Genomic DNA, 110,429 nt, shown 5'->3' on the forward strand with positions numbered 1-110,429 from the left:
AGAAAACAGTTGTACTGTACTCAGGGCACTCAGAGGAATCCATTTTTGTAAGTTTTATCCCATAATACTGTAGAAATATGCATAGAAAAAACTGTTGGATTTTGGTTAATTTGCACCACAAATGTTGCAAGTCTTGCAGTATATTAAATAGCAATATTTTTTATTGTCAGTCTATTTCTCAAATCACTTCTAGTCTAATGAACTACACATGGGGCTATTTCATTTGTCACTTAACAGTTACTTTATTTGAAATCTTCCTAATTCCAATTTATCCATAATGTATTGTAAAATACGTTTTATAAAACAAGAGTGCACACTTTGCAGTCTATTTCTCATTCCACTTTTAGTCCAAACAACTTCAAATGGGACTATTTCCTTGGTCACTGACCAGTCAATTTCTCATTCCACTCATAGTCTAATGAACTACCTATGGCACTATTTCATGGATCACTTGCCAGTCTATTTCTCATTAATTTTCTAGTCTAATAAACTACATATGGCACTATTTCCTTGATCACTTGCCAGTCTATTTCTCATTCAAAACTTTTAGTCTAATAAACTACAAAAAGTACTATTTCCTTGGTCACTTACCAGTCTATTTCTCATTCCTTTTCTAGTCTAATAAACAATACATTTCACTATTTCAGTCTATTTCTCATTCAACTTCTAGTCTAATAATCAGTTTAACTGGTGATGATGATCGGCCTGAATAAGTTTGAAATAGAAGTGTATTAATGTGAAAACATATGGCACTATTTCATGGATCACTTGCCAGTCTATTTCTTATTCAAAACTTTTAGTCTAATAAACTACAAAAAGTACTATTTCCTTGGTCACTTACCAGTCTATTTCTCATTCCTTTTCTAGTCTAATAAACAATACATTTCACTATATCAGTCTATTTCTCATTCAACTTCTAGTCTAATAATCAGTTTAACTGGTTATGATGATCGGCCTGAATACATTTGAAATAGAAGTGTATTAATGTGAAAACATATGGCACTATTTCATGGATCACTTGCCAGTCTATTTCGCATTCATTTCATAGTCTAATAAACTACATATGGCACTATTTCCTTGATCACTTGCCAGTGTTATTCTTATTCAAACTTTTAGTCTAATAAGCTACAAAAAGTACTATGTCCTTGGTCACTTACCAGACTATTTCTCATTCCTTTTCTAGTCTAATAAACAATACATTTCACTATTTCAGTCTATTTCTCATTCAACTTCTAGTCTAATAATCAGTTTACCTGGTTATGATGATCGGCCTGAATACATTTGAAATAGAAGTGTATTAATGTGAAAACATATGGCACTATTTCATGGATCACTTGCCAGTCTATTTCTCATTCATTTCATAGTCTAATAAACTACATATGGCACTATTTCCTTGATCACTTGCCAGTCTATTTCTTATTCAAAACTTTTAGTCTAATAAACTACAAAAAGTACTGTTTCCTTGGTCACTTACCACCCTTTTTATCATACCTTTTCTAGTCTAATAAACAATACATTTCACTATTTCAGTCTATTTCTCATTCAACTTCTAGTTTAATAATCAGTTTAACTGGTGATGATGATCGGCCTGAATAAATTTGAAATAGAAGTGTATTAATGTGAAAACATATGGCACTATTTCATGGATCACTTGCCAGTCTATTTCTCATTAATTTTATAGTCTAATAAACTACATATGGCACTATTTCCTTGATCCCTTGCCAGTCTATTTCTTATTCAAAACTTTTAGTCTAATAAACTACAAAAAGTACTATTTCCTTGGTCACTTACCAGTCTATTTCTCATTCCTTTTCTAGTCTAATAAACAATACATTTCACTATATCAGTCTATTTCTCATTCAACTTCTCTAGTCTAATAATCAGTTTAACTGGTTATGATGATCGGCCTGAATACATTTGAAATAGAAGTGTATTTATGTGAAAACATCCTAATTTCAAGTTATTCAAAATATAGTAAAATATGTTTTTATTAAACATTTTATGTATAGAAATACTATATATTTATTATGTATTCATTACATATACCTTTTTATTTACACACACAATATATAAATATGTTTAAATTATTTTTATTACATGTAATATATATTTGTGTGTGTGTGTGTGTGTGTGTGTGTGAGTGTGTGTGAGTGTGTGTAAAGTAATGACACCTTAATTCAATTTCAAATATTTATTGAACTTTTTGTTTTGCAGACATTGTAAAGTCAAAATCAAAAATGCCTCAAAGTTCTGTACAAAAAAACACAATATATAAAAAGTATAATAGGAAACATGCATTATATAAGAAAAATATAATAAATAAATAAACATGTTCAGAAAGATTCAGAGCAAACTGATATTAACCTTAACTATAACTATTTACAAAAAAAAGAAAAAAGAAAAATGGAACAGGCTATCAAAACAAATAAAAAGATAACCTTACTTTTTTATCGTAGAAATAAAAGGAGTAGAACAATTATCATAAAAAACATCAAAACAAACAATTTAAATAGCTACATAAATTATTTACGGGATTTTTTTTTTAATTTCTCCAGTCTCTTTTTTTACTTGCTGCACCAGCTTTTTAGACGCTATTTCCTGTGGTGATTTAAGTGGGGAGTTCTTCACCATCAGTCTGCGTCTGAGGACCATCTTCATTAATGTGCTTCTTTCCTTATAGAAATAATAAGAAAGGCAAAGTGTTAGTGAACATGTCTACTTGTCACAAACAGTTAAACCAATCCATGGGAAATTGTACTTACTGAAGCAGATTTCCCAGACTTCTGGCCTTCTTCGGCATCGGGAGGGCTGTCGGAGAGCGTTGGGCTGGTGGATGAGGACTTTTCCTCAGCTGGCATCTTGTGGGGTTTTGTCGTCTTTCTTCTCTTGGCACCTTGCTGCCTTGGACTATCAGCTTCCTCACCCACCACAGCTGTATCAAAGAGGCGACGGTGTTCTGCTGCCTGCTTTGCATTAAGGTTGAGGGCATAAAACCTGTCAGCTGTGGTGGTGTCGTGGCACATGAACTGTGCCACTTTGTGCCTATCTTCCGGGCAGTGAGTGTTCTTTGCCTTTTTGGAGAGAGAACAGCATAGGCAAAGAGTTAGAAAAACACACACCAGAAACTCATAAAGCCGGGACAAGTACAGGAATGCTTACATGGGTGGCGATGGCAGTCCTCACATCAGTAAATGTGGGTGTGCCTGGTAACCCCATGCTCGCCCACGCATCCTGAAAATACTTGTTCAAGTTTTTGCAGGAGCTGGCCTTTGAGGTAAAGAAGAAGTAGTTTGCAACTCGTCCCCCTACCAAGTTGGACCGGAGTGAAAGGAATTCCTCAAGCCACCCATACTCCTCCTGGTCCAGGGCCAGCTCGGCTGCACCAAAGGCCTGGTTGGTCTTGTGGGCTGATATCTTTAGAAACAGTGAGAAGTGGCATAAGCTGAGTTTTATTTTAAAGAAAACCATGTGGACAACGAGAGACAGAGAGAAAGAGAACCACTCACATTAATGACAAAGTGGCCTTCTGTAGCTGTCGCACGGGCATCCTCCACCTCTTTAATTGTTACATTTTGGAACACCCCTCCACGGTGACCATAAATGCTGGCCCAGTAAGTGGTGAGGTGTCCATAAAAAGACCATTGGTCCTTTTTCTCAGGACTAGTCTTCAGACGATCTTCACAGAAAAAAAGAGAAGCATAAAGGATCACATTGATCGCCAAATAATGAGAGGAGAAAGGATTCAAAAACTTACCCAGAATCTCAGAAATAATTTTTTTGGCAGAGTCCCGGCAAGCTCGCAGTGTGGCTTTAGGGATCAGGCGGGCCTCCTTGGCTTGTTTTACAGCCAGCTCGTGGACTGCTACGCTGCGCTTTACTGGGCGGGTCAAGTTCTGGATTTCCCTCCTAATCCCAATGAAAGCCACACGGGAGAGCCGGCATGTGGGCGGCGGGGTCTCATTAAGATATTTGAGGAACTGTGCCACATTTTTTAGGTAATGGTGCACAGTTGGCTCTGCAATGTTGCATTTCTTTAAAAAAGACAGCCAGGACCGGACCTTTGCCCTGTTGTCCAAAAACATCAAGCTGGCCAGATTGGTCTGGCCAGCTGACATATATGAAATAAAATTTTTTATTCTAAAAATCTTTGAGGACACATTATTTATTAATTTCGGAGTGGGGTTGATGCCCTCCCAGTTGGCCCTGGACTCCTCAATGAGCTGATCTGCAAAAAGAAAGCACAAGAGAAGGACCAGGTGAGTCAGGTCGATAACATAGAGGTAAACACTAACAAACATTATTATTATTATTATTATTATTATTATATTAAATTAAATTAAATTAAATTAAATTAAATTAAATTAAATTAAATTAAATTAAATATATAATAAATTATATATATATATATATATATATATATATATATATATATATATATATATATATATATATATATATATATATATATACATACATAATATGTGTGTGTATATGTATAATTATATTACTATAATTTTCTAGTCTAATAAACTACAAATGGTACTATTTCCTTGGTCACTTATCAGTCTATTTCTCATTTCTCTTGTAGTCTAACAAACTATAAATGGGGCTATTTCCTTGGTTCACTTACCAGTCTATTTCTAATTCAACTTCTAGTCTAATGAACAACAAATGAGATTATTTCCTTGGTTCACTTACCAGTCTATTTCTCAGGTAACTTCTAGTCTAATAATCTACAAATAGGAGATTTATTAATGAAAGTTATTGTATGGTGTTATCAAAGTGACAAGTGTCATACTCACTTAGGGCTGGCACGTGGTCCGGAAAGGGGTATGGTGCATCGGAGGAGTGGGCCTTCTTTGAAGGCCCGGCGACCTCCTCCTCGGGTCCTGTGGCTGGCTCTGCCTCAGGCCTGGTGGCTGGCTCTTCATCTAGTCTGTCAACCTGCGACTCTGAGCACTCCTCCTCCCCAGGGCTGTTGAGGGCCGATAGCAGACTATGTGTTGCCCGTGCAACCTGCCTAGAGGGGGTGGGATTTGACCGCTTCCTCAGCTGCCGGTACCGCCGTGAGAAGCTCTCCCAGAAGCAATGGATAGGAGAAGCTTGCGCTTAGCTGATTATAGCCACGAAAGCACAAGGGACAGTCGTCCAAAGCCATATCTACTTTTGTTAAAACACTAAAGGATGAATAGCAAAAGGATGAATGCAAGGGACACTGCCCAAGCATTGGTTACTTATATAACTTTTTAGGTCCCATTTGTAGTCTGTTAATACAACTTTGAGTCTAATACATTAGAGAGCACAATTTGCAGTCTATTTCTCATTACACTTCTAGTTTAATAAACTACAAATTTGACTATTCCTTTGATTCACTCACCAGTTTTTCTTTCATTCTTTTTCTAGTCTAATAAACTACAAATGGGACTATTCCCTTGGATCACTTACCAGTCTATTTCTCATTCAACTTCTAGTCTAATAAACTACAAATAGTACTATTTCCTTGGTCACCTACCAGTCTATTTCTCATTCATTTTCTAGTCTGATAAACTACAAATATGACTCTTTCCTTGATTCAGTTACCAGTCTATTTTTCATACCACCTCTAGTCTAAGAAACTACAAATGGAACTATTTTCTTGGTCACTTACCAGTCTATTTCTCATTCCACTTTTGTTCTAATCAACTGTAAATTACCTTGGTCCCTTACCAGTCTATTTCCCATTCATTTTCTAGTCTAATGACTAATGACATCCACCCCCCTCGCACCTACTCATCCATGCCGGCCAGGGTGCACCCTCCCCGGCTAGAGAAGGCAGCTTGAGGGGGGTTGAAGTCGGAAGAAATTTTTTTTTTATGAGGCCTAGAGAAAACACTTGTACTGTACTCAGGGCACTCAGGGAATCCATTTTTGTAAGTTTTATCCCATTATACTGTAGAAATATGCATAGAAAAAAGTCAGACCAGGGGGCCGTCTATCCGACGACACTAGCCCCATGTCCCTATGACCCCGGGGGTCAAAACGGCCAAAACGGGGCCAAACTGCACCAAACTCGGGACGGAGTAAGACCTCCAGAAGGCCTACCGAACACAGCTGTCCCCCCATCCATAACACCCCGGGGGGCGAATTTATGGCCCCCCACATTTTTGATAGTCAAATGGAAGGAAGAGACCTAGCAACTTGAAACTCGGTGACTTGATAGCCCTCAAAGGGCCCTCTCTGAAGCCACCTCCCCCAAGTCGATAGACCCCCGGGAGCCAGAGATATGGACCCGCAAATGCAAAAAGTCCCAAAATTTGACTGGCCATAACTCACTCGAAAAGAGGAGAAACAACACCAAACTCTGGTCAAAATTAGACCTTTGGGAGCTCTATCCGACGACACTAGCCCCATGTCCCTATGACCCTGGGGGTCCGAGTTACGGCCCCCCAAAATGTGGAATTTGAACCATTATAACTCAGGAACTGGACCACCCAGGAACTCGAGGGTGGTTGCATACGGTAGGCCCCTCGACCCTCTAAGGATCCCCCGAATTTCAGCCCCGGGTTCCACCGCTTCGCGGAGATATTAGCAAAAAAATAGTACCATCCACCCCCCTCGTACCTACTCATCCATGCCGGCCAGGGTGCACGCTCCCTGGCTAGAAAAGGCAGCTCGAGGGGGGTGGAAGTCGGAAGAAATTTTTTTATGAGGCCTAGAGAAAACAGTTGTACTGTACTCAGGGCACTCAGAGGAATCCATTTTTGTAAGTTTTATCCCTTACAAAAATGAGTGTTGAATTTTGGCACACATGTGCACCACATGTGGTGCGTATCTCACTTTCCATTAAATAGCAACTGTATTTGCAACAAGGAATGAGATCTGCCATGCTGTGGTGTATTGCGAACTTTTTTCCTGATGCGCCCTCCTGGGGTCTTGGACTCTTCCATGAACGATGCACCCACCTGAGGTCTTTCACAGACGAGGTGATGCACCGAATCAGGTGTGTTTGGTTAAAGAGAGTCATCTAAAACCGGCGTTGGGAAGCCCCGGCCCATGAGCTTGGCAGTTTCCAGGCCAGTAACGGAAGGCACCCATCCTTCCTTTCCTGGAGGGGGGCTAACCGTTGGTGTGGACGGTAGAGACGCAAATCATACCTCTGGCTGACCGCCTGGGCCTTCATACTTACCTGGCAGGGGAGACACCATGATCAAGAAGGCGGTTCACCCAGGGCGAGGCTTGCCCTTTGCACTCCGGCCATGCTGACCCCTGCGAATTCCCCAAATGCGGGAATCTCGACTGCATAATTTATGGTAGTGGGGGACTGCGTTCGCGCTCTCCCCTAAAATTGTTGGTGAAACAAAGCAGAAGAGGTTTTTTTTTGCGTTTTGCGTTTTTTTTTGCGTTTCAGAATGGGGAGTTCTGTCACATGCGAGGTATGTGTTGTGCGCCTGTGAAACAAAGTCAGTTACGCTCTTGAAAAATCGGACCCTGGTGGGTGGTTCAGTTCGAATATAGCACAGACCTTACTTTGAAAGTCGATTGGACTGACTGCAGCCTAGCTGTAGCTGTCTCCATGTTGTTTGGTTGTCCTTTTTCAATTGGTATTAGTTTTGTTGTCGCTTACAGCGCCACCGAGTGGCCTGTCGCAGCGCCCTTTTTTTACCTGGCCTCTGACTGAGCCCCTGCACAGGTGTGCCGATTTGGGTGAAGGGATCTCATTCCTTCCTGGAGTTATAGCCATTCGAGCCATCTCAGACACGCCACCTTAGCACGTTTTGAGGTCCCCTCGCCAAGGTGAATGGAAATTTCCACTTTTTTGGGATGATTATTGACAGGCAGACTCCAAAGAAGCTTTCTGTGCTGCTTTGGGTGGGACTGGGCCAAACACCTGGCGCTAGGTTGCAAAAGAAGGTTTTCGACAAAATCCCAAATACCCGAAAATTTTGTCAGAGCGACGAGCCAATCTGAGACCTGCGTCTGGTTCGGCTCGAGCCAAGGATTCCCATGACATAAGGCACGTGGCTCTGCGACGAACCGTTTGGGAATTACGAGCGATGCCGTACTTTCCGTCGCTGCAGTGCCAGCGTCAGGCCGAGCGTGACGAGGCCCGGTGACGTTGCAGACAGGGGAGGGTACTACCATCCCCCAGCGTTTTTAGGTCCCCCAGACTTACCAAAGCCGAGATGGGCATCGCCGTGTCCGGCTTCCTCCCCGCTGTGTCTTAGCAGCATCGCTTCTCGGCCTTTTGGCTAAGATCACGTATCTTGTCGGACGGTTGAGACTGCGATCGCCTCTTGGAGGTTTCCTGACTAGAGATCTTTTTATATCTTGAGTCACACAACTTCGAGAGGTACATTGAACTCTGCTGCTTCGGGTTAAAACAAGTTTTAAGGTAAGGTCTTTTAATTATTTATTTGGTTATTTATTATTGTATTTATTGTTGTTTTAAGTTTTTAGCACCACAGCGTGCGTTTTTTATTCAGGCAGGTTGAGGGGAAGCTCCTTGGAATGTCCCGTATGGACTTTTCCAGCAAGCTGATCCAAAAGACCTAAGCTTTTAGATCTGACGACCTGAATTGTTTGATGACTCTGCCCTTGAACAAAGGATTTGATGTTTAATCAAATTAAACAAACCGCTTCCCTGCTTAATGACTTTTGGCAAAGGTTTGATTCAGTTAACCCTATCAAGTCGATTAACGCGGATACGCGTTTTGAGTCATTTTCTCCTGATAACCCCGAAAAGAACTTAAATTACACTTTCAGTTTTAATCGTACAGATAAGAGCAATACATCAATCGAATCTGTAAAGGGTCTACTTTTTTTTGGATACATACATAATAACAACAAAACTTTGTGCACTTATAAAATAAAGATAACAAACAAGGTGCGCTGTCTGCAGCCTTTGTCTGCGCTGATCTTCTTTTACAAACACGTCATTTAAATGAACTGTAACTCCGTGAATACTCAACGAAAATACATGAGAGAGATATCTATAGAAAGCTTGACATGTCTATTTTTAAACTAAACAAGTGCCGCCGAAAACAGATATTCTGTGATAAAGTAATCCATATGAAAACAACGCGATGTCTGTTTTTCATGTCTCCCTTCATTATATCTAATGTGACCACGCCCCCGCGCTGAACGCGCTATTCAGATTCAAACTGAAGCGCGCAGCTTGAATACGCCCACACAGAAGAAAAAGCAGCCAGACTGTTCAAGTTTTTTTTATTTTACTGTTTTCTTCGCGATGATAGGAATAACACATAATTCACCCCAAAAAGATGTGATGTGGTTGAGGATTTGAGAAATGGATTTCCTCAGAAAAAAAGAATGAAGCACTTTATTCAGCAGAGATCATAAACACGAGTAAGTCTCTTTTTATTTATTTATATACTTGTACTAGTTTTCACATAACGTGTAAACGTTTTACTAGTTAGACTTTTTCCGAACTATAATTCCTGACTAAATATATAATCAAGTGAAACATTATGAAGTTTCAATAACAATATACAACACTATACCCTTCGAAAGCTTGATGTAAATAATATAAATGTAACAAATAGATAACTGTAACAAATGTAAAAACAATGCTTTTCTTTCCATTTATTCCCCCTAAAAACCCAGAAAAATATTCTCAGCTCTCTTCAACATTAATAATAATGATGATAATAATAACAACAAACGTTTTTTTTTTTTTTTTTTTGTAGAAAATAAGATTGTTAAAAGGATTTCTGAAGGATTGTGTGACTGGAGTAAGCATGCCAAACAATTTGTTTGAAAGTCAGCTTTGATTGTTTCTAATAAACTGTTTAACTGCTCCCCCAAGTGGATATTAAATTATGTTGTGGGATAATTAAATATATTCTTAATAAACTACAAACATAAAATTATATAGATTTATTTTGTTCTCACATTCTCTCTTGTAACTCCTCACTCACAGTGGCACAGATGACTGAGAGGCTCATTATGCAGCTCATTATGCAGGCCTTTGTCTTCTCAGGTGTAAATCACAATGATATTCATGGTAGTTGACGCCTACTCGCATTTGACTTTTACCAACAAAAAGTGTCTTAGAAAATTTTAAGCAATATATTGTTTTCTGTGAGTGAGTAAACAAGATGATTTTCACATCATTTAGAAAGAAAAATTCTAGGCTACAAGCTCCAGTTCTCAAAAATCCCGGGAACCATTGTTCTTTATGTGTTTTTTTGCCTTATTCAAGCGTTTTAACATTTTTAGTTTTTCACTAACCACGCATAATATTTTTTTTCTCAAAAACACAATCATGTACATACATGCATTTCACATATTATTACAGCCCAGTTTGTGCTGATTACAGTGAGATTAGTCTTTACCCATTTAGATATTTATAAGAAACTGAAAAAAGCACAAATGTCAAGGCATGACAAAACTTCTCCAGGCCCCAAAAATACCCTTAGACTCCAGAGGGTTAAAGCCCAGTTCTCCATGTTCACTGTCGAGAAACTTTCTGATAACACACTTAAAACTGTGATTGTAAGGATGTTCAATGATATTTATGTTTGGTTGGGTAGATTTTGCACTGTTCGAGGCCAGCCTGTCAAAGTGTTAGATGAAGATGGCATTTGGACATGCTTCTGGCGAATTCCCATTAAACAATGGGAAGACGCTGGGGGCTACCAGGGCCTGAAACATCTGCCTTCCATGATTGTGCTCGGAGAGAACAGAGGCTACATACCAAACTCTGCAGGAAGGGTTGCAGGTTTGGTCATCTCGCTGAAGCATGCCAAGAGTTAGTATGTGGGAAGTGTAGAGAAATTGGTCACAGTTTGATGATTGTACCAATGGCAGACGGTGTAATCTTTGTGGAGAAACAAACCACCTCTACAGAGACTGCCCTAAAAGTTTTGCCAACAAGCTCAAAATGGCCGCCCCACATGGGCAACAAACGAATGAACAAAGGAAAGAGGAGGCGGTCCCTGAGGTTTTGGCGGGAATTTCAAATTCCCAGCCGGCCTCAGGGATTGGGCAGGAAGGAGGAAGTGGGACGGCCACAGGGGCGGAGGCAACGGAACAGGAAATGGTCATGGAAGGAGAGGAAAGTGAGGAAAAAAACAATTCCTCACTAGTAACAGTTTCGGATGGGGTGCAGGAATCTACCGGGAGTGAGACAGAGTGTTCACTCCCTAACGCTCAGGTGCAAAAAAGACCTGCGGGGTCTCCTAGGATTGTAACGGAGGAGAAAAAATCTAGGGCAGCATATAAGCTTGATAGTATCGATTCGGTAGATCTGGAGCGCAAGTGGCCCCTAGAGTCCCCCAATGAGGTATCCTTTTTGCACATTAAGCTAACAGCATCATCGCCAAAAGAGCCACAAGAGGTTTCCTCTGTGGCCTCTGAAGCGACAGGCATTTGCCCTCCTGATCCCAGCTCGTCTGAGGAAAAGGAAAGGCAAATGCAACAAGATATAACATGATTTTAATCGTATCTTTGTAGTCTTTTTACTGTCTTCTGTTTTAAATGTCTTATACCTTTTTAACCCTACTGCTCATGGCCCTCACCATCTCTACTATCAATGTAAGAAGTGTGAGGTCCACCATTAGAGCACAGAGTATTTTGTCCCTTTTAAAATCTTTTAAGTCAGATTTGTTTTTATTACAAGAGTGTTCTCTGCCCTTTTTAACTAGGTACAAGAAAATGGAGGAGCTATGGTCCGCAGGAGCCTCCATATGGAGCGGATCAAATTTTAACAAAAATGACGGAGTTGCGGTTTTAATTAATAATCCTAACATCTTGGTGAAGGGCAGCACTGTGGTGAGGCAAGGCCGGGCACTTTTAGTAAATCTGACCTTTTTAGACAGGGATTTTAATGTTCTTAATGTATATGGTTTTACGGAAAAGAATGAAAGATATGAGCTTTTAGAAGACTTGCAACCCCACATGCTAGGTAGGGCCCCCCTAATGGTAGCAGGGGATTTTAATTGTGTTTTATCCAAAACAGACAGGAAAAGGGTAGGGGAGGATTTTAGAGTGGACAAAACGTCGGTTTTATTGCAGGGTTTAGTCAGAGATTTTAATTTAGTCGACTGTTTTAAAATTTTGCATCAAAGAGAGGAGGGCTTCACCTGGTTCAGTGGTGATGGTACCAAAGCCTCTCGAATCGACTACGTTTTTACAAGGGACTGCCCGCCGACCGATGCTACATTAACCCCCCTCTTTTTCTCTGATCACATGATGCTGTCTTGCACCCTTTCACTGCCCATGGGTGTGACGGTAGGGGGAGGGCTGTGGAAGCTGAACTGTTCCCTGTTGGAAGACAAGGATATAGTTTTAGAATATAGGGAACAGTTCAGCCAATGGCAGAACCTCCAAGACTTTTACGATACACGTGCACAGTGGTGGGAGATGGTAAAGGACCGGACAAGACAGTTTTTTAGAAAGATAGGGAAAGAAAAGAAGAGTAGGGAAAAGAAACGCATGTTGGGGTTCCAGAAAAGACTACAAAGGTATTTTAATCTTTTAAATAATGGTTTTGATTTTAACGAGGAAATTCAGGAAGTAAAAAAAGAAATGTCAGTTTTAGCCAATATAGAAAGTAAAGGGGTCCTTTTAAGAAGTAAAGAGAGAGAAATAGAAGAAGGCGAAAAGTGTACCAGATATTTTTTTAAGAAAATAATAACAAGGGGTGGGGGGTTAACCAGGGTTAAAACAGGGGATAGGGAGGTTAACACAACAAAAGAGATTTTAGAGGATGTGGAAAAATTTTATGGGGCATTATATAGTTTTAAAAAGGTACACTTTGACACTGCCCAAGATTTTAACATCTTAGAAATCCAAAAAGCTCTTGGAGGTTTTAAGAAGGGGAAGTCCCCAGGAGTGGATGGACTTCCCCTAGAGTTTTATCTAACATTTTGGGACATTTTAGGACAAGAGCTTTTGACAGTTTTTAAAGAGTTTGAGACCCTCGACAGACTTCCAGACAGTTTTAGAATAGGGATAGTTTCTTTACTTCACAAAAAAGGTGACCGGACTGACTTAAAAAACTGGAGACCCATAACACTGTTAAATTTTGATTATAAACTTTTTAGCAAAATTTTAGCAACACGCATGTCAATGGCTTTAGAGGACGTGATTCACCCGGATCAAGCTTGTTCTGTGCCCGGAAGAAAGATAACAGACAGCCTAGTGCTGATCAGAGACGCCATCTGTTATGCGAGAGACAGAAATATTCGGCTAGTAGTCCTAAATTTAGACTTTGAAAAAGCATTTGACCGAGTCTCGCACCAGTACCTTTTTCAGGTACTGCAAAAAATGGGTTTTCCAAAGAGGTTTGTAGCCTGGGTGGGACTGCTGTACAAGGGACTAGTCAGCAAATTCCTTGTAAACGGGCATCTTTCCAAAACTGTGAACATACACAGTGGTGTCCGTCAGGGATGTCCTTTATCTCCTCTCCTGTTTGTGGCTTGTATCGAGCCACTGGCACAGATCTTGAGAAAGGATAAATGGATCAAAGGACTGGACGTTCCTGGGACGGGTGGACTGACAGCGACTTGTGCCTTATACATGGACGATGTTACTCTTTTAACCACAGACATTTTATCTATACGAAGAGCACTGGACTTGACTGACTGGTACGGTCGGGCCTCGGGCGCCAAACTCAATAGAAACAAGTCTGAGGCCCAGCTCTTCGGGCCGTGGGGGGACGTGGACACAGGAGGACTTGATTTGGTTTTTAAAGACAACGATTTTAAAATTTTAGGTGTTAAATTTGATAAAGAGGGTGGAGGACGGGAAAGCTGGACTGACTTGCTAGGGAAAGTTAGGAAAAGACTAGAGTTTTGGGGACTAAGACAGTTGACGATTGAAGGTAAAATTTTAATTTTTAAATCTGTGATTTTACCTCTGATTTTACTTGTTTGTTCTGTTTTTAACCCCCCTCGGCAGTTCCTGGTGACACTGGAGAGGGCGGTGTTTTACTTCCTGTGGGGGTCCAAGTGGGAGCGCCTGAAGAGGGAGACAGTCAAGAAAAGGCCAGAGAACGGTGGAAAAGGCCTCCCAGACCCCCACCTGTTTTTAGGCAGCTGCTTCACCGCCCTGCACATCAGTTATGCCATGACCCCATCCAAAGAAAACAAGACGGCTGCAATGGCGCGATTTTGGATGGGGTCTTACCTAAGAACTTTGAAAATTTTACCAGTAGATTTGAAAACCCCAGTGTCTTTTAACTTGCCTAAAGAGTACAGTTTTATAAAAAAGTTTTTAAAGAAATACCTTTTAGAGAGGGAAGATTTCACCATTTTAACTAAACACAAGTCTCTCATTTCTGTTGTGCAGGACCGGGAACCGGTGAGTCCAGTTCCGGGCCTCACACTAAGTGAGGCCAAACAAGTTTGGCGGAATGCGGCTCACCCTGCTCTCCAGAAAAGGCACAAGGACTTATCGTGGATGGTGGCTCATGAGATCCTCCCGGTCAGGGCGGTTATGCACTCCAGAGGCATGGCCAAAAACCCCATCTGCCCTCGGTCCGGCTGCAATTCCCCGGAGACCGTCCACCACCTGCTCTGGGACTGCAGCACTGCGCGGGTCCTGTGGGCCAAGACCGGCCCCCTGTATTTCCCGTGCCTACCAGCAGGTGGGGCCCAGTTCGGGTACCAGCTCGCCATTCCTTGGGGTGGGCCGGGGCTTGAAGGACTTGACGGCACAGAAATTTACCTCGCTCTAGCTCACCCTCAACGTCATCAAGGATGCCATCTGGGCCACCAGAAACCTGCTGGTGGGGAAGCGCGTTACGGTAACCCTCCATGCATGCGAGCTAAAGGTAACATCAATGCTGCAGGGGTACCGGACGACGATATTCGGACGGGGGGGCCAGGGTCGCACAGAGAGGGTCCCGGCAGGCACCGACCCTGGCTGCCCGTAGATGCACCCTCACCATTCTGGCTACGGGAACAGCGGGCCAGCGGGCCGGAGGAGAGGGGATCTCCGCTGAGCCCGTAAAGTAGCATCTCATGTCCCTGTTCTGGAGAGTGGGGTGAAGACCGACTTGATAAGGACTCACCCCCGGTCTTGCACAACAGATGTTTTTTTTTATTGGTTTTTATCCAATAAATTGGTTTTTATTGTGTTTTATCAATAAAATTGGTTTTATTAACATGCATATGAGGCTTGTTTGCTTTTTTAAATATGTATTTTACTTTTGAAACCAATCGCACCTTTTAAACACACCCCAAATATGGCCTTTTAAAAACAAGCAAAACACTGTGGTTTTAATCAAATGTTTTTTAACAATGATTGTTTCTTTCATTTTACCATGTGTATTTATTATATATTATATGGCTTGTTTTAATGTGTGCTTGAAAAGAAAAATGTGTGTGAAAGTAAAAATGCAAATGGAAAAAATGTAACTCGTGACAATAAAACTTTTTTGAAAGAAAAAAAATCTGTTCTTATCAGTTTAATATCTGATACGTCCCCCATCCGGGGACTACATATTAAATGGATTTTTAGATCACGGAGCTGGAGCCGGGGCTTGCTCCGTCCACTCCAAGGATCGGCCTGGTATTGCAGTTTCTCCAGGAACGGTGTGCTTTCCCTTTTTGGGGATTGCCGTTTATTGTGTCGAATAGCAGAACAAGGAATGAGATCTGCCATGCTGTGGTGTATTGCGAACTTTTTTCCTGATGCGCCCTCCTGGGGTCTTGGACTCTTCCACGAACGATGCACCCACCTGAGGTCTTTCACAGACGAGGTGATGCATCGAATCAGGTGTGTTTGGTTAAAGAGAGTCATCTAAAACCGGCGTTGGGAAGCACCGGCCCATGAGCTTGGCAGTTTCCAGGCCAGTAATGGAAGGCACCCGTCCTTCCTTTCCTGGAGGGGGGCTAACCGTTGGTGTGGACGGTAGAGACGCAAATCGTACCTCTGGCTGACCGCCTGGGCCTTCATACTAACCTGGCAGGGGAGACACCATGATCAAGAAGGCGGTTCACCCAGGGCGAGGCTTGCCCATTGCACTCCGGCCATGCTGACCCCTGCGAATTCCCCAAATGCGGGAATCTCGACTGCATAATTTATGGTAGTGGGGGACTGCGTTCGTGCTCTCCCCTGAAATTGTTGGTGAAACAAAGCAGAAGAGGTTTTTTCCAGGTTTTTTTTTTTTTGCGTTTCAGAATGGGGAGTTCTGTCACATGCGAGGTATGTGTTGTGCGCCTGTGAAACAACGCTTTCACCGATTTTTACGCTCTTGAAAAATCGGACCCTGGTGGGTGGTTCAGTTCGAATATAGCACAGACCTTACTTTGAAAGTCCATTGGACTGACTGCAGCCTAGCTGTAGCTGTCTCCATGTTGTTTGGTTGTCCTTTTTCAATTGGTATTAATTTTGTTGTCGCTTACAGCGCCACCGAGTGGCCTGTCGCAGCGCCCTTTTTCACCTTGCTTCTGACTGAGCCCCTGCACAGGTGTGCCGATTTGGGTGAAGGGATCTCATTCCTTCATGGAGTTATAGCCATTCGAGCCATCTCGGACACGCCACGTTAGCACGTTTTGAGGTCCCCTCGCCAAGGTGAATGGAAATTTCCACTTTTTTGGGATGATTATTGACAGGCAGACTCCAAAGAAGCTTTCTGTGCTGCTTTGGGTGGGACTGGGCCAAATACCTGGCGCTAGGTTGCAAAAGAAGGTTTTCGACAAAATCCCAAATACCCGAAAATTTTGTCAGAGCGACGAGCCAATCTGAGACCTGCGTCTGGTTCGGCTCGAGCCAAGGATTCCCATTACATAAGGCACGTGGCTCTGCGACGAACCGTTTGGGAGTTACGAGCGATGCCGTACTTTCCGTCGCTGCAGTGCCAGCGTCAGGCCGAGCGTGACGAGTCCTGGTGACGTTGCAGACAGGGGAGGGTACTACCATCCCCCAGCATTTTTAGGTCCCCCAGACTTACCAAAGCCGAGATGGGCATCGCCGTGTCCGGCTTCCTGCCCGCTGCGTCTTAGCGGCATCGCTTCTCGGCCTTTTGGCTAAGATCACGTACCTTGTCAGACGGTTTAGACTGCGATCGCCTCTTGGAGGTTTCCTGACTCGAGATCTTTTTATATCTTGAGTCACACAACTTCGAGAGGTACATTGAACTCTGCTGCTTCGGGCTCCAACACGTTTTAAGGTAAGGTCTTTTAATTATTTATTTGGTTATTTATTATTGTATTTATTGTTGTTTTAAGTTTCTAGGCTGTTGGTGCCTCCATCATGTCGGCTGCCCGTGCCGGCGTGCGGAGGCACCACAGCGTGCGCTTTTGTTTTAAAGAGGTGAATGGCAAGCTCCTAGGGATGTCACGTCTTGACTTCTCCAGAAAGTCCTTTTTTTTTGGAGCGTCCATTCAGGTATAAGTTTGAGGGCTCGTGTACGTGGGTTAAGGGGACCTGCGCGCTGACCCCAAAAAATTTTTGACGGACGCGGCGTCGATGTCTGCCGGACCGCGCCGGCCCACGGGAGACCCCTGACCGGCGCAGGAGGATCTGGACCCCCGAGGGGCCCCGCGGAAGCCCACCCAGATTTGAGGCCCCTACATGCCATTCAGCACTTCTCCACAGGGTGGCGCACAGAGCAGTACACCTCAGGTTTAAAACAGTGGCATTTACCCGAATGGGGGGTGTACGATTTTTTTGCCCACGAAACCTATATTTGTCCATTTGACCTTTAAAGTTACAGAATGACCACGGAACCGATGCGGACCCCCGTCGGACCCCCAACCCGGGTCCCACGAACCCATTATTTGTCCATTTGACCATTATATTCACACAATGACTGCGGATCATCTGCAGACCCCTTGCGGACCCCCACCCTGGGTCCCACGAACCCCGTATATGTCCATTTGACCATTATATTCACACAATGACTGCGGATCATCTGCAGACCACTTGCGGACCCCCACCCTGGGTCCCACGAACCCACTATTTGTCCATTTGACCATTATGTTCACACAATGACTGCGGATCATCTGCGGACCACTTGCGGACCCCCACCCTGGGTCCCACGAACCCACTATTTGTCCATTTGACCATTATATTCACGGAATGACCACGGATCACATCCGGAACATTTGCGGACATATCCAAAATTGTGGTGAATGTTAACCAAAATGTCACAGACTTTGCCAAGCTGTAACTCCGCCAAAACGGGGCCAAACTGCACCAAACTCGGGTCAGAGTAAGAACTCCAGAAGGCCTACCGAACACCGCTGCCCCCCCATCCATAACACCCCGGGGGCGGAGTTATGGCTCCCCACATTTTTGATAGTCAAATGGAAGGAAGAGTTCTAGCGACTTGAAACTTGGTGACTTGATAGCCCTCGAAGGGCCCTCTCTGAAGCCACCTCCCCCAAGTCGATAGACCCCCGGGGGCCAGAGATATGGACCCGCAAATGCAAAAAGTCCCAAAATTTGACCGGCCATAACTCACTCGGAAAGAAGGGAAACAACACCAAACTCTGGTCAAATTTAGACCTTTGGGAGCTCTATCCGACGACACCAGCCCCATGTTCCTATGACCCCGGGCGTCCGAGTTACGGCCCTCCAAAATGTGGGATTTGAACCGTTATAACTCAGGAACCGGACCACCCAGGAACTCGAGGGTGGTCGCATACGGTAGGTAATTTCAGCCCCGGGGTCCACCGCTTCGCGGAGATATTAGCAAGAAAATAGTACCATCCACCCCCCTCGAAGTCGGAAGAAATTTTTTTTTATGAGGCCTAGAGAAAACAGTTGTACTGTACTCAGGGCACTCAGAGGAATCCATTTTTGTAAGTTTTATCCCATAATACTGTAGAAATATGCATAGAAAAAACTGTTGGATTTTGGTTAATTTGCACCACAAATGTTGCAAGTCTTGCAGTATATTAAATAGCAATATTTTTTATTGTCAGTCTATTTCTCAAATCACTTCTAGTCTAATGAACTACACATGGGGCTATTTCATTTGTCACTTAACAGTTACTTTATTTGAAATCTTCCTAATTCCAATTTATCCATAATGTATTGTAAAATACGTTTTATAAAACAAGAGTGCACACTTTGCAGTCTATTTCTCATTCCACTTTTAGTCCAAACAACTTCAAATGGGACTATTTCCTTGGTCACTGACCAGTCAATTTCTCATTCCACTCATAGTCTAATGAACTACCTATGGCACTATTTCATGGATCACTTGCCAGTCTATTTCTCATTAATTTTCTAGTCTAATAAACTACATATGGCACTATTTCCTTGATCACTTGCCAGTCTATTTCTCATTCAAAACTTTTAGTCTAATAAACTACAAAAAGTACTATTTCCTTGGTCACTTACCAGTCTATTTCTCATTCCTTTTCTAGTCTAATAAACAATACATTTCACTATTTCAGTCTATTTCTCATTCAACTTCTAGTCTAATAATCAGTTTAACTGGTGATGATGATCGGCCTGAATAAGTTTGAAATAGAAGTGTATTAATGTGAAAACATATGGCACTATTTCATGGATCACTTGCCAGTCTATTTCTTATTCAAAACTTTTAGTCTAATAAACTACAAAAAGTACTATTTCCTTGGTCACTTACCAGTCTATTTCTCATTCCTTTTCTAGTCTAATTAACAATACATTTCACTATATCAGTCTATTTCTCATTCAACTTCTAGTCTAATAATCAGTTTAACTGGTTATGATGATCGGCCTGAATACATTTGAAATAGAAGTGTATTAATGTGAAAACATATGGCACTATTTCATGGATCACTTGCCAGTCTATTTCTCATTCATTTCATAGTCTAATAAACTACATATGGCACTATTTCCTTGATCACTTGCCAGTGTATTTCTTATTCAAACTTTTAGTCTAATAAGCTACAAAAAGTACTATGTCCTTGGTCACTTACCAGACTATTTCTCATTCCTTTTCTAGTCTAATAAACAATACATTTCACTATTTCAGTCTATTTCTCATTCAACTTCTAGTCTAATAATCAGTTTACCTGGTTATGATGATCGGCCTGAATACATTTGAAATAGAAGTGTATTAATGTGAAAACATATGGCACTATTTCATGGATCACTTGCCAGTCTATTTCTCATTCATTTCATAGTCTAATAAACTACATATGGCACTATTTCCTTGATCACTTGCCAGTCTATTTCTTATTCAAAACTTTTAGTCTAATAAACTACAAAAAGTACTGTTTCCTTGGTCACTTACCAGTCTATTTCTCATTCCTTTTCTAGTCTAATAAACAATACATTTCACTATTTCAGTCTATTTCTCATTCAACTTCTAGTTTAATAATCAGTTTAACTGGTGATGATGATCGGCCTGAATAAATTTGAAATAGAAGTGTATTAATGTGAAAACATATGGCACTATTTCATGGATCACTTGCCAGTCTATTTCTCATTAATTTTATAGTCTAATAAACTACATATGGCACTATTTCCTTGATCCCTTGCCAGTCTATTTCTTATTCAAAACTTTTAGTCTAATAAACTACAAAAAGTACTATTTCCTTGGTCACTTACCAGTCTATTTCTCATTCCTTTTCTAGTCTAATAAACAATACATTTCACTATTTCAGTCTATTTCTCATTCAACTTCTAGTCTAATAATCAGTTTAACTGGTTATGATGATCGGCCTGAATACATTTGAAATAGAAGTGTATTTATGTGAAAACATCCTAATTTCAAGTTATTCAAAATATAGTAAAATATGTTTTTATTAAACATTTTATGTATAGAAATACTATATATTTATTATGTATTCATTACATATACCTTTTTATTTACACACACAATATATAAATATGTTTAAATTATTTTTATTACATGTAATATATATTTGTGTGTGTGTGTGTGTGTGTGTGTGTGTGTGTGTGTGTGTGTGTGTGTGTGTGTGTGTGAGATTGTGTGAGTGTGTGTAAAGTAATGACACCTTAATTCAATTTCAAATATTTATTGAACTTTTTGTTTTGCAGACATTGTAAAGTCAAAATCAAAAATGCCTCAAAGTTCTGTACAAAAAAACACAATATATAAAAAGTATAATAGGAAACATGCATTATATAAGAAAAATAAAATAAATAAATAAACATGTTCAGAAAGATTCAGAGCAAACTGATATTAACCTTAACTATAACTATTTACAAAAAAAAAGAAAAAAGAAAAATGGAACAGGCTATCAAAACAAATAAAAAGATAACCTTATTTTTTTATCGTAGAAATAAAAGGAGTAGAACAATTATCATAAAAAACATCAAAACAAACAATTTAAATAGCTACATAAATTATTTACGGGATTTTTTTTTAAATTTCTCCAGTCTCTTTTTTTACTTGCTGCACCAGCTTTTTAGACGCTATTTCCTGTGGTGATTTAAGTGGGGAGTTCTTCACCATCAGTCTGCGTCTGAGGACCATCTTCATTAATGTGCTTCTTTCCTTATAGAAATAATAAGAAAGGCAAAGTGTTAGTGAACATGTCTACTTGTCACAAACAGTTAAACCAATCCATGGGAAATTGTACTTACTGAAGCAGATTTCCCAGACTTCTGGCCTTCTTCGGCATCGGGAGGGCTGTCGGAGAGCGTTGGGCTGGTGGATGAGGACTTTTCCTCAGCTGGCATCTTGTGGGGTTTTGTCGTCTTTCTTCTCTTGGCACCTTGCTGCCTTGGACTATCAGCTTCCTCACCCACCACAGCTGTATCAAAGAGGCGACGGTGTTCTGCTGCCTGCTTTGCATTAAGGTTGAGGGCATAAAACCTGTCAGCTGTGGTGGTGTCGTGGCACATGAACTGTGCCACTTTGTGCCTATCTTCCGGGCAGTGAGTGTTCTTTGCCTTTTTGGAGAGAGAACAGCATAGGCAAAGAGTTAGAAAAAAACACACCAGAAACTCATAAAGCCGGGACAAGTACAGGAATGCTTACATGGGTGGCGATGGCAGTCCTCACATCAGTAAATGTGGGTGTGCCTGGTAACCCCATGCTCGCCCACGCATCCTGAAAATACTTGTTCAAGTTTTTGCAGGAGCTGGCCTTTGAGGTAAAGAAGAAATAGTTTGCAACTCGTCCCCCTACCAAGTTGGACCGGAGTGAAAGGAATTCCTCAAGCCACCCATACTCCTCCTGGTCCAGGGCCAGCTGGGCTGCACCAAAGGCCTGGTTGGTCTTGTGGGCTGATATCTTTAGAAACAGTGAGAAGTGGCATAAGCTGAGTTTTATTTTAAAGAAAACCATGTGGACAACGAGAGACAGAGAGAAAGAGAACCACTCACCTTAATGACAAAGTGGCCTTCTGTAGCTGTCGCACGGGCATCCTCCACCTCTTTAATTGTTACATTTTGGAACACCCCTCCACGGTGACCATAAATGCTGGCCCAGTAAGTGGTGAGGTGTCCATAAAAAGACCATTGGTCCTTTTTCTCAGGACTAGTCTTCAGACGATCTTCACAGAAAAAAAGAGAAGCATAAAGGATCACATTGATCGCCAAATAATGAGAGGAGAAAGGATTCAAAAACTTACCCAGAATCTCAGAAAAAAATTTTTGGCAGAGTCCCGGCAAGCTCGCAGTGTGGCTTTAGGGATCAGGCGGGCCTCCTTGGCTTGTTTTACAGCCAGCTCGTGGACTGCCACGCTGCGCTTTACTGGGCGGGTCAAGTTCTGGATTTCCCTCCTAATCCCAATGAAAGCCACACGGGAGAGCCGGCATGTGGGCGGCGGGGTCTCATTAAGATATTTGAGGAACTGTGCCACATTTTTTAGGTAATGGTGCACAGTTGGCTCTGCAATGTTGCATTTCCTTAAAAAAGACAGCCAGGACCGGACCTTTGCCCTGTTGTCCAAAAACATCAAGCTGGCCAGATTGGTCTGGCCAGCTGACATATATGAAATAAAAAATTTTATTCTAAAAATCTTTGAGGACACATTATTTATTAATTTCGGAGTGGGGTTGATGCCCTCCCAGTGGGCCCTGGACTCCTCAATGAGCTGATCTGCAAAAAGAAAGCACAAGAGAAGGACCAGGTGAGTCAGGTCGATAACATAGAGGTAAACACTAACAAACATTATTATTATTATTATTATATTAAATTAAATTAAATTAAATATATAATACATTATATATATATATATATATATATATATATATATATATATATATATATATATATATATATATATATATATATATATATATATATATATACATAATATGTGTGTGTATATGTATAATTATATTACTATAATTTTCTAGTCTAATAAACTACAAATGGTACTATTTCCTTGGTCACTTATCAGTCTATTTCTCATTTCTCTTGTAGTCTAACAAACTATAAATGGGGCTATTTCCTTGGTTCACTTACCAGTCTATTTCTAATTCAACTTCTAGTCTAATGAACAACAAATGAGATTATTTCCTTGGTTCACTTACCAGTCTATTTCTCAGGTAACTTCTAGTCTAATAATCTACAAATAGGAGATTTATTAATGAAAGTTATTGTATGGTGTTATCAAAGTGACAAGTGTCATACTCACTTAGGGCTGGCACGTGGTCCGGAAAGGGGTATGGTGCATCGGAGGAGTGGGCCTTCTTTGAAGGCCCGGCGACCTCCTCCTCGGGTCCTGTGGCTGGCTCTGCCTCAGGCCTGGTGGCTGGCTCTTCATCTAGTCTGTCAACCTGCGACTCTGAGCACTCCTCCTCCCCAGGGCTGTTGAGGGCCGATAGCAGACTATGTGTTGCCCGTGCAACCTGCCTAGAGGGGGTGGGATTTGACCGCTTCCTCAGCTGCCGGTACCGCCGTGAGAAGCTCTCCCAGAAGCAATGGATAGGAGAAGCTTGCGCTCCTTCACATTCCGCACCTTGTGAAAGACACGAAGGTGTTGGCTTAGCTGATTATAGCCACGAAAGCACAAGGGACAGTCGTCCAAAGCTATATCTACTTTTGTTAAAACACTAAAGGATGAATAGCAAAAGGATGAATGCAAGGGACACTGCCCAAGCATTGGTTACTTATATAACTTTTTAGGTCCCATTTGTAGTCTGTTAATACAACTTTGAGTCTAATACATTAGAGAGCACAATTTGCAGTCTATTTCTCATTACACTTCTAGTCTAATAAACTACAAATGGGACTATTCCCTTGGATCACTTACCAGTCTATTTCTCATTCAACTTCTAGTCTAATAAACTACAAATAGTACTATTTCCTTGGTCACCTACCAGTCTATTTCTCATTCATTTTCTAGTCTGATAAACTACAAATATGACTATTTCCTTGATTCAGTTACCAGTCTATTTTTCATACCACCTCTAGTCTAAGAAACTACAAATGGAACTATTTTCTTGGTCACTTACCAGTCTATTTCTCATTCCACTTTTATTCTAATAAACTGTAAATTACCTTGGTCCCTTACCAGTCTATTTCCCATTCATTTTCTAGTCTAATGACTAATGACATCCACCCCCCTCTCACCTACTCATCCATGCCGGCCAGGGTGCACCCTCCCCGGCTAGAGAAGGCAGCTTGAGGGGGGTGGAAGTCGGAAGAAATTTTTTTTTTATGAGGCCTAGAGAAAACACTTGTACTGTACTCAGGGCACTCAGGGAATCCATTTTTGTAAGTTTTATCCCATTATACTGTAGAAATATGCATAGAAAAAAGTCAGACCAGGGGGCCGTCTATCCGACGACACTAGCCCCATGTCCCTATGACCCCGGGGGTCAAAACGGCCAAAACGGGGCCAAACTGCACCAAACTCGGGACGGAGTAAGACCTCCAGAAGGCCTACCGAACACAGCTGTCCCCCCATCCATAACACCCCGGGGGGCGAATTTATGGCCCCCCACATTTTTGATAGTCAAATGGAAGGAAGAGACCTAGCAACTTGAAACTCGGTGACTTGATAGCCCTCAAAGGGCCCTCTCTGAAGCCACCTCCCCCAAGTCCCCCGGGAGCCAGAGATATGGACCCGCAAATGCAAAAAGTCCCAAAATTTGACTGGCCATAACTCACTCGAAAAGAGGAGAAACAACACCAAACTCTGGTCAAAATTAGACCTTTGGGAGCTCTATCCGACGACACTAGCCCCATGTCCCTATGACCCTGGGGGTCCGAGTTACGGCCCCCCAAAATGTGGAATTTGAACCATTAAAACTCAGGAACTGGACCACCCAGGAACTCGAGGGTGGTTGCATATGGTAGGCCCCTCGACCCTCTAGGGATCCCCCGAATTTCAGGTTCCACCGCTTCGCGGAGATATTAGCAAAAAAATAGTATCATCCACCCCCCTCGTACATACTCATCCATGCCGGCCAGGGTGCACGCTCCCTGGTTAGAAAAGGCAGCTCGAGGGGAGTGGAAGTCGGAAGAAATTTTTTTATGAGGCCTAGAGAAAACACTTGTACTGTACTCAGGGCACTCAGAGGAATCCATTTTTGTATGTTTTATCCCATAATACTGTAGAAATATGCATATAAAAATGTTGGATTTTGGTTAATTAACCAAAATGTCACAGATTTTGCCAAGCTGTAACTCCGCCAAAACGTGTCCAAACTGCACCAAAATCGGGTCAAAGTCAGACCAGGGGGCCCTCTATCCGACGACACCTGCCCCATGTCCCTATGACCCCGGGGGTCAAAGTTACGGCCCCCCAAAATGTGGGATTTGAACCGTTATAACTCAGGAACCGGACCACCCAAGAACTCGAGGGTGGTCGCATACGGTAGGCCCCTCGACCCTCTAGGGATCCCCCGAATTTCAGCCCCGGGTGCACACTTCCCGGCTAGAGAAGGCAGCTCGAGGGGGGTGGAAGTCGGAAGAAAATTTTTTTATGAGGCCTAGAGAAAACAGTTGTACTGTACTCAGGGCACTCAGAGGAATCCATTTTTGTAAGTTTTATCCGATAATACTGTAGAATTTGCATAAAAATGAGCGTTGAATTTTGGCACACATGTGCACCACATGTGGTGCGTATCTCGCTTTTCATTAAATAGCAACTGTATTTGCAACAAGGAATGAGATCTGCCATGCTGTGGTGTATTGCGAACTTTTTTCCTGATGCGCCCTCCTGGGGTCTTGGACTCTTCCACGAACGATGCACCCACCTGAGGTCTTTCACAGACGAGGTGATGCACCGAATCAGGTGTGTTTGGTTAAAGAGAGTCATCTAAAACCGGCGTTGGGAAGCCCCGGCCCATGAGCTTGGCAGTTTCCAGGCCAGTAACGGAAGGCACCCATCTTTCCTTTCCTGGAGGGGGGCTAACCGTTGGTGTGGACGGTAGAGACGCAAATCATACCTCTGGCTGACCGCCTGGGCCTTCATACTTACCTGGCAGGGGAGACACCATGATCAAGAAGGCGGTTCACCCAGGGCGAGGCTTGCCTATTGCACTCCGGCCATGCTGACCCCTGCGAATTCCCCAAATGCGTGAATCTCGACTGCATAATTTATGGAAGTGGGGGACTGCGTTCGCGCTCTCCCCTGAAATTGTTGGTGAAACAAAGCAGAAGAGGTTTTTTATGCGTTTTGCGTTTTTTTTTGCGTTTCAGAATGGGGAGTTCTGTCACATGCGTGGTATGTGTTGTGCGCCTGTGAAACAAAGTCAGTTACGCTCTTGAAAAATCGGACCCTGGTGGGTGGTTCAGTTCGAATATAGCACAGACCTTACTTTGAAAGTCGATTGGACTGACTGCAGCCTAGCTGTAGCTGTCTCCATGTTGTTTGGTTGTCCTTTTTCAATTGGTATTAGTTTTGTTGTCGCTTACAGCGCCACCGAGTGGCCTGTCGCAGCGCCCTTTTTCACCTGGCCTCTGACTGAGCCCCTGCACAGGTGTGCCGATTTGGGTGAAGGGATCTCATTCCTTCCTGGAGTTATAGCCATTCGAGCCATCTCGGACACGCCACGTTAGCACGTTTTGAGGTCCCCTCGCCAAGGTGAATGGAAATTTCCACTTTTTTGGGATGATTATTGACAGGCAGACTCCAGAGAAGCTTTCTGTGCTGCTTTGGGTGGGACTGGGCCAAATACCTGGCGCTAGGTTGCAAAAGAAGTTTTTCGACAAAATCCCAAATACCCGAAAATTCCGTCAGAGCAATGAGCCAATCTGAGACCTGCGTCTGGTTCGGCTCGAGCCAAGGATTCCCATGACATAAGGCACGTGGCTCAGCGACGAACCGTTTGGGAATTACGAGCGATGCCGTACTTTCCGTCGCTGCAGTGCCAGCCTCAGGCCGAGCGTGACGAGGCCCGGTGACGTTGCAGACAGGGGAGGGTACTACCATCCCCCAGCGTTTTTAGGTCCCCCAGACTTACCAAAGCCGAGATGGGCATCGCCGTGTCCGGCTTCCTCCCCGCTGCGTCTTAGCGGCATCGCTTCTCGGCCTTTTGGCTAAGATCACGTATCTTGTCGGACGGTTGAGACTGCGATCGCCTCTTGGAGGTTTCCTGACTAGAGATCTTTTTATATCTTGAGTCACACAACTTCGAGAGGTACATTGAACTCTGCTGCTTCGGGCTAAAACAAGTTTTAAGGTAAGGTCTTTTAATTATTTATTTGGTTATTTATTATTGTATTTATTGTTGTTTTAAGTTTTTAGGCTGTTGGTGCCTCCACCATGTCGGCTGCCCGTGCCGGCGTGCGGAGGCACCACAGCGTGCATTTTTTATTCAGGCAGGTTGAGGGGAAGCTCTTTTGAATGTCACGTATGGACTTTTCCAGCAAGCTGATCCAAAAGACCTTAGCTTTTAGATCTGACGACCTGAATTGTTTGATGACTCTGCCCTTGAACAAAGGATTTGATGTTTAATCAAATTAAACAAACCGCTTCCCTGCTTAATGACTTTTGGCAAAGGTTTGATTCAGTTAAAGCCCAGTTCTCCATGTTCACTGTCGAGAAACTTTCTGATAACACACTTAAAACTGTGATTGTAAGAATGTTCAATGAAACAGTGACTGGAGATGATATTTATGTTTGGTTGGGTAGATTTTGCACTGTTCGAGGCCAGCCTGTCAAAGTGTTAGATGAAGATGGCATTTGGACATGCTTCTGGCGAATTCCCATTAAACAATGGGAAGACGCTGGGGGCTACCAGGGCCTGAAACATCTGCCTTCCATGATTGTGCTCTGAGAGAACAGAGGCTACATACCAAACTCTGCAGGAAGGGTTGCAGGTTTGGTCATCTCGCTGAAGCATGCCAAGAGTTAGTATGTGGGAAGTGTAGAGAAATTGGTCACAGTTTGATGATTGTACCAATGGCAGACGGTGCAATCTTTGTGGAGAAACAAACCACCTCTACAGAGACTGCCCTAAAAGTTTTGCCAACAAGCTCAAAATGGCCGCCCCACATGGGCAACAAACGAATGAACAAAGGAAAGAGGAGGCGGTCCCTGAGGTTTTGGCGGGAATTTCAAATTCCCAGCCGGCCTCAGAAATTGGGCAGGAAGGAGGAAGTGGGACGGCTACAGGGGCGGAGGCAACGGAACAGGAAATGGTCATGGAAGGAGAGGAAAGTGAGGAAAAAACAAATTCCTCACTAGTAACAGTTTCGGATGGGGTGCAGGAATCTACCGGGAGTGAGACAGAGTGTTCACTCCCTAACGCTCAGGTGCAAAAAAGACCTGCGGGGTCTCCTCTGATTGTAACGGAGGAGAAAAAATCTAGGGCAGCATATAAGCTTGATAGTTCTGATTCGGTAGATCTGGAGCGCATGTGGCCCCTAGAGTCCCCCAATGAGGTTTCCTTTTTGCACATTAAGCTAACAGCATCGTCGCCAAAGGAGCCACAAGAGGTTTCCTCTGTGGCCTCTGAAGCGACAGGCATTTGCCCTCCTGATCCCAGCTCGTCTGAGGAAAAGGAAAGGCAAATGCAACAAGATATAACATGATTTTAATCATATCTTTGTAGTCTTTTTACTGTCTTCTGTTTTAAATGTCTTATACCTTTTTAACCCTACTGCTCATGGCCCTCACCATCTCTACTATCAATGTAAGAAGTGTGAGGTCCACCATTAGAGCACAGAGTATTTTGTCCCTTTTAAAATCTTTTAAGTCAGATTTGTTTTTATTACAAGAGTGTTCTCTGCCCTTTTTAACTAGGTACAAGAAAATGGAGGAGCTATGGTCCGCAGGAGCCTCCATATGGAGCGGATCAAATTTTAACAAAAATGACGGAGTTGCGGTTTTAATTAATAATCCTAATATCTTGGTGAAGGGCAGCACTGTGGTGAGGCAAGGCCGGGCACTTTTAGTAAATCTGACCTTTTTAGACAGGGATTTTAATGTTCTTAATGTATATGGTTATGGAAAAGAATGAAAGATATGAGCTTTTAGAAGACTTGCAACCCCACATGCTAGGTAGGGCCCCCCTAATGGTAGCAGGGGATTTTAATTGTGTTTTATCCAAAACAGACAGGAAAAGGGTAGGGGAGGATTTTAGAGTGGACAAAACGTCGGTTTTATTGCAGGGTTTAGTCAGAGATTTTAATTTAGTCGACTGTTTTAAAATTTTGCATCAAAGAGAGGAGGGCTTCACCTGGTTCAGTGGTGATGGTGACAAAGCCTCTCGAATCGACTACGTTTTTACAAGGGACTGCCCGCCGACCGATGCTACATTAACCCCCCTCTTTTTCTCTGATCACATGATGCTGTCTTGCACCCTTTCACTGCCCATGGGTGTGACGGTAGGGGGAGGGCTGTGGAAGCTGAACTGTTCCCTGTTGGAAAACAAGGATATAGTTTTAGAATATAGGGAACAGTTCAGCCAATGGCAGAACCTCCAAGACTTTTACGATACACGTGCACAGTGGTGGGAGATGGTAAAGGACCGGACAAGACAGTTTTTTAGAAAGATAGGGAAAGAAAAGAAGAGTAGGGAAAAGAAACGCATGTTGGGGTTCCAGAAAAGACTACAAAGGTATTTTAATCTTTTAAATAATGGTTTTGATTTTAACGAGGAATTCAGGAAGTAAAAAAAGAAATGTCAGTTTTAGCCAATATAGAAAGTAAAGGGGTCCTTTTAAGAAGTAAAGAGAGAGAAATAGAAGAAGGCGAAAAGTGTACCAGATATTTTTTTAAGAAAATAATAACAAGGGGTGGGGGGTTAACCAGGGTTAAAACAGGGGATAGGGAGGTTAACACAACAAAAGAGATTTTAGAGGATGTGGAAAAATTTTATGGGGCATTATATAGTTTTAAAAAGGTACACTTTGACACTGCAAAAGAAGTTTTACATTTTATTGAGGAAAGGGTTGACTGTCAAAATTAGATTTTAACCCAAGATTTTAACATCTTAGAAATCCAAAAAGCTCTTGGAGGTTTCAAGAAGGGGAAGTCCCCAGGAGTGGATGGACTTCCCCTAGAGTTTTATCTAACATTTTGGGACATTTTAGGACAAGAGCTTTTGACAGTTTTTAAAGAGTTTGAGACCCTCGACAGACTTCCAGACAGTTTTAGAATAGGGATAGTTTCTTTACTTCACAAAAAAGGTGACCGGACTGACTTAAAAAACTGGAGACCCATAACACTTTTAAATTTTGATTATAAACTTTTTAGCAAAATTTTAGCAACACGCATGTCAACGGCTTTAGAGGACGTGATTCACCCGGATCAAGCTTGTTCTGTGCCCGGAAGAAAGATAACAGACAGCCTAGTGCTGATCAGAGACGCCATCTGTTATGCGAGAGACAGAAATATTCGGCTAGTAGTCCTAAATTTAGACTTTGAAAAAGCATTTGACCGAGTCTCGCACCAGTACCTTTTTCAGGTACTGCAAAAAATGGGTTTTCCAAAGAGGTTTGTAGCCTGGGTGGGACTGCTGTACAAGGGACTAGTCAGCAAATTCCTTGTAAACGGGCATCTTTCCAAAACTGTGAACATACATGGACGATGTTACTCTTTTAACCACAGACATTTTATCTATACGAAGAGCACTGGACTTGACTGACTGGTACGGTCGGGCCTCGGGCGCCAAACTCAATAGAAACAAGTCTGAGGCCCAGCTCCTCGGGCCGTGGGGGGACGTGGACACAGGAGGACTTGATTTGGTTTTTAAAGACAACGATTTTAAAATTTTAGGTGTTAAATTTGATAAAGAGGGTGGAGGACGGGAAAGCTGGACTGACTTGCTAGGGAAAGTTAGGAAAAGACTAGGGTTTTGGGGACTAAGACAGTTGACGATTGAAGGTAAAATTTTAATTTTTAAATCTGTGATTTTACCTCTGATTTTACTTGTTTGTTCTGTTTTTAGCCCCCCTCGGCAGTTCCAGGTGAAACTGGAGAGGGCGGTGTTTTACTTCCTGTGGGGGTCCAAGTGGGAGCGCCTGAAGAGGGAGACAGTCAAGAAAAGGCCAGAGAACGGTGGAAAAGGCCTCCCAGACCCCCACCTGTTTTTAGGCAGCTGCTTCACCGCCCTGCACATCAGTTATGCCATGACCCCATCCAAAGAAAACAAGACGGCTGCAATGGCGCGATTTTGGATGGGGTCTTACCTAAGAACTTTGAAAATTTTACCAGTAGATTTGAAAACCCCAGTGTCTTTTAACTTGCCTAAAGAGTACAGTTTTATAAAAAAGTTTTTAAAGAAATACCTTTTAGAGAGTGAAGATGTCACCATTTTAACTAAACACAAGTCTCTCATTTCTGTTGTGCAGGACCGGGAACCGGTGAGTCCAGTTCCGGGCCTCACACTAAGTGAGGCCAAACAAGTTTGGCGGAATGCGGCTCACCCTGCTCTCCAGAACAGGCACAAGGACTTATCGTGGATGGTGGCTCATGAGATCCTCCCGGTCAGGGCGGTTATGCACTCCAGAGGCATGGCCAAAAACCCCATCTGCCCTCGGTCCGGCTGCAATTCCCCGGAGACCGTCCACCACCTGCTCTGGGACTGCAGCACTGCGCGGGCCCTGTGGGCCAAGACCGGCCCCCTGTATTTCCCGTGCCTACCAGCAGGTGGGGCCCAGTTCGGGTACCAGCTCGCCATCCTTGGGGTGGGCCGGGGCTTGAAGGACTTGACGGCACAGAAATTTACCTCGCTCTGGCTCACCCTCAACGTCATCAAGGATGCCATCTGGGCCACCAGAAACCTGCTGGTGGGGAAGCGCGTTACGGTAACCCTCAATGCATGCGAGCTAAAGGTAACATCAATGCTGCAGGGGTACCGGACGACGATATTCGGACTGGGGGGCCGGGGTCGCACAGAGAGGGTCCCGGCAGGCACCGACCCTGGCTGCCCGTAGATGCACCCTCACCATTCTGGCTACGGGAACAGCGGGCCAGCGGGCCGGAGGAGAGGGGATCTCCGCTGAGCCCGTAAAGTAGCATCTCATGTCCCTGTTCTGGAGAGTGGGGTGAAGACCGACTTGATAAGGACTCACCCCCGGTCTTGCACAACAGATGGTTTTTTTTATTGGTTTGTATCCAATAAATTGGTTTTTATTGTGTTTTATCAATAAAATTGGTTTTATTAACATGCATATGAGGCTTGTTTGCTTTTTTAAATTTGTATTTTACTTTTGAAACCAATCGCACCTTTTAAACACACCCCAAATATGGCCTTTTAAAAACAAGCAAAACACTGTGGTTTTAATCAAATGTTTTTTAACAATGATTGTTTCTTTCATTTTACCATGTGTATTTATTATATATTATATGGCTTGTTTTAATGTGTGCTTGAAAAGAAAAATGTGTGTGAAAGTAAAAATGCAAATGGAAAAAATGTAACTCGTGACAATAAAACTTTTTTGAAAGAAAAAAAATCTGTTCTTATCAGTTTAATATCTGATACGTCCCCCATCCGGGGACTAAATATTAAATGGATTTTTAGATCACGGAGCTGGAGCCGGGGCTTGCTCCGTCCACTCCAAGCATCGGCCTGGTATTGCAGTGTCTCCAGGAACGGTGTGCTTTCCCTTTTTGGGGATTGCCGTTTATTGTGTCGAATAGCAGAACAAGGAATGAGATCTGCCATGCTGTGGTGTATTGCGAACTTTATTCCTGATGCGCCCTCCTGGGGTCTTGGACTCTTCCACGAACGATGCACCCACCTGAGGTCTTTCACAGACGAGGTGATGCATCGAATCAGGTGTGTTTGGTTAAAGAGAGTCATCTAAAACCGGCGTTGGGAAGCACCGGCCCATGAGCTTGGCAGTTTCCAGGCCAGTAATGGAAGGCACCCGTCCTTCCTTTCCTGGAGGGGGGCTAACCGTTGGTGTGGACGGTAGAGACGCAAATCGTACCTCTGGCTGACCGCCTGGGCCTTCATACTAACCTGGCAGGGGAGACACCATGATCAAGAAGGCGGTTCACCCAGGGCGAGGCTTGCCCATTGCACTCCGGCCATGCTGACCCCTGCGAATTCCCCAAATGCGGGAATCTCGACTGCATAATTTATGGTAGTGGGGGACTGCGTTCGCGCTCTCCCCTGAAATTGTTGGTGAAACAAAGCAGAAGAGGTTTTTTCCAGGTTTTTTTTTTTTTGCGTTTCAGAATGGGGAGTTCTGTCACATGCGAGGTATGTGTTGTGCGCCTGTGAAACAACGCTTTCACCGATTTTTACGCTCTTGAAAAATCGGACCCTGGTGGGTGGTTCAGTTCGAATATAGCACAGACCTTACTTTGAAAGTCGATTGGACTGACTGCAGCCTAGCTGTAGCTGTCTCCATGTTGTTTGGTTGTCCTTTTTCAATTGGTATTAATTTTGTTGTCGCTTACAGCGCCACCGAGTGGCCTGTCGCAGCGCCCTTTTTCACCTTGCTTCTGACTGAGCCCCTGCACAGGTGTGCCGATTTGGGTGAAGGGATCTCATTCCTTCCTGGAGTTATAGCCATTCGAGCCATCTCGGACACGCCACGTTAGCACGTTTTGAGGTCCCCTCGCCAAGGTGAATGGAAATTTCCACTTTTTTGGGATGATTATTGGCAGGCAGACTCCAGAGAAGCTTTCTGTGCTGCTTTGGGTGGGACTGGGCCAAATACCTGGCGCTAGGTTGCAAAAGAAGGTTTTCGACAAAATCCCAAATACCCGAAAATTTTGTCAGAGCGACGAGCCAATCTGAGACCTGTGTCTGGTTCGGCTCGAGCCAAGGATTCCCATTACATAAGGCACGTGGCTCTGCGACGAACCGTTTGGGAGTTACGAGCGATGCCGTACTTTCCGTCACTGCAGTGCCAGCGTCAGGCCAAGCGTGACGAGTCCCGGTGACGTTGCAGACAGGGGAGGGTACTACCATCCCCCAGCGTTTTTAGGTCCCCCAGACTTACCAAAGCCGAGATGGGCATCGCCGTGTCCGGCTTCCTGCCCGCTGCGTCTTAGCGGCATCGCTTCTCGGCCTTTTGGCTAAGATCACGTACCTTGTCAGACGGTTTAGACTGCGATCGCCTCTTGGAGGTTTCCTGACTCGAGATCTTTTTATATCTTGAGTCACACAACTTCGAGAGGTACATTGAACTCTGCTGCTTCGGGCTCCAACACGTTTTAAGGTAAGGTCTTTTAATTATTTATTTGGTTATTTATTATTGTATTTATTGTTGTTTTAAGTTTCTAGGCTGTTGGTGCCTCCATCATGTCGGCTGCCCGTGCCGGCGTGCGGAGGCACCACAGCGTGCGCTTTTGTTTTAAAGAGGTGAATGGCAAGCTCCTAGGGATGTCACGTCTTGACTTCTCCAGAAAGTCCTTTTTTTTTTGCAGCGTCCATTCAGGTATAAGTTTGAGGGCTCGTGTACGTGGGTTAAGGGGACCTGCGCGCTGACCCCAAAAAATTTTTGACGGACGCGGCGTCGATGTCTGCCGGCCCACGGGAGACCCCTGACCGGCGCAGGAGGATCAGGACCCCCGAGGGGCCCCGCGGAAGCCCACCCAAATTTGAGGCCCCTACATGCCATTCAGCACTTCTCCACAGGGTGGCGCACGGAGCAGTACACCTCAGGTTTAAAACAGTGGCATTTACCCGAATGGGGGGTGTACGATTTTTTTGCCCACGAAACCTATATTTGTCCATTTGACCTTTAAAGTTACAGAATGACCACGGAACCGATGCGGACCCCCATCGGACCCCCATCCCGGGTCCCACGAACCCATTATTTGTCCATTTGACCATTATATTCACACAATGACTGCGGATCATCTGCAGACCCCTTGCGGACCCCCACCCTGGGTCCCACGAACCCCGTATTTGTCCATTTGACCATTATATTCACACAATGACTGCGGATCATCTGCGGACCACTTGCGGACCCCCACCCTGGGTCCCACGAACCCACTATTTGTCCATTTGACCATTATGTTCACACAATGACTGCGGATCATCAGCGGACCACTTGCGGACCCCCACCCTGGGTCCCACGAACCCACTATTTGTCCATTTGACCATTATATTCACGGAATGACCACGGATCACATTCGGAACATTTGCGGACATATCCAAAATTGTGGTGAATGTTAACCAAAATGTCACAGATTTTGCCAAGCTGTAACTCCGCCAAAACGGGGCCAAACTGCACCAAACTCGGGTCAGAGTAAGACCTCCAGAAGGCCTACCGAACACCGATGCCCCCCCATCCATAACACCCCGGGGGGCGGAGTTATTGCCCCACACATTTTTGATAGTCAAATGGAAGGAAGAGACCTAGCAACTTGAAACTCGGTGACTTGATAGCCCTCAAAGGGCCCTCTCTGAAGCCACCTCCCCGAAGTCGATAGACCCCCGGGGGCCAGAGATACGGGCCCGCAAATGCAAAAAGTCCCAAAATTTGACCGGCAATAACTCACCCAAAAAGAGAGGAAAAAACACCAAACTCAGGTCAAAATTAGACCTTTGGGAGCTCTATCCGACTACACCAGCCCCATGTTCCTATGACACCGGGGGTCCGAGTTACGGCCCCACAAAATGTGGAATTTGAACCGTTATAACTCAGGAACCGGAATACCCAGGAACTCGAGGGTGGTCGCATACGGTAGGCCCCTCGATCTTCTAGGGATCCCCCGAATTTTAGCCTCGGGGTCCACCGCTTCGCGGAGATATTAGCAAAAAAATAGTACCATCCACCCCCCTCATACCAACTCATCCATGCCGGCCAGGGTGCACCCTCCCTGGCTAGAAAAGGCAGCTCGAGGGGGGTGGAAGTCGGAAGAAAATTTTTTTTATGAAGCCTAGAGAAAACACTTGTACTGTACTCAGGGCACTCAGAGGAATCCATTTTTGTAAGTTTTATCCCATTATACTGCAGAAATATGCATAGAAAAAATGTTGGATTTTGGTTAATTTCACCACATGTGGTGAATGTTAACCAAAATGTCACAGATTTTGCCAAGCTGTAACTCCGCCAAAACGGGGCCAAACTGCACCAAACTCGGGTCAGAGTAAGAACTCCAGAAGGCCTACCGAACACCGCTGCCCCCCCATCCATAACACCCCGGGGGCGGAGTTATGGCCCCCCACATTTTTGATAGTCAAATGGAAGGAAGAGACCTAGCGACTTGAAACTTGGTGACTTGATAGCCCTCGAAGGGCCCTCTCTGAAGCCACCTCCCCCAAGTCGATAGACCCCCGGGGGCTAGAGATATGGACCCGCAAATGCAAAAAGTCCCAAAATTTGACCGGCCATAACTCACTCGGAAAGAAGGGAAACAACACCAAACTCTGGTCAAAATTAGACCTTTGGGAGCTCGTCCCGGCAAGCTCACAGTGTGGCTTTAGGGATCAGGCGGGCCTCCTTGGCTTGTTTTACAGCCAGCTCGTGGACTGCCACGCTGCGCTTTACTGGGCGGGTCAAGTTCTGGATTTCCCTCCTAATCCCAATGAAAGCCACACGGGAGAGCCGGCATGTGGGCGGCGGGGTCTCATTAAGATATTTGAGGAACTGTGCCACATTTTTTAGGTAATGGTGCAGAGTTGGCTCTGCAATGTTGCATTTCCTTAAAAAAGACAGCCAGGACCGGACCTTTGCCCTGTTGTCCAAAAACATCAAGCTGGCCAGATTGGTCTGGCCAGCTGACATATATGAAATAAAATTTTTTATTCTAAAAATCTTTGAGGACACATTATTTATTAATTTCGGAGTGGGGTTGATGCCCTCCCAGTGGGCCCTGGACACCTCAATGAGCTGATCTGCAAAAAGAAAGCACAAGAGAAGGACCAGGTGAGTCAGGTCGATAACATAGAGGTAAACACTAACAAACATTATTATTATTATTATTATATTAAATTAAATTAAATTAAATATATAATAAACTATATTATACATATATATATATATATATATATATATATATATATATATATACATACATAATATGTGTGTGTATATGTATAATTATATTACTATAATTTTCTAGTCTAATAAACTACAAATGGTACTATTTCCTTCGTCACTTATCAGTCTATTTCTCATTTCTCTTGTAGTCTAACAAACTATGAATGGTGCTATTTCCTTGGTTCACTTACCAGTCTATTTCTAATTCAACTTCTAGTCTAATCAACAACAAATGAGATTATTTCCTTGGTTCACTTACCAGTCTATTTCTCAGGTAACTTCTAGTCTAATAATCTACAAATAGGAGATTTATTAATGAAAGTTATTGTATGGTGTTATCAAAGTGACAAGTGTCATACTCACTTAGGGCTGGCACGTGGTCCGGAAAGGGGTATGGTGCATCGGAGGAGTGGGCCTTCTTTGAAGGCCCGGCGACCTCCTCCTCGGGTCCTGTGGCTGGCTCTGCCTCAGGCCTGGTGGCTGGCTCTTCATCTAGTCTGTCAACCTGCGACTCTGAGCACTCCTCCTCCCCAGGGCTGTTGAGGGCCGATAGCAGACTATGTGTTGCCCGTGCAACCTGCCTAGAGGGGGTGGGATTTGACCGCTTCCTCAGCTGCCGGTACCGCCGTGAGAAGTTCTCCCAGAAGCAATGGATAGGAGAAGCTTGCGCTCCTTCACATTCCGCACCTTGTGAAAGACACGAAGGTGTTGGCTTAGCTGATTATAGCCACGAAAGCACAAGGGACAGTCGTCCAAAGCCATATCTACTTTTGTTAAAACACTAAAGGATGAATAGCAAAAGGATGAATGCAAGGGACACTGCCCAAGCATTGGTTACTTATATAACTTTTTAGGTCCCATTTGTAGTATGTTAATACAACTTTGAGTCTAATACATTAGAGAGCACAATTTGCAGTCTATTTCTCATTACACTTCTAGTTTAATAAACTACAAATTTGACTATTCCTTTGATTCACTCACCAGTCTATTTTCCATTCTTTTTCTAGTCTAATAAACTACAAATGGGACTATTCCCTTGGATCACTTACCAGTCTATTTCTCATTCAACTTCTAGTCTAATAAACTACAAATAGTACTATTTCCTTGGTCACCTACCAGTCTATTTCTCATTCATTTTCTAGTCTGATAAACTACAAATATGACTATTTCCTTGATTCAGTTACCAGTCTATTTTTCATACCACCTCTAGTCTAAGAAACTACAAATGGAACTATTTTCTTGGTCACTTACCAGTCTATTTGTCATTCCACTTTTAGTCTAATAAACTGTAAATTACCTTGGTCCCTTACCAGTCTATTTCCCATTCATTTTCTAGTCTAATGACTAATGACATCCACCCCCCTCGCACCTACTCATCCATGCCGGCCAGGGTGCACCCTCCCCGGCTAGAGAAGGCAGCTTGAGGGGGGTGGAAGTCGGAAGAAAATTTTTTTATGAGGCCTAGAGAAAACACTTGTACTGCACTCAGGGCACTCAGGGAATCCATTTTAGTAAGTTTTATCCCATTATACTGTAGAAATATGCATAGAAAAACGTCAGACCAGGGGGCCGTCTATCCGACGACACTAGCCCCATGTCCCTATGACCCCGGAGGTCAAAACGGCCAAAACGGGGCCAAACTGCACCAAACTCAGGACGGAGTAAGACCTCCAGAAGGCCTACTGAACACCGCTGTCCCCCCATCCATAACACCCCGGGGGGCGAATTTATGGCCCCCCACATTTTTGATAGTCAAATGGAAGGAAGAGACCTAGCGACTTGAAACTCGGTGACTTGATAGCCCTCAAAGGGCCCTCTCTGAAGCCACCTCCCACAAGTCGATAGACCCCGGGGGCCAGAGATACGGGCCCGCAAATGCAAAAAGTCCCAAAATTTGACCGGCCATAACTCACCCAAAGAGAGGGGAAAAAACACCAAACTCTGGTCAAAATTAGACCTTTGGGAGCTCTATCCGACGACACTAGCCCCATGTCCCTATGACCCCGAGTTACGGCCCCCCAAAATGTGGAATTTGAACCGTTATAACTCAGGAACTGGACCACCCAGGAACTCGAGGATGGTCGCATACGGTAGGCCCCTCGACCACTAGGGATCCCCCGAATTTAGCAAAAAAATAGTACCGTCCACCCCCCTCGTACCTACTCATCCATGCCGGCCAGGGTGCACGCTCCCTGGCTAGAAAAGGCAGCTCGAGGGGGGTGGAAGTCGGAAGAAATTTTTTTATGAGGCCTAGAGAAAACAGTTGTACTGTACTCGGGGCACTCAGAGGAATCCATTTTTGTAAGTTTTATCCCATAATACTGTAGAATTTGCATAAAAATGAGCGTTGAATTTTGGCACACATGTGCACCACATGTGGTGCGTATCTCACTTTTCATTAAATAGCAACTGTATTTGCAACAAGGAATGAGATCTGCCATGCAGTGGTGTATTGCGAACTTTTTTCCTGATGCGCCCTCCTGGGGTCTTGGACTCTTCCACGAATGATGCACCCACCTGAGGTCTTTCACAGACGAGGTGATGCACCGCATCAGGTTTGTTTGGTTAAAGATAGTCATCTAAAACCGGCGTTGGGAAGCCACGGCCCATGAGCTTGGCAGTTTCCAGGCCAGTAACGGAAGGCACCCATCCTTCCTTTCCTGGAGGGGGGCTAACCGTTGGTGTGGACGGTAGAGACGCAAATCATACCTCTGGCTGAACGCCTGGGCCTTCATACTTACCTGGCAGGGGAGACACCATGATCAAGAAGGCGGTTCACCCAGGGCGAGGCTTGCCCATTGCACTCCGGCCATGCTGACCCCTGCGAATTCCCCAAATGCGGGAATCTCGACTGCATAATTTATGGTAGTGGGGGACTGCGTTCGCGCTCTCCCCTGAAATTGTTGGTGAAACAAAGCAGAAGAGGTTTTTTTTGCATTTTGCGTTTTTTTTTGCGTTTCAGAATGGGGAGTTCTGTCACATGCGAGGTATGTGTTGTGCGCCTGTGAAACAAAGTCAGTTACGCTCTTGAAAAATCGGACCCTGGTGGGTGGTTCAGTTCGAATATAGCACAGACCTTACTTTGAAAGTCGATTGGACTGACTGCAGCCTAGCTGTAGCTGTCTCCATGTTGTTTGGTTGTCCTTTTTCAATTGGTATTAATTTTGTTGTCGCTTACAGCGCCACCGAGTGGCCTGTCGCAGCGCCCTTTTTCACCTGGCCTCTGACTGAGCCCCTGCACAAGTGTGCCGATTTGGGTGAAGGGATCTCATTCCTTCCTGGAGTTATAGCCATTCGAGCCATCTCGGACACGCCACCTTAGCACGTTTTGAGGTCCCCTCGCCAAGGTGAATGGAAATTTCCACTTTTTTGGGATGATTATTGACAGGCAGACTCCAAAGAAGCTTTCTGTGCTGCTTTGGGTGGGACTGGGCCAAATACCTGGCGGCGCTAGGTTGCAAAAGAAGGTTTTCGACAAAATCCCAAATCCCCGAAATTCCATCAGAGCGACGAGCCAATCTGAGACCTGCGTCTGGTTCGGCTCGAGCCAAGGATTCCCATGACATAAGGCACGTGGCTCTGCGACGAACCGTTTGGGAATTACGAGCGATGCAGTACTTTCCGTCGCTGCAGTGCCAGCGTCAGGCCGAGCGTGACGAGGCCCGGTGACGTTGCAGACAGGGGAGGGTACTACCATCCCCCAGCGTTTTTAGGTCCCCCAGACTTACCAAAGCCGAGATGGGCATCGCCGTGTCCGGCTTCCTCCCCGCTGCGTCTTAGCGGCATCGCTTCACGGCCTTTTGGCTAAGATCACATATCTTGTCGGACGGTTGAGACTGCGATCGCCTCTTGGAGGTTTCCTGACTAGAGATCTTTTTATATCTTGAGTCACACAACTTCGAGAGGTACATTGAACTCTGCTGCTTCGGGCTAAAACAAGTTTTAAGGTAAGGTATTTTAATTATTTATTTGGTTATTTATTATTGTATTTATTGTTGTTTTAAGTTTTTAGAATGTTGGTGCCTCCACCATGTCGGCTGCCCCTGCCGGCGTGCGGAGGCACCACAGCGTGCGTTTTTTATTCAGGCAGGTTGAGGGGAAGCTCCTTGGAATGTCCCGTATAGCTGATCCAAAAGACCTTAGCTTTTAGATCTGACGACCTGAATTGTTTGATGACTCTGCCCTTGAACAAAGGATTTGATGTCAGTTTTAAAACCGCTTCCCTGCTTAATGACTTTTGGCAAAGGTTTGATTCAGTTAAAGCCCAGTTCTCCATGTTCACTGTCGAGAAACTTTCTGATAACACACTTAAAACTGTGATTGTAAGGATGTTCAATGAAACAGTGACTGGAGATGATATTTATGTTTGGTTGGGTAGATTTTGCACTGTTCGAGGCCAGCCTGTCAAAGTGTTAGATGAAGATGGCATTTGGACATGCTCCTGGCGAATTCCCATTAAACAATGGGAAGACGCTGGGGGCTACCAGGGCCTGAAACATCTGCCTTCCATGATTGTGCTCGGAGAGAGCAGAGGCTACATACCAAACTCTGCAGGAAGGGTTGCAGGTTTGGTCATCTCGCTGAAGCATGCCAAGAGTTAGTATGTGGGAAGTGTAGAGAAATTGGTCACAGTTTGATTATTGTACCAATTTCAGACGGTGCAATCTTTGTGGAGAAACAAACCACCTCTACAGAGACTGCCCTAAAAGTTTTGCCAACAAGCTCAAAATGGCCGCCCCACATGGGCAACAAACGAATGAACAAAGGAAAGAGGAGGCGGTCCCTGAGGTTTTGTCGGGAATTTCAAATTCCCAGCCGGCCTCAGGGATTGGGCAGGAAGGAGGAAGTGGGACGGCCACAGGGGCGGAGGCAACGGAACAGGAAATGGTCATGGAAGGAGAGGAAAGTGAGGAAAAAACCAATTCCTCACTAGTAACAGTTTCGGATGGGGTGCAGGAATCTACCGGGAGTGAGACAGAGTGTTCACTCCCTAACGCTCAGGTGCAAAAAAGACCTGCGGGGTCTCCTCTGATTGTAACGGAGGAGAAAAAATCTAGGGCAGCATATAAGCTTGATAGTATCGATTCGGTAGATCTGGAGCGCATGTGGCCCCTAGAGTCCCCTAATGAGGTATCCTTTTTGCACATTAAGCTAACAGCATCGTCGCCAAAAGAGCCACAAGAGGTTTCCTCTGTGGCCTCTGAAGCGACAGGCATTTGCCCTCCTGATCCCAGCTCGTCTGAGGAAAAGGAAAGGCAAATGCAACAAGATATAACATAATTTTAATCGTATCTTTGTAGGCTTTTTACTGTCTTCTGTTTTAAATGTCTTATACCTTTTTAACCCTACTGCTCATGGCCCTCACCATCTCTACTATCAATGTAAGAAGTGTGAGGTCCACCATTAGAGCACAGAGTATTTTGTCCCTTTTAAAATCTTTTAAGTCAGATTTGTTTTTATTACAAGAGTGTTCTCTGCCCTTTTTAACTAGGTACAAGAAAATGGAGGAGCTATGGTCCGCAGGAGCCTCCATATGGAGCGGATCAAATTTTAACAAAAATGACGGAGTTGCGGTTTTAATTAATAATCCTAACATCTTGGTGAAGGGCAGCACTGTGGTGAGGCAAGGCCGGGCACTTTTAGTAAATCTGACCTTTTTAGACAGGGATTTTAATGTTCTTAATGTATATGGTTTTACGGAAAAGAATGAAAGATATGAGCTTTTAGAAGACTTGCAACCCCACATGCTAGGTAGGGCCCCCCTAATGGTAGCAGGGGATTTTAATTGTGTTTTATCCAAAACAGACAGGAAAAGGGTAGGGGAGGATTTTAGAGTGGACAAAACGTCGGTGTTATTGCAGGGTTTAGTCAGAGATTTTAATTTAGTCGACTGTTTTAAAATTTTGCATCAAAGAGAGGAGGGCTTCACCTGGTTCAGTGGTGATAGTACCAAAGCCTCTCGAATCGACTACGTTTTTACAAGGGACTGCCCGCCGACCGATGCTACATTAACCCCCCTCTTTTTCTCTGATCACATAATGCTGTCTTGCACCCTTTCACTGCCCATGGGTGTGACGGTAGGGGGAGGGCTGTGGAAGCTGAACTGTTCCCTGTTGGAAGACAAGGATATAGTTTTAGAATATAGGGAACAGTTCAGCCAATGGCAGACCCTCCAAGACTTTTACGATACACGTGCACAGTGGTGGGAGATGGTAAAGGACCGGACAAGACAGTTTTTTAGAAAGATAGGGAAAGAAAAGAAGAGTAGGGAAAAGAAATGCATGTTGGGGTTGCAGAAAAGACTACAAAGGTATTTTAATCTTTTAAATAATGGTTTTGATTTTATCGACGAAATTCAGGAAGTAAAAAAAGAAATGTCAGTTTTAGCCAATATAAAAAGTAAAGGGGTCCTTTTAAGAAGTAAAGAGAGAGAAATAGAAAAAGGCGAAAAGTGTACCAGATATTTTTTTAAGAAAATAATAACAAGGGGTGGGGGATTAACCAGGGTTAAAACAGGGGATAGGGAGGTTAACACAACAAAAGAGATTTTAGAGGATGTGGAAAAATTTTATGGGGCATTATATAGTTTTAAAAAGGTACACTTTGACACTGCAAAAGAAGTTTTAAATTTTATTGAGGAAAGGGTTGACTGTCAAAATGAGATTTTAACCCAAGATTTTAACATCTTAGAAATCCAAAAAGCACTTGGAGGTTTTAAGAAGGGGAAGTCCCCAGGAGTGGATGGACTTCCCCTAGAGTTTTATCTAACATTTTGGGACATTTTAGGACAAGAGCTTTTGACAGTTTTTAAAGAGTTTGAGACCCTCGACATACTTCCAGACAGTTTTAGAATAGGGATAGTTTCTTTACTTCACAAAAAAGGTGACCGGACTGACTTAAAAAACTGGAGACCCATAACACTTTTAAATTTTGATTATAAACTTTTTAGCAAAATTTTAGCAACACGCATGTCAACGGCTTTAGAGGACGTGATTCACCCGGATCAAGCTTGTTCTGTGCCCGGAAGAAAGATAACAGACAGCCTAGTACTGATCAGAGACGCCATCTGTTATGCGAGAGACAGAAATATTCGGCTAGTAGTCCTAAATTTAGACTTTGAAAAAGCATTTGACCGAGTCTCGCACCAGTACCTTTTTCAGGTACTGCAAAAAATGGGTTTTCCAACAAAGAGGTTTGTAGCCAGGGTGGGACTGCTGTACAAGGGACTAGTCAGCAAATTCCTTGTAAACGGGCATCTTTCCAAAACTGTGAACATACACAGTGGTGTCCATCAGGGATGTCCTTTATCTCCTCTCCTGTATGTGGCTTGTATCGAGCCACTGGCACAGATCTTGAGAAAGGATAAATGGGTCAAAGGACTGGACGTTCCTGGGACGGGTGGACTGACAGCGACTTGTGCCTTATACATGGACGATGTTACTCTTTTAACCACGGACATTTTATCTATACGAAGAGCACTGGACTTGACTGACTGGTACGGTCGGGCCTCGGGTGCCAAACTCAATAGAAACAAGTCTGAGGCCCAGCTCTTCGGGCCGTGGGGGGACGTGGACACAGGAGGACTTTAAAATTTTAGGTGTTAAATTTGATAAAGAGGGTGGAGGACGGGAAAACTGGACTGACTTGCTAGGGAAAGTTAGGAAAAGACTAGGGTTTTGGGGACTAAGACAGTTGACGATTGAAGGTAAAATTTTTATTTTTAAATATGTGATTTTACCTCTGATTTTACTTGTCTGTTCTGTTTTTAGCCCCCCTCGGTGGTTCCTGGTGAAACTGGAGAGGGCGGTGTTTTACTTCCTGTGGGGGTCCAAGTGGGAGTGCCTGAAGAGGGAGACAGTCAAGAAAAGGCCAGAGAACGTTGGAAAAGGCCTCCCAGACCCCCACCTGTTTTTAGGCAGCCGCTTCACCGCCTTGCACATCAGTTATGCCATGACCCCATCCAAAGAAAACAAGACGGCTGCAATGGCGCTATTTTGGATGGGGTCTTACCTAAGAACTTTGAAAATTTTACCAGTAGATTTGAAAACCCCAGTGTCTTTTAACTTGCCTAAAGACTACAGTTTTATAAAAAAGTTTTTAAAGAAATACCTTTTAGAGAGTGAAGATGTCACCATTTAACTAAACACAAGTCTCTCATTTCTGTTGTGCAGGACCGGAAACCGGTGAGTCCAGTTCCGGGCCTCACACTAAGTGAAGCCAAACAAGTTTGGCGGAATGTGGCTCACCCTGCTCTCCAGAACAGGCACAAGGACTTGTCGTGGATGGTGGCTCATGAGATCCTCCCGGTCAGGGCGGTTATGCACTCCAGAGGCATGGCCAAAAACCCCATCTGCCCTCGGTCCGGCTGCAATTCCCCGGAGACCGCCCACCACCTGCTCTGGGACTGCAGCACTGCGCGGGACCTGTGGGCCAAGACCGGCTACCCGTGTATTTCCCGTGCCTACCAGCAGGTGGGGCCCAGTTCGGGTACCAGCTCGCCATCCTTGGCGTGGGCCGGGGCTTGAAGGACTTGACGGCACAGAAATTTACCTCGCTCTGGCTCACCCTCAACGTCATCAAGGATGCCATCTGGGCCACCAGAAACCTGCTGGTGGGGAAGCGCGTTACGGTAACCCTCCATGCATGCGAGCTAAAGGTAACATCAAGGCTGCAGGGGTACCGGACGACGATATTCGGACGGGGGGGCCGGGGTCGCACAGAGAGGGTCCCGGCAGGCACCGACCCTGGCTGCCCGTAGATGCACCCAAACCATTCTGGCTATGGGAACAGCGGGCCAGCGGGCCGGAGGAGAGGGGATCTCCGCTGAGCCCGTAAAGTAGCATCTCATGTCCCTGTTCTGGAGAGTGGGGTGAAGACCGACTTGATGAGGACTCACCCCCGGTCTTGCACAACAGATGTTTTTTTTTATTGGTTTTTATCCAATAAATTGGTTTTTATGGTGTTTTATCAATGAAATTGGTTTTATTAACATGCATATGAGGCTTGTTTGCTTTTTTAAATTTGTATTTTACTTTTGAAACCGATCACACCTTTTAAACACACCTCAAATATGGACTTTTAAAAACAAGCAAAACACTGTGGTTTTAATCAAATGTTTTTTAACAATGATTGTTTCTTTCATTTTACCATGTGTATTTATTATATATAATATGGCTTGTTTTAATGTGTGCTTGAAAAGAAAAATGTGTGTGAAAGTAAAAATGCAAATGGAAAAAATGTAACGACAATAAAACTTTTTCGAAAGAAAAAAAATCTGTTCTTATCAGTTTAATATCTGATACGTCCCCCATCCGGGGACTACATATTAAATGGATTTTTAGATCATGGAGCTGGAGCCGGGGCTTGCTCCGTCCACTCCAAGCATCGGCCTGGTATTGCAGTGTCTCCAGGAACGGTGTGCTTTCCCTTTTTGGGGATTGCCGTTTATTGTGTCGAATAGCAGAACAAGGAATGAGATCTGCCATGCTGTGGTTTATTGCGAACTTTTTTCCTGATGCGCCCTCCTGGGGTCTTGGACTCTTCCACGAACGATGCACCCACCTGAGGTCTTTCACAGACGAGGTGATGCATCGAATCAGGTGTGTTTGGTTAAAGAGAGTCATCTAAAACCGGCGTTGGGAAGCACCGGCCCATGAGCTTGGCAGTTTCCAGGCTAGTAACGGAAGGCACCCGTCCTTCCTTTCCTGGAGGGGGGCTAACCATTAGTGTGGACGGTAGAGACGCAAATCATACCTCTGGCTGATCGCCTGGGCCTTCATACTTACCTGGCAAGGGATACACCATGATCAAGAAGGCGGTTCACCCAGGGCGAGGCTTGGCCATTGCACTCCGGCCATGCTGACCCCTGCGAATTCCCCAAATGCGGGAATCTCGACTGCATAATTTATGGTAGTGGGGGACTGCGTTCGCGCTCTCCCCTGAAATTGTTGGTGAAACAAAGGAGAAGAGGTTTTTTCCAGGTTTTTTTTTTTTTTGCATTTCAGAATGGGGAGTTCTATCACATGCGAGGTATGTGTTGTGCGCCTGTGAAACAAAGTCAGTTACGCTCTTGAAAAATCGGACCTTGGTGGGTGGTTCAGTTCGAATATAGCACAGACCTTACTTTGAAAGTCGACTGGACTGACTGCAGCCTAGCTGTAGCTGTCTCCATGTTGTTTGATTGTCCTTTTTCAATTGGTATTAATTTTGTTGTCGCTTACAGCGCCACCGAGTGGCCTGTCGCAGCGCCCTTTTTCACCTGGCCTCTGACTGAGCCCCTGCACAGGTGTGCCGATTTGGGTGAAGGGATCTCATTCCTTCCTGGAGTTATAGCCATTCGAGCCATCTCGGACAAGCCACCTTAGCACGTTTTGAGGTCCCCTCGCCAAGGTGAATGGAAATTTCCACTTTTTTGGGATGATTATTGACAGACAGACTCCAGAGAAGCTTTCTGTGCTGCTTTGGGTGGGACTGGGCCAAATACCTGGCGCTAGGTTGCAAAAGAAGGTTTTTGACAAAATCCCAAATACACGAAAATTCTGTCAGAGCGACGAGCCAATCTGAGACCTGCGTCTGGTTCGGCTCGAGCCAAGGATTCCCATGACATAAGGCACGTGGCTCTGTGACGAACCGTTTGGGAGTTACGAGCGATGCCGTACTTTCCGTCGCTGCAGTGCCAGCGTCAGGCAGAGAGTGACGAGGCCCGGTGACGTTGCACACAGGGGAGGGTACTACCATCCCCCAGCGTTTTTAGGTCCCCCAGACTTACCAAAGCCGAGACGGGCATCGCCGTGTCCGGCTTCCTCCCCGCTGCGTCTTAGCGGCATCGCTTCTCGGCCTTTTGGCTAAGATCAAGTGTAGCGACGATTGCTATGTCGAGCGGAGATGGTACTTTGCCGACCATGATGGCGTGGTTGAAGAATACTGTACGGATTCAAGTGCTTCAGAATGCTGTCCGGTTTGTAAAGGAAAACTTCAGGAGGGAATTTGTGGTCGTGGACGTCTTGAAAGGAGTCTTCAATGTAGCAGCTTCTTCAGTGTTCTGTCTTCAGGATTTCACAGCACTAGGATTTATGGATCTGACCTTCTTCAATCTAACGGACTGTGTGAGTTTTTTTGAGTCTTGGGGGAAGAAAAAGCACAAGTTGTTGGAAGGATTGAGTTTGCACCCTTTGTTTGCACAGGATTACTTACCTCTCACAGTCCATCTGTATAATCCTTTTGTTGAGGATGTGGAGGTAATGACTTTCCTTGAGAGGCACTGTGAGGTTGTGAAAGGAGGTGAGCGTGTGAGGGATCGGTTTGGGATTTGGACTGGAAAGAGGCGTTTTTTTGTGAAGCTCCGGGTGGATTCAGCGGTCCCTGGAAGCCTGGTTCACCTACCAGGGTCCATTTCCATTGGGCCTAACAGGGGCTTTCTCTACTACCCTGGGCAGCCCGTGTATTGCAGGAGATGTGGTGGAGAAGGACACGTTAAAACAGACTGTGAAGGACAGCGCTGTCGGTTTTGTGGGAAGGCAGACCACGTTGCTTCGGCCTGCCCCGCACCAAAGCTTTGTAGCCTTTGCGGCAAGGCCGATCATCTTTACCGTACCTGTCCATCAAGAAACAAATCATATGCGAGCATATTGAAGGAAGGTGATGATCTGCAGGCGGACCTGGATGCCATTCTTAGCAGTCTACCAGCAGAAAGGGAGAGGCATCTTCAACAAGCGACAGGTGCGAGTGATCAGAGAAGTATGAGTGCATCAAGTCAGGAGTGTACTGGTATGAAGGAACAAGTGGATGGAGCCGTGGGGGATCTGAAGTGGAGGATGAATGTAACATACCTCCAGGACCAAACCTTTTGTAAGGTTTTCCGGGTATTATTTGCTGGGTGGTGTAATTTAAAAGGATTCTACCAGTCACATTCTGACTGGTGGGAAGGGGTGAAGGAGAGGATTAGGTTTTTTTTGCAGGGCATGGGGTTTAGCTTTGGGGCAGGCTAAGAGGAATCAAGTGCGTCAATGGACTAAAGAATTGCAAGTTTTATGCTCTCAAGGTCTATTGAGCACTGGTCAAGGGTGGAAGAAAGCCAAACTCTTGCAGGATTCTTTGAATGAACATTATAGAGGAGAAGCACAGAAGTTTGTTGTGCAGTCAGGTGTATGTCAGCGTGTGCTAGATGAAAGGCCTACAAAGTTTTTCTTTTCTACTGTGAAGAGCAGGCAGAAGCGTAGCAGTATGGAATGTTTAAATACAGAGAAGGGTAAGGTCTACTCAGTTGAAGGAATGCTGAAGGCTTCAGTTGCCTTTTATAAGGAGCTGTTTGCGAATAGAGAAGTAAGAGAGTCAACAGCGGAGGGGTTTTTAGAGGATCTGGACAGGACCTTGGATAAAGTGGAGGCAGGCAGGTTAGAGAAGGAGGTCACCTTGAAGGAAGTAGAGGTAGCAATTAAGTCCTTGAAGAGAGGCACGTCTCCAGGTGGTGATGGTCTACCGGCTGAATTTTATCAAGCTTTTTTGCCTTTAGTAGGCACTGAACTGATTAAAGTTTATCAGGAAAGTCTGGAAGTGGGGAAATTGCCTTTGTCTATGAGGAGGGGGTTGGTGACCCTCCTGCATAAGAAAAATAGTAAGGAGGATTTGGCAAATTGGCGGCCAATAACTTTACTTACTACTGATTATAAGATTCTGGCAAAAGTCTTAACCATACGGCTTAAGGGGGTGTTAGATTTGGTGGTTCATCCAGATCAAACTTGTGGGGTCCCAGGAAGATCAGGCAGCCTCAATTTAGTTTTGGTCCGGGACTTAATCAGTTGGGCTGAGCAACGTCAGCTTCCTTTGGCAATCCTGAGCCTTGACCAGGAAAAGGCCTTTGATAGGGTTAGCCATTCTTTTTTGTGGTCAGTGTTGGAGAAGCTTGGGTTTGGCCCAGGGTTCATAGCCTGGGTCCAGCTTTTGTATAGTGAGGCTTTCAGTCAGATTAGGATAAACGGGTTCTATTCTGAACCAGTGAAACAGTTGGGTGGTGTGAGGCAAGGGTGTCCTTTGTCACCCTTGTGTTATATACTGTCTTTAGAGCCTCTGATTAGTCGACTACGATTAAAAGCAGCTTTGACTGGTGTAGTAATGCCAGGTGGAGGAGGGTTAAGGCCAAAAGTGTTAGCTTACGCAGATGATATGACAGTCTTTTTGACCACTGAAAAAGATTTTGTAGTGACAGGAGATATTTTGCATAGTTTTTCAGAAGCCACAGGTGCCAAGATAAACGTCAGTAAATCTTCAGTGATGTTTGTAGGACGGTGGAGTAAGAGGACTGTGGTTCCAGGAGGGTATACCTTGTGTCAGGATGGCATTAAAATTTTGGGTGTTCGCTTTTTCAAGGTGAATAGTGCACAACAAAATTGGGAGGGGCTGTTGGAATCTTTACAGTCTAAAGTAAGCCGGTGGAGTGTTAGGGATCTGTCACTATGGGGTAGAGTACAGGTAGTGAAGGCAGATGTGTTGCCCAGTATTAACTATCTGGCTTATGTTTTTCCCCTACCTTTTTGGCAGGGGAGGAGAATGGAGAAGTTGATTTTTTCTTTTATTTGGAGAGGGAGGACTGAGCTAGTATCAAGAGCGCAGATGTTTCGTCCTCTGGGTGAGGGAGGCAGAGGGGTGCCATGCCTCCCTTGGAAGGTTACGGCTTTGTTTATTGCTTTTGCAGCTCGCCTAGTGGTACAGGCTCTAGAGCATAAAGCACATGTGTTGGCTCACTTTTGGTTGGGCTGGCCTTTGAGGCATTTAACAGGGTGGAGTAATAGGGTACCTTGGTCACTGGATAGGCCTGAACATTATAAAGTGGCGGCAGACATCATTAAAGGGAATCCTTGGTGCTTGGAAGAGTCACTGTTGTTAAATCATAGGAAGCTGTATGATAGGTTGAAGGAGAGCTCTGTTAAGGAAGCTAGAGAGGCAGGGCCTCCAATTGAAGTGAACTGGTTGTCCTTGCAACCAGATTATTTGGTAGGGAGGTGTAAGGATGTGAACTGGTTGGCAGCATTAGGGAGGCTTCCAGTACGGGAGCGTTTATATAGGCATGGTCAGGGCAGATCTCCTTTGTGCCCAGTGGGTTGCGGGGAAGAAGAGACAATTGAGCACGCCTTGTGGTCATGTCCAGGAGCAGTGGCTTTATGGAAAGCAGTCACTGGCTGGTGGAGAGAGTGGGGAGGACCATTGATTACCCGGGACTTAGTGTTGTATGGAGTAGGGTTGGGAAATATAGAGAACAATCAGAGAAGAGTAGTATGGGTTACTATCTCAGAAGGGAAGCGTATCTTATGGGACTGGCGACTAAGGTGCCTGAGGAAGCAGTTGCCTGGTTTAGAACCTCAAAAGTTATTTTCAACACTTTTGGCTAGTTTGGTGAAAGAGGTAAATGGGTATAAGGTCGTTCATGGGGACGAGGGGATGAGGGCTGTATGGGGGGGGCTCCCTCGGGTAGGGGTGGGATAAAGTCTTGGGTGTTAAAAATTTAGTACTGGTTATGAGGTTCTGATTGTAATGTGTTGTATCTTCACTTTATGAAATGATTTTTGAGTTCGGAATGATTTTTTAGTTCTGTAGGCTTGGGACATGTATGTTCAGAAAATATTGTATGCCTTTGTTGCAAGTGATTAATTTGTAAATTTGTATGAGTGTATGGATTTAATAAAAAAAAAAAAAAAATCTGTTCTTATCAGTTTAATATCTGATACGTCCCCCATCCGGGGACTACATATTAAATGGATTTTTAGATCACGGAGCTGGAGCCGGGGCTTGCTCCATCCACTCCAAGCATCGGCCTGGTATTGCAGTGTCTCCAGGAACGGTGTGCTTTCCCTTTTTGGGGATTGCCGTTTATTGTGTCGAATAGCAGAACATCTATATAAGATCTGCCATGCTGTGGTGTATTGCGAACTTTTTTCCTGATGCGCCCTCCTGGGGTCTTGGACTCTTCCATGAACGATGCACCCACCTGAGGTCTTTCACAGACGAGGTGATGCATCGAATCAGGTGTGTTTGGTTAAAGAGAGTCATCTAAAACCGGCGTTGGGAAGCACCGGCCCATGAGCTTGGCAGTTTCCAGGCCAGTAACGGAAGGCACCCGTCCTTCCTTTCCTGGAGGGGGGCTAACCGTTGGTGTGGACGGTAGAGACGCAAATCATACCTCTGGCTGACCGCCTGGGCCTTCATACTTACCTGGCAGGGGAGACACCATGATCAAGAAGGCGGTTCACCCAGGGCGAGGCTTGCTCATTGCACTCCGGCCATGCTGACCTCTGCGAATTCCCCAAATGCGGGAATCTCGACTGCATAATTTATGGTAGTGGGGGACTGCGTTCGCGCTCTCCCCTGAAATTCTTGGTGAAACAAAGCAGAAGAGGTTTTTTCCAGGTTTTTTTTTTTTTTTTGCGTTTCAGAATGGGGAGTTCTGTCACATGCGAGGTATGTGTTGTGCGCCTGTGAAACAAAGTCAGTTACACTCTTGAAAAATCGGACCCTGGTGGGTGGTTCAGTTCGAATATAGCACAGACCTTACTTTGAAAGTCGATTGGACTGACTGCAGCCTAGCTGTAGCTGTCTCCATGTTGTTTGGTTGTCCTTTTTCAATTGGTATTAATTTTGTTGTCGCTTACAGCGCCACCGAGTGGCCTGTCGCAGCGCCCTTTTTCACCTTGCTTCTGACTGAGCCCCTGCACAGGTGTGCCGATTTGGGTGAAGGGATCTCATTCCTTCCTGGAGTTATAGCCATTCGAGCCATCTCGGACACGCCACGTTAGCACGTTTTGAGGTCCCCTCGCCAAGGTGAATGGAAATTTCCACTTTTTTGGGATGATTATTGGCAGGCAGACTCCAGAGAAGCTTTCTGTGCTGCTTTGGGTGGGACTGGGCCAAATACCTGGCGCTAGGTTGCAAAAGAAGGTTTTCGACAAAATCCCAAATACCCGAAAATTTTGTCAGAGCGACGAGCCAATCTGAGACCTGCGTCTGGTTCGGCTCGAGCCAAGGATTCCCATTACATAAGGCACGTGGCTCTGCGACGAACCGTTTGGGAGTTACGAGCGATGCCGTACTTTCCGTCACTGCAGTGCCAGCGTCAGGCCAAGCGTGACGAGTCCCGGTGACGTTGCAGACAGGGGAGGGTACTACCATCCCCCAGCGTTTTTAGGTCCCCCAGACTTACCAAAGCCGAGATGGGCATCGCCGTGTCCGGCTTCCTGCCCGCTGCGTCTTAGCGGCATCGCTTCTCGGCCTTTTGGCTAAGATCACGTACCTTGTCAGACGGTTTAGACTGCGATCGCCTCTTGGAGGTTTCCTGACTCGAGATCTTTTTATATCTTGAGTCACACAACTTCGAGAGGTACATTGAACTCTGCTGCTTCGGGCTCCAACACGTTTTAAGGTAAGGTCTTTTAATTATTTATTTGGTTATTTATTATTGTATTTATTGTTGTTTTAAGTTTCTAGGCTGTTGGTGCCTCCATCATGTCGGCTGCCCGTGCCGGCGTGCGGAGGCACCACAGCGTGCGCTTTTGTTTTAAAGAGGTGAATGGCAAGCTCCTAGGGATGTCACGTCTTGACTTCTCCAGAAAGTCCTTTTTTTTTTGGAGCGTCCATTCAGGTATAAGTTTGAGGGCTCGTGTACGTGGGTTAAGGGGACCTGCGCGCTGACCCCAAAAAATTTTTGACGGACGCGGCGTCGATGTCTGCCGGCCCACGGGAGACCCCTGACCGGCGCAGGAGGATCAGGACCCCCGAGGGGCCCCGCGGAAGCCCACCCAAATTTGAGGCCCCTACATGCCATTCAGCACTTCTCCACAGGGTGGCGCACGGAGCAGTACACCTCAGGTTTAAAACAGTGGCATTTACCCGAATGGGGGGTGTACGATTTTTTTGCCCACGAAACCTATATTTGTCCATTTGACCTTTAAAGTTACAGAATGACCACGGAACCGATGCGGACCCCCATCGGACCCCCATCCCGGGTCCCACGAACCCATTATTTGTCCATTTGACCATTATATTCACACAATGACTGCGGATCATCTGCAGACCCCTTGCGGACCCCCACCCTGGGTCCCACGAACCCCGTATTTGTCCATTTGACCATTATATTCACACAATGACTGCGGATCATCTGCGGACCACTTGCGGACCCCCACCCTGGGTCCCACGAACCCACTATTTGTCCATTTGACCATTATGTTCACACAATGACTGCGGATCATCAGCGGACCACTTGCGGACCCCCACCCTGGGTCCCACGAACCCACTATTTGTCCATTTGACCATTATATTCACGGAATGACCACGGATCACATTCGGAACATTTGCGGACATATCCAAAATTGTGGTGAATGTTAACCAAAATGTCACAGATTTTGCCAAGCTGTAACTCCGCCAAAACGGGGCCAAACTGCACCAAACTCGGGTCAGAGTAAGACCTCCAGAAGGCCTACCGAACACCGATGCCCCCCCATCCATAACACCCCGGGGGGCGGAGTTATTGCCCCACACATTTTTGATAGTCAAATGGAAGGAAGAGACCTAGCAACTTAAAACTCGGTGACTTGATAGCCCTCAAAGGGCCCTCTCTGAAGCCACCTCCCCGAAGTCGATAGACCCCCGGGGGCCAGAGATACGGGCCCGCAAATGCAAAAAGTCCCAAAATTTGACCGGCAATAACTCACCCAAAAAGAGAGGAAAAAACACCAAACTCAGGTCAAAATTAGACCTTTGGGAGCTCTATCCGACTACACCAGCCCCATGTTCCTATGACCCCGGGGGTCCGAGTTACGGCCCCCCAAAATGTGGGATTTGAACCGTTATAACTCAGGAACCGGACCACCCAGGAACTCGAGGGTGGTCGCATACGGTAGGTAATTTCAGCCCCGGGGTCCACCGCTTCGTGGAGATATTAGCAAGAGAATAGTACCATCCACCCCCCTCGCACCTACTCATCCATGCCGGCCAGGGTGCACCCTCCCCGGCTAGAGAAGGCAGCTCGAGGGGGGTGGAAGTCGGAAGAAAATTTTTTTTATGAGGCCTAGAGAAAACAGTTGTACTGTACTCAGGGCACTCAAAGGAATCCATTTTTGTAAGTTTTATCCCATAATACTGTAGAAATATGCATAGAAAAAATGTTGGATTTTGGTTCATTTGCACCACAAATGTTGCAAGTCTTGCAGTAAATTAAATAGCAATATTTTTTATTGTCAGTCTATTTCTCAAATCACTTCTAGTCTAATGAACTACACATGGGGCTATTTCATTTGTCACTTAACAGTTACTTTATTTGAAATCTTCCTAATTCCAATTTATCCATAATGTATTGTAAAATACGTTTTATAAAACAAGAGTGCACACTTTGCAGTCTATTTCTCATTCCACTTTTAGTCCAAACAACTTCAAATGGGACTATTTCCTTGGTCACTGACCAGTCTATTTCTCATTCCACTCATAGTCTAATGAACTACATATGGCACTATTTCATGGATCACTTGCCAGTCTATTTCTCATTAATTTTCTAGTCTAATAAACTACATAAGGCACTATTTCCTTGATCACTTGCCAGTCTATTTCTCATTCAAAACTTTTAGTCTAATAAACTACAAAAAGTACTATATCCTTGGTCACTTACCAGTCTATTTCTCATTCCTTTTCTAGTCTAATAAACAATACATTTCACTATTTCAGTCTATTTCTCATTCAACTTCTAGTCTAATAATCAGTTTAACTGGTGATGATGATCGGCCTGAATAAATTTGAAATAGAAGTGTATTAATGTGAAAACATATGGCACTATTTCATGGATCACTTGCCAGTCTATTTCTCATTCATTTTTATAGTCTAATAAACTACATATGGCACTATTTCCTTGATCACTTGCCAGTTTATTTCTTATTCAAACTTTTAGTCTAATAAGCTACAAAAAGTACTATTTCCTTGGTCACTTACCAGACTATTTCTCATTCCTTTTCTAGTCTAATAAACAATACATTTCACTATTTCAGTCTATTTCTCATTCAACTTCTAGTCTAATAATCAGTTTAACTGGTGATGATGATCGGCCTGAATAAATTTGAAATAGAAGTGTATTAATGTGAAAACATATGGCACTATTTCATGGATCACTTGCCAGTCTATTTCTCAGTAATTTTATAGTCTAATAAACTACATATGGCACTATTTGCTTGATCCCTTGCCAGTCTATTTCTTATTCAAAACTTTTAGTCTAATAAACTACAAAAAGTACTATTTCCTTGGTCACTTACCAGTCTATTTCTCATTCCTTTTCTAGTCTAATAAACAATACATTTCACTATTTCAGTCTATTTCTCATTCAACTTCTAGTCTAATAATCAGTTTAACTGGTGATGATGATCGGCCTGAATAAGTTTGAAATAGAAGTGTATTAATGTGAAAACATATGGCACTATTTCATGGATCACTTGCCAGTCTATTTCTCATTCATTTTTATAGTCTAATAAACTACATATGGCACTATTTCCTTGATCACTTGCCAGTTTATTTCTTATGCAAACTTTTAGTCTAATAAGCTACAAAAAGTACTATTTCCTTGGTCACTTACCAGACTATTTCTCATTCCTTTTCTAGTCTAATAAACAATACATTTCACTATTTCAGTCTATTTCTCATTCAACTTCTAGTCTAATAATCAGTTTAACTGGTGATGATGATCGGCCTGAATAAATTTGAAATAGAAGTGTATTAATGTGAAAACATATGGCACTATTTCATGGATCACTTGCCAGTCTATTTCTCAGTAATTTTATAGTCTAATAAACTACATATGGCACTATTTGCCTGATCCCTTGCCAGTCTATTTCTTATTCAAAACTTTTAGTCTAATAAACTACAAAAAGTACTATTTCCTTGGTCACTTACCAGTCAATTTCTCATTCCTTTTCTAGTCTAATAAACAATACATTTCACTATTTCAGTCTATTTCTCATTCAACTTCTAGTCTAATAATCAGTTTAACTGGTTATGATGATCGGCCTGAATACATTTGTAATAGAAGTGTATTTATGTGAAAACATCCTAATTTCAAGTTATTCAAAATATAGTAAAATATGTTTTGTATTAAACATTTTATGTATAGAAATACTATATATTTATTATGTATTTATTACATATACCTTTTTATTTACACACACAATATATAAATATGTTTAAATTATTTTTATTACATGTAATATATATGTGTGTGTGTGTGTGTGTGTGTGTGTGTGTGTGTGTGTGTGTGTGTGAGTGTGTGAGTGTGTGTAAAGTAATGACACCTTAATTCAATTTCAAATATTTATTGAACTTTTTGTTTTGCAGACATTGTAAAGTCAAAATCAAAAATGCCTCAAAGTTCTGTACAAAAAAACACAATATATAAAAAGTATAATAGGAAACATGCATTATATAAGAAAAATAAAATAAATAAATAAACATGTTCAGAAAGATTCAGAGCAAACTGACATTAACCTTAACTATAACTATTTACAAAAAAAAGAAAAAAGAAAAAAGAAAAATGGAACAGGCTATCAAAACAAATAAAAAGATAACCTTACTTTTTTATCGTAGAAATAAAAGCAGTAGAACAATTATCATAAAAAATATCAAAACAAACAATTTAAATAGCTACATAAATTATTTACGGGATTTTTTTTTCAATTTCTCCAGTCTCTTTTTTTACTTGCTGCACCAGCTTTTTAGACGCTATTTCCTGTGGTGATTTAAGTGGGGAGTTCTTCACCATCAGTCTGCGTCTGAGGACCATCTTCGTTAATGTGCTTCTTTCCTTATAGAAATAATAAGAAAGGCAAAGTGTTAGTGAACATGTCTACTTGTCACAAACAGTTAAACCAATCCATGGGAAATTGTACTTACTGAAGCAGATTTCCCAGACTTCTGGCCTTCTTCGGCATCGGGAGGGCTGTCGGAGAGCGTTGGGCTGGTGGATGAGGACTTTTCCTCAGCTGGCATCTTGTGGGGTTTTGTCGTCTTTCTTCTCTTGGCACCTTGCTGCCTTGGACTATCAGCTTCCTCACCCACCACAGCTGTATCAAAGAGGCGACGGTGTTCTGCTGCCTGCTTTGCATTAAGGTTGAGGGCATAAAACCTGTCAGCTGTGGTGGTGTCGTGGCACATGAACTGTGCCACTTTGTGCCTATCTTCCGGGCAGTGAGTGTTCTTTGCCTTTTTGGAGAGAGAACAGCATAGGCAAAGAGTTAGAAAAAAAACACACCTGAAACTCATAAAGCCGGGACAAGTACAGGAATGCTTACATGGGTGGCGATGGCAGTCCTCACATCAGTAAATGTGGGTGTGCCTGGTAACCCCATGCTCGCCCACGCATCCTGAAAATACTTGTTCAAGTTTTTGCAGGAGCTGGCCTTTGAGGTAAAGAAGAAGTAGTTTGCAACTCGTCCCCCTACCAAGTTGGACCGGAGTGAAAGGAATTCCTCAAGCCACCCATACTCCTCCTGGTCCAGGGCCAGCTGGGCTGCACCAAAGGCCTGGTTGGTCTTGTGGGCTGATATCTTTAGAAACAGTGTGAAGTGGCATAAGCTGAGTTTTATTTTAAAGAAAACCATGTGGACAACGAAAGACAGAGAGAAAGAGAACCACTCACATTAATGACAAAGTGGCCTTCTGTAGCTGTCGCACGGGCATCCTCCACCTCTTTAATTGTTAAATTTTGGAACACCCCTCCGTGGTGACCATAAATGCTGGCCCAGTAAGTGGTGAGGTGTCCATAAAAAGACCATTGGTCCTTTTTCTCAGGACTAGTCTTCAGACGATCTTCACAGAAAAAAAGAGAAGCATAAAGGATCACATTGATCGCCAAATAATGAGAGGAGAAAGGATTCAAAAACTTACCCAGAATCTCAGAAATAATTTTTTTGGCAGAGTCCCGGCAAGCTCGCAGTGTGGCTTTAGGGATCAGGCGGGCCTCCTTGGCTTGTTTTACAGCCAGCTCGTGGACTGCCACGCTGCGCTTTACTGGGCGGGTCAAGTTCTGGATTTCCCTCCTAATCCCAATGAAAGCCACACGGGAGAGCCGGCATGTGGGCGGCGGGGTCTCATTAAGATATTTGAGGAACTGTGCCACATTTTTTAGGTAATGGTGCAGAGTTGGCTCTGCAATGTTGCATTTCCTTAAAAAAGACAGCCAGGACCGGACCTTTGCCCTGTTGTCCAAAAACATCAAGCTGGCCAGATTGGTCTGGCCAGCTGACATATATGAAATAAAATTTTTTATTCTAAAAATCTTTGAGGACACATTATTTATTAATTTCGGAGTGGGGTTGATGCCCTCCCAGTGGGCCCTGGACACCTCAATGAGCTGATCTGCAAAAAGAAAGCACAAGAGAAGGACCAGGTGAGTCAGGTCGATAACATAGAGGTAAACACTAACAAACATTATTATTATTATTATTATATTAAATTAAATTAAATTAAATATATAATAAACTATATTATACATATATATATATATATATATATATATATATATATATATATATATACATACATAATATGTGTGTGTATATGTATAATTATATTACTATAATTTTCTAGTCTAATAAACTACAAATGGTACTATTTCCTTCGTCACTTATCAGTCTATTTCTCATTTCTCTTGTAGTCTAACAAACTATAAATGGTGCTATTTCCTTGGTTCACTTACCAGTCTATTTCTAATTCAACTTCTAGTCTAATCAACAACAAATGAGATTATTTCCTTGGTTCACTTACCAGTCTATTTCTCAGGTAACTTCTAGTCTAATAATCTACAAATAGGAGATTTATTAATGAAAGTTATTGTATGGTGTTATCAAAGTGACAAGTGTCATACTCACTTAGGGCTGGCACGTGGTCCGGAAAGGGGTATGGTGCATCGGAGGAGTGGGCCTTCTTTGAAGGCCCGGCGACCTCCTCCTCGGGTCCTGTGGCTGGCTCTGCCTCAGGCCTGGTGGCTGGCTCTTCATCTAGTCTGTCAACCTGCGACTCTGAGCACTCCTCCTCCCCAGGGCTGTTGAGGGCCGATAGCAGACTATGTGTTGCCCGTGCAACCTGCCTAGAGGGGGTGGGATTTGACCGCTTCCTCAGCTGCCGGTACCGCCGTGAGAAGCTCTCCCAGAAGCAATGGATAGGAGAAGCTTGCGCTCCTTCACATTCCGCACCTTGTGAAAGACACGAAGGTGTTGGCTTAGCTGATTATAGCCACGAAAGCACAAGGGACAGTCGTCCAAAGCCATATCTACTTTTGTTAAAACACTAAAGGATGAATAGCAAAAGGATGAATGCAAGGGACACTGCCCAAGCATTGGTTACTTATATAACTTTTTAGGTCCCATTTGTAGTCTGTTAATACAACTTTGAGTCTAATACATTAGAGAGCACAATTTGCAGTCTATTTCTCATTACACTTCTAGTTTAATAAACTACAAATTTGACTATTCCTTTGATTCACTCACCAGTCTATTTTCCATTCTTTTTCTAGTCTAATAAACTACAAATGGGACTATTCCCTTGGATCACTTACCAGTCTATTTCTCATTCAACTTCTAGTCTAATAAACTACAAATAGTACTATTTCCTTGGTCACCTACCAGTCTATTTCTCATTCATTTTCTAGTCTGATAAACTACAAATATGACTATTTCCTTGATTCAGTTACCAGTCTATTTTTCATACCACCTCTAGTCTAAGAAACTACAAATGGAACTATTTTCTTGGTCACTTACCAGTCTATTTGTCATTCCACTTTTAGTCTAATAAACTGTAAATTACCTTGGTCCCTTACCAGTCTATTTCCCATTCATTTTCTAGTCTAATGACTAATGACATCCACCCCCCTCGCACCTACTCATCCATGCCGGCCAGGGTGCACCCTCCCCGGCTAGAGAAGGCAGCTTGAGTGGGGTGGAAGTCGGAAGAAAATTTTTTTATGAGGCCTAGAGAAAACACTTGTACTGCACTCAGGGCACTCAGGGAATCCATTTTAGTAAGTTTTATCCCATTATACTGTAGAAATATGCATAGAAAAACGTCAGACCAGGGGGCCGTCTATCCGACGACACTAGCCCCATGTCCCTATGACCCCGGAGGTCAAAACGGCCAAAACGGGGCCAAACTGCACCAAACTCAGGACGGAGTAAGACCTCCAGAAGGCCTACCGAACACCGCTGTCCCCCCATCCATAACACCCCGGGGGGCGAATTTATGGCCCCCCACATTTTTGATAGTCAAATGGAAGGAAGAGACCTAGCGACTTGAAACTCGGTGACTTGATAGCCCTCAAAGGGCCCTCTCTGAAGCCACCTCCCACAAGTCGATAGACCCCGGGGGCCAGAGATACGGGCCCGCAAATGCAAAAAGTCCCAAAATTTGACCGGCCATAACTCACCCAAAGAGAGGGGAAAAAACACCAAACTCTGGTCAAAATTAGACCTTTGGGAGCTCTATCCGACGACACTAGCCCCATGTCCCTATGACCCCGGGGGTCCGAGTTACGGCCCCCCAAAATGTGGAATTTGAACCGTTATAACTCAGGAACTGGACCACCCAGGAACTCGAGGATGGTCGCATACGGTAGGCCCCTCGACCCCTAGGGATCCCCCGAATTTAGCAAAAAAATAGTACCGTCCACCCCCCTCGTACCTACTCATCCATGCCGGCCAGGGTGCACGCTCCCTGGCTAGAAAAGGCAGCTCGAGGGGGGTGGAAGTCGGAAGAAATTTTTTTATGAGGCCTAGAGAAAACAGTTGTACTGTACTCGGGGCACTCAGAGGAATCCATTTTTGTAAGTTTTATCCCATAATACTGTAGAATTTGCATAAAAATTAGCGTTGAATTTTGGCACACATGTGCACCACATGTGGTGCGTATCTCACTTTTCATTAAATAGCAACTGTATTTGCAACAAGGAATGAGATCTGCCATGCAGTGGTGTATTGCGAACTTTTTTCCTGATGCGCCCTCCTGGGGTCTTGGACTCTTCCACGAATGATGCACCCACCTGAGGTCTTTCACAGACGAGGTGATGCACCGAATCAGGTTTGTTTGGTTAAAGAGAGTCATCTAAAACCGGCGTTGGGAAGCCCCGGCCCATGAGCTTGGCAGTTTCCAGGCCAGTAACGGAAGGCACCCATCCTTCCTTTCCTGGAGGGGGGCTAACCGTTGGTGTGGACGGTAGAGACGCAAATCATACCTCTGGCTGACCGCCTGGGCCTTCATACTTACCTGGCAGGGGAGACACCATGATCAAGAAGGCGGTTCACCCAGGGCGAGGCTTGCCCATTGCACTCCGGCCATGCTGACCCCTGCGAATTCCCCAAATGCGGGAATCTCGACTGCATAATTTATGGTAGTGGGGGACTGCGTTCGCGCTCTCCCCTGAAATTGTTGGTGAAACAAAGCAGAAGAGGTTTTTTTTGCGTTTTGCGTTTTTTTTTGCGTTTCAGAATGGGGAGTTCTGTCACATGCGAGGTATGTGTTGTGCGCCTGTGAAACAAAGTCAGTTACGCTCTTGAAAAATCGGACCCTGGTGGGTGGTTCAGTTCGAATATAGCACAGACCTTACTTTGAAAGTCGATTGGACTGACTGCAGCCTAGCTGTAGCTGTCTCCATGTTGTTTGGTTGTCCTTTTTCAATTGGTATTAATTTTGTTGTCGCTTACAGCGCCACCGAGTGGCCTGTCGCAGCGCCCTTTTTCACCTGGCCTCTGACTGAGCCCCTGCACAAGTGTGCCGATTTGGGTGAAGGGATCTCATTCCTTCCTGGAGTTATAGCCATTCGAGCCATCTCGGACACGCCACCTTAGCACGTTTTGAGGTCCCCTCGCCAAGGTGAATGGAAATTTCCACTTTTTTGGGATGATTATTGACAGGCAGACTCCAAAGAAGCTTTCTGTGCTGCTTTGGGTGGGACTGGGCCAAATACCTGGCGGCGCTAGGTTGCAAAAGAAGGTTTTCGACAAAATCCCAAATCCCCGAAATTCCATCAGTGCGACGAGCCAATCTGAGACCTGCGTCTGGTTCGGCTCGAGCCAAGGATTCCCATGACATAAGGCACGTGGCTCTGCGACGAACCGTTTGGGAATTACGAGCGATGCAGTACTTTCCGTCGCTGCAGTGCCAGCGTCAGGCCGAGCGTGACGAGGCCCGGTGACGTTGCAGACAGGGGAGGGTACTACCATCCCCCAGCGTTTTTAGGTCCCCCAGACTTACCAAAGCCGAGATGGGCATCGCCGTGTCCGGCTTCCTCCCCGCTGCGTCTTAGCGGCATCGCTTCACGGCCTTTTGGCAAAGATCACATATCTTGTCGGACGGTTGAGACTGCGATCGCCTCTTGGAGGTTTCCTGACTAGAGATCTTTTTATATCTTGAGTCACACAACTTCGAGAGGTACATTGAACTCTGCTGCTTCGGGCTAAAACAAGTTTTAAGGTAAGGTATTTTAATTATTTATTTGGTTATTTATTATTGTATTTATTGTTGTTTTAAGTTTTTAGAATGTTGGTGCCTCCACCATGTCGGCTGCCCCTGCCGGCGTGCGGAGGCACCACAGCGTGCGTTTTTTATTCAGGCAGGTTGAGGGGAAGCTCCTTGGAATGTCCCGTATAGCTGATCCAAAAGACCTTAGCTTTTAGATCTGACGACCTGAATTGTTTGATGACTCTGCCCTTGAACAAAGGATTTGATGTCAGTTTTAAAACCGCTTCCCTGCTTAATGACTTTTGGCAAAGGTTTGATTCAGTTAAAGCCCAGTTCTCCATGTTCACTGTCGAGAAACTTTCTGATAACACACTTAAAACTGTGATTGTAAGGATGTTCAATGAAACAGTGACTGGAGATGATATTTATGTTTGGTTGGGTAGATTTTGCACTGTTCGAGGCCAGCCTGTCAAAGTGTTAGATGAAGATGGCATTTGGACATGCTCCTGGCGAATTCCCATTAAACAATGGGAAGACGCTGGGGGCTACCAGGGCCTGAAACATCTGCCTTCCATGATTGTGCTCGGAGAGAGCAGAGGCTACATACCAAACTCTGCAGGAAGGGTTGCAGGTTTGGTCATCTCGCTGAAGCATGCCAAGAGTTAGTATGTGGGAAGTGTAGAGAAATTGGTCACAGTTTGATTATTGTACCAATTTCAGACGGTGCAATCTTTGTGGAGAAACAAACCACCTCTACAGAGACTGCCCTAAAAGTTTTGCCAACAAGCTCAAAATGGCCGCCCCACATGGGCAACAAACGAATGAACAAAGGAAAGAGGAGGCGGTCCCTGAGGTTTTGGCGGGAATTTCAAATTCCCAGCCGGCCTCAGGGATTGGGCAGGAAGGAGGAAGTGGGACGGCCACAGGGGCGGAGGCAACGGAACAGGAAATGGTCATGGAAGGAGAGGAAAGTGAGGAAAAAACCAATTCCTCACTAGTAACAGTTTCGGATGGGGTGCAGGAATCTACCGGGAGTGAGACAGAGTGTTCACTCCCTAACGCTCAGGTGCAAAAAAGACCTGCGGGGTCTCCTCTGATTGTAACGGACGAGAAAAAATCTAGGGCAGCATATAAGCTTGATAGTATCGATTCGGTAGATCTGGAGCGCATGTGGCCCCTAGAGTCCCCTAATGAGGTATCCTTTTTGCACATTAAGCTAACAGCATCGTCGCCAAAAGAGCCACAAGAGGTTTCCTCTGTGGCCTCTGAAGCGACAGGCATTTGCCCTCCTGATCCCAGCTCGTCTGAGGAAAAGGAAAGGCAAATGCAACAAGATATAACATAATTTTAATCGTATCTTTGTAGGCTTTTTACTGTCTTCTGTTTTAAATGTCTTATACCTTTTTAACCCTACTGCTCATGGCCCTCACCATCTCTACTATCAATGTAAGAAGTGTGAGGTCCACCATTGGAGCACAGAGTATTTTGTCCCTTTTAAAATCTTTTAAGTCAGATTTGTTTTTATTACAAGAGTGTTCTCTGCCCTTTTTAACTAGGTACAAGAAAATGGAGGAGCTATGGTCCGCAGGAGCCTCCATATGGAGCGGATCAAATTTTAACAAAAATGACGGAGTTGCGGTTTTAATTAATAATCCTAACATCTTGGTGAAGGGCAGCACTGTGGTGAGTCAAGGCCGGGCACTTTTAGTAAATCTGACCTTTTTAGACAGGGATTTTAATGTTCTTAATGTATATGGTTTTACGGAAAAGAATGAAAGATATGAGCTTTTAGAAGACTTGCAACCCCACATGCTAGGTAGGGCCCCCCTAATGGTAGCAGGGGATTTTAATTGTGTTTTATCCAAAACAGACAGGAAAAGGGTAGGGGAGGATTTTAGAGTGGACAAAACGTCGGTGTTATTGCAGGGTTTAGTCAGAGATTTTAATTTAGTCGACTGTTTTAAAATTTTGCATCAAAGAGAGGAGGGCTTCACCTGGTTCAGTGGTGATAGTACCAAAGCCTCTCGAATCGACTACGTTTTTACAAGGGACTGCCCGCCGACCGATGCTACATTAACCCCCCTCTTTTTCTCTGATCACATAATGCTGTCTTGCACCCTTTCACTGCCCATGGGTGTGACGGTAGGGGGAGGGCTGTGGAAGCTGAACTGTTCCCTGTTGGAAGACAAGGATATAGTTTTAGAATATAGGGAACAGTTCAGCCAATGGCAGACCCTCCAAGACTTTTACGATACACGTGCACAGTGGTGGGAGATGGTAAAGGACCGGACAAGACAGTTTTTTAGAAAGATAGGGAAAGAAAAGAAGAGTAGGGAAAAGAAATGCATGTTGGGGTTGCAGAAAAGACTACAAAGGTATTTTAATCTTTTAAATAATGGTTTTGATTTTATCGACGAAATTCAGGAAGTAAAAAAAGAAATGTCAGTTTTAGCCAATATAAAAAGTAAAGGGGTCCTTTTAAGAAGTAAAGAGAGAGAAATAAAAAAAGGCGAAAAGTGTACCAGATATTTTTTAAGAAAATAATAACAAGGGGTGGGGGATTAACCAGGGTTAAAACAGGGGATAGGGAGGTTAACACAACAAAAGAGATTTTAGAGGATGTGGAAAAATTTTATGGGGCATTATATAGTTTTAAAAAGGTACACTTTGACACTGCAAAAGAAGTTTTAAATTTTATTGAGGAAAGGGTTGACTGTCAAAATGAGATTTTAACCCAAGATTTTAACATCTTAGAAATCCAAAAAGCACTTGGAGGTTTTAAGAAGGGGAAGTCCCCAGGAGTGGATGGACTTCCCCTAGAGTTTTATCTAACATTTTGGGACATTTTAGGACAAGAGCTTTTGACAGTTTTTAAAGAGTTTGAGACCCTCGACATACTTCCAGACAGTTTTAGAATAGGGATAGTTTCTTTACTTCACAAAAAAGGTGACCGGACTGACTTAAAAAACTGGAGACCCATAACACTTTTAAATTTTGATTATAAACTTTTTAGCAAAATTTTAGCAACACGCATGTCAACGGCTTTAGAGGACGTGATTCACCCGGATCAAGCTTGTTCTGTGCCCGGAAGAAAGATAACAGACAGCCTAGTACTGATCAGAGACGCCATCTGTTATGCGAGAGACAGAAATATTCGGCTAGTAGTCCTAAATTTAGACTTTGAAAAAGCATTTGACCGAGTCTCGCACCAGTACCTTTTTCAGGTACTGCAAAAAATGGGTTTTCCAACAAAGAGGTTTGTAGCCAGGGTGGGACTGCTGTACAAGGGACTAGTCAGCAAATTCCTTGTAAACGGGCATCTTTCCAAAACTGTGAACATACACAGTGGTGTCCATCAGGGATGTCCTTTATCTCCTCTCCTGTATGTGGCTTGTATCGAGCCCATGGCACAGATCTTGAGAAAGGATAAATGGGTCAAAGGACTGGACGTTCCTGGGACGGGTGGACTGACAGCGACTTGTGCCTTATACATGGACGATGTTACTCTTTTAACCACGGACATTTTATCTATACGAAGAGCACTGGACTTGACTGACTGGTACGGTCGGGCCTCGGGCGCCAAACTCAATAGAAACAAGTCTGAGGCCCAGCTCTTCGGGCCGTGGGGGGACGTGGACACAGGAGGACTTTAAAATTTTAGGTGTTAAATTTGATAAAGAGGGTGGAGGACGGGAAAACTGGACTGACTTGCTAGGGAAAGTTAGGAAAAGACTAGGGTTTTGGGGACTAAGACAGTTGACGATTGAAGGTAAAATTTTTATTTTTAAATATGTGATTTTACCTCTGATTTTACTTGTCTGTTCTGTTTTTAGCCCCCCTCGGTGGTTCCTGGTGAAACTGGAGAGGGCGGTGTTTTACTTCCTGTGGGGGTCCAAGTGGGAGTGCCTGAAGAGGGAGACAGTCAAGAAAAGGCCAGAGAACGTTGGAAAAGGCCTCCCAGACCCCCACCTGTTTTTAGGCAGCCGCTTCACCGCCTTGCACATCAGTTATGCCATGACCCCATCCAAAGAAAACAAGACGGCTGCAATGGCGCTATTTTGGATGGGGTCTTACCTAAGAACTTTGAAAATTTTACCAGTAGATTTGAAAACCCCAGTGTCTTTTAACTTGCCTAAAGACTACAGTTTTATAAAAAAGTTTTTAAAGAAATACCTTTTAGAGAGTGAAGATGTCACCATTTAACTAAACACAAGTCTCTCATTTCTGTTGTGCAGGACCGGAAACCGGTGAGTCCAGTTCCGGGCCTCACACTAAGTGAGGCCAAACAAGTTTGGCGGAATGCGGCTCACCCTGCTCTCCAGAACAGGCACAAGGACTTGTCGTGGATGGTGGCTCATGAGATCCTCCCGGTCAGGGCGGTTATGCACTCCAGAGGCATGGCCAAAAACCCCATCTGCCCTCGGTCCGGCTGCAATTCCCCGGAGACCGCCCACCACCTGCTCTGGGACTGCAGCACTGCGCGGGACCTGTGGGCCAAGACCGGCTACCCGTGTATTTCCCGTGCCTACCAGCAGGTGGGGCCCAGTTCGGGTACCAGCTCGCCATCCTTGGCGTGGGCCGGGGCTTGAAGGACTTGACGGCACAGAAATTTACCTCGCTCTGGCTCACCCTCAACGTCATCAAGGATGCCATCTGGGCCACCAGAAACCTGCTGGTGGGGAAGCGCGTTACGGTAACCCTCCATGCATGCGAGCTAAAGGTAACATCAAGGCTGCAGGGGTACCGGACGACGATATTCGGACGGGGGGGCCGGGGTCGCACAGAGAGGGTCCCGGCAGGCACCGACCCTGGCTGCCCGTAGATGCACCCAAACCATTCTGGCTATGGGAACAGCGGGCCAGCGGGCCGGAGGAGAGGGGATCTCCGCTGAGCCCGTAAAGTAGCATCTCATGTCCCTGTTCTGGAGAGTGGGGTGAAGACCGACTTGATGAGGACTCACCCCCGGTCTTGCACAACAGATGTTTTTTTTTATTGGTTTTTATCCAATAAATTGGTTTTTATGGTGTTTTATCAATGAAATTGGTTTTATTAACATGCATATGAGGCTTGTTTGCTTTTTTAAATTTGTATTTTACTTTTGAAACCGATCACACCTTTTAAACACACCTCAAATATGGACTTTTAAAAACAAGCAAAACACTGTGGTTTTAATCAAATGTTTTTTAACAATGATTGTTTCTTTCATTTTACCATGTGTATTTATTATATATAATATGGCTTGTTTTAATGTGTGCTTGAAAAGAAAAATGTGTGTGAAAGTAAAAATGCAAATGGAAAAAATGTAACTGTTGACAATAAAACTTTTTCGAAAGAAAAAAAAATCTGTTCTTATCAGTTTAATATCTGATACGTCCCCCATCCGGGGACTACATATTAAATGGATTTTTAGATCATGGAGCTGGAGCCGGGGCTTGCTCCGTCCACTCCAAGCATCGGCCTGGTATTGCAGTGTCTCCAGGAACGGTGTGCTTTCCCTTTTTGGGGATTGCCGTTTATTGTGTCGAATAGCAGAACAAGGAATGAGATCTGCCATGCTGTGGTTTATTGTGAACTTTTTTCCTGATGCGCCCTCCTGGGGTCTTGGACTCTTCCACGAACGATGCACCCACCTGAGGTCTTTCACAGACGAGGTGATGCATCGAATCAGGTGTGTTTGGTTAAAGAGAGTCATCTAAAACCGGCGTTGGGAAGCACCGGCCCATGAGCTTGGCAGTTTCCAGGCTAGTAACGGAAGGCACCCGTCCTTCCTTTCCTGGAGGGGGGCTAACCATTGGTGTGGACGGTAGAGACGCAAATCATACCTCTGGCTGATCGCCTGGGCCTTCATACTTACCTGGCAAGGGATACACCATGATCAAGAAGGCGGTTCACCCAGGGCGAGGCTTGGCCATTGCACTCCGGCCATGCTGACCCCTGCGAATTCCCCAAATGCGGGAATCTCGACTGCATAATTTATGGTAGTGGGGGACTGCGTTCGCGCTCTCCCCTGAAATTGTTGGTGAAACAAAGGAGAAGAGGTTTTTTCTAGGTTTTTTTTTTTTTTGCATTTCAGAATGGGGAGTTCTATCACATGCGAGGTATGTGTTGTGCGCCTGTGAAACAAAGTCAGTTACGCTCTTGAAAAATCGGACCTTGGTGGGTGGTTCAGTTCGAATATAGCACAGACCTTACTTTGAAAGTCGACTGGACTGACTGCAGCCTAGCTGTAGCTGTCTCCATGTTTTTGATTGTCCTTTTTCAATTGGTATTAATTTTGTTGTCGCTTACAGCGCCACCGAGTGGCCTGTCGCAGTGCCCTTTTTCACCTGGCCTCTGACTGAGCCCCTGCACAGGTGTGCCGATTTGGGTGAAGGGATCTCATTCCTTCCTGGAGTTATAGCCATTCGAGCCATCTCGGACAAGCCACCTTAGCACGTTTTGAGGTCCCCTCGCCAAGGTGAATGGAAATTTCCACTTTTTTGGGATGATTATTGACAGACAGACTCCAGAGAAGCTTTCTGTGCTGCTTTGGGTGGGACTGGGCCAAATACCTGGCGCTAGGTTGCAAAAGAAGGTTTTTGACAAAATCCCAAATACACGAAAATTTTGTCAGAGCGACGAGCCAATCTGAGACCTGCGTCTGGTTCGGCTCGAGCCAAGGATTCCCATGACATAAGGCTCTGTGACGAACCGTTTGGGAGTTACGAGCGATGCCGTACTTTCCGTCGCTGCAGTGCCAGCGTCAGGCCGAGCGTGACGAGTCCCGGTGACGTTGCAGACAGGGGAGGGTACTACCATCCCCCAGCATTTTTAGGTCCCCCAGACTTACCAAAGCCGAGATGGGCATCGCCGTGTCCGGCTTCCTGCCCGCTGCGTCTTAGCGGCATCGCTTCTCGGCCTTTTGGCTAAGATCACGTACCTTGTCAGACGGTTTAGACTGCGATCGCCTCTTGGAGGTTTCCTGACTCGAGATCTTTTTATATCTTGAGTCACACAACTTCGAGAGGTACATTGAACTCTGCTGCTTCGGGCTCCAACACGTTTTAAGGTAAGGTCTTTTAATTATTTATTTGGTTATTTATTATTGTATTTATTGTTGTTTTAAGTTTCTAGGCTGTTGGTGCCTCCATCATGTCGGCTGCCCGTGCCGGCGTGCGGAGGCACCACAGCGTGCGCTTTTGTTTTAAAGAGGTGAATGGCAAGCTCCTAGGGATGTCAAGTCTTGACTTCTCCAGAAAGTCCTTTTTTTTTGGAGCGTCCATTCAGGTATAAGTTTGAGGGCTCGTGTACGTGGGTTAAGGGGACCTGCGCGCTGACCCCAAAAAATTTTTGACGGACGCGGCGTCGATGTCTGCTGGACCGCGCCGGCCCACGGGAGACCCCTGACCGGCGCAGGAGGATCTGGACCCCCGAGGGGCCCCGCGGAAGCCCACCCAGATTTGAGGCCCCTACATGCCATTCAGCACTTCTCCACAGGGTGGCGCACGGAGCAGTACACCTCAGGTTTAAAACAGTGGCATTTACCCGAATGGGGGGTGTACGATTTTTTTGCCCACGAAACCTATATTTGTCCATTTGACCTTTAAAGTTACAGAATGACCACGGAACCGATGCGGACCCCCGTCGGACCCCCAACCCGGGTCCCACGAACCCATTATTTGTCCATTTGACCATTATATTCACACAATGACTGCGGATCATCTGCAGACCCCTTGCGGACCCCCACCCTGGGTCCCACGAACCCCGTATATGTCCATTTGACCATTATATTCACACAATGACTGCGGATCATCTGCGGACCACTTGCGGACCCCCACCCTGGGTCCCACGAACCCACTATTTGTCCATTTGACCATTATGTTCACACAATGACTGCGGATCATCTGCGGACCACTTGCGGACCCCCACCCTGGGTCCCACGAACCCACTATTTGTCCATTTGACCATTATATTCACGGAATGACCACGGATCACATCCGGAACATTTGCGGACATATCCAAAATTGTGGTGAATGTTAACCAAAATGTCACAGACTTTGCCAAGCTGTAACTCCGCCAAAACGGGGCCAAACTGCACCAAACTCGGGTCAGAGTAAGAACTCCAGAAGGCCTACCGAACACCGCTGCCCCGCCATCCATAACACCCCGGGGGCGGAGTTATGGCTCCCCACATTTTTGATAGTCAAATGGAAGGAAGAGTTCTAGCGACTTGAAACTTGGTGACTTGATAGCCCTCGAAGGGCCCTCTCTGAAGCCACCTCCCCCAAGTCGATAGACCCCCGGGGGCCAGAGATATGGACCCGCAAATGCAAAAAGTCCCAAAATTTGACCGGCCATAACTCACTCGGAAAGAAGGGAAACAACACCAAACTCTGGTCAAAATTAGACCTTTGGGAGCTCTATCCGACGACACCAGCCCCATGTTCCTATGACCCCGGGCGTCCGAGTTACGGCCCCCCAAAATGTGGGATTTGAACCGTTATAACTCAGGAACCGGACCACCCAGGAACTCGAGGGTGGTCGCATACGGTAGGTAATTTCAGCCCCGGGGTCCACCGCTTCGCGGAGATATTAGCAAGAAAATAGTACCATCCACCCCCCTCGCACCTACTCATCCATGCCGGCCAGGGTGCACCCTCCCCGGCTAGAGAAGGCAGCTCGAGGGGGGTGGAAGTCGGAAGAAAATTTTTTTTATGAGGCCTAGAGAAAACAGTTGTACTGTACTCAGGGCACTCAGAGGAATCCATTTTTGTAAGTTTTATCCCATAATACTGTAGAAATATGCATAGAAAAAACTGTCGGATTTTGGTTAATTTGCACCACAAATGTTGCAAGTCTTGCAGTATATTAAATAGCAATATTTTTTTATTGTCAGTCTATTTCTCAAATCACTTCTAGTCTAATGAACTACACATGGGGCTATTTCATTTGTCACTTAACAGTTACTTTATTTGAAATCTTCCTAATTCCAATTTATCCATAATGTATTGTAAAATACGTTTTATAAAACAAGAGTGCACACTTTGCAGTGTATTTCTCATTCCACTTTTAGTCCAAACAACTTGAAATGGGACTATTTCCTTGATCACTGACCAGTCAATTTCTCATTCCACTCATAGTCTAATGAACTACCTATGGCACTATTTCATGGATCACTTGCCAGTCTATTTCTCATTAATTTTCTAGTCTAATAAACTACATATGGCACTATTTCCTTGATCACTTGCCAGTGTATTTCTTATTCAAACTTTTAGTCTAATAAGCTACAAAAAGTACTATGTCCTTGGTCACTTACCAGACTATTTCTCATTCCTTTTCTAGTCTAATAAACAATACATTTCACTATTTCAGTCTATTTCTCATTCAACTTCTAGTCTAATAATCAGTTTACCTGGTTATGATGATCGGCCTGAATACATTTGAAATAGAAGTGTATTAATGTGAAAACATATGGCACTATTTCATGGATCACTTGCCAGTCTATTTCTCATTCATTTCATATTCTAATAAACTACATATGGCACTATTTCCTTGATCACTTGCCAGTCTATTTCTTATTCAAAACTTTTAGTCTAATAAACTACAAAAAGTACTGTTTCCTTGGTCACTTACCAGTCTATTTCTCATTCCTTTTCTAGTCTAATAAACAATACATTTCACTATTTCAGTCTATTTCTCATTCAACTTCTAGTTTAATAATCAGTTTAACTGGTGATGATGATCGGCCTGAATAAATTTGAAATAGAAGTGTATTAATGTGAAAACATATGGCACTATTTCATGGATCACTTGCCAGTCTATTTCTCATTAATTTTATAGTCTAATAAACTACATATGGCACTATTTCCTTGATCCCTTGCCAGTCTATTTCTTATTCAAAACTTTTAGTCTAATAAACTACAAAAAGTACTATTTCCTTGGTCACTTACCAGTCTATTTCTCATTCCTTTTCTAGTCTAATAAACAATACATTTCACTATTTCAGTCTATTTCTCATTCAACTTCTAGTCTAATAATCAGTTTAACTGGTTATGATGATCGGCCTGAATACATTTGAAATAGAAGTGTATTTATGTGAAAACATCCTAATTTCAAGTTATTCAAAATATAGTAAAATATGTTTTTATTAAACATTTTATGTATAGAAATACTATATATTTATTATGTATTCATTACATATACCTTTTTATTTACACACACAATATATAAATGTTTAAATTATTTTTATTACATGTAATATATATTTGTGTGTGTGTGTGTGTGTGTGTGTGAGTGTGTGTGAGTGTGTGTAAAGTAATGACACCTTAATTCAATTTCAAATATTTATTGAACTTTTTGTTTTGCAGACATTGTAAAGTCAAAATCAAAAATGCCTCAAAGTTCTGTACAAAAAAACACAATATATAAAAAGTATAATAGGAAACATGCATTATATAAGAAAAATAAAATAAATAAATAAACATGTTCAGAAAGATTCAGAGCAAACTGATATTAACCTTAACTATAACTATTTACAAAAAAAAGAAAAAAGAAAAATGGAACAGGCTATCAAAACAAATAAAAAGATAACCTTACTTTTTTATCGTAGAAATAAAAGGAGTAGAACAATTATCATAAAAAACATCAAAACAAACAATTTAAATAGCTACATAAATTATTTACGGGATTTTTTTTTAAATTTCTCCAGTCTCTTTTTTTACTTGCTGCACCAGCTTTTTAGACGCTATTTCCTGTGGTGATTTAAGTGGGGAGTTCTTCACCATCAGTCTGCGTCTGAGGACCATCTTCATTAATGTGCTTCTTTCCTTATAGAAATAATAAGAAAGGCAGAGTGTTAGTGAACATGTCTACTTGTCACAAACAGTTAAACCAATCCATGGGAAATTGTACTTACTGAAGCAGATTTCCCAGACTTCTGGCCTTCTTCGGCATCGGGAGGGCTGTCGGAGAGCGTTGGGCTGGTGGATGAGGACTTTTCCTCAGCTGGCATCTTGTGGGGTTTTGTCGTCTTTCTTCTCTTGGCACCTTGCTGCCTTGGACTATCAGCTTCCTCACCCACCACAGCTGTATCAAAGAGGCGACGGTGTTCTGCTGCCTGCTTTGCATTAAGGTTGAGGGCATAAAACCTGTCAGCTGTGGTGGTGTCGTGGCACATGAACTGTGCCACTTTGTGCCTATCTTCCGGGCAGTGAGTGTTCTTTGCCTTTTTGGAGAGAGAACAGCATAGGCAAAGAGTTAGAAAAAAACACACCAGAAACTCATAAAGCCGGGACAAGTACAGGAATGCTTACATGGGTGGCGATGGCAGTCCTCACATCAGTAAATGTGGGTGTGCCTGGTAACCCCATGCTCGCCCACGCATCCTGAAAATACTTGTTCAAGTTTTTGCAGGAGCTGGCCTTTGAGGTAAAGAAGAAGTAGTTTGCAACTCGTCCCCCTACCAAGTTGGACCGGAGTGAAAGGAATTCCTCAAACCACCCATACTCCTCCTGGTCCAGGGCCAGCTCGGCTGCACCAAAGGCCTGGTTGGTCTTGTGGGCTGATATCTTTAGAAACAGTGAGAAGTGGCATAAGCTGAGTTTTATTTTAAAGAAAACCATGTGGACAACGAGAGACAGAGAGAAAGAGAACCACTCACATTAATGACAAAGTGGCCTTCTGTAGCTGTCGCACGGGCATCTTCCACCTCTTTAATTGTTACATTTTGCAACACCCCTCCACAGTGACCATAAATGCTGGCCCAGTAAGTGGTGAGGTGTCCATAAAAAGACCATTGGTCCTTTTTCTCAGGACTAGTCTTCAGACGATCTTCACAGAAAAAAAGAGAAGCATAAAGGATCACATTGATCGCCAAATAATGAGAGGAGAAAGGATTCAAAAACTTACCCAGAATCTCAGAAATAATTTTTTTGGCAGAGTCCCGGCAAGCTCGCAGTGTGGCTTTAGGGATCAGGCGGGCCTCCTTGGCTTGTTTTACAGCCAGCTCGTGGACTGCCACGCTGCGCTTTACTGGGCGGGTCAAGTTCTGGATTTCCCTCCTAATCCCAATGAAAGCCACACGGGAGAGCCGGCATGTGGGCGGCGGGGTCTCATTAAGATATTTGAGGAACTGTGCCACATTTTTTAGGTAATGGTGCACAGTTGGCTCTGCAATGTTGCATTTCTTTAAAAAAGACAGCCAGGACCGGACCTTTGCCCTGTTGTCCAAAAACATCAAGCTGGCCAGATTGGTCTGGCCAGCTGACATGTATGAAATAAAAATTTTTATTCTAAAAATCTTTGAGGACACATTATTTATTAATTTCGGAGTGGGGTTGATGCCCTCCCAGTTGGCCCTGGACTCCTCAATGAGCTGATCTGCAAAAAGAAAGCACAAGAGAAGGACCAGGTGAGTCAGGTCGATAACATAGAGGTAAACACTAACAAACATTATTATTATTATTATTATTATTATTATTAAATTAAATTAAATTAAATTAAATTAAATTAAATTATAATTTATATATATATATATATATATATATATATATATATATATATATATATATATATATATATATATATATATATATATATATATATATTTATATATACATACATAATATGTGTGTGTATATGTATAATTATATTACTATAATTTTCTAGTCTAATAAACTACAAATGGTACTATTTCCTTGGTCACTTATCAGTCTATTTCTCATTTCTCTTGTAGTCTAACAAACTATAAATGGGGCTATTTCCTTGGTTCACTTACCAGTCTATTTCTAATTCAACTTCTAGTCTAATGAACAACAAATGAGATTATTTCCTTGGTTCACTTACCAGTCTATTTCTCAGGTAACTTCTAGTCTAATAATCTACAAATAGGAGATTTATTAATGAAAGTTATTGTATGGTGTTATCAAAGTGACAAGTGTCATACTCACTTAGGGCTGGCACGTGGTCCGGAAAGGGGTATGGTGCATCGGAGGAGTGGGCCTTCTTTGAAGGCCCGGCGACCTCCTCCTCGGGTCCTGTGGCTGGCTCTGCCTCAGGCCTGGTGGCTGGCTCTTCATCTAGTCTGTCAACCTGCGACTCTGAGCACTCCTCTTCCCCAGGGCTGTTGAGGGCCGATAGCAGACTATGTGTTGCCCGTGCAACCTGCCTAGAGGGGGTGGGATTTGACCGCTTCCTCAGCTGCCGGTACCGCCGTGAGAAGCTCTCCCAGAAGCAATGGATAGGAGAAGCTTGCGCTTAGCTGATTATAGCCACGAAAGCACAAGGGACAGTCGTCCAAAGCCATATCTACTTTTGTTAAAACACTAAAGGATGAATAGCAAAAGGATGAATGCAAGGGACACTGCCCAAGCATTGGTTACTTATATAACTTTTTAGGTCCCATTTGTAGTCTGTTAATACAACTTTGAGTCTAATACATTAGAGAGCACAATTTGCAGTCTATTTCTCATTACACTTCTAGTTTAATAAACTACAAATTTGACTATTCCTTTGATTCACTCACCAGTCTATTTTTCATTCTTTTTCTAGTCTAATAAACTACAAATGGGACTATTCCCTTGGATCACTTACCAGTCTATTTCTCATTCAACTTCTAGTCTGATAAACTACAAATAGTACTATTTCCTTGGTCACCTACCAGTCTATTTCTCATTCATTTTCTAGTCTGATAAACTACAAATATGACTATTTCCTTGATTCAGTTACCAGTCTATTTTTCATACCACCTCTAGTCTAAGAAACTACAAATGGAACTATTTTCTTGGTCACTTACCAGTCTATTTCTCATTCCACTTTTAGTCTAATAAACTGTAAATTACCTTGGTCCCTTACCAGTCTATTTCCCATTCATTTTCCCCTCACACCTACTCATCCATGCCGGCCAGGGTGCACCCTCCCCGGCTAGAGAAGGCAGCTTAAGGGGGGTGGAAGTCGGAAGAAAATTTTTTTTATGAGGCCTAGAGAAAACACTTGTACTGTACTCAGGGCACTCAGGGAATCCATTTTTGTAAGTTTTATCCCATTATACTGTAGAAATATGCATAGAAAAAAGTCAGACCAGGGGGCCGTCTATCCGACGACACTAGCCCCATGTCCCTATGACCCCGGGGGTCAAAATGGCCAAAACGGGGCCAAACTGCACAAAACTCGGGACGGATTAAGACCTCCAGAAGGCCTACCGAACACCGCTGTCCCCCCATCCATAACACCCCGGGGGGCGAATTTATGGCCCCCCACATTTTTGATAGTCAAATGGAAGGAAGAGACCTAGCAACTTGAAACTCGGTGACTTGATAGCCCTCAAAGGGCCCTGTCTGAAGCCACCTCCCCCAAGTCGATAGACCCCCGGGAGCCAGAGATATGGACCCGCAAATGCAAAAAGTCCCAAAATTTGACCGGCCATAACTCACTCGAAAAGAGGAGAAACAACACCAAAATCTGGTCAAAATTAGACCTTTGAGAGCTCTATCCGACGACACTAGCCCCATGTCCCTATGACCCCGGGGGTCCGAGTTACGGCCTCCCAAAATGTGGAATTTGAACCATTATAACTCAGGAACTGGACCACCCAGGAACTCGAGGGTGGTCGCATACGGTAGGCCCCTCGACCCTCTAGGGATCCCCCGAATTTGAGCCCCGGGTTCCACCGCTTCGCGGAGATATTAGCAAAAAAATAGTACCATCCACCCCCCTCGTACCTACTCATCCATGCCGGCCAGGGTGCACACTTCCCGGCTAGAGAAGGCAGCTCGAGGGGGGTGGAAGTCGGAAGAAAATTTTTTTATGAGGCCTAGAGAAAACAGTTGTACTGTACTCAGGGCACTCAGAGGAATCCATTTTTGTAAGTTTTATCCGATAATACTGTAGAATTTGCATGAAAATGAGCGTTGAATTTTGGCACACATATGCACCACATGTGGTGCGTATCTCACTTTTCATTATATAGCAACTGTATTTGCAACAAGGAATGAGATCTGCCATGCTGTGGTGTATTGCGAACTTTTTTCCTGATGCGCCCTCCTGGGGTCTTGGACTCTTCCATGAACGATGCACCCACCTGAGGTCTTTCACAGACGAGGTGATGCACCGAATCAGGTGTGTTTGGTTAAAGAGAGTCATCTAAAACCGGCGTTGGGAAGCCCCGGCCCATGAGCTTGGCAGTTTCCAGGCCAGTAACGGAAGGCACCCATCCTTCCTTTCCTGGAGGGGGGCTAACCGTTGGTGTGGACGGTAGAGACGCAAATCATACCTCTGGCTGACCGCCTGGGCCTTCATACTTACCTGGCAGGGGAGACACCATGATCAAGAAGGCGGTTCACCCAGGGCGAGGCTTGCCCATTGCACTCCGGCCATGCTGACCCCTGCGAATTCCCCAAATGCGGGAATCTCGACTGCATAATTTATGGTAGTGGGGGACTGCGTTCGCGCTCTCCCCTGAAATTCTTGGTGAAACAAAGCAGAAGAGGTTTTTTCCAGGTTTTTTTTTTTTTTTTGCGTTTCAGAATGGGGAGTTCTGTCACATGCGAGGTATGTGTTGTGCGCCTGTGAAACAAAGTCAGTTACACTCTTGAAAAATCGGACCCTGGTGGGTGGTTCAGTTCGAATATAGCACAGACCTTACTTTGAAAGTCGATTGGACTGACTGCAGCCTAGCTGTAGCTGTCTCCATGTTGTTTGGTTGTCCTTTTTCAATTGGTATTAATTTTGTTGTCGCTTACAGCGCCACCGAGTGGCCTGTCGCAGCGCCCTTTTTCACCTTGCTTCTGACTGAGCCCCTGCACAGGTGTGCCGATTTGGGTGAAGGGATCTCATTCCTTCCTGGAGTTATAGCCATTCGAGCCATCTCGGACACGCCACGTTAGCACGTTTTGAGGTCCCCTCGCCAAGGTGAATGGAAATTTCCACTTTTTTGGGATGATTATTGGCAGGCAGACTCCAGAGAAGCTTTCTGTGCTGCTTTGGGTGGGACTGGGCCAAATACCTGGCGCTAGGTTGCAAAAGAAGGTTTTCGACAAAATCCCAAATACCCGAAAATTTTGTCAGAGCGACGAGCCAATCTGAGACCTGCGTCTGGTTCGGCTCGAGCCAAGGATTCCCATTACATAAGGCACGTGGCTCTGCGACGAACCGTTTGGGAGTTACGAGCGATGCCGTACTTTCCGTCACTGCAGTGCCAGCGTCAGGCCAAGCGTGACGAGTCCCGGTGACGTTGCAGACAGGGGAGGGTACTACCATCCCCCAGCGTTTTTAGGTCCCCCAGACTTACCAAAGCCGAGATGGGCATCGCCGTGTCCGGCTTCCTGCCCGCTGCGTCTTAGCGGCATCGCTTCTCGGCCTTTTGGCTAAGATCACGTACCTTGTCAGACGGTTTAGACTGCGATCGCCTCTTGGAGGTTTCCTGACTCGAGATCTTTTTATATCTTGAGTCACACAACTTCGAGAGGTACATTGAACTCTGCTGCTTCGGGCTCCAACACGTTTTAAGGTAAGGTCTTTTAATTATTTATTTGGTTATTTATTATTGTATTTATTGTTGTTTTAAGTTTCTAGGCTGTTGGTGCCTCCATCATGTCGGCTGCCCGTGCCGGCGTGCGGAGGCACCACAGCGTGCGCTTTTGTTTTAAAGAGGTGAATGGCAAGCTCCTAGGGATGTCACGTCTTGACTTCTCCAGAAAGTCCTTTTTTTTTTGGAGCGTCCATTCAGGTATAAGTTTGAGGGCTCGTGTACGTGGGTTAAGGGGACCTGCGCGCTGACCCCAAAAAATTTTTGACGGACGCGGCGTCGATGTCTGCCGGCCCACGGGAGACCCCTGACCGGCGCAGGAGGATCAGGACCCCCGAGGGGCCCCGCGGAAGCCCACCCAAATTTGAGGCCCCTACATGCCATTCAGCACTTCTCCACAGGGTGGCGCACGGAGCAGTACACCTCAGGTTTAAAACAGTGGCATTTACCCGAATGGGGGGTGTACGATTTTTTTGCCCACGAAACCTATATTTGTCCATTTGACCTTTAAAGTTACAGAATGACCACGGAACCGATGCGGACCCCCATCGGACCCCCATCCCGGGTCCCACGAACCCATTATTTGTCCATTTGACCATTATATTCACACAATGACTGCGGATCATCTGCAGACCCCTTGCGGACCCCCACCCTGGGTCCCACGAACCCCGTATTTGTCCACTTGACCATTATATTCACACAATGACTGCGGATCATCTGCGGACCACTTGCGGACCCCCACCCTGGGTCCCACGAACCCACTATTTGTCCATTTGACCATTATGTTCACACAATGACTGCGGATCATCAGCGGACCACTTGCGGACCCCCACCCTGGGTCCCACGAACCCACTATTTGTCCATTTGACCATTATATTCACGGAATGACCACGGATCACATTCGGAACATTTGCGGACATATCCAAAATTGTGGTGAATGTTAACCAAAATGTCACAGATTTTGCCAAGCTGTAACTCCGCCAAAACGGGGCCAAACTGCACCAAACTCGGGTCAGAGTAAGACCTCCAGAAGGCCTACCGAACACCGATGCCCCCCCATCCATAACACCCCGGGGGGGCGGAGTTATTGCCCCACACATTTTTGATAGTCAAATGGAAGGAAGAGACCTAGCAACTTGAAACTCGGTGACTTGATAGCCCTCAAAGGGCCCTCTCTGAAGCCACCTCCCCGAAGTCGATAGACCCCCGGGGGCCAGAGATACGGGCCCGCAAATGCAATAACTCACCCAAAAAGAGAGGAAAAAACACCAAACTCAGGTCAAAATTAGACCTTTGGGAGCTCTATCCGACTACACCAGCCCCATGTTCCTATGACCCCGGGGATCCGAGTTACGGCCCCACAAAATGTGGAATTTGAACCGTTATAACTCAGGAACCGGACCACCCAGGAACTCGAGGGTGGTCGCATACGGTAGGTAATTTCAGCCCCGGGGTCCACCGCTTCGTGGAGATATTAGCAAGAGAATAGTACCATCCACCCCCCTCGCACCTACTCATCCATGCCGGCCAGGGTGCACCCTCCCCGGCTAGAGAAGGCAGCTCGAGGGGGGTGGAAGTCGGAAGAAAATTTTTTTTATGAGGCCTAGAGAAAACAGTTGTACTGTACTCAGGGCACTCAAAGGAATCCATTTTGGAATCCATCCAAGTTTTATCCCATAATACTGTAGAAATATGCATAGAAAAAATGTTGGATTTTGGTTCATTTGCACCACAAATGTTGCAAGTCTTGCAGTATATTAAATAGCAATATTTTTTATTGTCAGTCTATTTCTCAAATCACTTCTAGTCTAATGAACTACACATGGGGCTATTTCATTTGTCACTTAACAGTTACTTTATTTGAAATCTTCCTAATTCCAATTTATCCATAATGTATTGTAAAATACGTTTTATAAAACAAGAGTGCACACTTTGCAGTCTATTTCTCATTCCACTTTTAGTCCAAACAACTTCAAATGGGACTATTTCCTTGGTCACTGACCAGTCTATTTCTCATTCCACTCATAGTCTAATGAACTACATATGGCACTATTTCATGGATCACTTGCCAGTCTATTTCTCATTAATTTTCTAGTCTAATAAACTACATAAGGCACTATTTCCTTGATCACTTGCCAGTCTATTTCTCATTCAAAACTTTTAGTCTAATAAACTACAAAAAGTACTATATCCTTGGTCACTTACCAGTCTATTTCTCATTCCTTTTCTAGTCTAATAAACAATACATTTCACTATTTCAGTCTATTTCTCATTCAACTTCTAGTCTAATAATCAGTTTAACTGGTGATGATGATCGGCCTGAATAAATTTGAAATAGAAGTGTATTAATGTGAAAACATATGGCACTATTTCATGGATCACTTGCCAGTCTATTTCTCATTCATTTTTATAGTCTAATAAACTACATATGGCACTATTTCCTTGATCACTTGCCAGTTTATTTCTTATTCAAACTTTTAGTCTAATAAGCTACAAAAAGTACTATTTCCTTGGTCACTTACCAGACTATTTCTCATTCCTTTTCTAGTCTAATAAACAATACATTTCACTATTTCAGTCTATTTCTCATTCAACTTCTAGTCTAATAATCAGTTTAACTGGTGATGATGATCGGCCTGAATAAATTTGAAATAGAAGTGTATTAATGTGAAAACATATGGCACTATTTCATGGATCACTTGCCAGTCTATTTCTCAGTAATTTTATAGTCTAATAAACTACATATGGCACTATTTGCTTGATCCCTTGCCAGTCTATTTCTTATTCAAAACTTTTAGTCTAATAAACTACAAAAAGTACTATTTCCTTGGTCACTTACCAGTCTATTTCTCATTCCTTTTCTAGTCTAATAAACAATACATTTCACTATTTCAGTCTATTTCTCATTCAACTTCTAGTCTAATAATCAGTTTAACTGGTGATGATGATCGGCCTGAATAAGTTTGAAATAGAAGTGTATTAATGTGAAAACATATGGCACTATTTCATGGATCACTTGCCAGTCTATTTCTCATTCATTTTTATAGTCTAATAAACTACATATGGCACTATTTCCTTGATCACTTGCCAGTTTATTTCTTATGCAAACTTTTAGTCTAATAAGCTACAAAAAGTACTATTTCCTTGGTCACTTACCAGACTATTTCTCATTCCTTTTCTAGTCTAATAAACAATACATTTCACTATTTCAGTCTATTTCTCATTCAACTTCTAGTCTAATAATCAGTTTAACTGGTGATGATGATCGGCCTGAATAAATTTGAAATAGAAGTGTATTAATGTGAAAACATATGGCACTATTTCATGGATCACTTGCCAGTCTATTTCTCAGTAATTTTATAGTCTAATAAACTACATATGGCACTATTTGCCTGATCCCTTGCCAGTCTATTTCTTATTCAAAACTTTTAGTCTAATAAACTACAAAAAGTACTATTTCCTTGGTCACTTACCAGTCAATTTCTCATTCCTTTTCTAGTCTAATAAACAATACATTTCACTATTTCAGTCTATTTCTCATTCAACTTCTAGTCTAATAATCAGTTTAACTGGTTATGATGATCGGCCTGAATACATTTGAAAAAGAAGTGTATTTATGTGAAAACATCCTAATTTCAAGTTATTCAAAATATAGTAAAATATGTTTTTATTAAACATTTTATGTATAGAAATACTATATATTTATTATGTATTTATTACATATACCTTTTTATTTACACACACAATATATAAATATGTTTAAATTATTTTTATTACATGTAATATATATGTGTGTGTGTGTGTGTGTGTGTGTGTGTGTGTGTGTGTGTGTGTGTGTGTGTGTGTGAGTGTGTGAGTGTGTGTAAAGTAATGACACCTTAATTCAATTTCAAATATTTATTGAACTTTTTGTTTTGCAGACATTGTAAAGTCAAAATCAAAAATGCCTCAAAGTTCTGTACAAAAAAACACAATATATAAAAAGTATAATAGGAAACATGCATTATATAAGAAAAATAAAATAAATAAATAAACATGTTCAGAAAGATTCAGAGCAAACTGACATTAACCTTAACTATAACTATTTACAAAAAAAAGAAAAAAGAAAAAAGAAAAATGGAACAGGCTATCAAAACAAATAAAAAGATAACCTTACTTTTTTATCGTAGAAATAAAAGCAGTAGAACAATTATCATAAAAAATATCAAAACAAACAATTTAAATAGCTACATAAATTATTTACGGGATTTTTTTTTCAATTTCTCCAGTCTCTTTTTTTACTTGCTGCACCAGCTTTTTAGACGCTATTTCCTGTGGTGATTTAAGTGGGGAGTTCTTCACCATCAGTCTGCGTCTGAGGACCATCTTCGTTAATGTGCTTCTTTCCTTATAGAAATAATAAGAAAGGCAAAGTGTTAGTGAACATGTCTACTTGTCACAAACAGTTAAACCAATCCATGGGAAATTGTACTTACTGAAGCAGATTTCCCAGACTTCTGGCCTTCTTCGGCATCGGGAGGGCTGTCGGAGAGCGTTGGGCTGGTGGATGAGGACTTTTCCTCAGCTGGCATCTTGTGGGGTTTTGTCGTCTTTCTTCTCTTGGCACCTTGCTGCCTTGGACTATCAGCTTCCTCACCCACCACAGCTGTATCAAAGAGGCGACGGTGTTCTGCTGCCTGCTTTGCATTAAGGTTGAGGGCATAAAACCTGTCAGCTGTGGTGGTGTCGTGGCACATGAACTGTGCCACTTTGTGCCTATCTTCCGGGCAGTGAGTGTTCTTTGCCTTTTTGGAGAGAGAACAGCATAGGCAAAGAGTTAGAAAAAAAACACACCTGAAACTCATAAAGCCGGGACAAGTACAGGAATGCTTACATGGGTGGCGATGGCAGTCCTCACATCAGTAAATGTGGGTGTGCCTGGTAACCCCATGCTCGCCCACGCATCCTGAAAATACTTGTTCAAGTTTTTGCAGGAGCTGGCCTTTGAGGTAAAGAAGAAGTAGTTTGCAACTCGTCCCCCTACCAAGTTGGACCGGAGTGAAAGGAATTCCTCAAGCCACCCATACTCCTCCTGGTCCAGGGCCAGCTGGGCTGCACCAAAGGCCTGGTTGGTCTTGTGGGCTGATATCTTTAGAAACAGTGTGAAGTGGCATAAGCTGAGTTTTATTTTAAAGAAAACCATGTGGACAACGAAAGACAGAGAGAAAGAGAACCACTCACATTAATGACAAAGTGGCCTTCTGTAGCTGTCGCACGGGCATCCTCCACCTCTTTAATTGTTAAATTTTGGAACACCCCTCCGTGGTGACCATAAATGCTGGCCCAGTAAGTGGTGAGGTGTCCATAAAAAGACCATTGGTCCTTTTTCTCAGGACTAGTCTTCAGACGATCTTCACAGAAAAAAAGAGAAGCATAAAGGATCACATTGATCGCCAAATAATGAGAGGAGAAAGGATTCAAAAACTTACCCAGAATCTCAGAAATAATTTTTTTGGCAGAGTCCCGGCAAGCTCGCAGTGTGGCTTTAGGGATCAGGCGGGCCTCCTTGGCTTGTTTCACAGCCAGCTCGTGGACTGCCACGCTGCTCTTTACTGGGCGGGTCAAGTTCTGGATTTCCCTCCTAATCCCAATGAAAGCCACACGGGAGAGCCGGCATGTGGGCGGCGGGGTCTCATTAAGATATTTGAGGAACTGTGCCACATTTTTTAGGTAATGGTGCAGAGTTGGCTCTGCAATGTTGCATTTCCTTAAAAAAGACAGCCAGGACCGGACCTTTGCCCTGTTGTCCAAAAACATCAAGCTGGCCAGATTGGTCTGGCCAGCTGACATATATGAAATAAAATTTTTTATTCTAAAAATCTTTGAGGACACATTATTTATTAATTTCGGAGTGGGGTTGATGCCCTCCCAGTGGGCCCTGGACACCTCAATGAGCTGATCTGCAAAAAGAAAGCACAAGAGAAGGACCAGGTGAGTCAGGTCGATAACATAGAGGTAAACACTAACAAACATTATTATTATTATTATTATATTAAATTAAATTAAATTAAATATATAATAAACTATATTATACATATATATATATTTATATATATATATATATATATATATATATATATACATACATAATATGTGTGTGTATATGTATAATTATATTACTATAATTTTCTAGTCTAATAAACTACAAATGGTACTATTTCCTTCGTCACTTATCAGTCTATTTCTCATTTCTCTTGTAGTCTAACAAACTATAAATGGTGCTATTTCCTTGGTTCACTTACCAGTCTATTTCTAATTCAACTTCTAGTCTAATCAACAACAAATGAGATTATTTCCTTGGTTCACTTACCAGTCTATTTCTCAGGTAACTTCTAGTCTAATAATCTACAAATAGGAGATTTATTAATGAAAGTTATTGTATGGTGTTATCAAAGTGACAAGTGTCATACTCACTTAGGGCTGGCACGTGGTCCGGAAAGGGGTATGGTGCATCGGAGGAGTGGGCCTTCTTTGAAGGCCCGGCGACCTCCTCCTCGGGTCCTGTGGCTGGCTCTGCCTCAGGCCTGGTGGCTGGCTCTTCATCTAGTCTGTCAACCTGCGACTCTGAGCACTCCTCCTCCCCAGGGCTGTTGAGGGCCGATAGCAGACTATGTGTTGCCCGTGCAACCTGCCTAGAGGGGGTGGGATTTGACCGCTTCCTCAGCTGCCGGTACCGCCGTGAGAAGCTCTCCCAGAAGCAATGGATAGGAGAAGCTTGCGCTCCTTCACATTCCGCACCTTGTGAAAGACACGAAGGTGTTGGCTTAGCTGATTATAGCCACGAAAGCACAAGGGACAGTCGTCCAAAGCCATATCTACTTTTGTTAAAACACTAAAGGATGAATAGCAAAAGGATGAATGCAAGGGACACTGCCCAAGCATTGGTTACTTATATAACTTTTTAGGTCCCATTTGTAGTCTGTTAATACAACTTTGAGTCTAATACATTAGAGAGCACAATTTGCAGTCTATTTCTCATTACACTTCTAGTTTAATAAACTACAAATTTGACTATTCCTTTGATTCACTCACCAGTCTATTTTCCATTCTTTTTCTAGTCTAATAAACTACAAATGGGACTATTCCCTTGGATCACTTACCAGTCTATTTCTCATTCAACTTCTAGTCTAATAAACTACAAATAGTACTATTTCCTTGGTCACCTACCAGTCTATTTCTCATTCATTTTCTAGTCTGATAAACTACAAATATGACTATTTCCTTGATTCAGTTACCAGTCTATTTTTCATACCACCTCTAGTCTAAGAAACTACAAATGGAACTATTTTCTTGGTCACTTACCAGTCTATTTGTCATTCCACTTTTAGTCTAATAAACTGTAAATTACCTTGGTCCCTTACCAGTCTATTTCCCATTCATTTTCTAGTCTAATGACTAATGACATCCACCCCCCTCGCACCTACTCATCCATGCCGGCCAGGGTGCACCCTCCCCGGCTAGAGAAGGCAGCTTGAGGGGGGTGGAAGTCGGAAGAAAATTTTTTTATGAGGCCTAGAGAAAACACTTGTACTGCACTCAGGGCACTCAGGGAATCCATTTTAGTAAGTTTTATCCCATTATACTGTAGAAATATGCATAGAAAAACGTCAGACCAGGGGGCCGTCTATCCGACGACACTAGCCCCATGTCCCTATGACCCCGGAGGTCAAAACGGCCAAAACGGGGCCAAACTGCACCAAACTCAGGACGGAGTAAGACCTCCAGAAGGCCTACCGAACACCGCTGTCCCCCCATCCATAACACCCCGGGGGGCGAATTTATGGCCCCCCACATTTTTGATAGTCAAATGGAAGGAAGAGACCTAGCGACTTGAAACTCGGTGACTTGATAGCCCTCAAAGGGCCCTCTCTGAAGCCACCTCCCACAAGTCGATAGACCCCGGGGGCCAGAGATACGGGCCCGCAAATGCAAAAAGTCCCAAAATTTGACCGGCCATAACTCACCCAAAGAGAGGGGAAAAAACACCAAACTCTGGTCAAAATTAGACCTTTGGGAGCTCTATCCGACGACACTAGCCCCATGTCCCTATGACCCCGGGGGTCCGAGTTACGGCCCCCCAAAATGTGGAATTTGAACCGTTATAACTCAGGAACTGGACCACCCAGGAACTCGAGGATGGTCGCATACGGTAGGCCCCTCGACCCCTAGGGATCCCCCGAATTTAGCAAAAAAATAGTACCGTCCACCCCCCTCGTACCTACTCATCCATGCCGGCCAGGGTGCACGCTCCCTGGCTAGAAAAGGCAGCTCGAGGGGGGTGGAAGTCGGAAGAAATTTTTTTATGAGGCCTAGAGAAAACAGTTGTACTGTACTCGGGGCACTCAGAGGAATCCATTTTTGTAAGTTTTATCCCATAATACTGTAGAATTTGCATAAAAATGAGCGTTGAATTTTGGCACACATGTGCACCACATGTGGTGCGTATCTCACTTTTCATTAAATAGCAACTGTATTTGCAACAAGGAATGAGATCTGCCATGCAGTGGTGTATTGCGAACTTTTTTCCTGATGCGCCCTCCTGGGGTCTTGGACTCTTCCACGAATGATGCACCCACCTGAGGTCTTTCACAGACGAGGTGATGCACCGAATCAGGTTTGTTTGGTTAAAGAGAGTCATCTAAAACCGGCGTTGGGAAGCCACGGCCCATGAGCTTGGCAGTTTCCAGGCCAGTAACGGAAGGCACCCATCCTTCCTTTCCTGGAGGGGGGCTAACCGTTGGTGTGGACGGTAGAGACGCAAATCATACCTCTGGCTGACCGCCTGGGCCTTCATACTTACCTGGCAGGGGAGACACCATGATCAAGAAGGCGGTTCACCCAGGGCGAGGCTTGCCCATTGCACTCCGGCCATGCTGACCCCTGCGAATTCCCCAAATGCGGGAATCTCGACTGCATAATTTATGGTAGTGGGGGACTGCGTTCGCGCTCTCCCCTGAAATTGTTGGTGAAACAAAGCAGAAGAGGTTTTTTTTGCGTTTTGCGTTTTTTTTTGCGTTTCAGAATGGGGAGTTCTGTCACATGCGAGGTATGTGTTGTGCGCCTGTGAAACAAAGTCAGTTACGCTCTTGAAAAATCGGACCCTGGTGGGTGGTTCAGTTCGAATATAGCACAGACCTTACTTTGAAAGTCGATTGGACTGACTGCAGCCTAGCTGTAGCTGTCTCCATGTTGTTTGGTTGTCCTTTTTCAATTGGTATTAATTTTGTTGTCGCTTACAGCGCCACCGAGTGGCCTGTCGCAGCGCCCTTTTTCACCTGGCCTCTGACTGAGCCCCTGCACAGGTGTGCCGATTTGGGTGAAGGGATCTCATTCCTTCCTGGAGTTATAGCCATTCGAGCCATCTCGGACACGCCACCTTAGCACGTTTTGAGGTCCCCTCGCCAAGGTGAATGGAAATTTCCACTTTTTTGGGATGATTATTGACAGGCAGACTCCAAAGAAGCTTTCTGTGCTGCTTTGGGTGGGACTGGGCCAAATACCTGGCGGCGCTAGGTTGCAAAAGAAGGTTTTCGACAAAATCCCAAATCCCCGAAATTCCATCAGAGCGACGAGCCAATCTGAGACCTGCGTCTGGTTCGGCTCGAGCCAAGGATTCCCATGACATAAGGCACGTGGCTCTGCGACGAACCATTTGGGAATTACGAGCGATGCAGTACTTTCCGTCGCTGCAGTGCCAGCGTCAGGCCGAGCGTGACGAGGCCCGGTGACGTTGCAGACAGGGGAGGGTACTACCATCCCCCAGCGTTTTTAGGTCCCCCAGACTTACCAAAGCCGAGATGGGCATCGCCGTGTCCGGCTTCCTCCCCGCTGCGTCTTAGCGGCATCGCTTCACGGCCTTTTGGCTAAGATCACATATCTTGTCGGACGGTTGAGACTGCGATCGCCTCTTGGAGGTTTCCTGACTAGAGATCTCTTTATATCTTGAGTCACACAACTTCGAGAGGTACATTGAACTCTGCTGCTTCGGGCTAAAACAAGTTTTAAGGTAAGGTATTTTAATTATTTATTTGGTTATTTATTATTGTATTTATTGTTGTTTTAAGTTTTTAGAATGTTGGTGCCTCCACCATGTCGGCTGCCCCTGCCGGCGTGCGGAGGCACCACAGCGTGCGTTTTTTATTCAGGCAGGTTGAGGGGAAGCTCCTTGGAATGTCCCGTATAGCTGATCCAAAAGACCTTAGCTTTTAGATCTGACGACCTGAATTGTTTGATGACTCTGCCCTTGAACAAAGGATTTGATGTCAGTTTTAAAACCGCTTCCCTGCTTAATGACTTTTGGCAAAGGTTTGATTCAGTTAAAGCCCAGTTCTCCATGTTCACTGTCGAGAAACTTTCTGATAACACACTTAAAACTGTGATTGTAAGGATGTTCAATGAAACAGTGACTGGAGATGATATTTATGTTTGGTTGGGTAGATTTTGCACTGTTCGAGGCCAGCCTGTCAAAGTGTTAGATGAAGATGGCATTTGGACATGCTCCTGGCGAATTCCCATTAAACAATGGGAAGACGCTGGGGGCTACCAGGGCCTGAAACATCTGCCTTCCATGATTGTGCTCGGAGAGAGCAGAGGCTACATACCAAACTCTGCAGGAAGGGTTGCAGGTTTGGTCATCTCGCTGAAGCATGCCAAGAGTTAGTATGTGGGAAGTGTAGAGAAATTGGTCACAGTTTGATTATTGTACCAATTTCAGACGGTGCAATCTTTGTGGAGAAACAAACCACCTCTACAGAGACTGCCCTAAAAGTTTTGCCAACGAGCTCAAAATGGCCGCCCCACATGGGCAACAAACGAATGAACAAAGGAAAGAGGAGGCGGTCCCTGAGGTTTTGGCGGGAATTTCAAATTCCCAGCCGGCCTCAGGGATTGGGCAGGAAGGAGGAAGTGGGACGGCCACAGGGGCGGAGGCAACGGAACAGGAAATGGTCATGGAAGGAGAGGAAAGTGAGGAAAAAACCAATTCCTCACTAGTAACAGTTTCGGATGGGGTGCAGGAATCTACCGGGAGTGAGACAGAGTGTTCACTCCCTAACGCTCAGGTGCAAAAAAGACCCGCGGGGTCTCCTCTGATTGTAACGGAGGAGAAAAAATCTAGGGCAGCATATAAGCTTGATAGTATCGATTCGGTAGATCTGGAGCGCATGTGGCCCCTAGAGTCCCCTAATGAGGTATCTTTTTGCACATTAAGCTAACAGCATCGTCGCCAAAAGAGCCACAAGAGGTTTCCTCTGTGGCCTCTGAAGTGACAGGCATTTGCCCTCCTGATCCCAGCTCGTCTGAGGAAAAGGAAAGGCAAATGCAACAAGATATAACATGATTTTAATCGTATCTTTGTAGGCTTTTTACTGTCTTCTGTTTTAAATGTCTTATACCTTTTTAACCCTACTGCTCATGGCCCTCACCATCTCTACTATCAATGTAAGAAGTGTGAGGTCCACCATTAGAGCACAGAGTATTTTGTCCCTTTTAAAATCTTTTAAGTCAGATTTGTTTTTATTACAAGAGTGTTCTCTGCCCTTTTTAACTAGGTACAAGAAAATGGAGGAGCTATGGTCCGCAGGAGCCTCCATATGGAGCGGATCAAATTTTAACAAAAATGACGGAGTTGCGGTTTTAATTAATAATCCTAACATCTTGGTGAAGGGCAGCACTGTGGTGAGGCAATGCCGGGCACTTTTAGTAAATCTGACCTTTTTAGACAGGGATTTTAATGTTCTTAATGTATATGGTTTTACGGAAAAGAATGAAAGATATGAGCTTTTAGAAGACTTGCAACCCCACATGCTAGGTAGGGCCCCCCTAATGGTAGCAGGGGATTTTAATTGTGTTTTATCCAAAACAGACAGGAAAAGGGTAGGGGAGGATTTTAGAGTGGACAAAACGTCGGTGTTATTGCAGGGTTTAGTCAGAGATTTTAATTTAGTCGACTTTTAAAATTTTGCATCAAAGAGAGGAGGGCTTCACCTGGTTCAGTGGTGATAGTACCAAAGCCTCTCGAATCGACTACGTTTTTACAAGGGACTGCCCGCCGACCGATGCTACATTAACCCCCCTCTTTTTCTCTGATCACATAATGCTGTCTTGCACCCTTTCACTGCCCATGGGTGTGACGGTAGGGGGAGGGCTGTGGAAGCTGAACTGTTCCCTGTTGGAAGACAAGGATATAGTTTTAGAATATAGGGAACAGTTCAGCCAATGGCAGACCCTCCAAGACTTTTACGATACACGTGCACAGTGGTGGGAGATGGTAAAGGACCGGACAAGACAGTTTTTTAGAAAGATAGGGAAAGAAAAGAAGAGTAGGGAAAAGAAACGCATGTTGGGGTTGCAGAAAAGACTACAAAGGTATTTTAATCTTTTAAATAATGGTTTTGATTTTATCGACGAAATTCAGGAAGTAAAAAAAGAAATGTCAGTTTTAGCCAATATAAAAAGTAAAGGGGTCCTTTTAAGAAGTAAAGAGAGAGAAATAGAAAAAGGCGAAAAGTGTACCAGATATTTTTTTAAGAAAATAATAACAAGGGGTGGGGGATTAACCAGGGTTAAAACAGGGGATAGGGAGGTTAACACAACAAAAGAGATTTTAGAGGATGTGGAAAAATTTTATGGGGCATTATATAGTTTTAAAAAGGTACACTTTGACACTGCAAAAGAAGTTTTAAATTTTATTGAGGAAAGGGTTGACTGTCAAAATGAGATTTTAACCCAAGATTTTAACATCTTAGAAATCCAAAAAGCACTTGGAGGTTTTAAGAAGGGGAAGTCCCCAGGAGTGGATGGACTTCCCCTAGAGTTTTGTCTAACATTTTGGGACATTTTAGGACAAGAGCTTTTGACAGTTTTTAAAGAGTTTGAGACCCTCGACATACTTCCAGACAGTTTTAGAATAGGGATAGTTTCTTTACTTCACAAAAAAGGTGACCGGACTGACTTAAAAAACTGGAGACCCATAACACTTTTAAATTTTGATTATAAACTTTTTAGCAAAATTTTAGCAACACGCATGTCAACGGCTTTAGAGGACGTGATTCACCCGGATCAAGCTTGTTCTGTGCCCGGAAGAAAGATAACAGACAGCCTAGTACTGATCAGAGACGCCATCTGTTATGCGAGAGACAGAAATATTCGGCTAGTAGTCCTAAATTTAGACTTTGAAAAAGCATTTGACCGAGTCTCGCACCAGTACCTTTTTCAGGTACTGCAAAAAATGGGTTTTCCAACAAAGAGGTTTGTAGCCAGGGTGGGACTGCTGTACAAGGGACTAGTCAGCAAATTCCTTGTAAACGGGCATCTTTCCAAAACTGTGAACATACACAGTGGTGTCCATCAGGGATGTCCTTTATCTCCTATCCTGTATGTGGCTTGTATCGAGCCACTGGCACAGATCTTGAGAAAGGATAAATGGGTCAAAGGACTGGACGTTCCTGGGACGGGTGGACTGACAGCGACTTGTGCCTTATACATGGGCGATGTTACTCTTTTAACCACGGACATTTTATCTATACGAAGATCACTGGACTTGACTGACTGGTACGGTCGGGCCTCGGGCGCCAAACTCAAGTCTGAAACAAGTCTGAGGCCCAGCTCTTCGGGCCGTGGGGGGACGTGGACACAGGAGGACTTTAAAATTTTAGGTGTTAAATTTGATAAAGAGGGTGGAGGACGGGAAAACTGGACTGACTTGCTAGGGAAAGTTAGGAAAAGACTAGGGTTTTGGGAACTAAGACAGTTGACGATTGAAGGTAAAATTTTTATTTTTAAATATGTGATTTTACCTCTGATTTTACTTGTCTGTTCTGTTTTTAGCCCCCCTCGGTGGTTCCTGGTGAAACTGGAGAGGGCGGTGTTTTACTTCCTGTGGGGGTCCAAGTGGGAGTGCCTGAAGAGGGAGACAGTCAAGAAAAGGCCAGAGAACGTTGGAAAAGGCCTCCCAGACCCCCACCTGTTTTTAGGCAGCCGCTTCACCGCCTTGCACATCAGTTATGCCATGACCCCATCCAAAGAAAACAAGACGGCTGCAATGGCGCTATTTTGGATGGGGTCTTACCTAAGAACTTTGAAAATTTTACCAGTAGATTTGAAAACCCCAGTGTCTTTTAACTTGCCTAAAGACTACAGTTTTATAAAAAAGTTTTTAAAGAAATACCTTTTAGAGAGTGAAGATGTCACCATTTAACTAAACACAAGTCTCTCATTTCTGTTGTGCAGGACCGGAAACCGGTGAGTCCAGTTCCGGGCCTCACACTAAGTGAGGCCAAACAAGTTTGGCGGAATGCGGCTCACCCTGCTCTCCAGAACAGGCACAAGGACTTATCGTGGATGGTGGCTCATGAGATCCTCCCTGTCAGGGCGGTTATGCACTCCAGAGGCATGGCCAAAAACCCCATCTGCCCTCGGTCCGGCTGCAATTCCCCGGAGACCGCCCACCACCTGCTCTGGGACTGCAGCACTGCGCGGGACCTGTGGGCCAAGACCGGCTCCCCGTGTATTTCCCGTGCCTACCAGCAGGTGGGGCCCAGTTCGGGTACCAGCTCGCCATCCTTGGCGTGGGCCGGGGCTTGAAGGACTTGACGGCACAGAAATTTACCTCGCTCTGGCTCACCCTCAACGTCATCAAGGATGCCATCTGGGCCACCAGAAACCTGCTGGTGGGGAAGCGCGTTACGGTAACCCTCCATGCATGCGAGCTAAAGGTAACATCAAGGCTGCAGGGGTACCGGACGACGATATTCGGACGGGGGGGCCGGGGTCGCACAGAGAGGGTCCCGGCAGGCACCGACCCTGGCTGCCCGTAGATGCACCCTAACCATTCTGGCTACGGGAACAGCGGGCCAGCGGGCCGGAGGAGAGGGGATCTCCGCTGAGCCCGTAAAGTAGCATCTCATGTCCTTGTTCTGGAGAGTGGGGTGAAGACCGACTTGATGAGGACTCACCCCCGGTCTTGCACAACAGATGGTTTTTTTTATTGGTTTTTATCCAATAAATTGGTTTTTATGGTGTTTTATCAATGAAATTGGTTTTATTAACATGCATATGAGGCTTGTTTGCTTTTTTAAATTTGTATTTTACTTTTGAAACCGATCGCACCTTTTAAACACACCTCAAATATGGACTTTTAAAAACAAGCAAAACACTGTGGTTTTAATCAAATGTTTTTTAACAATGATTGTTTCTTTCATTTTACCATGTGTATTTATTATATATAATATGGCTTGTTTTAATGTGTGCTTGAAAAGAAAAATGTGTGTGAAAGTAAAAATGCAAATGGAAAAAATGTAACTGTTGACAATAAAACTTTTTCGAAAGAAAAAAAATCAGTTCTTATCAGTTTAATATCTGATACGTCCCCCATCCGGGGACTACATATTAAATGGATTTTTAGATCATGGAGCTGGAGCCGGGGCTTGCTCCGTCCACTCCAAGCATCGGCCTGGTATTGCAGTGTCTCCAGGAACGGTGTGCTTTCCCTTTTTGGGGATTGCCGTTTATTGTGTCGAATAGCAGAACAAGGAATGAGATCTGCCATGCTGTGGTGTATTGCAAACTTTTTTCCTGATGCGCCCTCCTGGGGTCTTGGACTCTTCCACGAACGATGCACCCACCTGAGGTCTTTCACAGACGAGGTGATGCATCGAATCAGGTGTGTTTGGTTAAAGAGAGTCATCTAAAACCGGCGTTGGGAAGCACCGGCCCATGAGCTTGGCAGTTTCCAGGCCAGTAACGGAAGGCACCCGTCCTTCCTTTCCTGGAGGGGGGCTAACCATTGGTGTGGACGGTAGAGACGCAAATCATACCTCTGGCTGATCGCCTGGGCCTTCATACTTACCTGGCAAGGGATACACCATGATCAAGAAGGCGGTTCACCCAGGGCGAGGCTTGGCCATTGCACTCCGGCCATGCTGACCCCTGCGAATTCCCCAAATGCGGGAATCTCGACTGCATAATTTATGGTAGTGGGGGACTGCGTTCGCGCTCTCCCCTGAAATTGTTGGTGAAACAAAGCAGAAGAGGTTTTTTCCAGGTTTTTTTTTTTTTTTGCATTTCAGAATGGGGAGTTCTACCACATGCGAGGTATGTGTTGTGCGCCTGTGAAACAACGCTTTCACCGATTTTTACGCTCTTGAAAAATCGGACCCTGGTGGGTGGTTCAGTTCGAATATAGCACAGACCTTACTTTGAAAGTCCATTGGACTGACTGCAGCCTAGCTGTAGCTGTCTCCATGTTGTTTGGTTGTCCTTTTTCAATTGGTATTAATTTTGTTGTCGCTTACAGCGCCACCGAGTGGCCTGTCGCAGCGCCCTTTTTCACCTTGCTTCTGACTGAGCCCCTGCACAGGTGTGCCGATTTGGGTGAAGGGATCTCATTCCTTTCTGGAGTTATAGCCATTCGAGCCATCTCGGACACGCCACGTTAGCACGTTTTGAGGTCCCCTCGCCAAGGTGAATGGAAATTTCCACTTTTTTGGGATGATTATTGACAGGCAGACTCCAGAGAAGCTTTCTGTGCTGCTTTGGGTGGGACTGGGCCAAATACCTGGCGCTAGGTTGCAAAAGAAGGTTTTCGACAAAATCCCAAATACCCGAAAATTTTGTCAGAGCGACGAGCCAATCTGAGACCTGCGTCTGGTTCGGCTCGAGCCAAGGATTCCCATTACATAAGGCACGTGGCTCTGCGACGAACCGTTTGGGAGTTACGAGCGATGCCGTACTTTCCGTCGCTGCAGTGCCAGCGTCAGGCCGAGCGTGACGAGTCCCGGTGACGTTGCAGACAGGGGAGGGTACTACCATCCCCCAGCATTTTTAGGTCCCCCAGACTTACCAAAGCCGAGATGGGCATCGCCGTGTCCGGCTTCCTGCCCGCTGCGTCTTAGCGGCATCGCTTCTCGGCCTTTTGGCTAAGATCACGTACCTTGTCAGACGGTTTAGACTGCGATCGCCTCTTGGAGGTTTCCTGACTCGAGATCTTTTTATATCTTGAGTCACACAACTTCGAGAGGTACATTGAACTCTGCTGCTTCGGGCTCCAACACGTTTTAAGGTAAGGTCTTTTAATTATTTATTTGGTTATTTATTATTGTATTTATTGTTGTTTTAAGTTTCTAGGCTGTTGGTGCCTCCATCATGTCGGCTGCCCGTGCCGGCGTGCGGAGGCACCACAGCGTGCGCTTTTGTTTTAAAGAGTTGAATGGCAAGCTCCTAGGGATGTCACGTCTTGACTTCTCCAGAAAGTCCTTTTTTTTGGAGCGTCCATTCAGGTATAAGTTTGAGGGCTCGTGTACGTGGGTTAAGGGGACCTGCGCGCTGACCCCAAAAATTTTTTGACGGACGCGGCGTCGATGTCTGCCGGACCGCGCCGGCCCACGGGAGACCCCTGACCGGCGCAGGAGGATCTGGACCCCCGAGGGGCCCCGCGGAAGCCCACCCAGATTTGAGGCCCCTACATGCCATTCAGCACTTCTCCACAGGGTGGCGCACGGAGCAGTACACCTCAGGTTTAAAACAGTGGCATTTACCCGAATGGGGGGTGTACGATTTTTTTGCCCACGAAACCTATATTTGTCCATTTGACCTTTAAAGTTACAGAATGACCACGGAACCGATGCGGACCCCCGTCGGACCCCCAACCCGGGTCCCACGAACCCATTATTTGTCCATTTGACCATTATATTCACACAATGACTGCGGATCATCTGCAGACCCCTTGCGGACCCCCACCCTGGGTCCCACGAACCCCGTATATGTCCATTTGACCATTATATTCACACAATGACTGCGGATCATCTGCGGACCACTTGCGGACCCCCACCCTGGGTCCCACGAACCCACTATTTGTCCATTTGACCATTATGTTCACACAATGACTGCGGATCATCTGCGGACCACTTGCGGACCCCCACCCTGGGTCCCACGAACCCACTATTTGTCCATTTGACCATTATATTCACGGAATGACCACGGATCACATCCGGAACATTTGCGGACATATCCAAAATTGTGGTGAATGTTAACCAAAATGTCACAGACTTTGCCAAGCTGTAACTCCGCCAAAACGGAGCCAAACTGCACCAAACTCGGGTCAGAGTAAGAACTCCAGAAGGCCTACCGAACACTGCTGCCCCCCCATCCATAACACCCCGGGGGCGGAGTTATGGCTCCCCACATTTTTGATAGTCAAATGGAAGGAAGAGTTCTAGTGACTTGAAACTTGGTGACTTGATAGCCCTCGAAGGGCCCTCTCTGAAGCCACCTCCCCCAAGTCGATAGACCCCCGGGGGCCAGAGATATGGACCCGCAAATGCAAAAAGTCCCAAAATTTGACCGGCCATAACTCACTCGGAAAGAAGGGAAACAACACCAAACTCTGGTCAAAATTAGACCTTTGGGAGCTCTATCCGACGACACCAGCCCCATGTTCCTATGACCCCGGGCGTCCGAGTTACGGCCCCCCAAAATGTGGGATTTGAACCGTTATAACTCAGGAACCGGACCACCCAGGAACTCGAGGGTGGTCGCATACGGTAGGTAATTTCAGCCCCGGGGTCCACCGCTTCGCGGAGATATTAGCAAGAAAATAGTACCATCCACCCCCCTCGCACCTACTCATCCATGCCGGCCAGGGTGCACCCTCCCCGGCTAGAGAAGGCAGCTCGAGGGGGGTGGAAGTCGGAAGAAAAAATTTTTTATGAGGCCTAGAGAAAACAGTTGTACTGTACTCAGGGCACTCAGAGGAATCCATTTTTGTAAGTTTTATCCCATAATACTGTAGAAATATGCATAGAAAAAACTGTTGGATTTTGGTTAATTTGCACCACAAATGTTGCAAGTCTTGCAGTATATTAAATAGCAATATTTTTTATTGTCAGTCTATTTCTCAAATCACTTCTAGTCTAATGAACTACACATGGGGCTATTTCATTTGTCACTTAACAGTTACTTTATTTGAAATCTTCCTAATTCCAATTTATCCATAATGTATTGTAAAATACGTTTTATAAAACAAGAGTGCACACTTTGCAGTCTATTTCTCATTCCACTTTTAGTCCAAACAACTTCAAATGGGACTATTTCCTTGGTCACTGACCAGTCAATTTCTCATTCCACTCATAGTCTAATGAACTACCTATGGCACTATTTCATGGATCACTTGCCAGTCTATTTCTCATTAATTTTCTAGTCTAATAAACTACATATGGCACTATTTCCTTGATCACTTGCCAGTCTATTTCTCATTCAAAACTTTTAGTCTAATAAACTACAAAAAGTACTATTTCCTTGGTCACTTACCAGTCTATTTCTCATTCCTTTTCTAGTCTAATAAACAATACATTTCACTATTTCAGTCTATTTCTCATTCAACTTCTAGTCTAATAATCAGTTTAACTGGTGATGATGATCGGCCTGAATAAGTTTGAAATAGAAGTGTATTAATGTGAAAACATATGGCACTATTTCATGGATCACTTGCCAGTCTATTTCTTATTCAAAACTTTTAGTCTAATAAACTACAAAAAGTACTATTTGCTTGGTCACTTACCAGTCTATTTCTCATTCCTTTTCTAGTCTAATAAACAATACATTTCACTATATCAGTCTATTTCTCATTCAACTTCTAGTCTAATAATCAGTTTAACTGGTTATGATGATCGGCCTGAATACATTTGAAATAGAAGTGTATTAATGTGAAAACATATGGCACTATTTCATGGATCACTTGCCAGTCTATTTCTCATTCATTTCATAGTCTAATAAACTACATATGGCACTATTTCCTTGATCACTTGCCAGTGTATTTCTTATTCAAACTTTTAGTCTAATAAGCTACAAAAAGTACTATGTCCTTGGTCACTTACCAGACTATTTCTCATTCCTTTTCTAGTCTAATAAACAATACATTTCACTATTTCAGTCTATTTCTCATTCAACTTCTAGTCTAATAATCAGTTTACCTGGTTATGATGATCGGCCTGAATACATTTGAAATAGAAGTGTATTAATGTGAAAACATATGGCACTATTTCATGGATCACTTGCCAGTCTATTTCTCATTCATTTCATAGTCTAATAAACTACATATGGCACTATTTCCTTGATCACTTGCCAGTCTATTTCTTATTCAAAACTTTTAGTCTAATAAACTACAAAAAGTACTGTTTCCTTGGTCACTTACCAGTCTATTTCTCATTCCTTTTCTAGTCTAATAAACAATACATTTCACTATTTCAGTCTATTTCTCATTCAACTTCTAGTTTAATAATCAGTTTAACTGGTGATGATGATCGGCCTGAATAAATTTGAAATAGAAGTGTATTAATGTGAAAACATATGGCACTATTTCATGGATCACTTGCCAGTCTATTTCTCATTAATTTTATAGTCTAATAAACTACATATGGCACTATTTCCTTGATCCCTTGCCAGTCTATTTCTTATTCAAAACTTTTAGTCTAATAAACTACAAAAAGTACTATTTCCTTGGTCACTTACCAGTCTATTTCTCATTCCTTTTCTAGTCTAATAAACAATACATTTCACTATTTCAGTCTATTTCTCATTCAACTTCTAGTCTAATAATCAGTTTAACTGGTTATGATGATCGGCCTGAATACATTTGAAATAGAAGTGTATTTATGTGAAAACATCCTAATTTCAAGTTATTCAAAATATAGTAAAATATGTTTTTATTAAACATTTTATGTATAGAAATACTATATATTTATTATGTATTCATTACATATACCTTTTTATTTACACACACAATATATAAATATGTTTAAATTATTTTTATTACATGTAATATATATTTGTGTGTGTGTGTGTGTGTGTGTGTGTGAGTGTGTGTGAGTGTGTGTAAAGTAATGACACCTTAATTCAATTTCAAATATTTATTGAACTTTTTGTTTTGCAGACATTGTAAAGTCAAAATCAAAAATGCCTCAAAGTTCTGTACAAAAAAAACACAATATATAAAAAGTATAATAGGAAACATGCATTATATAAGAAAAATAAAATAAATAAATAAACATGTTCAGAAAGATTCAGAGCAAACTGATATTAACCTTAACTATAACTATTTACAAAAAAAAGAAAAAAGAAAAATGGAACAGGCTATCAAAACAAATAAAAAGATAACCTTACTTTTTTATCGTAGAAATAAAAGGAGTAGAACAATTATCATAAAAAACATCAAAACAAACAATTTAAATAGCTACATAAATTATTTACGGGATTTTTTTTTAAATTTCTCCAGTCTCTTTTTTTACTTGCTGCACCAGCTTTTTAGACGCTATTTCCTGTGGTGATTTAAGTGGGGAGTTCTTCACCATCAGTCTGCGTCTGAGGACCATCTTCATTAATGTGCTTCTTTCCTTATAGAAATAATAAGAAAGGCAAAGTGTTAGTGAACATGTCTACTTGTCACAAACAGTTAAACCAATCCATGGGAAATTGTACTTACTGAAGCAGATTTCCCAGACTTCTGGCCTTCTTCGGCATCGGGAGGGCTGTCGGAGAGCGTTGGGCTGGTGGATGAGGACTTTTCCTCAGCTGGCATTTTGTGGGGTTTTGTCGTCTTTCTTCTCTTGGCACCTTGCTGCCTTGGACTATCAGCTTCCTCACCCACCACAGCTGTATCAAAGAGGCGACGGTGTTCTGCTGCCTGCTTTGCATTAAGGTTGAGGGCATAAAACCTGTCAGCTGTGGTGGTGTCGTGGCACATGAACTGTGCCACTTTGTGCCTATCTTCCGGGCAGTGAGTGTTCTTTGCCTTTTTGGAGAGAGAACAGCATAGGCAAAGAGTTAGAAAAACACACACCAGAAACTCATAAAGCCGGGACAAGTACAGGAATGCTTACATGGGTGGCGATGGCAGTCCTCACATCAGTAAATGTGGGTGTGCCTGGTAACCCCATGCTCGCCCACGCATCCTGAAAATACTTGTTCAAGTTTTTGCAGGAGCTGGCCTTTGAGGTAAAGAAGAAGTAGTTTGCAACTCGTCCCCCTACCAAGTTGGACCGGAGTGAAAGGAATTCCTCAAGCCACCCATACTCCTCCTGGTCCAGGGCCAGCTCGGCTGCACCAAAGGCCTGGTTGGTCTTGTGGGCTGATATCTTTAGAAACAGTGAGAAGTGGCATAAGCTGAGTTTTATTTTAAAGAAAACCATGTGGACAACGAGAGACAGAGAGAAAGAGAACCACTCACATTAATGACAAAGTGGCCTTCTGTAGCTGTCGCACGGGCATCCTCCACCTCTTTAATTGTTACATTTTGGAACACCCCTCCACGGTGACCATAAATGCTGGCCCAGTAAGTGGTGAGGTGTCCATAAAAAGACCATTGGTCCTTTTTCTCAGGACTAGTCTTCAGACGATCTTCACAGAAAAAAAGAGAAGCATAAAGGATCACATTGATCGCCAAATAATGAGAGGAGAAAGGATTCAAAAACTTACCCAGAATCTCAGAAATAATTTTTTTGGCAGAGTCCCGGCAAGCTCGCAGTGTGGCTTTAGGGATCAGGCGGGCCTCCTTGGCTTGTTTTACAGCCAGCTCGTGGACTGCCACGCTGCGCTTTACTGGGCGGGTCAAGTTCTGGATTTCCCTCCTAATCCCAATGAAAGCCACACGGGAGAGCCGGCATGTGGGCGGCGGGGTCTCATTAAGATATTTGAGGAACTGTGCCACATTTTTTAGGTAATGGTGCACAGTTGGCTCTGCAATGTTGCATTTCTTTAAAAAAGACAGCCAGGACCGGACCTTTGCCCTGTTGTCCAAAAACATCAAGCTGGCCAGATTGGTCTGGCCAGCTGACATATATGAAATAAAAATTTTTATTTTAAAAATCTTTGAGGACACATTATTTATTAATTTCGGAGTGGGGTTGATGCCCTCCCAGTTGGCCCTGGACTCCTCAATGAGCTGATCTGCAAAAAGAAAGCACAAGAGAAGGACCAGGTGAGTCAGGTCGATAACATAGAGGTAAACACTAACAAACATTATTATTATTATTATTATTATTATATTAAATTAAATTAAATTAAATTAAATTAAATTAAATTAAATTAAATTAAATATATAATAAATTATATATATATATATATATATATATATATATATATATATATATATATATATACATACATAATATGTGTGTGTATATGTATAATTATATTACTATAATTTTCTAGTCTAATAAACTACAAATGGTACTATTTCCTTGGTCACTTATCAGTCTATTTCTCATTTATCTTGTAGTCTAACAAACTATAAATGGGGCTATTTCCTTGGTTCACTTACCAGTCTATTTCTAATTCAACTTCTAGTCTAATGAACAACAAATGAGATTATTTCCTTGGTTCACTTACCAGTCTATTTCTCAGGTAACTTCTAGTCTAATAATCTACAAATAGGAGATTTATTAATGAAAGTTATTGTATGGTGTTATCAAAGTGACAAGTGTCATACTCACTTAGGGCTGGCACGTGGCCCGGAAAGGGGTATGGTGCATCGGAGGAGTGGGCCTTCTTTGAAGGCCCGGCGACCTCCTCCTCGGGTCCTGTGGCTGGCTCTGCCTCAGGCCTGGTGGCTGGCTCTTCATCTAGTCTGTCAACCTGCGACTCTGAGCACTCCTCCTCCCCAGGGCTGTTGAGGGCCGATAGCAGACTATGTGTTGCCCGTGCAACCTGCCTAGAGGGGGTGGGATTTGACCGCTTCCTCAGCTGCCGGTACCGCCGTGAGAAGCTCTCCCAGAAGCAATGGATAGGAGAAGCTTGCGCTCCTTCACATTCCGCACCTTGTGAAAGACACGAAGGTGTTGGCTTAGCTGATTATAGCCACGAAAGCACAAGGGACAGTCGTCCAAAGCCATATCTACTTTTGTTAAAACACTAAAGGATGAATAGCAAAAGGATGAATGCAAGGGACACTGCCCAAGCATTGGTTACTTATATAACTTTTTAGGTCCCATTTGTAGTCTGTTAATACAACTTTGAGTCTAATACATTAGAGAGCACAATTTGCAGTCTATTTCTCATTACACTTCTAGTTTAATAAACTACAAATTTGACTATTCCTTTGATTCACTCACCAGTCTATTTTTCATTCTTTTTCTAGTCTAATAAACTACAAATGAGACTATTCCCTTGGATCACTTACCAGTCTATTTCTCATTCAACTTCTAGTCTAATAAACTACAAATAGTACTATTTCCTTGGTCACCTACCAGTCTATTTCTCATTCATTTTCTAGTCTGATAAACTACAAATATGACTATTTCCTTGATTCAGTTACCAGTCTATTTTTCATACCACCTCTAGTCTAAGAAACTACAAATGGAACTATTTTCTTGGTGACTTACCAGTCTATTTCTCATTCCACTTTTAGTCTAATAAACTGTAAATTACCTTGGTCCCTTACCAGTCTATTTCCCATTCATTTTCTAGTCTAATGACTAATGACATCCACTCCCCGGCTAGAGAAGGCAGCTTGAGGGGGGTGGAAGTCGGAAGAAAATTTTTTTTATGAGGCCTAGAGAAAACACTTGTACTGTACTCAGAGCACTCAGGGAATCCATTTTTGTAAGTTTTATCCCATTTTACTGTAGAAATATGCATAGAAAAAAGTCAGACCAGGGGGCCGTCTATCCGACGACACTAGCCCCATGTCCCCATGACCCTGGGGGTCAAAACGGCCAAAACGGGGCCAAACTGCACCAAACTCCGGACGGAGTAAGACCTCCAGAAGGCCTACCGAACACCGCAGTCCCCCCATCCATAACACCCCGGGGGCCACCTCCCCCAAGTCGAAAGACCCCCGGGAGCCAGAGATATGGACCCGCAAATGCAAAAAGTCCCAAAATTTGACCGGCCATAACTCACTCGAAAAGAGGAGAAACAACACCAAACTCTGGTCAAAATTAGACCTTTGGGAGCTCTATCCGACGACACTAGCCCCATGTCCCTATGACCCCGGGGGTCCGAGTTACGGCCCCCCAAAATGTGGAATTTGAACCATTATAACTCAGGAACTGGACCACCCAGGAACTCGAGGGTGGTCGCATACGGTAGGCCCCTCAAGCCTCTAGGGATCCCCCGAATTTCAGCCCCGGGTTCCACCGCTTCGCGGAGATATTAGCAAAAAAATAGTACCATCCACCCCCCTCGTACCTACTCATCCATGCCGGCCAGGGTGCACGCTCCCTGGCTAGAAAAGGCAGCTCGAGGGGGGTGGAAGTCGGAAGAAATTTTTTTATGAGGCCTAGAGAAAACACTTGTACTGTACTCAGGGCACTCAGAGGAATCCATTTTTGTAAGTTTTATCCGATAATACTGTAGAATTTGCATAAAAATGAGCGTTGAATTTTGGCACACATGTGCACCACATGTGGTGCGTATCTCACTTTTCATTAAATAGCAACTGTATTTGCAACAAGGAATGAGATCTGCCATGCTGTGGTGAATTGCGAACTTTTTTCCTGATGCGCCCTCCTGGGGTCTTGGACTCTTCCATGAACGATGCACCCACCTGAGGTCTTTCACAGACGAGGTGATGCACCGAATCAGGTGTGTTTGGTTAAAGAGAGTCATCTAAAACCGGCGTTGGGAAGCACCGGCCCATGAGCTTGGCAGTTTCCAGGCCAGAAACGGAAGGCACCCGTCCTTCCTTTCCTGGAGGGGGGCTAACCGTTGGTGTGGACGGTAGAGACGCAAATCATACCTCTGGCTGACCGCCTGGGACTTCATACTTACCTGGCAGGGGAGACACCATAATCAAGAAGGCGGTTCACCTAGGGCGAGGCTTGCCCATTGCACTCCGGCCATGCTGACCCCTGCGAATTCCCCAAATGCGGGAATCTAGAGCTGCATAATTTATGGTAGTGGGGGACTGTGTTCGCGCTCTCCCCTGAAATTGTTGTTGAAACAAAGCAGAAGAGGTTTTTTTCCAGGGTTTTTTTTTTTTTTTGCGTTTCAGAATGGGGAGTTCTGTCACATGCGAGGTATGTGTTGTGCGCCTGTGAAACAAAGTCAGTTACGCTCTTGAAAAATCGGACCCTGGTGGGTGGTTCAGTTCGAATATAGCACAGACCTTACTTTGAAAGTCGATTGGACTGACTGCAGCCTAGCTGTAGCTGTCTCCATGTTGTTTGGTTGTCCTTTTTCAATTGGTATTAATTTTGTTGTCACTTACAGCGCCACCGAGTGGCCTGTCGCAGCGCCCTTTTTCACCTGGCCTCTGACTGAGCCCCTGCACAGGTGTGCCGATTTGGGTGAAGGGATCTCATTCCTTCCTGGAGTTATAGCCATTCGAGCCATCTCGGACACGCCACCTTAGCACGTTTTGAGGTCCCCTCGCCAAGGTGAATGGAAATGTCCACCTTTTTGGGATGATTATTGACAGGCAGACTCCAAAGAAGCTTTATGTGCTGCTTTGGGTGGGACTGGGCCAAATACCTGGCGCTAGGTTGCAAAAGAAGGTTTTCGACAAAATCCCAAATACCCGAAATATCCGTCAGAGCGACGAGCCAATCTGAGACCTGCGTCTGGTTCGGCTCGAGCCAAGGATTCCCATGACATAAGGCACGTGGCTCTGCGACGAACCGTTTGGGAATTACGAGCGATGCCGTACTTTCCGTCGCTGCAGTGCCAGCGTCAGGCCGAGCGTGACGAGGCCCGGTGACGTTGCAGACAGGGGTACTACCATCCCCCAGCGTTTTTAGGTCCCCCAGACTTACCAAAGCCGAGATGGGCATCGCCGTGTCCGGCTTCCTCCCCGCTGCGTCTTAGCGGCATCGCTTCTCGGCCTTTTGGCTAAGATCACATATCTTGTCGGACGGTTGAGACTGCGATCGCCTCTTGGAGGTTTCCTGACTAGAGATCTTTTTATATCTTGAGTCACACAACTTCGAGAGGTACATTGAACTCTGCTGCTTCGGGCTAAAACAAGTTTTAAGGTAAGGTCTTTTAATTTTTTATTTGGTTATTTATTATTGTATTTATTGTTGTTTTAAGTTTTTAGGCTGTTGGTGCCTCCACCATGTCGGCTGCCCCTGCCGGCGTGCGGAGGCACCACAGCGTGCGTTTTTTATTCAGGCAGGTTGAGGGGAAGCTCCTTGGAATGTCCCGTATGGACTTTTCCAGCAAGCTGATCCAAAAGACCTTAGCTTTTAGATCTGACGACCTGAATTGTTTGATGACTCTGCCCTTGAACAAAGGATTTGATGTCAGTTTTAAAACCGCTTCCCTGCTTAATGACTTTTGGCAAAGGTTTGATTCAGTTAAAGCCCAGTTCTCCATGTTCACTGTCGAGAAACTTTCTGATAACACACTTAAAACTGTGATTGTAAGGATGTTCAATGAAACAGTGACTGGAGATGATATTTATGTTTGGTTGGGTAGATTTTGCACTGTTCGAGGCCAGCCTGTCAAAGTGTTAGATGAAGATGGGATTTGGACATGCTCCTGGCGAATTCCCATTAAACAATGGGAAGACGCTGGGGGCTACCAGGGCCTGAAACATCTGCCTTCCATGATTGTGCTCGGAGAGAACAGAGGCTACATACCAAACTCTGCAGGAAGGGTTGCAGGTTTGGTCATCTCGCTGAAGCATAAGTGTAGAGAAATTGGTCACAGTTTGATTATTGTACCAATTTCAGACGGTGCAATCTTTGTGGAGAAACAAACCACCTCTACAGAGACTGCCCTAAAAGTTTTGCCAACAAGCTCAAAATGGCCACCCCACATGGGCAACAAACGAATGAACAAAGGAAAGAGGTGGCGGTCCCTGAGGTTTTGGCCGGAATTTCAAATTCCCAGCCGGCCTCAGGGATTGGGCAGGAAGGAGGAAGTGGGACGGCCACAGGGGCGGAGGCAACGTAACAGGAAATGGTCATGGAAGGAGAGGAAAGTGAGGAAAAAACCAATTCCTCACTAGTAACAGTTTCGGATGGGGTGCAGGAATCTACCGGGAGTGAGACAGAGTGTTCACTCCCTAACGCTCAGGTGCAAAAAAGACCTGCGGGGTCTCCTCTGATTGTAACGGAGGAGAAAAAATCTAGGGCAGCATATAAGCTTGATAGTATCGATTCGGTAGATCTGGAGCGCATGTGGCCCCTAGAGTCCCCTAATGAGGTATCCTTTTTGCACATTAAGCTAACAGCATCGTCGCCAAAAGAGCCACAAGAGGTTTCCTCTGTGGCCTCTGAAGCGACAGGCATTTGCCCTCCTGATCCCAGCTCATCTGAGGAAAAGGAAAGGCAAATGCAACAAGATATAACATGATTTTAATCGTATCTTTGTAGTCTTTTTACTGTCTTCTGTTTTAAATGTCTTATACCTTTTTAACCCTACTGCTCATGGCCCTCACCATCTCTACTATCAATGTAAGAAGTGTGAGGTCCACCATTAGAGCACAGAGTATTTTGTCCCTTTTAAAATCTTTTAAGTCAGATTTGTTTTTATTACAAGAGTGTTCTCTGCCCTTTTTAACTAGGTACAAGAAAATGGAGGAGCTATGGTCAGCAGGAGCCTCCATATGGAGCGGATCAAATTTTAACAAAAATGACGGAGTTGCGGTTTTAATTAATAATCCTAACATCTTGGTGAAGGGCAGCACTGTGGTGAGGCAAGGCCGGGCACTTTTAGTAAATCTGACCTTTTTAGACAGGGATTTTAATGTTCTTAATGTATATGGTTTTACGGAAAAGAATGAAAGATATGAGCTTTTAGAAGACTTGCAACCCCACATGCTAGGTAGGGCCCCCCTAATGGTAGCAGGGGATTTTAATTGTGTTTTATCCAAAACAGACAGGAAAAGGGTAGGGGAGGATTTTAGAGTGGACAAAACGTCGGTGTTATTGCAGGGTTTAGTCAGAGATTTTAATTTAGTCGACTGTTTTAAAATTTTGCATCAAAGAGAGGAGGGCTTCACCTGGTTCAGTGGTGATAGTACCAAAGCCTCTCGAATCGACTACGTTTTTACAAGGGACTGCCCGCCGACCGATGCTACATTAACCCCCCTCTTTTTCTCTGATCACATAATGCTGTCTTGCACCCTTTCACTGCCCATGGGTGTGACGGTAGGGGGAGGGCTGTGGAAGCTGAACTGTTCCCTGTTGGAAGACAAGGATATAGTTTTAGAATATAGGGAACAGTTCAGCCAATGGCAGACCCTCCAAGACTTTTACGATACACGTGCACAGTGGTGGGAGATTGTAAAGGACCGGACAAGACAGTTTTTTAGAAAGATAGGGAAAGAAAAGAAGAGTAGGGAAAAGAAACGCATGTTGGGGTTGCAGAAAAGACTACAAAGGTATTTTAATCTTTTAAATAATGGTTTTGATTTTATCGACGAAATTCAGGAAGTAAAAAAAGAAATGTCAGTTTTAGCCAATATAAAAAGTAAAGGGGTCCTTTTAAGAAGTAAAGAGAGAGAAATAGAAAAAGGCGAAAAGTGTACCAGATATTTTTTTAAGAAAATAATAACAAGGGGTGGGGGGTTAACCAGGGTTAAAACAGGGGATAGGGAGGTTAACACAACAAAAGAGATTTTAGAGGATGTGGAAAAATTTTATGGGGCATTATATAGTTTTAAAAAGGTACACTTTGACACTGCAAAAGAAGTTTTAAATTTTATTGAGGAAAGGGTTGACTGTCAAAATGAGATTTTAACCCAAGATTTTAACATCTTAGAAATCCAAAAAGCACTTGGAGGTTTTAAGAAGGGGAAGTCCCCAGGAGTGGATGGACTTCCCCTAGAGTTTTATCTAACATTTTGGGACATTTTAGGACAAGAGCTTTTGACAGTTTTTAAAGAGTTTGATACCCTCGACATACTTCCAGACAGTTTTAGAATAGGGATAGTTTCTTTACTTCACAAAAAAGGTGACCGGACTGACTTAAAAAACTGGAGACCCATAACACTTTTAAATTTTGATTATAAACTTTTTAGCAAAATTTTAGCAACACGCATGTCAACGGCTTTAGAGGACGTGATTCACCCGGATCAAGCTTGTTCTGTGCCCGGAAGAAAGATAACAGACAGCCTAGTGCTGATCAGAGACGCCATCTGTTATGCGAGAGACAGAAATATTCGGCTAGTAGTCCTAAATTTAGACTTTGAAAAAGCATTTGACCGAGTCTCGCACCAGTACCTTTTTCAGGTACTGCAAAAAATGGGTTTTCCAACAAAGAGGTTTGTAG

The 110,429-nt window shown here is 44.1% G+C and overlaps 13 non-coding genes and 6 pseudogenes across 13 annotated transcripts; all 19 read left to right on the plus strand.

Annotated features, from left to right (window-relative positions):
* Positions 1 to 7,157: 7,157 nt before the first annotated feature.
* LOC132134109 (U1 spliceosomal RNA) lies at positions 7,158 to 7,321 on the plus strand. Its single transcript, XR_009429373.1, has one exon. It is a non-coding gene; the product is annotated as a U1 spliceosomal RNA (small nuclear RNA).
* An 8,052-nt stretch (positions 7,322 to 15,373) lies between these two features.
* LOC132134088 (U2 spliceosomal RNA) lies at positions 15,374 to 15,550 on the plus strand (annotated as a pseudogene).
* Positions 15,551 to 15,901: 351 nt separating this feature from the next.
* LOC132134143 (U1 spliceosomal RNA) lies at positions 15,902 to 16,065 on the plus strand. The gene has a single exon (XR_009429407.1). It is a non-coding gene; the product is annotated as a U1 spliceosomal RNA (small nuclear RNA).
* A 10,224-nt stretch (positions 16,066 to 26,289) lies between these two features.
* On the plus strand, positions 26,290 to 26,453 carry LOC132134054 (U1 spliceosomal RNA). The gene has a single exon (XR_009429349.1). It is a non-coding gene; the product is annotated as a U1 spliceosomal RNA (small nuclear RNA).
* A 6,245-nt stretch (positions 26,454 to 32,698) lies between these two features.
* LOC132134065 (U2 spliceosomal RNA) lies at positions 32,699 to 32,875 on the plus strand (annotated as a pseudogene).
* A 351-nt stretch (positions 32,876 to 33,226) lies between these two features.
* LOC132134115 (U1 spliceosomal RNA) lies at positions 33,227 to 33,390 on the plus strand. The gene has a single exon (XR_009429379.1). It is a non-coding gene; the product is annotated as a U1 spliceosomal RNA (small nuclear RNA).
* Positions 33,391 to 39,949: 6,559 nt separating this feature from the next.
* LOC132134046 (U1 spliceosomal RNA) lies at positions 39,950 to 40,113 on the plus strand. The gene has a single exon (XR_009429342.1). It is a non-coding gene; the product is annotated as a U1 spliceosomal RNA (small nuclear RNA).
* A 6,352-nt stretch (positions 40,114 to 46,465) lies between these two features.
* Positions 46,466 to 46,642, plus strand: LOC132134072 (U2 spliceosomal RNA; annotated as a pseudogene).
* Positions 46,643 to 46,993: 351 nt separating this feature from the next.
* On the plus strand, positions 46,994 to 47,157 carry LOC132134126 (U1 spliceosomal RNA). The gene has a single exon (XR_009429390.1). It is a non-coding gene; the product is annotated as a U1 spliceosomal RNA (small nuclear RNA).
* A 4,723-nt stretch (positions 47,158 to 51,880) lies between these two features.
* Positions 51,881 to 52,060, plus strand: LOC132134085 (U2 spliceosomal RNA; annotated as a pseudogene).
* Positions 52,061 to 52,412: 352 nt separating this feature from the next.
* Positions 52,413 to 52,576, plus strand: LOC132134139 (U1 spliceosomal RNA). Its single transcript, XR_009429403.1, has one exon. It is a non-coding gene; the product is annotated as a U1 spliceosomal RNA (small nuclear RNA).
* A 9,901-nt stretch (positions 52,577 to 62,477) lies between these two features.
* LOC132134107 (U1 spliceosomal RNA) lies at positions 62,478 to 62,641 on the plus strand. The gene has a single exon (XR_009429371.1). It is a non-coding gene; the product is annotated as a U1 spliceosomal RNA (small nuclear RNA).
* A 6,355-nt stretch (positions 62,642 to 68,996) lies between these two features.
* Positions 68,997 to 69,174, plus strand: LOC132134066 (U2 spliceosomal RNA; annotated as a pseudogene).
* A 351-nt stretch (positions 69,175 to 69,525) lies between these two features.
* Positions 69,526 to 69,689, plus strand: LOC132134127 (U1 spliceosomal RNA). Its single transcript, XR_009429391.1, has one exon. It is a non-coding gene; the product is annotated as a U1 spliceosomal RNA (small nuclear RNA).
* Positions 69,690 to 78,950: 9,261 nt separating this feature from the next.
* Positions 78,951 to 79,114, plus strand: LOC132134118 (U1 spliceosomal RNA). Its single transcript, XR_009429382.1, has one exon. It is a non-coding gene; the product is annotated as a U1 spliceosomal RNA (small nuclear RNA).
* A 9,897-nt stretch (positions 79,115 to 89,011) lies between these two features.
* Positions 89,012 to 89,175, plus strand: LOC132134129 (U1 spliceosomal RNA). Its single transcript, XR_009429393.1, has one exon. It is a non-coding gene; the product is annotated as a U1 spliceosomal RNA (small nuclear RNA).
* A 6,355-nt stretch (positions 89,176 to 95,530) lies between these two features.
* LOC132134084 (U2 spliceosomal RNA) lies at positions 95,531 to 95,707 on the plus strand (annotated as a pseudogene).
* Positions 95,708 to 96,058: 351 nt separating this feature from the next.
* Positions 96,059 to 96,222, plus strand: LOC132134128 (U1 spliceosomal RNA). The gene has a single exon (XR_009429392.1). It is a non-coding gene; the product is annotated as a U1 spliceosomal RNA (small nuclear RNA).
* A 9,750-nt stretch (positions 96,223 to 105,972) lies between these two features.
* LOC132134055 (U1 spliceosomal RNA) lies at positions 105,973 to 106,137 on the plus strand. Its single transcript, XR_009429350.1, has one exon. It is a non-coding gene; the product is annotated as a U1 spliceosomal RNA (small nuclear RNA).
* The last annotated feature ends 4,292 nt before the right edge of the window (positions 106,138 to 110,429 follow it).

Source organism: Carassius carassius, unplaced genomic scaffold (assembly GCF_963082965.1).
Source record: "Carassius carassius unplaced genomic scaffold, fCarCar2.1 SCAFFOLD_66, whole genome shotgun sequence".
NCBI classification, from domain to species: Eukaryota; Metazoa; Chordata; class Actinopteri; order Cypriniformes; family Cyprinidae; genus Carassius; species Carassius carassius.